Here is a 121,896-nt window from a genome sequence, read left to right on the forward strand (position 1 = left end):
ATCCTCTTTTTGTCTCCCCATGTGCCTCCAGACCCTTCGCAGCAGGCAGACAGTTATCTCGATAGCCTTTGGTACAGGACAGCGCCATAGGTAGGCTCATTCGAGCCTCTGGTGTGATGTTATGCCAAGCAGGCCTGCCTCAGAAGATTCACATGGAAACAGGGGCTCCCATAAGATACTCCTGGCACTCCCACTGAGGTCAGCAGGGGGAGGCTCCTTTGTGGGTCCTGACCCCAGTCCTGACTTCCCGGGGGATGCTGGGGATTGAACCTGTGGCCTTCTGAACACAAAAGCTTGTGGTCTATCACTGACTCCTGTCTCGGCCACAGACAATGTGGTGGCTGCTTATAAATGGACTATGGGGCAGCTCTTGGGAGGCTGTGTAGAGCCCAACCACGTGGTGAGACATACTTTGACCACATCCAGGTCATCTCCCTTTGGTTGTGAGCCTTTCCATGTGGCCAAATGTAAGGTGACCAGAGAGACAAGATCCCAACTTTGTTGTATGTGCCTAGGATGAATTCACAAAGTTGCCCCCACCCCAGTAAAATGGTCAGCTGCAGGTATCCACTTTTCCCCTCAGTTTCAGGGGAAGCTGTGGAAGCTGCAGAATATGAATTGTCTCTGTCCAAAAGTGACTTGATATTCTGAGCTCTTTTGAAGCACGGTTCTGTCCTGGAACCACATCTTGTTATGTGCCAACTTCATTGCTCTGACAGCATGAAGGATGCTTGGTTTTGTTCCTGCTGCTCTTGACATTCATCATCTTCTTGTAAAGCCAAAACCTTCTGCTTGCTCCTCACTAGTTTAATGTTCTCCTCCTCTCTCTTTGCCACCAGAGGCTTTTATGACCAGGAAGCAAAAAGTAAACAAAACGTCATGACAGATATGGGAAAAGCTGTTTGGTACACACGTAATTATGTCGCTTTGCTGAATAATTTGCTGTCATCAGTAAGCAAGGACACCCCACTGCTCACTCTTAGCTCCAGATCATTTGAGAACAATTTAAAAATTGTTCCTTATTTATGCAGGAACTGAGAACGCATTTCTGTATTTGTTATATTCCTCAGGAGTTAAAACTTTGTACTAAAATGTCAATCTTTCTAGCAGAAAATTCTGGGCGATCTCAAAGTGGCTTGTCCCCCTGTTGTGGAGATTTATGACAGGAAGAAACTCAAAACATATTTTGGTGGGGTGGGGGGCAATATTAACCTCAATTCTGTATTGAGGTTGCTCACTCAGCTGTGTGTCAGAGTGTGTCAGAGTGGAGGAGGAATGGTGGAGACTGCCTCCCCATCCTGACCCTTCCAGTGAGGAGGAAGAGGAATACAGTATAGATTTACAACAGGAGTTTGTGGGAGGTCGCAGCTCAGAGGCAGATGAGAAAAATTGGGAAATGGGAGAGGAGGAGCTGGCAGCTGGCTGACACGTTGTCACTAGAAAGCATTCCAGACTCACCATCTCCCAGAACCCGGTGAGCCTTAAAAGAAGGAGAGCAAAGAGCTCAAAGACAGAGGGCACTCAGCGGCACCCCTAGAGGAGGTGATGATGATGACAAATGAGGAAGTGGAAGTGGAAGAGAAGGGGGGCGGGGTGGAGATTCACTCAGGACAATGCCATTATCCAAGAGGCTGGGTTCTATAGCCTCTCTCTGTAAAGTTTGAAATAAAAAAGGACTGTAATAAACTCTTTCTTGTCTTCCTTGTCCTGGGCAACCAGCTGGGAGCTGCTGACAGCATCCTGAGTAAGGAAATGAGTAAGGTGTAAGGAACTAATAACCCACTTTAGCCTTATTTTGCTTCCAAATAAATATGATTGGTATCACAGCCTTTCTTAGAAGGAAGCTGGCATACAATATTTTCTTATCTGAAGGAGGCAAATTGTGTCATCATAGTGCAAATACTCATCAGTTTCATCTGTCCTACCTTCTTGGTATGATATATCTGCGTCTGCTGCTCTTATCCTCTGAAACTTTTTGTTCTCCCTATTTTCCACTTCTCTTAATGCCTTCCAAAGGAAACACAGAAGCTAGCACACTTGTAGGCTATCTGGGGAAAGGTCACTGAGATGGGACAGAAGGAAATGTTATTCCTGTGCATACCAACTGTCCCTGTTCTCAGTTAGCTGCTACACTATTGGCCGCCTGGAGATTTTAGGAACATGGGGAACGGTCTTATATTGAGTTATACCGTTGTTCCATCCCACTCTGCATTGTCTACACAAAGGGTGGAGTGTCTGTGGCCCTCCATATGTTGTATGACTACAACACCCAACATCCTTGACCATGCTAGCTGGGGCTGATGGGATTTGGAGTTCAGCAACAGTTGGAGGGGCATGGATTCCCCAGTCCTGGTCTGCATTGACTGGCAGTGGCTCTCCAATATTTCAGGCATGGTTCTCTCTCAGCCCTACCTGGAGATGCTGGGAATTTCATCTGCGACCTTCTGTATGCAAAGTAAATGCTCTACCACTGAGCTCCCACTTCTGCTTAAGCTCAAGGCAGCTTACAACAACTTCCAAAGAAGACAAGGGCTATCTATAGTTGATTTTCAAAGAGTTAAATGCCCTGGGTAACAAGCAGAGAGGGAGGTATCATCAAGCATACAGCTGGCCAGCATGAGCGTGTCTTCACTCCGAGTGTCACTTGAAAAAAGGGGCTTCTGAAAGCATCTTTTGTCTTCTGATCCAGATGCCAACTTCTTCCCTTTGCTTCTGGGGCTGCTGGTAACAGCCTCTTATTACCCTTATTTATAGGGTGCCATAAACATTCAGAGCACTTTACAGACACATAAAAGGCAAGATTCCTGCTCTCAGAGGAGATGACAGTGTAACTCAGACATACAAGATAGATGCGGGACAATAATTCAAAGTGATGGGGTTGATGGGGAATACGCTGAATGGAGCCTGTGCATCCAAGTGCTTTGAACAGAAGCATCAATGGAGAAGAAGAGTGAAATTATCTGCACCCATGAAAATAATAATAATACTGGGAACGTTCCCAACAAAAGGTAGCTGCATGCCAAAGGATATAAAGTGTAAGAAGGTGACGAAAGAAATTGGATGGGAGGCCATGGAAGGTCCATCCTGGATGAAAGCACAACCCATTCATCAGAGTGCCATTCAGCAGTTTCCCCCCTTTAAAATACAAGTTGCAAACAGCAGTGCAGCTACATCTTGTGGCATCCATCCTCTGCACCTGACTCTTCCAGGGTGCCCCTGATCATACTGGAATGGGAAGTGCTGTGTCTTGCCCCTAGTGCAGCGATGGGGTGTTTGGGGATATGACAGCACCTGTGCAATATGGTTGTGGACCACGAGGAAAGTTCATAGGCTTGAGCAGTGACCAAAACAGTTTTAAAAATACATAATGTGCCCCCAGATTGTTAATAACAGTCCAATGGCTGAACCACACTAGGCACTTTCAAAAACGTTCTTAACGAGGTGGAACCTTTTGTAATACTATGTGGTGATACAGGAGAGAAGGAAAGTTGCTATGTTCAATAATAAGGAACAGGGGCATCTGAAACAAAGGGTTTGCATTGTATTCTATAGAGCCGAGTTGCCTTGAAACGACAGCCACTAGTAGGCTAAAGCAGGGCTGAGGAACCTCAGGTCCAGGAACCAAAAGCAGGACATAGCTCCAGGTGTCCCACCCAGGGCTGCTCCCTTATTCCCACCTTGCCTAATATCAATCTTTCGCAGGGCAGAGCTATCGCCAACCCATCAGTGCTGAAAACATTCTCCGTCACTGGCATTAACTTGATTAGGGCAGCAAGGAGCAGCTTAAAAGGGAAAGCTCTTCCCCACGGTAGGCATTTGCATGTAGTGATTGATGCCGATGTGTCCTCTAAACACATCTACATTTTGCATTTTAAACAAAGCTATTGCAGCAGAACTGCTCTCTGTCAATCAGGGCAACAGACTTCAGTTTGCTCCTGCCTTCCTTTCTTGAAGGGAGTTTCCCTCACCTCCAAATAAGGAATGGTTCACTAGAATGGCAGGGGTCCTCTGAAAGTGACTAGGCAAAGTGACTTTGTATGCTGTTGTAACACATTTGTTAAAGGGAGGATTCTCGAGGATGTGGGGACATCTGCTTTGATAATTGTAGAATTGTAGAGCTGGAATGGATCCCAAGGGTCCAAACCACTTGCAGTTTAGGAATCGCAGCTAAAGAATCTCTGATAGGTGACCATCCAGCCTTTGTTTAAAATCCTCCAATGAAGGAAAGTCCACCATCTTCTGATGAAGTCCATTGTTGTTGCTGTTGTTGTTAATTTATTAATCACCTTCTAAAGGTGCATCTGAAGGATGCTTATGAAAAGGGAGACAGGATCAGACAGAAAAGGCTGCAGAGGTGTTTAACCAGTGCTTAAGCACCCACCCTGTGGAACGCCCTCCCACCAGATGTCAAAGAGAAGAACAACTACCAGACTTTTAGAAGACATCTGAAGGCAGCCCTGTTTAGGGCCAGTATACCTGAAGGAGCATCTCCACCCGCGCCGTTCTGCCCAGACACTGAGGTCCAGCACCAAGGGCCTTCTGGCGGTTCCATCACTGTGAGAAGCAAAGCTACAGGGAACCAGGCAGAGGGCCTTCTCGGTAGTGGCGCCCGCCCTGTGGAATGCCCTCCCACCAGATGTCAAGGAAATAAAAAACTATCTGACTTTTAGAAGACATCTGAAGGCAGCCCTGTTCAGGGAAGTTTTTATGTGTGACATTTTAATGTATTTTTAATCTTTGTTGGAAGCTGCCCAGAGTGGCTGGGGAGACCCAGCCAGATGGCCGGGGTACAAATAATAAATTATTATCATATTATTATTATTTAACAGACCACTGTATTTTAATACTTTGTTGGAAGCCGCCCAGTGTGGCTGGGGAAACCCAGCCAGATGGGCAGGGTATAAATAATAAATTATTATTATTAAGCAGACGTTGCATCTATTGGCTTTCCTCCACACACTCTTTTTTTAATCTCCTTGAAATTTTTCAGAAGCTTCCTTTTAAAAAAGGAAGAACAGATTTAATGCTGGCTGTGAAGGGAACCATTTTTGAACCGTAGCCAAAAGCCACGGAGGGCACTTGTGTGCTGTTTGGTAAATTGTGTGGGACAGAGATGAGGTGAACAGAAAGGTCTCTGTCTTTAAAGAATGGAGAATGCTGACAGGGCTAAGTAATGATAATAGTAATTTGTATTGCATTATCCACAAAGCAGCACAGTGACAAAGCTCCAATAAAGAATGTGTCATGGCAAGTGACATTCATCATTTGTCCCTGGCGGGCATTCTCCTCACACATGACTCTTTGCTGTGAAGCTGGAGTTTAATTTCCCCTAGGTGAAATTCATGGAGGCCTCCAATTGGTCACAGTTCTCTTGAAGCTTGCTTCTCCTTCCTTCCCTTCACTCCTGCTAAGGTGGTCATGTGTCCTCCTTCACAGAGGACAATCCTCCGTTTGAAAGAGTCTTGAAAACCTGAAAGACTGCCCAGCCTCAGTCTGGCTTAACGATAATGAATCCCCATAAGGGAGAGGAGGTTGCAGGAGCATGTGGGACATTTAGCTGAGAGAAAAGGCAATGCTTAGGTGATGCGATAGAGGTTTGTAACATTATGCATGGCATGAAGAAATTGGATGGAGAAAATGTTTTCTCCTTCTATCATAACATTTTGTTCAGAAAAGACACCAGTGGTATAATGGAAGGGAGCAAGTTCACACTCTTTAGCAGAACAGGGAAGAGGGATTCAGCCTGTGCTGGATGGGGGGTAACTTCCCCTTAAGACACAGGTTTGCAGTTTGGGGGGGTCTCTGCAATGGCCAGGCCTGCATTTGCACCATTAAAGCTCATGTGCCAACTGCGCCTGTTCCTTGTGATGTCTGATTCAACCACGGTGGCACAAGCCTTAGCTACATCCCATTTGGAGTAGAGTAATGCACTCTATGTGGAACTACCTTTGAAAAGAGCTCAGAAACTTCAACTGGCTCAGCTGCAGCCAGATAGTTGACCAGGACAGGTTATAGGGAGCCTAGGATTCATTTGCTACAACCATCCCACTAGCTACTGGTCTGCTTCTGGTGCTGGATATGCCTTCTGGATATGTGTGTCTTCCATATTTGCTGAAAGCTGTATAAAAGTCGGACGCCCCTGTGTGGTGATGGAATCCTACCATTCCATGATTCCCTAGATAACTGCATGTGGCTGGGACCTGGTAGAGCAAAGTAACAGGGGAAACCATCTTGGAAAGTTGAGGAGCTGCTGAAGGCTCCTTCTCCACTGCTCCCCACAGTGTTACCCAATGCTTCTGTGCCCCCACCAACCTTTGCTTTCATTCAAGCCTTTCTTAGTTGCAACCTGCTGGTCATGAGCAACTATCTCGTTTCTCAATCGTCTCCAGGAGGGAAGCCAACCTCCTTCTTGAAGGGCAACCAGACAAGGTTGTTCATCCTGCGTAGCTGCTTCCTGAAGTCAGCCCATCCGGTCTGGCCCAGCCTGGCTGTATCTTGTCAGAATCTCTTTGATCCATACAAATCGCCGAGGCTGCTTCTCTTCCACTTCTTTGTCACCTTGTGAAAACAATATTCCAAATCTGCCCGATAATCTTTTACCACCAAGGACACCATGGCTGCAGCGAGCGAAGGAGCCCCCTGACTAATGAATGGCCCAGGTTAGTTGGCTGGGGAGACAAGCCACAAGTGTTCTGAGATACATTTCTTTCCTCATATTATTTTATTTATCTCACAGGCCAGTGTAACATTTTAACGTGAAATCCAAACATCCCTAGGGGACCTACCTGCCATGAAAAGTTTCCCAGATTCTCAGACTTTTAAAAATAAACTCAATCAATATTAATTTACTTCACTTGTTCATAAATTAGACACAGATCTTCAGCGACTCAAAGCATATTTTCGCCTGGGACAAAGCATATATTTAAAGGCAAATAAAGGCTTCTGGTTTTTTTTTATTTTTAAGAGTCCTCGTAGTACAAAGAGGACAGACTATGAGAACACACAAGCAGTTTCTGTTAAAATACTCTGGCCCTGAATCACAAATCAATATATTTATGTTATCGTGAGGGAAGATGGACCACCTCAAACAGACAAATGATGTCAGCTTTGACACCTAGGACAAAAACTCCTGCGGCAAAAGGATGGAGTGTTGTCATGCATTGTTTGCAACATGCACCAGGAGGCAGGAGATGGTTTGCTGCACCCTCTTAAAAACTTTCTGCCCCTAAAGTATGGCTGTCACTGGACTTGATATGTGGAGAACCTTTTCCAGCTTCAGGGCCACATTCATTTCTATGCAACCTTCTGGGGGCCGCATGCCAGTGTTGGGCATAAGTGGGTAGAGGAATGATGGATGCAATTTTTTACTTTGTACGGTAGACTAGCAGCTACGCATGTGCTCACACACCCATCTTTCCTCTATGTAGACAAGCAATACGCTTGTTAGACTTCCAGGACACATCCTGTCCAGTCAGAGGCTCTCGGGGATGGTGCAAAGCAGGACAGCTGAGGGATGTGGGATGGAGAGAGGCCTGTGATCTGTGGTGGGATGTGCTCAGAAAAGAGGAAGAGCTCCACTCTTTCCCAGAATTAGAATGTCCCTTTGCCTCTCCTTGCTTCCAATAGGCTGCGTGTCTGTCTCAGTGCTGAGAACAGATAGGTAGCCGTGTTGGTCTGCCATAGTCAAAACAAAAAAAATTCCTTCCAGTAGCACCTTAAAGACCAACTAAGTTAGTTCTTGGTATGAACTTTCATGTGCATGCACACTTCTTCAGATACACTGAAACAGAAGTTACCAGACCCTTCTATATAGTGAGAAGGTGGGGAGGGGTATTACTCAGAAGGGTGGTAGGAATGGGTGATTGGCAGATAGCTGTGATGAGCCTGTTGACGACTCTTAACGACTGCAATAGGTCTTACAGGAAAAAGCAAGGGGTGAAAAGGTGAAAAATGGCTTTGTCATGTATAATGAGATAAGAATCCAATGTCTTTGTTCAGACCAGGTCTCTCCATGGTTTAAGAGAAGCTGCTGAATTGCAACTTATTACCAAACTTAAAACCATGGAGAGACCTGGTCTGAACAAAGACATTGGATTCACAGCTATCTGCCAATCACCCATTCCCACCACCCTTCTGAGTAATACCCCTCCCCACCTTCTCACTATATAGAAGGGTCTGGAAACTTCTGTTTCAGTGTATCTGAAGAAGTGTGCATGCACACGAAAGCTAATACCAAGAACTGACTTAGTTGGTCTTTAAGGTGCTACTGGAAGGAATTTTTTTGTCAGTGCTGAGAAGTGTGCTTCCTTCTCCTCCTCTTTTCTGCCTTGACCTTTCCAAGGTCCCCTCCACCAGTCCCTTCCAGCCTTCTCTTCATCGCTGTGGGAAGTGCTGCTTTTCATACTCACAGGATCACTCACCAACCCACTGAAAGGGTCTGCTTATATTGGGAATATGCAGGTGGAAGCTATTGATTTCTCCATCCATTACTTATCACGTGAATTAATGCATGGAAGTGTTTCTTCTTCTCTCTTGCCCGACATTCCTGAGGATGCTTTTATCGTGTTCATGTAGACGGCCGTAGCTTGTTCGAAATCGTTTGCTTGTGTGTCACCAAGCAGAGAAGAAGCCCTTGAAAGAGTCTTCAATTACGAGCCGATTCTCTGTCTGGGACTGCAGGGTCAACGGCAGTTTACATACTTTCCGATTAGCATCCATCTCTCTCTTTCTCGTTGTGTCTGTGTTAGGTATCCTCTAAAACCTTTTCTTGTGCTCCACACTCCCGGTAGGTGGTCTACAGCTGCTTTGAAGCAAAGACTTAAGGAGGGGGGAGATAAAAATGTGGAAAGCCATATATAAAAGCAGAGCATATTTTTCAATACGCTCATACATTTCCCCTGCCACTGTGACAGTTCTGACAGCATACATTACGCACAGCAATTCCATCTCCTGACATCGTAGTAGTCAGCCCTCCATCCTCCTTGAGAAGCATCTGGGATGAGCTACGCTCTGTGTAATTGCTCAAAGAACGGCTGCAGGACCTCCGAAACTTGCCAGATGTCACTGACTGAACCCAAGCCCAAAAGAGTAATCTCAAGCCACAGACCACCATAGGCGTCAAGGGGGGGGGGGAGCCTTAAATTAAACATTGACATTTGCCAGTCTTAAGGGCCTATGTTGACACTTGTATAGGTTTTTAAATCCCTGAAAAACCTACTTGTTGAGTGCCTAGGGATGGGTTAATCTGTCACTTTCTGTTTCGCCCAGTTTCTCATTTTTCTCATATTAAATTCAGTTCTCCACATTTCCATATCATTTTGTGACTTTTTAAAAAATAGTCATCATGAAGCTTCGTTAGCACTTTAGTGTAAATTCATCCAGTACAATTTCCCCCAATAATTTTTTTTTGCCTAATTTTGTCTCATATACACTTTTTCCAAAGCACTTTCCCTGATATAATGCAATTCTATATGCCATTGTCACTAGTGTATTCATTTATACAAACCTTTTACCCCAATGTATGCATTTTTGCACACATTACTTGACTGGGGAGTTGCATTACAAAATTCAGAATTTCAAAGGATGGTTGTGTTTCAGTGTATTGTTTCGGAAAGTTCAAATTAGGTAAATTTACCTTTACATGTGAATTGAATTGAGTTTCTCCCCTATCCCTGAGATAACTATAGTGTAAATAAATTTTCTAATCAGGATTGCCCAAGGCAAACATAGATTTGGATTTAGTCTCCCTAGAATCACTACTGTACTGTCCATACAGCAGAGCCCTTACTTAAGCACAAAGGAATTCTTTATCCAGGGTGCAATATTCAGGGAGGACAGGAAGTGTAGAGTCATACTTTGAAGGCAAGCAACATGGGAAGCTACCTGATACCCAAATAACATCATTGGTCCATCTATTTCACCACTGTCTACACCAGGGACAGGGAAACTGTGACTTTCCAGATCTTGTAGGACAGCAACGTCCAACAGCCCCAGTCAACATGGCCAATGGTTAAGGGTGATGGGAACTGAAGCCCACCAACATCCAAAGGGCCACAGTTTCCCCACCCCAGTCAATACTGGTCAGCAGCAGCAGGCCTCTGGGGTCTTCCCCAGCCTTGAGTGAAGATGCTCAGGATTAAACCTGGAAGCTTCATATGCAAATCATGTGCTCTGCCCCTGAGCAGTGGCCCTCCCTTTTAGAGGAGCTCTGCCAAATCTCTTTACTTTGCACTTCCTACTCCCATCAGGCATGATCTTTCCCTTGCCACCATTTCAAGATGAAAAGGAGAAAAGGCACCAATGCAGAAACAGGGGGAAATCTCAAGGTGCACAAATTAATGGTATCTTACATGGGTGCAGAATGTTTTTTTATACATAGGGCTGCACTGAGGAGGAATGGTGCGAGCCACCCCTCCCCCTGCTCCTGGCTTCTGAATCTTCCCAGGAGCAGGAGGACAGTATAGATTCAGAACAGTGATTTGCAGAGGGGCATAGTTCAGAAGGCAGAAGCTGGGAAATACTGGATGAGGAACAGCTAGGAGAAGAAACACTGGAAGAGAGAGGGTTAACTGATTCATAGTCTCTGGACACCATTCCTCCACTCAGCTCAAGGTCAAGAAGAGCTCAGAAAGTCTCAAAACAGAAAGCACAGAGGGTACAAGCTCAGATTACAAGACATAGGAGTGACGTAGATTAATAGGGATTGAGGAGGTGTAAACCTTAATTGGGAGCACTGCCATTCTGGGTTGGCACTTTCTTTTGTCCTTCGCTGTGCTTATTAAAGAAACTGACTGGTAAGAATTCCTTTTGTTTGATCTGCTCATTTACGGCCACAGGGGAGGAAGCCGATTCCCTGAAGCCTAATCACCACTGACCAAGGGAAAAGTCAACTGGGGGTACAGCCAATGGTGGGCAGAACTCCTTCTATCTGCCACCCCTTCCCTCCTGGCTCCTCTCCTTCTCCACCTCTTTTCACATCCACTCTTTTTGCTACCCCTTCTTCTCCCACTCTCAGTTAGAGCTCAGGCCACCAGGCAGGACCAAACAGATACCTCCTGCCTATGTGTTTCTCTTGGGGCGTGGGTTCAGGCAGTTGAGGCACCTGTTGCCCAGCAGGTACAGAGACAGAGAAAGGGCTGGTTGCCCTCTGCCACTGCCTCTTCTCCTCACTTCTCAGGTGGTGGTGCAGGCAGGAAGTGTACCTGTGACCAAATCAAAGCAGCGGCTTCAGCTTCCCATAAGATCTCTTGAGAGCTCTATAAGATCTTAATGGAACACAGAATCTGCTGCCACAGCCACTTCTCCAGCAATGGCAGCAGCAGGCAATCCATTGGGAGAGGGATCTGCTGCCCCCATGGATCTTGCCCCTGAAGCAGGCAGCTTCATATTGCCTCATTTAAAAGCCAGCCCTGTATGTGGTTTATTTCCATCTTGTTACTCCCAAAATCTCAGGTATGGGACTTGAGATTTCTAATGACGTCAGGGAATAAATAGTGTGTGTGTGTGTGTGTGTGTGTGTGTGTGTGTGTGTGTGTGTTGTTAGCCCTCGTTACATCATGTTCTCAGCCAGCTTACTCACTGTGTAATGTTCAGGAAACATAGAGATGACATTGTAATTTCAAAATTATTTCCTGGGTATTGTTTTTTGCTGTTGTTAAAATGGCCAGACCCTCCCTAGAATATCTGGCACGGAAGTGGCTTCCGTGCATGTTATTATATTTGGGTTAATGTGTGTGCCTTTAATAATGTAAATGGTAATAAACATTATTTGCAGGATCGACTGACTTCAATATTAAAATTGAAGTGAATTTACAACTCTGAAAATGGAATTGTTGGAGATGATATAATCTGGCTTTAGATCATTTTCTGTCCAAAAATAACATTCTTCACCCTGGTAAGATTATTCATAACCTGCGTATTGCACTCGATTTAATTGACAGGCTGCGTAAATTACCCCCCTCATCTCCCCATGAAAACAACATTTATGTGATTTGTTTTTTTTAACTCAGCTGTTAAATACAGGCTTTAGTTTCTATCAGTCGCCGCCAGTTTAGCTAAAGTGGTTTTCCTCTAGCTTTGCTCTTTCTTATCTGATCATTGCTCTCCCTTTATTGCTTCTGCATTGGAGACACATTTGTGTTACGATAAAGCTGCTGAAATCCAATGACTACTCACTGAAGCAAGGGCCGTCAACAAATCCTTGGTTTTTGGCACAGAATTTTTTTGGACTGGAGGAACTTTTCTCATTTGAAGAATAAAAACTTAAAAAACAACAACAGAAAGGTATTTTGCTTCTAGATACACTAGGTTTATGTTCCGAAAAGTGGTGCCTCTAGAATATTTTAATTTGTTCCCCTTTATTTTTGCTACTGTTAAAGAGGTATTTCTTTGCGTGGACAGGCGGAGTCCCCAGATCCCGCGCGGTCCCCCCGTCATGTGGAATAACGACTCAAGACAACGTGCTATGGGATTAAATTGGCCACAACTTTATTACATTTCAAATGTGGGTAGACCTTGGCTCAGGCACTGGGCGTTCTCCCTCCCCAGTCCCCAGCCGGGGACCTAGGGAGCATCAGGGTTATCCAGTGTGGGGGGGGGATGGGCCGGCTCTGGAGAACATATGTTCAAGTAGAGATAGCTGCCCCCGTAACGCCGCTGCCGCAGGGAAGAGCAATGACGACCTTCCGGCGTACGGTCAAAGGCTCCCTTCAGAAAACCCCTTTAACGGGGAACCCTGGTATCGCCGCCGCAAAAAGGAAGATGGACAAAAGGACTCCGCCCAAGGCCTGATACCGCCAAAGTTGTGATGTTTTGCTACGGGAAAGGCGAAACCTGCCAATGCAGGGAAATTCCTTTCTGGCCCTTTAACAGCGACCTTAACGTAGCAGCGCCCGCATACCTGTGAAGAAAAGTTAACCTGCAAAACCTGTGAGGAAAATTAACCTGCAAAATAAGACATTGACTGAGGGTGGGTAGGGTGGGAGAAGCTCTGGAGCCAAGTTAAAATTTCCAGGTAAGATCCTCCCTCCTTTGTGTGGGCAGGTAATCCCTCCCCTACCTGGCTTGGTCTCCTTGGCAACTCTTCCCCCAGGTGGGATTGGATAACTGACTGAGGTAGGCGGAGACCTCCAGGTATCCCACCTGAGGGAAGGCAAAGCCTAGTCTATGCTGTTGGAGCCGCTCCAGATCTAGGGGCTGCACGCGTCCACGCAAAGGGCGCCCCCCGTTTTAAGCAGGGAGCGGTCATTATTTTATATACAGCACTATACCCGGAGGTCTCAGGGCGGTTCACAGAATAAGATGAGATCCTGTTCATCAGTCTTAGTAAGGCTGCAACTATAAACCCACTAGCCTCACTGAAATCAATAAGATTTACTTCATAGTAGACATGTATAGGATTGTGCTGTAAAGGTCAAAAACAGAGAAAAATGGGTCCTGGTTAATTTTGCCTACTCTTACATTGCTTCTGAAGGAAACTCATTAATAAATCCTTTGCAACTATGAGCTGTACATATGCAATATGTGCAGAGCATGACAGCATAACTTAACTAAATATTGCCCTTGGGGGTTTTGTGTATCATATACACAAACCATTTCTACCTAACACCATGGGAGAGTCTTGTGAAGCTTAAGGTTGGTTGTATGATTTCTGTTGCAGGGGGTGGTTTGAACTAAAACTAATTGGATAGTTCAGATTTTGGGGAATTATATTGGATTCTTCCTGCTGATTTGAGTGGAAGTTCTACTATGAGATATTATCTGTGTGGACCTAACCCCCAGAGCTGATTTTGAAGGTGCACAGGGACCTTGTGAGGAAGAAGCAGGTTTGCCGTGTGCCCCTGCCCCATATTTCCCCCATAGTTCTCTGTTTGTGCCTTTAATTGTGAGTGCGGTGTAATATGAAGCTTACATGTAGGGGTGACTTAATATCACTTTTTCATTAGCTGGTTTCTGTTTTTACTAGGGCCTGTGCCCCTACTTGCTTCACTTGTCAACTCCACCAACCTCCATAGCCCAGTTAGTTAGATCATGGTGCTGACAATGCCAAGGTTGCAGGTTTGATCCCCATATGGGACAGCTGCATATTCCTCCATTGCAGGGGTTGGACTAGATGATCCTTAGGAACCCTTCCAACTCTGCAATTCTATGATTCTAACTCCTTGCCCCTTTATTTACACTTCACATAAAAAGAAATCAGACCTCACCACACATCTGCAGCTCGTCTTGAGCCACCTGCCTGCATCTGTGTCCTCTGGATCCCTCTTCCTCACTTCACCTGGGTTGCCCACCTGCCCACATCTTCCTCCTCCAGTTCCTTCCTCCTCACATCTCCTGGGCTTGCACCTCCGTTATCCAGATCTGTCCACTCCTCTCCTGGACCACAGACATCAACTGGATCCAGTTCCCCCTGGTTTATGGTCTGTGAGTAATCAGAGAGAAGGTAAACCGCATAGGTTTTTGTGCTAGCCAAAACACAAGAGAGGCACTTTTTAAAAAATATTTGTGCATATTTTGTTCTGTTCAGCAGGAGTTCTGGAGCATGTTGCCACTGGCATCCATTGTGGTTCATGTAGGTTTAGTTGCACTATGGCTAGCAGATGTAAAGGCCTGACTGTTGTGGACCTATTGACACCATAGAGTTGTAAGATGGTGAGTGCTGAATATAATGCCCTTTTATCATTGTAAAAGGTGGACTCCTGATGTGGTTTCTACAACTAGAAAGCGATGAATTTCCCCCCAAGGTTTAGCTATTGATTAAAACATTCAATACATTTCAAGTTTTACAAAAAAAAAATCTGCAATGTGGCTAATGATATTTAAATCAAATACAATTTAAATCAAATATATACACTGCAAGTACCGAAAACATTTAACCCCCTGAAGCTGCCTTCAAATCAGATGTCAAGCCAAGCCATGAGCCTGCCAGAACTTTGTAGTCTTGACCAGTTGCCAAAAAGTCACAAGGACTGAAGTGTACCTTTCTGGGGAAGAGCTATGCAAGGTTTGTTCTACCACCAAAAAGGGTATCTGGGATCTAGATGCTTTGGAGCAGAGATGGTGAACCTGCAGCCCTACAGATGCTGTTGAGTTACACACACACACACACTCATTCCCAGCCATTGGCCATGCTGGATTTCTGTTGCTGTACATAAGGTGGAGCGGACCTGCAGAGCCCTGCTCCTTGCTGCTGCTTAATTGGATGGGTCTGGGGCAGAGCAGAGCAGTGGCAAAGTTGAAAGCATGTGAATGCACCCGCAAGAGTGTCAGGTTGGCAGCAACAGCCTCACAGGTGCAACCGTGTGGCTCAGGCATTGCTCCCATTCTGCCCTGTGTAGGTAAGCAACCATGGCCCAGGTATCAAGGAGTAGCTCTGTTCTACCGCACAAGCTGCTACTGAATTTAATGATTCTGTCTCTGTGATTAATTGTACATATTGACCCAGGCCACATTCACACCACGTGTTTAAAGCTCTAGGACACCACTTTGAACGATCGTGGCTTCTCCTAAAGAATTATGGGAGCTGTGGTTTGCTAAGGGTGCTGAGAGTTGTTAGAAAATCCCCATTCCCCTCCCAGAGCTACAATTCCCTGAGTGGTTTAACAATTAATCTCACTTCCCAGGGAACTCTGGGGACAAACGACATAGCTCAGAGCATGAGATTCTAAATCTCAGAGTTGGGTGTTTGAGCCCCACATTGGGCAAAGGATCCCTGCATTGCACAGGGTTGACCCTTGTGCTCCCATCTAACTCTACAATTCTAAGCTTCTGTGTCAGGAGTGGGAGTCAGGAGCAAGTCAGTAATAAATCACAAGACATGAGTAAAGTTAACTCTTTATTCAAGGAAACAAATTCGACTCAGGGGCCAGGTCTAGTGAGCACAGGAACGCATCCTGGTAGATCTTTCCCCTCGTCCCCACGTCCTTCCCAAGCAATCTGAGACTATGTCACCATTTCTGTATTTGCTCTGCCCTCTTCATACCTCTTCTGGTTCTGGGAGACCAGGGTGGGAAGGGAGCTGGTTGCAGCAGGAGGGAGAGATTTCTTCAGCAACATCCCTCATCACGGCTTTTAGCCTCCCACCCCACCCGGTCCAACCTCTGCTTCTGGGCTGCTCTCTGCCCCAGCCTCTTCCTCTCCCAGTCTGCTCTCTTCTTCCTCTGAGCACTCATCATCATCCCACCACCAATCCCCTGACTCAGAGCCTTCTTCCCTTGGGGGTTCCCCAGTTGGTATCTGCCACCACTCCTCTGCATCCAGCCAGTCCATGACATTCTATAATTCTAGCTCCCAGAATTCTTTGGGGAAGCTGTGACTGTTTAAAGCAGCATCAGAGCGCTTTAAATACAGGGTGTGAATGTGGCCTTACAAAGTGTCAGCACTTCTGGCTTTCTAATGGTAGCATAACTAGCTTTGCCTCATGTTGCGTAATTACTGGACCCAAGGCACCTTTTGCTTTGGCCAAAAACTGTATTTCTCCTTGTTTAGCTTCATGGATTCATGGATCTGAGCCATTGCTCAGCATTTTCTTGGGATCTTCCATTGACATGCCATATGTTTGGATTCCATCATTGAAGACAACTGCTCCTTTTCTCTGAGTGGTTCTGTCATCTCCCTCTGAAAAACCTCAAGAGCATGTTCCTTTTTATTTTTCCTCCAAAAAAAGAGCTTGGGTGTTTGGGATAAAACCTAAGCATCATTTCCAGGAGATGATTATGCACTGCTGTACTAACAAAATTCATGTTTGGGGTGCTTCTACACAAGAGCTCTTCAGTGCTGTTAAGACATTGCTTGTTTTGCAAGTAGAGCAGGAAGCAGAATTAAAATTAGGGTTCCATACAGCTTTGGCTGTGCCCTTTCATATGGCCGAAGATGGTTCTATAATATCTTCTCACAAATAAGCTTCTCTCAGCCACTTACCTGGCTACTTCAGGTTTATTGCTTGCAGGTTTAGCTGGTTTTATTGTTTTCTTATTGCTCCTAGTGGGACGATTACTAAGTAATGTCTCCTTCAATAGGTGCTCTATGAATCGCCCCATGTTAATTTATTCTCCCATAAGGGAGTGGCCTTTGCTTCTAGTTACTGATTTCCTCATATCTTTTTTTCTTAATTAAATTTTTCTTTTTTTCCATTTAAAAAAAGGAATGGGGAAATAGGGTTCCAGTAATTAAGAACATAACCTCATGGGGGGGGGGGGTTCTGAAGTGGAGCAATTTGCAGAGAGGCTATTCAAGGGGAAATTACAAGTCACCCAGCTAGGGTCAACAGGAACCAATAAAGTCAGCTGACCATACAAAGAGGAAGTGATTTGTTTACAGGCACAGGAGCCTTGAAAAACATTGGTACTGTTTCGTTGGTCCACGTTGAACAGCCTCAATCTCCAATTCTATTTTAATATTTTAAAACAATCACAAATCATGTCTGGAAAAACATGGGAGGGCACCACAGAAAGCAAGTGATTGGAAAAAAATATATGGATGTTCTATAAAAGGTGGGTGAAGAAAAGAGAGCAATTCCATAGAAAAGGGTTCGTGTGGAAGCATCTGTGGACTAGACAAAGTGAAAATGGAAGGGGAGGCTCCCCACTTCAGAGGATTGCCCCCCAAATTCTAAAGAGTGACAAGGATGGGGGAAGAAAGGTAGTGCACACATTCTTGCTCCCTTTCCAATATTGTTTATTTTAACTCACAATATGAATACAGTGGTACCTCAGGTTAAGAACTTAATTCGTTCTGGAGGTCCGTTCTTAACCTGAAACTGTTCTTAACCTGAGGTACCACTTTAGCTTAAGGGGCCTCCCGCTGCCGCTGCGCCGCCACCGCGCAATTTCTGTTCTCATCCTGAAGCAAAGTTCCTAACCCAAGGTACTATTTCTGGTTTAGCAGAGTCTGTAACCTGAAGCGTCTGTAACCCGAGGTACCACTGTACCTGGATGTAGCATAGTGTACAGCAAATCTCTCAGTGTGATAAGGTGAAGTGATGATTTGGAATACTCAATAAATGCAACCTCAACAGGATTTCTTTGTACATTTGTTTTATTTCTCAGTTTGTTCGAAATGACCTGTACCACAAGAATACGATTTATTTAATTAGTTATTTGACAGTTTTTTCTTTCTTTCAGGAGCAGATAATAGTTGAGTAGTTACTGTTTTATTTCACTCTTGGACTATGACACCCTGCATAGTTTTGCACAGGCTTTCCCATCTTTTCCCCTTTGCTTGTTTTTGGCTTCTCTTAACCATCAAGCCACCAGAGCAGGACTGGCTTTGGACCATATGACTGGCCAAGAAACCTCAGCCACATACATTCTTAGGGTTTCTTTCCTTCCTTTTTTGACAGCTGCTTTAGCATGGTTTCAAAATACGTGTTCGACATTTCTGAACACATGAGTCAATCTGGTTATGAAGAGAGAAGAAAATAACACCCCTTATTTGGCATGAACAATACTGTTGGGTTGTGGTTTTGCAGTTTCTTCATATTTTCACTTCAAAATAATGCTCGCCTTTTTCTCAGGTACAATGGGTGGTGGGTATCACACCATTGATCTGAAGCGATTCCTATCAACTTGGGTGTTTGCTTGCTGGTTGCACTAAAGGCCAGAGACCCCAGAAAGGAATGTGAATGCAAGCAGCATTTGTTGCCTCCATGGCTCATAGGGAGGGTTGCATTTCAGAGCAGAAGACAGTGACCTATGTAAAGCTTTGGGAAGGAGAGAGTACACTGCAGGTTACAGGTAGGCACAGAAGTAGGGTGACACAGCTTCCTGCAAAGGGAGTGGTTGACAGATGTCATGCTTCTATTCTAGTGAAGGCACTTACCTGCATGCCTTGCCCTAAACTAATCCCGGGGTTAGCACTTGGGGACTTCATAACCTACTCCATGGAAGCTACTATTGTCTGAGGGTTTGCAGTTGTCAGAATCCTTCTTGTACCAGTAGTTCATACCTTACAAAATATTTAACTCCTATGTGAAGGACCGGATAATTGCTTAGTGCATGCTTGCACACACACACACTTTCTGCTAGTTCCAAAGGCATGGAACCAGAGCTGTCCCCATATTGCTAAAATCTGAAGCTGGTCTGTGCTATCCACTCTCCTTATAAGATCTAAAGCATTACCAAGTTCCTGCTCTGGTTGATTGCTACTGTCTTCCTCAGATGTATGTTCTATTAAATTAATTTGGAATATGTGGTCTCAGCCCCCTCTACGATTATGGACGGTATCCACATAATGCCTTCCACCTCCACATGGATTTCCACTTGCACAGTGGGACCTTCCCCCCTCTTCTCCCCCTCCTTGCACCCTGCAACCTCCCCAAATTTGCTCTGGAGGGCTGGGGAAACCCCTGGAAGATATTTGGGGGGTTGGTGGTCAGAGGAGAGTGGCAGGACCATGACAACCCTATATCTCTAAGATTAAACCATCTTCAAAATTACTGAAGGTTATGTGGTCTTCACTTAGTTTTTGCCAGTCTTCTCCAACCTGATGCCATTCAGATGTTTTGGAGTACAGTTCCCATCCTCCCTGAAAACTGGCCATTCTAGCTGGGGCTGATGGGAGTTGGAAACCCAAAAATCATCTGGATGGCATCAGATTGGGGAATGTTGGTTGAGAGCGATGCAGCTATATCTCTGATTGAACCAAAAAGGGCACAGTGAGTCATGGACAAGCAGGCTCCATATTGCCTCCGACTTCAGAAAAAATAAACACTGGTACAATATATCCTTGATTATGCAGAGGTGTGGGCAATGCCTTGCTTGAGAGCTTACCAGAATGGCCACAATTGGAGACAAGAGACTGCACTAAATGGACCCTGGGTGTAACCCAGCAAGGCAGTGATTTTATGCTCCAGCAACATAAGATGACCTTAGGTAGGCTATTTGCAAATGAACAAAGTGGTAGTTTTACAAACATGGGAACAAGAAGTATTTGTTCCCACGTTTATTGCATTTACTGAGTCTTCACTTGTTTACTGCCCCAAAGTGGCAATGAAGGAAGGCTGTTTGAAATGAGCATGAAAATGCTCCTCCCAATAAGGACCCATGATTGAGGCCTGTAGTGCCAGGAACTCTTCCTCTGGCCTTTAGCAGAGGAATCCTGCAACCATGCTTTGCAAAGGAGAGACACGGGAACATAGGAAGTCTTGTGCAAACTCAGGTCTATTTGCCCGTAGCCCACTTTGATGTGCAGTGGGTCTCTAGGGTCTAAGCTGGGGGCCTTCCCCATCACCTGTGATCTGATCCTTTTCCACAGAGATGCCAATAAAGGAACTCAGGACCTTCTGCATGCCAAGCAGGCACTCTGCCAGTGAGCTACTCTGGTCCCCTACATGTGATGGCTATTTTGGAGAAGAATGACAATGAATGTTAGCAGGATAAAGAAAGATGGGGAGAGAGGAAGCTACTCTGAGAAAAGGTGCATCCCTCAAAATACTTTCCCCCATGGGTGGAAAAGAAGTAGGGAGCCATTTTGAGTAGGAAACTGGAGCTGTTTGTCATCCAAAAACAAAACTGTCAGGAGATTGTAAGTATGGTCCAGCCCCCAAATCAGTTGCCAACCGCAGGCATCCGAAGGTAGCTTCATGATTACTGTGTTTATTTCTGTCTCATCCTTCATAGTCATGGAAGACCACTTTAGCAATCTGCTGGCTCCCTCCCTACCCCCTTTTTCCCTCTTCAAAATAGAGGACCTTTGGATTAGCATCTGGATGAAGCAGCAAAGTGAATTAGTACAAAGTAAAGAAGTTGAGGCCTCTGTTCTGATTTACCTCAGGAAGCAGTTAGAATACTGCCCAGCCCTCACTTGGCAAATGATATATATTTTTTGCCATCCATACCTTTTATTGCTTTGGTTAGACCTGTTTTCACATGTTGTTTTGACCACTCCCTTTGAAAGTAAAATTCACTTGTATGGTCATCTTGGCTTCAATGCTGCTTCTGCAACAGTGGGTTTAACTCTTGAACTCACTGCTGGATCCCAAAATAACCGTGAAAACAGACACACAAACACATCACCCTCCTGAAAAGCCACAAACCAGTCAAAGCCATCTGGACTTGTGGCTCTGTGGGACTGGATGAGAAGAAAAGTAATTAATCTCTGAAAAGAGGGTTGGCAGCGGCCAAGCTAACTTGGAAGCCATTATTTTTATAAATATAACCTAGAAACCTTACCTCCCCAATCCCTCAAGCACGTCCAATTCTCAGAGCCACTCTCTTACTTATCACTTCAAGCCTGCCATTCAAAACAGGTTTTGGCTCAAACATAAGCCTTGCTAGCCTTGCCTTCCTTCAGCTACATTCAAGCTGGATTCAAGCAACTGACCTCAATGAGAGAGTTGCCACAGTGCGAAAGGAATGTGGAGGCAAAAATTAAGTATCTCCCCTGGGTTGTTTTAGTACTCCTAACATGGCACAAGCCCAGCAGGTGAGCTCTTCTAATTCTTCTTCTCCCCTACCTCTCAGGGAATATATCCAATATTTGGATTTGGAGCTTGAAATCTATTGGTGAGGAAAGACTGGGAAATGCCCTGGTTCGGGATACCTTTTTTTTTTTTTTTTGGCCCACTCCCTGTGATTCCAGTGACCTTGGGCCATGTGGAGAAAGAAGGAAAGGAGGTAGAGGGTTTTCTTTTTCTTTTTAAATAGCACCATGTCTAGGAGGATGAAGGGGTGACTGAGTGACTACAGCCTTGGAACAACAACAAAAAGTATCCAGCTACTTCCCTCTGCATGTTCTCACACGAGATCTTCTCTCTCTCCTTCTGTCTCAAGGACATGTCTCCAGCTTCTCTAGTAACCACCACCGGGAATGTTATGATTGCACATGGATAGGGGAAAGCCAGGTGCAAATAAGCTGTACAATATCACAGGATATCTTACACGGTCAGGCCTGTCCTTTCCAATAAGGAGGGCCTCTATGTACATGTTTTCTGTGTAGCTTGAGCACAGGAGGCAGCCATTCTCGACTTAAGAGATCCCATGATGCTCCTCCCCAAACAGACCACCATCACATGGACCACAGCATTGAGGAAAGGGGTCAAGCTGCGGACCCACTGATGCCCAGATATATTTTTTAATCTCCTCTCACGCCACCATGCTATGAATGTTACAAACTCTTATTTTTCACCATTTTCTGCTTCAGTCCCCACACCCCTTCTCTTAGGTCAAAGAAGATGGGTATGGGCTGCCCTGGATAGTGCAAACAGCATCACTCTTAGGGGCTCCAGACTTCCTTTGGCTCCCTCTGCAAGTGCAAGAGCTTGTTCTATAATTTTCCAGAAAGAAAGAAAGGAGGGGGGGGGGGAGAGTGATGTTGATTAAAAGAGTTTCCTTCTCTGTACACAATAATCTTCAGATGGATGTACAGACTGGCGTGGCTGCCAGATGGATGTTAAATAATTCTTCCATAATAAATGATTGGAGATAAAAGCCAGCTGCCACCTCTGTTTGGTTAGCTCCATGGCCGCAACCTTGGCTTCCAGTTTGCTTCCTGGGCCCTGTCAGACCTTGGCTTCCAGCATTTCTAGGAAGAGTTTGTGCATGGGGACCTTGCCCTGCAGTTTGATGCTATAGAAGTGCTGCACGGCCTTGGCAGCTGTTTGCCGCAGGAGGGGAAGGGTGAGCAGCAGCTTCCCCGCACGCCGTGGTTCCTCATGACGCTGGCTCAGCTCGTAATCCTGGAGAGCTTCGTGGAGAAGGTCTTGGAGTTTCTGCACTGCATCCATGTCCTCTATGTGCATCGAATCTGCAAAAAGACAAGGCAAAACAAACAAACCAGCAAAAAAGTGAGAGGGCAAATCTGCCTGTCCTTTAAGAAGAGCTGATGCACCTTTCTTATGCATATCTCTGTCGTGTGAGAGGCAGCCTTTTCCGTGGCATGCACCACCTTCTAGATGGAACTTCCTGCCCTGGAGGTTAACACATATTCCACCAGCATTTGAGAAGCTTTCTTTGTCTACAAGCCTTTGATTCTATTACTGTTTGTGGCTGCAATCTAACTCCACTTACCTGGGAGTACGGTAAGTCCCATTGCATTTTCTAGGATTTCTGAGTAGACATGGTTAGGAATGCACTTTAAGTTATGGGTTCTTGTATTTTTAGTTTGGGATCTTATGGTTCTTTCTAACGCAATTTTCAGTGTTGAGGCATGGGGGGGGCCCCTGTTTTTAATGTATCTATTTTTCATGATGGAATGTTTTTAGATAGGCCTCTCTACAATGTGCAGCTGCCTCAAGCCAGGTTCAAGCACTGGCTCTGTATCACAGTGGCAGTTTTCCAAGATCAAGGTAGCATTGGAGTTAGTAAAAAATGAAGTGAAACAAACCACAATGCTGGTTAAATATGAAATCGCTACGACCCAGTGATCTGGAAGCTGTTTCGACAACTAGAGGGATATAAAAACTAAAGGAGGTGCTCAGAACATCCTTTCTACCTTGACCACCGTCAGACTGAACCAAAGGAATCATAAAGGAATGTTATCTCACTCTAGTAGTCTAGAAAGTCCCCATTTGGACCACACGTAAAGTTCATGAACCCAATGTCTTTCATGGGCGATGGTGGCCAGATTCTCATGTCCATCCCAGATGGTAACCTCACCTGAATTGGCAAGAGCCAAGGCCTTGAGTGTCACAAACTCTTCCTTCTCCACCTTCAGCTTCTTATACCTGCGCACAAGCTGCAGGATGGCCAGGTAGAGCTCCAGCAGGCCCGTCAAGCGAGAATGTTCCTCATCCATGATGTAATCTTCAGCATAGACCAATTTATCCTCATAGGGTAACGAGCGGTAGACGATACCCAGGATAAGTATCTCCATCCATGCGCTCTGCAATAGGCTCATCTGGTCCCCCAGGGAAAGATTAGAAAAGCCTGGCAGGGCAAGAAGAGCAAGTCAACTTACGTACACAGGCAGGAGACGGTGTTTTAGCACTGCCTGCTCCAAGCCCTGAGGCTCAGAAATCTGGCGGGGACTCTGTTAGGTCACCCAATGATGGAAGCCTCAATATTCCCATGGGGAGCCCTTGGCCATAAACATTTAACCACAGTTCAAGGTAAAAAAAATGCACCTTTGACAAAGTGCTAAAAAAAAGAAGTGAAACTCAATCATTTCACTCACAGGTGTGCCACATTTTAAGAGCCAGTTGCATTTGCAGTTCCACATGGTAAGCCACTTCCTATGTCAGGCATGGCCAAACTTGGCCCTCCAGATGTTTTGGGACTACAATTCCCATCATCCCTGACCACGGGTCCTGTTAGCTAAGGATGATAGGAGCTGTAGTCCCAAAACATCTGGAGGGCCAAGTTTGGCTAAGCCTGTCCTATGTAGTTTGGGTGATTTTAACCATTCCATGACACACATGGATTTTGTAATGGAATACTTTTATTCACACAATCCCATTTGGAATCACCTTCAGCTTGCCACATACCAAAGCTTCCCACTTCCTTTGGAAGCTGCACACATGATTGAAAGAAAGAGTAAAGACTCGGGTGTTTTATTTAAAAGGACTGATCTATGTAATTTAGGTGGAACAGCTGCCCAATAAACCATGTATACTATAAACAAATAAATGCTCTCCCTGTATACTATAAACAAATAAATGTAGAGCTGTGGATGTGTTTCTTTTCACATTTGCTGCCATAGAATAGCATTAAATACTGCCATGTGCCTGGCTATTAATGTTAGGCTTGCTTATACATCACACCAACAAGCTTTGTAGCATTTAATCACAAAAGTCCATTCACAATCCATTAAGTCCATTCAGGCTGTGAACAGAAGGGCCCCCTCCATGAGTGCAACTCCCTTCCAAAAACAGAAGCTAATTCCCTTTACAGGAAAAAAAGTTAGGATCCAAGTCAATTTTTCTTAACAATGGAACTCAATCCAGTTTTATAACATTGCCTCCATCAACCAGAGGATCATTAATGTTACCTTAGGACCCACAGGAACAAACAGCACTTATTCTGACATGAACACCAATTTGGGTACCAGGCAGACCAGACAATGAAAAGCCATGAATGAGAACTGAACAAATTAGAACAAAAAAAATTCCTTCCAGTAGCACCTTAAAGACCAACTAAGTCAGTTCTTGGTATGAGCTGACTTAGTTGGTCTTTAAGGTGCTACTGGAAGGAATTTCTAAGGTGCTACTGGAAGGAATTTTTTTTTTTGTTTTGACTATGGCAGACCAACACGGCTACCTATCTGTAACTGAACAAATTAGAATTAGTAGTATTTATTGAGATCCCCACAACAGAGGAATGCTGTGCTTGAAAACTACTTGGTAAGATCATGTGTGTTGGCAGGAATTTTTCTAGGTGGTGGTGGGGATGCAAAGTACATACTAAATGGGGGTCTGGCTAGTTTCTCACAAAAAAATAAAAAGAATAGTTCCTGTATGTTTTGCCTTATAACTCAGATTCCACAAGTACTAGAAATGTACTCTCTCACTTCCTTTTGTGTGTGTGTGTGAAAACTGGGGATCTGGAGATTATGGTTCATCTGGAGGCAGCGTCACCTAACCTGCCCACCTGCTCTCAAAACTGGAAAAGTCAGAAGGAATCTGGGAGATGGACAACATACAGTCCACACTGGAAAAATGAAATCAGGCATCACAGCCAGTGTGGGAAAGGAGAAAAGGAGATGGGCTTTGTTTCTGTGTGAAACATAAGTGTAAGAAAAGGCCACTTCCTATATCACAAATTTCTTAACGTGCCAAGGACAAATGTCTGTCTACAAGTGATTCAGACATGAGTAAGACACTGGGAGTAGTTTGGCACATGACTATCTGACTCACAAACAGACACAGGTATAAATTTCCCTCTGTTGCAACTTTACTCACAAGAATGTCATGGACATTTCACTTTTGCATGATGAAATTTTCCATTTTCACTCTTGAGATGCTCTTTCAAAATTAGCAGACTCACACAAGAGTCCTGAAGAAATGGGGGGAACTGTTCTTGCTGAGGGAGGGAGAGGATGAGAGTAGAAACACTACTGACAACTGAGCTTCTTCTCAGTATTTCCTGACTCTTCCTAGTCTGTCACAACACATACACATCCTACATATAAAGAAAGCATGGAGACTCAAGCTAGCCCAAAGTCTGCCTGCTCCTTCCACAAAGAGTGGTTTATTTTCACACCTTGGTTACAACCAGGAATGGGGGAGAAATTCATTTTGTTCATTTGGCTTAATGTGAACCTAGATAACACCATACTTTCCAAACCAATATGCAAATTGAAATGCAGTTATCCTTATAACTCACTCTTCAACAAATTTTGTGATGCAGTTCTCACCAAACGTATTTTAGGGAAAACTAAGCACAAAACTGTGCATGTGAGCAAAAATAACTCACAACAATGCCTTATATTAGGCTCTTGCAAAAATGCGTATACTGCTTGCAAAAACTGATAGATTAGGATAAGTGTACCCCAAAATGTGTTTGAGTTTTTAAAGCTTTGCAAACTGATGCAAACCGAATTTGAGATTGGAAAATTTAGAACATGACATTGACAGATTCATCTGTTCCTAGTAACAAACAGGGAGTTACCTAACATTTCTTGCCAAGTGTTGTAAGAGATCATTCTGGTTCCCTTTTCTTCTTTTTGTGCAACTGCTTCACTGCTGCCCCACAGTTCCTCCTAAGCTCATTAACCTTTGACTCACAGATGCTCCAGTCCCTCTAGCTGTGATTTATGCTCAGCAGGATGCCTTTATTCCCAGAGTCCTTTGCTCTGGTACTCGTGCGCCTACATCTGGGCCAAAGGAGCCAGTCACTGCAAGGATCATTTGATTTCTCTTGTTATCAACTTGGCAATTAACAAAAGAGCTGGTGATTGCTGTATTGACTGGTCGGGAGTTCCATTTTTCTGTCTCAGCTATCTCAGCCCAAGGAAGTGAGGGCAGAGGGATGGGTTAGTGGTATTTATTTATCACTACACTATGTTTTGTGTTTGTGTTGCCAGAGGAGGTAAGGGGTGATAATGGCACGGCAGTCCTTGGACATCCAATTTCCCTTATCAGGCCACTGAATAGAAAAGAGGCCGCAGGCCACATTAATTAACAGATACCAATCAGCTGTCACGTGTTGTGTGTGCGTGTGTGAGGCCTGATGGGTAGGAGGGAGAGATCGATAAAGCACTGGGGAGGAGTACCAGAAGAAATAAGAGGACAGCTGAAGAGGAGGCTGGGACATCAGGGACATGAGCTGCAAAACCAACCCTTCTTGGCAAGTCTGAAGATGGAACGGAGCTAGGCTAGACAACCAGGTTGCAGTGCATTGCTGACCACAACCCAGTGCTTTGCCCTGTATATGTCTGAATAACAACAAGCTGCCCTTTTAGCAAGGGAGCTGTGCTCTTCTGTTGCTAATCCACATTTATGTAGCAAGAAAACTATGCTCAGAAGTTCTGCTGGAGACCTGTAAGCTATTCATCGCACTGACTTATTACGGTCAGTTCATTTATGCTTGACAGTGTCCTAATGGAGGAAGGCGCTTCCATTCCCTAACCGAGAATCATCAAAACGAAATAATAATCCAGCCAGTTTAGCAGTTACAGAAGAAGTTCAATCTTTTCTGAGCCAGACAAGCACACATCATTTGAAACAGTGTAAGGGATTAAACATCCCAACCACACAGAACAAGCAGTGCATGAGGTATTTGATCTAGTATCTCAGTGCCTCTTCACTCATTACACTAGGGATTTTAAGTGTATGCCTAACGTGTGCAGCGTGAATGTGACAAACACACACTTGAAAATGTGTTTCACACAGGTATGCGCAACAGAGAACTGTTGATAGTAGATCCCTGCCAAGTGTACACAAACTTCTATAATGGGCAAAGAACACCCTGCCGCTCCAAGTTCACATCCTGAGCATTGTGCTCCACACTGTAGCTGCGACTCCGGGACAAAGCAAGAGCACTTCCTCACCAACTCTGTCCAGAGAGGATGGTGAAATCCTCTTTGTCCGATTCAGACCTGATAGCTGTCATTCATGTTGCATCTCCTTGATATCCAACTGGCTAATGCAAGGTGTTCTATAGGGGGCTGGCATCAAAATCTTCTCTTTTATAACAGAGGGAATTAAACAGTGGGATTCCTAATGCATCTGAGCAGAGAACGGATCACATGCTGTGCAAGAAAACGCTATGCCCGCTGCGGATACTAGACTGTGAGCAAACAATGAAAGCACCGAAGTGCTGAGATCAACGTCCCCCAATCTGGTGTCCTGAAGGTCTTTTGGACCACAATGCCCATCAGACCCACGTGTTGGCTGAGGCTCGCTGATAGGTTCACAGCTCTTTCCCTCAGCATCACCAACAGGGTGGGTTCTTTCATAAACCACAAGGAGGGCTATGAATTCATGGGGTTTCAATTCTGGCTCAGCACTCTTTGAGACCAGTGCTTTTAAGTTAGTAATAAATTATCTGGAATCAAGATAAACCTAAGTCTGTGGTTGACACCAGTTATTCAAGATGGTTTAAACCACAACAAACTATAAGAATGCCAACAGAATAACTACTTGTGAAGGAACTGTACCACTCAGGGAAAAGATCTTGGACTAGTAGTGGAAAGCTCACTGAAAAAAACGGTCAAATCAGTGTACTGTGGGAGTGAAAAAGGCAAATCCTGTGTTAGGAAGAATGAGTGGATGAGAATTAAAGGAGCTGAAAATAAAATGATTGCTACAATAACGCTATTATATAAATCTGTGGTGTAAATGGGCTTACAATACTGCATGCAGATTGGTTGCCCTTTTTCAAAAAGGCACCATAGAATTGGAAGAGGGATAGAATAAGGCAGCTAAAATGGCCAGAGGGTTAGAGCATCCTCCCTATAAGAAAGGAATATTTGGATGATCTGTTGTGTTTAGAAAAAGATGTCAAAGGGGACATATCCGAGGTCACCCAGTGAAAATGATTAGCTCTAGGCTCGGGTCATTTTTTTAAATGCATGCATAACCAGTTTATGGTGATGGCCACCAGTTTATGCATCTTTCTTAAAAATAAAAAAAATTAAACACACCAGAATATATAGACCTATAAATCTATGGCTCTAAACTAAAATGGAGATGGCTAGTATCTCTATCATGCCCTGTTTGGAGGCATCTGAGAACTGATCCAAATGATGGCTGGAGTGGCTAACTTTCCAGCTCCATCAGGCACACATTCCAGAAACATGGAATCTGTCCTGTGAGAACAAGGGTGGGGAAGCTGAAGTTCTCCTGATGTTGCTGGACTACAACGCCCATCATTCAGTCTTCACCATTGGCCATCTTGGCTGGAGGCCACGGGTTCCTCCTCATCCATGTATTAGAAAATTGTTGCATGCGCCACATTGCTACAAATAAAGCACATTACTTCATCCTTTCTTACAGAGAAGCATGCATAAGCTCCTCTTGGCAGTATCCCAGCTGAACTTCACAGATTCCCTCTGAAACCTGTAGTATTTGTACCCATGGGTGTAGAAACCTGTTCTTTTTTAGACATTTGGCAGCAGGAGCTACCAGAATCTTTAGAGAGAGGGGGGGAGAGAGAAGAGAGAGAGAAAACACATAATTTGTGGCAAGTGGAGTTCATAATCTGTTAATTTATTATCATCTCTGTCATCCTGGAGGGCCATTAGCAGCTGTAATAAAGAGAGATGTAATTATAGGATCTGAGGCCACTCTAGACACAGCTGCTGTCACTCCACTAGCCATATTTCATCCTGTGCGAAGCTCTCGTCTTCCCAGCAAGAGCAGCAGCAAAACAGTCACCCAAAGAGCCCCTGTCATCACCCCTCAACAGAAGTCCCCTCTTCCTGCAGGGAGACACAGTGATGGGGAACCAAGGTACAGGTGATTAATGCAGGAAGAAAGGGGAGTCCTGTCCAGAGGGGAAGACAGCCTTGGTAGGGAAGTAATAATATTTGCTGAACACTATTAAAATGTATCCCCCCCCCAATTGCTGAAGAGTGGCTTCAAGCTTAATTGGACCCATGTGCTGACACCACTGAGAGGGTCCTTACACAGTTGTTTGTCTGAGGCAAGTTTAGGAATTAATGCAGACCTGAAAGTTGTGTACATGTACACACATACTCACAGCTTTCAGAGATTTCATTGGACGAAATTAACATATTGCCTTATTATTCAGAAACTTAGGACCTAACTATATTGTTACCCTTAGATCATTCTTCCTTTCCTATCATGCTGTCAACTCACTCTGGGCCTGTCCACACTGAGTATTATTTAGCTATTAATTCACACACCCCATTTGAATTAGCTTTGGGTTTGTCTGCGAGGAGCAACTTTGTGGACTTTTCCATTGCAAAATTTCAAAACAATGGGAAAGGATTCCACAAAATGGTACATCGGCACACTTTGCTTTGAGAAGTAATGGGACAGGATGTGATCAAGTGCTCTCCAGTGAAATGCAACCACAATTTGCACTGTAATCAGGCAAGTAACAAATGTACTACTGGGGGGGGGGGGGGAATGCTCCACATCTTTCTAGACAAACAGACAGAAACGAAAGTGTGAATATATCTAACCTGCTTGGAAAATGTGGTATCTCCACAACAGCAGCTCTACCTAGTCAACAACTGTTTGGATTGTGCACTAAAATTGGGAAAGTACACTGACCTCACAAATGTTCTTACATGAAGGGGCCTCATCAATATGGAGATGGTAGCCTGAGAATTAATAAATTGTCATCTGGTGTAGTTTGTTATTATCCTTCCTGTTAATTCTTCCCAGCTGCTGGGTTAGTGGAGCAATCCAGACAGAGTTTCCTTAATCAGCAGCATTACACTGTTTGTGCTGAATCAGGCCCTGGCAGATTGTGCAGCCAGTGAGTGGGGTAATCCCTGTTATGACAGGCCTCCTTCAAGAAGGGCACCACTGGGATTAAGATTTGCTGAGAAGCAGTATCCAAAGACTGACCTCCTTTCCCAAGTACCCATCAGCTGGAGTTTTCTCAGTTCAAAGCTAAAGCTATAAGATAATCGCAAGCATCTAAAGATACATTAATTTACACCAATAAATCAATAACTGCATTGGAATTCTGATTGAAAGTGAGGAGTCTGTTGTAAACTAGGAGTCCTCTCATAACCTCTATTTTCTATTGAACTCGGGTTCTCCTTGAGGCTGCTTCGCATGGTTAAAAGAGCAGCAAAAAACACGTGTGTGTGTGTGTGTGTGTGTGTGTGTGTGTGTATGTACTATTCCCACTTCAATTTGTTGTTTCTCGTAATGTGCAACAAGAGAGGTACATCCCTCCAAGGCTGCTCACAGGTTAAAGATTCCCATTGCATTTTTATTCCATTTGCAAAATGTGGGGACTGAAGCTGCAAAATCTTGGGGGGTTTTTTACACCCAAAATTTCAGAGTTCCTCATCAGACAATGGCAGCTTCCCTGTTGAAAAGGATAAACTAGTGCCCATGACGGTAAGTTGCTACAACCATTTTTTGCCCCCCAACCTTAGCTTCTTACCTGGGATGTGCTTTGCCCAGCCAATGATCACCACCAGCTCTCTGTCTGCCAAATCACAGAGCGTGGTCAGAGCTTTTATGTCGCTCTCCGGCATGGTAGGGTCAGGCATAGCATAAATCTTTTCCGGCTCTGCCACTAACAAGTGGGAGACGATCTTGGTCACTGGAAATTCCAAAGCAGAAATCAGTATGTGCATCTGATGAACCTACGCAAGTAGCTTAAAACTCCACTGTCTGAAATAAAGGTGAGATTATTTTTGCTTGGGAATGCCAGGTATGTAGGAAACTGGCTCCTGCCTGATCATACTGTTTGTTCCTCTAGCCCAGTATTGCCTTCTCGGAGTTGTGAACAGCTCTCCAGAGACCATGGCGGAGGTCTTTCTCATCACATGCTACCTGCTCCTTTTTAAACTGGAGGCCCCAGGGATTGAACCTGCAACCTTTTGCATGCAAGGCATGTGCCCTACCACTGAGCTACGATCGGTCCCTGATCCTATCATAGATATTTACATGTGTTAATTACTGATATACCTAAGCATCCTTTGCCAAGATATAACTTTCCATTCTGAACACTCTGCATATTTCAACTGATAATTGTTTTACCATGTATTCTGGCTAATTAATACTGATAGGAAGCTCACATATGGACATTCCGGCTGGAATAAATGGGGAATCTTCTGACATGGGGGGAAATGCAGGGGAAACGGCTTAAGGAAACACCCCTATGGAAATTAAAATAAAGTATGGTCTATTTCTCATGTCTGCTGCAAATATTTTCCCAACTTTCTATTGTAAAATACTGATTTTTTGGAAAGTGAAGTGGCTCTTAGGGTGTTTGAGTCCACTGGTACATTAATGGAGGGGACCTCATCCTGTTCTGACCACTCTCTAGAACAGGGGTCAGCAACCTTTTGCAGCCGTGGGCCGGTCCACCATCCCTCAGACCATGTGGTGGGCCGGACTATATTTTGGGGAAAAAATATGAACAAATTCCTATGCCCCACAAATAACCCAGAGACAAATGTTTTGTGTTACTGGGAAGGCAGGAATTCTGTATTGATTTGCTATGGATGTTTGTATGTGATGCCAATAAAAGGTTTGATGATGATGAAATAACCCAGAGATGCATTTTAAATAAAAGGACACATTCTACTCATGTAAAAACACGCTGATTCCCAGACCATCCATGGGCCAGATTTTGAAGGCGATTGGGCCGCCTACCCCTGCTCTAGAACATGCAGCTGATCACTGGTGCTGCAGGACCAGCACAGAGGGTGCAGTCTGTGTGGCTTGGCTGAACTCTGACAGAAGGTAATCTTGGTGGGAAGGGTGATCTATCTTTTCCAGGGATAGTTTCTCCACCTCAAACCAAAGTGCTAGTAGCTGGGCAGACATTAGAATAAGATCTATGAGCAATGAAGCAAGGCCTTCCAGAGAACTAAGACCCTTTACCATTTTTGCTTAGGAGTGCACCGAAGATGTCTTAAGTGTAAGGTATCAAAGCAAAAAGCACAGGTATCATACAGGTATAGGTACCAAGGAATCTGATAGGCTAAATCTCCCTCACTGAGTTCAGACTCAGTGGCAAGCTCAGGATTTCCTCTGAATAATAATAATAATAATAATAATAATAATAATAATAATAATAATGTATTATTTATACCCCACCCATCTGGCTGGGTTTCCCCAGCCACTCTGGGCGGCTTCCAACAAAATATTAAAATACAGTAATGCATCAAACATTAAAAGCTTCCCTAAACAGGGCTACCTTCAGATGTCTTCTAAAAGTCTGGTAGTTGTTGCTCTCTTTGACATCTGGTGGGAGGGCGTTCCACAGGGCGGGTGCCACTACCGAGAAGGCCCTCTGCCTGGTTCCCTGTAACTTGGCTTCTCGCAGGGAGGGAACCACCAGAAGGCCCTTGGCGCTGGACCATGTGTGAAATGCCCCAGTAATAGATTCTACAATGCATGGAGCATAGAGATCTATGATGAATAGGTTGCCAGGCAGCTAGCAGGATCATGCAAAGCTGGAGAATCATCATGGTGAGATGGGTAGGCCATCATCTTCACCTGCAAGCTGATCTCTTGTAGATTTAGGGAAAAGCCAGGTGCTCCCTTAAACCATGTATCTAAACAATTGCCCTCGGTTTCAGTTTCAGAAAAGTCTCAGAGGACACTAACTCATGCGGCTCCCTAATTAAGACAGCTGAGAACTGGTTTCTTACGAGGAACACTCAGGGAGAACAGCACAACCCCATAGCACTATGTTAGGGGAAAGGAAATTGAGGGCTTGCCCCAGGCAACAGAGTGTGATACCGGCACTTACATGGCTTTTTGGCTGGAGGAGGAATCTGTAAGCTCAAATAAGTGCTGCTCTCGGAATCCAATCTCCTTTTGTACTTTTGACGGCCTCCACGAACTCGATCCAGGCGGACCCCTGTAGGCAAAAGAGGAAGGAAATCTTAAGGCCTTTTTTTGGTGTGGATTCAGATATGTTTCCTTATTCTTAACAGGTATATTTGTATGCACATGCACTCCTATTGATTCCTATGCACGTGGGCTGCAGTTCTAACTACGCATCCTAGGGAGTAAGCCTCATTGAGCCCAATGGGATTTACTTCTGAGTAGGCATGTTTAGGATTGCGCTGCCAATGAAGAGAAAAACTGATAAGATAAATTGACTGATGGAACAATCCCTCCTGGAAGTGGTGCAGATAGGATAGAACTTGAGATGTCCGTTCACCCAATTCTGTCTGGCTGTACCAGTGGGGGGGGGGGATAACCACCCAATAACATCACGTATGCAAATCATGATGGATGCTTAATAAATAGGATGTCTGCAGGGGCCCTTAGAATGAAACTTTTCATTTACTCAGTTTCTGCATTCACACCAGGAATGGGTGGATCTGTCAATTTTGGTTTGTCTCAGTTTTTCAGTTTCCCATTCTTAAGTTCAGTTTTCCACATTTCCGCATGGGGTTTTTTAAAAAAAAAATACACACAAAAATCCTCATGAAAATTCATCAGCATTCTAACACAAGTTTCTCCCAATTCACATCTTTCTGTATGCAATTTTACCTAATATACACATTCCTGCAAATCACTTGTGTCCTAATATAATGCATTTTTGTATGCTATCTTCACTAAACAGGTGTATTTATAGACATTATTTATCCTGCTATGTGCATTTTTATACAATTACGTGGCTGGGGAACGGTGTTGAAAATTCAGAGAAGTATGGATTTTGAAGGATGGCTGTGTTTCAGTTTGCGTATTGTTTCGGTAAGTACAAATTAGGTGGGTTTGCTTTAACAAAATCTAATTTCTCCCTCATCTGTAGCCACCAGCAATTGGCCTGATGTGAGTCTGTCGGCTGCACCAACCTGGAAATGGCATGTGGGGGCAGGAGGAGACATTATTTTCCAGTGCAACCGGTGGGACTCCAGATGTAGCAGTTGCTCCACTACTCTGTTAAATCCTGCTGCCACCCACCAGCAATTTGGATTGCTCTGTGAAATATCTTTCTTAAAATATACACAGATATCCCTTCTCCCCCACCCAGTTGATGAAAAAAGGGACAAAAACAAACAATGCATTTTTAAACATCAGAGCTTCTTCCCTTTTCACCCTCCTATTAGCATCTCAACCCAGTGAGGTAGAAATGTTTCTATAGTGTTTGTGAAATAATATCCAAGCAAATAGAATGACAGGCAAGACCCAGTTCCCAGGAAACCAACCTGACTAGCATTGAATAACCCAACACTATACAGGCAGCCTGTCCTCATTAGTACCATTGGAATAACTGCACTCTCCAAGAATACTCTCCCAAATCATGCACTTAAGATCTTGGCCATGATCAAATGAGCTAATGGGTTACACCAAAGTGTTGCTGTTTTTGTTATGCATATGAACACCACTTATCTGCAACTTTACCGGCACAATGAATTGGATGCTCATTTGCACACTCTAAACTGTTTTGAGGTGTGTGTGTGTGTGTTTACACTCTAGTGGTATATAGAATTTGGGAAATAAATGAATAAATTCATTATAAAAACCCGTAGGGCTCTCACACCCTGGTCAGGGTCAAAGAAGTGTGCAGACATTCACTCTCCCTTTTAACCCACTGAATCTATGTCATTTATTCCCTAACATTTATATACCATTTGATTATAAAAGAAAACAACCTCACAGTGGTTTACAAATATGTGGGATGGGGTTAAAGTGGGACTGAGTCCAGTGGCCATGCCCACCACTGCCACGTGTTTGGCATTGGTGTGAAATGGGCCTTATTCACTTTGTACCCTTTTGCACTAATATTGAGCCTTCAGTGCTAGGGGCATGGCCAGCTGATGCTCTGGCATTGGGGGGGGGGGACATGGCCTGTATGCGTGGCCCTGCTTCTCCCCATATCTTCACTGGACGAGTGAGGTGCGAATGCCTGTAGGGCGAGATGTACACTGGTGTACACTGGAACACCAGTGAAACTAATTTCCACTGCAAGTCCCAAGTGTGGAGTAACAGGGCATTTAGATATAGCAAAAGGGAAAAGGTGAGGAACCAGTGGAGGGAGTTATGCTATTTTTACCAAGCAGAATCATGCACATATAAGCGTGTTGTCCTCGGTGCTTGGCTAGGAAGGTGGCTGCACAGGTTGCAAAGGTATTAGGCACCCTCAATCAGATTAGAGAAACACAAAAGGACTTAAGTGCATTAAAAGAGATAAGCAAGAGAGAGGGAGAGAGGGAGATACAAGGAGATTTACCCTCCATCCCTCTTTTCCTTGCTGAGTAGATATGTCTATTCATCCAAGGACATTAGCTCGTTAATTTCAAAGGAGAGACTCTGTTCTCCTCCTGTCCCTCCATCCTGTTTGACACTCCTTCAGGCAAGCACTTTAAATAAGGTCACAGTTGTTGTTTCATCCAAACAGTCATCATCATGGCCAGCGTTAAAGAGACAGTGTGTGCAGACTAAACCCTCCCGCTCAGCTGTTGCTGTTGCTATGTAGAGGAATTACTATGTGCTCTAGCAGCAAACCCCACCATTTATTATTATTATTATTATTATTATTATTATTATTATTATTATTATTATTATTGAATTAAAACCCCACCCATCTGGCTGGGTTTCCCCAGCCACTCTGGGTGGCTTATAGCACATAAAACTATAAAACATTTATATGCTGAACCTACAGTGTAAAAGACACTGACGTGAGATCCCTGCTCCAAAAAGCTTACAATCTCTGCAGAAATGAAAGGCAGTGCAATCCAGCGGCTAGGAGGTAATATTTGGCAGGGTCCTGAGCTGTTTAATAAACATATCAGAATAGTGAAAAGAAGAAACTTCTTTTGCTAATGCATCTGAGAAAGGAACGAGAGAGAAACATGGGCCGTGCTAATTTTCCATAAATGATGCAACCACATTGATTTGGGGATGAATGAGGTGCTGCTTGGTGGCCTGGGGAGGTGGAATAAGCTTCGCTGGCTGGCGACTGGGGCCGAAGCTCTGTGGCCTGCCCTCACCACTGAATGCAGGGCAGCTGCTCCTCTCCGCCCTGCTGTGTTCAGTGTGGCAACTTCTGAGGAGAAATGCCCCACTGAAAGGCAGGGAAAGGGTCAGCCAAGGCCATAAGCCTCCAAAGGTTGCGTGAAGCAGCTTGTTTTCCTTTGCTACCGGCCATTGGAGTGGTGCCACTGAACTCCTCTCTCTAGGCTCCTCTGCCCTAGGCTTTTTGGCGGGAACCAGGCTGTGGTGTCATCCTCACCCCCAGCTAAAGGAACCCAAAAGAAGAAGAGGGGGGGGGGAGTTTGGATTTGATATCCCACTTAATCACTACCCGAAGGAGTCTCAAAGCAGCTAACAATCTTCTTTCCCTTCCTCCCCCACAACAAACACTCTGTGAGGTGAGTGGGGCTGAGAGACTTCAGAGAAGTGTGACTGGCCCAAGGTCACCCAGCAGCTGCATGTGGAGGAGCAGGGAAGCGAACCTGATTCACCAGATTACGAGTCTACCACTCTTAACCACTACACCACACTGGTTTCCCCACACACAATTTTAAAAAATAAATAAATGTGGTGATTTTGGTGGAGAGGAGAAAGGAACTGAAAGTGGGGGGAGCTAAAGGTGAAAAAATATGTTTTAAAAAGTTCTAACTTGGTCAGACTGCAGGAGCCTGGCCTATCGACTCACAAGCAGAGCAAGAGGTTGTATGTTTTGCCTGTTTAGTCCTGTAGGAGGCGCCATTCCAATGGGGGCAATACCACCTAACTTCATGTAAACAGGATGATCAATAGGATGCACCATGCTATCCTGTATAGCTTGGGGGACTGGGAAACATGGCATGAGGACACCTGCAACCTGCAAAAATGAGTGGGTGCAAATGGCTTAATTTTTCCAAGCCTCAGAGCCCTATCTGCCCTTCAGAACCCCTTTGCCCCAGGAAAAATGCATTCAATGCATTTGCAAGAAAAAATGCATTTGCAAGAAAAATTCATTCATTGCTTCTATGAAAATGCGGGAGAGGCTGCATTCACAAGGCAGATGAAGAAAGCCCAGTTGGTGGGATGGTAGAGGAAATGGTAGGGATGGGGGTGAGGAAAACAAAACAACAAAAAATCAGTTCTGAGGCTTGAACAGAAATGGAAGTAGGATGGATATGCTGAGATTTGCAAGATCCATGAGGATATCAATCACAAATTAAGTTACAGTAATTATTCTGCATTTCACGCCGGCTACTTGAGTCTGAGGTTTGACAGCAGTGCAGTGACAGCACTAAATGAAAGTGCCCTATAGAAGGCAGACAAAGACGACGAGGGAAAACGCAGCACATGTGAGTCATACCGTCCAAATCAGTCTAGTTAAAGTTCCTTGACAACACAGTCAGGTCACCTGCAGCTGCAGAAGGTTCGCTGCTGTCTGAGATGGGGAGTTGTGAGTAGACGTTAAAAGGTCTCTAGTGCGGCTTGGTTGCTTCACTAGACTGAGAAGCTATCCCCTCATTGCACCATGAAGCAGTTCCAGTTTTGGTTTAGGACTGCTTATTTGGGGGAGTGGAGTTACCTAACATACCAAGTTGTCTTACCCTGTTCCAATTCGCTTACTTGCCGATTTAAAACAAAACAAAAACCCAACTACTCAATAGTCATTTCTGTGAAGCACTACATGGGCATGCATTAAAAGAATACAGGCAGAGAATGAAATGCTAGACTTTCCTCTGGGAAACAGCGTGTGCAACTCTGTGTCTGTGTTGTGTGAAGCAATAGTGAGTATAGAGCTGAGGCAAAATTTCTCGTAAGAGTTTTTTCAGGGGAAAAAATCTCAACATTTTCTTTCCTGCGCTCTTTCCCAAAGAGGGCCATATTGCTGAATATTCTCCACCATTTATGTGCTGCGTTACCATCTCCCTGCAACCACGTGACTGAACAACACTAGGTTTGGGTCTTTGTGCGGGATGCAAAATGACTGCTGGACAGTCAGCAGTTTTGAACTGCTGGTGACATTTTTGTAGGGCAAATATGTCGCCCCTCCCCAATGTAAAGGTAAAGGGACCCCTGACTGTTAGGTCCAGTCGTGGCTGACTCTGGGGTTGCGGCGCTCATCTCGCTTTATTGGCTGAGGGAGCCAGCGTACAGCTTCCGGGTCATGTGGCCAGCATGACTAAGCCACTTCTGGTGAACCAGAGCAGCACACGGAAACGCCGTTTACCTTCCCACCGGAGCGGTCCCTATTTATCTACTTGCACTTTGATGTGCTTTTGAACTGCTAGGTTGGCAGGAGCAGGGACCAAGCAATGGGAGCTCACCCCATTGCGGGGATTTGAACCGCCGACCTTCTGTTCGGCAAGCCCTAGGCTCTGTGGTTTAGACCACAGCTCCACTCGCGTCCCTATATATGTATATATATGGTACCAATTAATTTCTAGGCAATGGTATCTTTAAGACAGAAAGACTAGCAAGGATGCCATTTATCTGGCCCTTGGAGCCATCACTACATGCAATATTGGATGCTAGGGTGGGGCTATCTGCCCTGGCAGATGTGTTACTGATGCTTTCTGGGAGGGAAAGGGCAGGGGCAAGGCAGTGGGGAGGTCAGTACCATATGTTCCAGCGGAGCCAATAGAGTGTTCCTGCTCACAGTCTCCTTGCCTTTCCCCTCTCCCTCCCAATAAGCAGCAGCGGCTCCACCACCAGGCGGTCAGGTAAGTCCCGCCCCACAACTAGCTGACTATGTGTCAACCAACGCAGAACTAGAATTGTACAACTTAAGATGCCAAGGGCAAATGGAAGCAGCAGCTCCATAGTTGCATGTTGAGCTACAGATCCCGTCACGGGGATTCAAACCTCTGACCTTCTGATCGGCAAGTCCTAGACTCTGTGGTTTAACCCACAGCGCCACCCGCATCCCTCCCCCAATGTATCGTTACCCAAAGAATGGCTTTTGAAGGCAGGTGAACGTAATGCAATGCAGCTTCCCAACCTGCATGCTGACACTATTTGGGAAAAGCTGCTAAGAATTTCTCCTTGTAGTGTTTTCACTTTTTGCTTTCTTCCTATTAATTCTCTTTTCTGGAAAAAAAGACTTTTGATGCACTTCCCCGGTGTGGGGGGGAGAGTCATGGTGGCTTCAGATTCAGCCTTACCTCCTGCCTTGACTAAAGCCGTCAGTTTTCTAATCATCCTGTTGGTGCCACTCATGTTCCAGAAGTCCTTCGAGCAGAGCTGTGCCAGTACCAGCCCTCTGCAGTATGAGAGCCATTCTACTGATCTGTTTGCTCTCTCTGCCTTTCTCCAGCGCAACCCTGCCAAGAGACATCTGTCCAACAAGTTTGAGATCAGATGTCCCCTCACTGACTTGATAACATCAGGCTTGGGAGGTTTTTTTCTTAATGGAAGGCAAATAATTCCAGCTTCGGAGCCCCCCTCCCCCCCCTCTACATGCTGGATGTAGGCCCAGTCTGTCGGAAGTAAAAATAGCCGAGTGTGCAGAGGAGGTAGCACAAGCAATCAAGTTTAGTTTCTTTTTTCTTACCCGGAGACTAAAAATACCTCTAAAAGCTCCATGAAGCAAAGCCCTAGACAGTGGGAAATGCAGCCCATTTGCTGTCATATTGAATTTGCAGGCTGTGCATCCTTTTCCATTGAGTCCCTATGGCAGGGTAGGTCTCCTGACTTTCCATTCTGTATTCGATCCTTGGGGTACCACATACCCGTATGTCTGTCTGCATTTCTGCTTGTGTGCTTTTGTGTGTATATGTGTGTGTCCGTATTTGAGTTTTTCTGCATGGCCAGTTTAAGGAGTCCCCATCACCTCAACTGTTCGCAACTTATTGCATCTTACTGCATTACTCGTCTCTGCGCTTTTTACGACAAGGGTGTGTCTGGCTGCTTTGAAGATATGAAGCCGAGTTCTGTTACATAGCAATGTTTGTTGCTATAAAACACCCTGCTCTTTTTTTAATGTCTTGGTGCACATGTGGGGATGGGGGTATGTGTGCATGCCCACAGACATATACGCCCCCCCATAGACCTGAAAGTTTGCTGCTCACAATCTGCTACCTTACTCTTTCACTCGGTATGGCCAACCCTGCTACATCCCCATTGCCAGGCTATTTCCTACCATTAAAATCCACACTGCTATACAGAACACCATAAAAGCATTCACCAGAAGCAGCATTTTATTATCATTATAGCCAAAAAAGAGAGTGCACATGTGGGATATCAAATAAGTCCGAAGAATCATATCATTTCCAGGGTGCAAGACCACCTATCTTCTGGAAATGGCCTAACACAGGGACTGGGAGCCTCCAGGCCTCCCTATTTGGCCCTACAAGGCTGTTTTTCAAAAACCATGTCCATTTGCCCCACACCTGATATCTCAGAAAGCAGGATTGAACTCCCCATGCATCAGCTGATGAGTGAAGAGTTCAATCCTGCTTGGTCATTATCTCCCCCTACCATCATGGGCCAACTTTGACAGCTGGGTGGGACCACCCACATGCCAATCATTTGACATCATTGTGACATCAGCTGATTGACAGGTGAGTGGTCTGCCAGGGAAAAAATATTCCCCATCCCTGCCCTAAAAAACCCAGATTGCTATAAGAGAGAGGATGCAGTGGAGCAAATCCTACATCAAGCATCTGGGACATTGGAAATGGTTTAATAGTAATCAAATTTGTTCTTAAAACTAGCGCTGAATAGTACATTTCCAGCTCAGTTTTGCATGTTCATTCATAAATCCAATTAATCTGCAAATGTTTTGTTAACCCACAAAATATGTCTCTGTGTATACATTTCATCCCAAAATATGCATTTTAAATTTATATTGATACATTTTTTTTAGTCAATGGGTATATAGCAAAATTAGGAGACGTGCAACCTTCTAATGATAATTAGATAATTGTGACCAGCACTTCAGTCTCGGAGGTGATGAGGCCAGTTTGCATCAGAATTCACAGAAACTTAATTCCTCAAGCATCTCTCCTGACAACATATCAGCATTGTTACAAACACAAAAAAACACAAATTGTTTTTCAAAGCGCAATTGTCCTTCAGTGGGAGAACTTTCCTCCGTGTGCTTTGTTCACCTGAAGTATGCAGAAAAGTGGTATTTCTGGCACGGGTAGAAGCAGAATACTCTATAAATACAAAGCCATTAAACCCCATGCAGCCGCAACCTGATCAGGGCCGCCTTTTAATTTCCTGACATGAGCTGGCCACTAACCCAATTACCCAGAATCCCCGGAGGAGTCCTCATCCTTCCCAGGAAGCACAAAGAGAAAGTGCAAGCATATTGCATGGATGTCAGCAGAGCTTTCACTGAAATCAAATATCTTTCAGAAAATGCACAGAATGGAAGGGGGGTTGGGGGAGGGGGGATCCCAGGGAACACTTGAGGAGCAGGGGGCACTTCTTGAATGGTTGTGCTCCACCGAAAGATACTTAAAGAGAAAGCAAGAGAGACAAAAATAACCCGTTCAAATTAATTCTTTATTTTAGCTAGCTGCTTGCATTACAGCAGTCAGTATAACAGAAGTGGATTTAGAGTACTAGAGTGTGCTGTTTTCTGTTTAGTCGCAGTGTAAGAGAAAGGAATTACACATTTTTTCCCTGACACTGGTCCTCTCTGCTTCTAAGAATGATGTCAATCAACATTTGATGATCTCCTTCTACGGGTCCACAATAGAAAGTGTGTCACGGTGTGGTACGCTGGTTTGACATCAACTGATAGGAAGTGCCTACAGAGGGTGGTGAATACAGCATGAGATATTATGGGCTGTCCCATGAATCCGCTGGATGAAATAGCAGAAGAACGTTGCCTCAGGAGAGTGAGGAAAATTCTCAAGGATGATTCACACCCTGGCTGGCACTTTCTTAAACTCCTGCCCTCAGGCAGAAGATACAGAAGCATCATTAGTCACACCAACAGGGTAAAGAACAGCTTCTATCCATGGGCTGTTAGGCTGCTGAATGAAAAGATAACAACAGGGCAACTGACTTTCGGGTTTGGTGGGTGTGCGTCAGTAAACGAGGGGAATTAAGACTAAGAGTGGGGGGTGCTGGTGTAATCTTACTGTATACAAGTTTTGTACAAGTGACAATAAAGTATTTCAATTTCAATTCAAGAACTATATGGCATGCAGACGTTGAGCAGCTGAAACTGATCCTGTCAGGGAGGTGTGGTCAATGGGGAAGCATCCCCAATGAAATTAAGCCTTTTGATGCAGGTGTTAAGTCAGAGGGGTCCTGCAAGAGAATGTGTTACAGTGACAGACCCTCCAAGTGACCCTATTTTCCAGGGATAGTACCAGATTTACAGAAGCCGTCCCGGTTTCTGATGTGATCCTGGAATGTCCTGCTTTTCCTTAGGTCGGAAAATACGTCTGTATTTTCACTGGAGAAATGTCGGAGGGTATGCAGCGAGCTGTGCTCACAATCTGCTGGATGGAAGGAGGAAATTTCTTAGAGGCTGGAATGAATGACCTCCTTTGCTGGAGGTATTTTAGCAGAGATGGAACGGCCATCTATGAGGGATGCTGTGATTGCACTCTGCACAGTGCAGTGTTGGAACAGATAGCCGCTGAAGTCCCTTAAAACTCTAAAATTATATTGTTAAGCTACACCAAGTAGGAGTGGAAGTCTATTGGAGGGTGGAATTCTGGGAAGGAGCAGCTGGGATTTGCTAGTTAAAGCAGTTAGCAGGTTTGGGATTAGAGTAGCAGGAAAATGGGGTTCTTAGTGTCATGGATGTTTGAGAAAAGTGGATTAGCTGTGATCACGGAAGTGGTTAATACATTATTTCTCTTAGTTTTGAATTATTTTTGTAAATTCTTGTTGCCTAAGCAGCTTGCCTTGTAATCTCGGGTTCATGATTGGATTGTTGTTGAGTTTTATCTTGTAGAAATATCAAGAGAGAGAAAGGAAATATATTCACTCTCAAATTAAGCTTAATGCAGCTAACCTCTTCTCTTAGCCTTTTTAACCCTGTCCTCTTCTGCTAGCTTTTCCTCTTAGTTCGATGTTTTCTAATCGGTTTCTGCTCACATGGTTAGATTTTAGTTCCTCTCCATTTCCTATGCTTTATTCCTATCTGTGGGAGAGTAAAAAAGATTTTGAAAGGTGAAGAACCTGGTAACTTGTATTGTTAACACTGCTTGCTAACACAATGAGATAAACGTAATGGAAATATTATTCGACTTTCTATGCAATTCAGGGTGGGGGGCAGGTTCACAGGAAAGGAAGTCAAACATGACCTCAAGTCAAGTGTTTTGATGTGAAACGTAGCAGAAATATTGTTTAGGAAATTCTGAAATACAAATGAATCGGGCTTCAGACAGGTCATTATTTAAGAGTAATGATCCAAGACGTTTAAAATTAGAGATTATTGCTCATGATGAGTTTAAGGTGTACAGATATTAAAGCCAGCAAGGAAAATTTAAGGACACCTTAACCCCTTGCATCATCCTGACTTTCTCTCTTCTGTTTTGATACAAGTTCAGAAAGATGATTTGGATAAGACTTTTTAAAGAAAGGCTATACTGTACTCTGGAGAGTCTTTATAAAGCTTTTGCTTATTACCACTATGTCACTACTGTTGTTTTGTACATTTAATAATTTATAGTTATCTATTACAATTATTTATAGCCTGCCTTTCAGGATTTAAATCATTATTTAAGCCATTTATAGACAGCTTTCTATCAACAGTTCTTGAAGCAGTATCCAAGTACATAAGTATACAATAAGCACAATCTCTACTACAATTAAAGAAAAAAAAGAAAACCAAAGCACACAGATATTGAGACTTTTAACAATAATTGTATTGTCAATATCAAGACTTTTAACGATAATTGCATCAATATAAAATTATTAAATGTTTATGCATATATGTGTCCACCTAAACAGGAAAGTAGTCAGGTTTTTAAAAAGCCCCTGGATCTACTTTCTCACACGGCTATCAGCAACCTTAGCCTGAAAAAAAAGGGGGAAATTCCTTGAGAATTATTTTATTTTATTTTATTGCCATGCATTTCTGTCACAGTGATTCCGCCTTTGCTGCCTCTGTTTCTTGTTTCTCAGAGGTCTTTGCATGCCTGCTCCCCTCCAGCCCTTCCCAAAGAAAGGCTTTTCCCTGGAGGGAAAATGACAACAGGATTCATTCTACTGATCGCACAGGCTAAACATAACCCGCCAATGTTTAGCTGTGTGTGTGCTAAGCTCTGCCCATGCCTGCTAACCCAAACCGCCTGAGCTGCCTAATGCAGAGTAAATGGACAAAACAGCATTTTTCTGCACCAACGCTTTGTAAGGTCACAATCGCAAGAGAATGACCTCAGTGCATGATCAGAAACATGCAATTTGATCTAAGAAAGCCTCATTCAAAGAATTCACATTTGAAATGCGACCTCGCTTACTGTCATTTTCAGTCTCTTGTCTCCCTGCCTGCCCACCAAATAGATAAAATACTAGTGAGTTTGAAGAGCCAAACAACTCTATTGTGTTCCAACATACAAGATTCCAACTTTCAGCACTAGTTGAAATATTTCCTACAGGGTGAGTTTCATATTTTAGAATTCTAAGAATATTATTATTATTATTCTGCCCATCAAAATATCTCAGGGCAGTTTGCAAGAAAAAAAGAGAGCTATATATTTATTAAAATAACATTACAAAGTCTTCCCTTGACTTTACCAGTTCAGACTGTAGGAGGAGTTACCTCTCTAGTTATACCTATGCAGCACATCAAAGAGAAAGGTACTCGGCTATGCCTGTTCCTGATGTCCTGGTTTTTTCCATATTCAAGGAGGGCACTGTTGCTGCTTTTAACATGGGGGGACATTCAAAAATATCAACCTCCACTTGGCAGTCTGAAATGCTGTCTACCAAATGATTTTGCTGGATGTGTAGCTCAGTTTTAAGGTTTTCCGTTCCTAGTCTAGACTGATACCATCATCATGTATCAGATATATATGTATATAAAAAGGTAAAGGTACGCCTGACCATTAGGTCCAGTCGCGGACAACTCTAGGGTTTCACGCTCATCTCGCTCTATAGCCCGAGGGAGCCGGCGTTTGTTCGCAGACAGCTTCCGGGTCATGTGGCCAGCATGACTAAGCCGCTTCTGGAGAACCAGAGTAGCGCACGGAAACACCGTTTACCTTCCCACCGGAATGGTACCTATTTATCTACTTGCACTTTGACGTGCTTTTGAACTGCCAGGTTGGCAGGAGCAGGGACCAAGCAATGGGAGCTCACCCCGTTGCGGGGATTTGAACCGCCGACCTTCTGTTCGGCAAGCCCTAGGCTCTGTGGTTTAGACCACAGCGCAACTCGCGTCCCTATATATGTATATATATGGTACCAATTAATTTCTAGGCAATGGTATCTTTAAGACAGAAAGACTAGCAAGGATGCCATTTATCTGGCCCTTGGAGCCATCACTACATGCAATATTGGATGCTAGGGTGGGGCTATCTGACCTGGCAGATGTGTTACTGATGCTTTCTGGGAGGGAAAGGGCAGGGGCAAGGCAGTGGGGAGGTCAGTACCATATGTTCCAGCGGAGCCAATAGAGTGTTCCTGCTCACAGTCTCCTTGCCTTTCCCCTCTCCCTCCCAATAAGCAGCAGCGGCTCCACCACCAGGCGGTCAGGTAAGTCCCGCCCCACAACTAGCTGACTATGTGTCAACCAACGCAGAACTAGAATTGTACAACTTAAGATGCCAAGGGCAAATGGAAGCAGCAGCTCCATAGTTGCATGTTGAGCTACAGATCCCAACCTTTGACACCAAATGGATGCAACAGTGGCAAATCCTTGTAGGAATAAAGATGGTTAACTACAGGTAAGAAGGCTGGCATGTTAAACACGTGTGCGCTGGGCTTATATATCAGGTTTGACATAGAAAGTTTCCCACACTGTGTTTTATCCACATGCTGTAGTGAGTTTCCACTCTGCAGCGTCATGAGGGAAGAAACTGAGATGGCCCGGGCACATGCATTCCCTGAGTTGCACTGCATTGATTAGGGCTCTCTTAAGCAAAGTGGCCAGGATATCTGAGAAACCTATTGATTGCTCACTCTGCTCCCTTCCTGCCTCTGTTTCTCAATCGCTTTCTGCATTGCCACAACAAACCCCCAGTGCTGGGTACATCACTAGGATAGTCTTTCACAGTCTTTAAGGATTCATTTGGAGCCTTCCTCTCCACCTCCCCCTGGCCCCCGTCACCATAACCTGACAAAGACAGTCTCTATTTCTGGCAAATCTTCTTAGGCTGCAGTCTGATCCCTGCTTACTGGGTTGGAAGGCCCACTGAATTCAATATGACTTAGTTCTGAGCAGACATGGTTAGGATTGCACCACTAGTGTGTGAGCTCTATCACACAGCTCCTAACCAAAGTCCTACCTAAAGAGGATGAAGAAGGAAGCTTCTTCATCCTTCATGGACTAGACTGCTGCTCACTTCTTCTTCCTTCCCCAAAGCCCTTGCAACTCATCTGAGGCTCAGGAGAGCGTACAGCCATTGTCAGATGGGCTTCAGACAGACAGCAAGGGTCTTTCAGCTTGTAACCAGCAAGAGTCAACAAACTCTGCCAGTAAGTTTGAGGGAGAAGCAGATGTTTGCTGATGCCAAACAGAAGAGAAGCTAGAGGCAGATGCCTGGAAATATCCAACAAACTTGTTTAGAGACTTTCTGGAGTAATGTTGAGTCATGATTTCAGTAACTACTGGATTCGTTAGACATGCAAGCTCCAAATAAATCTAACTGAGCTATGATGGCAAAAATGACCTTACAGTAACTTCAAAAAAAGACAACTCCCAATTATATTATTTAGCTCTGGGCACTTCGGAGATGACATTGTGCTCAGCTGGACTCTATTTTTAGTCTGTGTGAAAATGCCCCAAAGAACAAAACACCAAACGGGGAATCTCGTTATCCCTTTGTTAAGAAGATCTGTGTTTTCACTGGGATTTTCACCAGAACTTTATAGTAAGTGACTGGTAATAGGTCACAAGAGAAAATCAAGATTTTAAAAACTAGAAAATAAGAAGAAAGCTATCTTCTATAACTGCCAGAATTGTTGTTACAGTCTGATGTGATCCTGACGTCTCTGGAGATGGCAAAAGCACATTGTATCACTTTCAAAACAGCAAGCAGCGGAGAATTATTTAATGTGGCATTTGGAAGTGTTGGTGATAGGGGACAATATGACGAATAGGATCCCGGATTGAGAAACATATTACTTTGAATATCAAGGCTCTCTCCTGATCAGTATGAGGTACTTCTCAAGGGAAGCACTTGGAACTTGTAAGGTTGACCTGGATATAATACTAGAAAAATGTGCACTTGGGAACAACCCTGCCTTGACTGGGAGATTGAATGGATGATCTAAGAGAGCCAGAGGTAGGAAGAGCCAATGAACCCTTCATAAACTAAAATCCCCAGCCAATTCTGCATCTCTGTGCTGAAAGTCAAACAATTTTGGATTTGTTCTTCCTAGAAAATTGCTGACTCCTTGGAGACTAAATACCACAAAACTATTTTTTCTTGCCTTTATTGGGCTTTTTAAAGCCATTGTATTGACTGAATTCCTTTTATTCTGCAAATAATATTACTGCAGATAATAATAGTAATAACAATGCTACAATGATTGTTGCTAGTAGTTGCAGACTTTATAGCAGTAACAATAGTTCATGGCTACCTGCATACAGATGTATATTATCATAGGATGGAAGTATAAATGATCATGACAAGCAACAACAATCTAAGGTCCTGGCAACAGGCATGTCCGGAATCACTACTATTAATGGTTGCACATATAATATGATTACATGTTCAGTTAAAGCAGTGTGCCTTTGGAGCAGTGTAATCTAAACTTCAGTGCTGCAAAGCCCATATGAGATAAAGAACTGGACCCTAAGTGGATGCTGGAATGAATGTGGTTTGAAGCTGTAAAGGAAAAGAGCAAATCAGAGTAAGTAAAATGGAAGAATCCAAGGGACTGAGAGAGAGTTCATCTTTCCCGGCTTCCGAGGGACAACACATCGCTAGGTCACTCCACCACCTTCAAAGCAGGCTAATTTCTCTCTCTGAATCCATCACCATCCTAATCTAAAAGCAAGGTCACAAAGGGTCACAGGCCTGAGCTCACCAATGTCAGGAGAGCTCCAGTCGAGAGAGTGAGCGAGAGGCAGAAATTTAACCTCAGATAAGATCTGTCAATCAAAGGGCAAAACAGGGTTTAAATCTACATTACTAACAGCACTAGCTTTTTATCACTCTTGCAACACCTCAGAGGAAAGCACTATGGCTTCCAATTCATCTCTGGCTTCCACAGATGGCAGCCTGCCTGCTTTGGCTGAAATGTGCTGGGCTGGAGCACTCTCCAGTGCTGATATCCTTTCTGTGTGGGTTAGGCTGTGAGGCAGCTGTGCTTTTCCAAGTACATCGATGCAGAGAGTTACAAGTGCTACATTTCCTCCCTGTCCCCCCCCCCCCCATCCTTCCATTCTGGAGGGAGCCCAGGGAAATGAAGCTTTGAAGCCAATCCATAAGAATGTGTTTAATTGCCATTGAATTCCCAGTGGCGCACCTTGAATGGATGGATGGGGGGGGGAGGAGGAGAGGAGCACAAGGGGATGAGCCAAGCACTGTTCAGACAACACTGAGCAGATCAATAGGTGGGGTGAGATGGTGGGCTGAGCACTGCAGGGCAAAGGAGACCACCTGCAAAGGGACAAAGGCCTCTCTCCAGCCAGGGATGTTTATCTCCTCAGAACAAATGGACTATGATCAAACTTCCTTCCCAGTCGTGCCTAGGGATGGGGTGTATGTGTGTGAATTTGATTCAGTTTGCATCAGAAGGCCAGCTAGCATAACACACACTTTCTGAAACAATACAAGAACCGAAACACAACCACCTTTCAAAATTCACTCTTCACCAGGTTTTGTAACGCAGTTCTCCAGTCAAGTGATGTGTACCAAAAGACATGTAACGGAGTTTTTGTGTGCATAAAAATGCATGTCTTAAACTGGGTGGAGACATACAAAAATGCATTCTATGAGGGGAAAATGCTTTGCGAAAATGTTTATAGTAGGTGAGATTTGCATTACAAAGCAAAGACGTTTTCACAAGGACTAAAAAAAAAAAAAAATCCCACCAACTGATATGGGACTGAAATGGACAGGTTTACTCAACCCTTCTCATTCTACCCACACATTCTTCTGCAAACACCCTAATGTTCAGTGCACAGTTCTGTTTTTACATGTATGGAATCTTATAGTTTGTAGCATGCCACTTTTGTAAATGATTCTTATAAAATAAATGTGTACAAATAAATGGGGAATGAAAGGAATGATTCTTCAGCCATTTTTAAGTGTCTATAAAAAAAGAGAAAGGGAATGCCACTGCTCAGATGACTCCCCCCCCCTTTTTTTTTTTAAAGGAAAAGGCATTTTTCATGCGTGGAAAATAAGCCAAGTGCAATATGCACATATGCATTCTTCACACCTGACTGTGGTGTGTTAGGTTTCGGTTTGCCTACTTTTAACATTTTCAGTCAGGTCAGGAACAGAATTTCACTTTAACACAACCGGCATGTCATTGTGTTCTTTCCCTTGGTCACTCAGAATTCGAACCAACTCCAGCTGCTTCCTCCTTCACATCAAAAGCATAATCTGGCCTCAGTCAGAGAGAGAGGTGAGGGTTTTTTAGGTGTTGGCAAATCGACAGAAGTCATGCGCCCGGCTCGCCTTACCTTCTTTCAGCATCCCCACTTTGAGACATTTCATGAAGCGACACGCCTGGCAGGATTTGCGCCTCCGTTTTGTGATTTCACACTCATTGGTCGCCGGGCAGCTGTATTCAATGTTCCCTGCAAAGACAAAGAGGGGCTCACTAAGGACTAGCACCAAATACAGTGGTACCTCAGGTTACATACACTTCAGGTTACATACGCTTCAGGTTACAGACTCCACTAACCCAGAAATAGTGCTTCAGGTTAAGAACTTTGCTTCAGGATGAGAACAGAAATAATGCTCCGGTGGCGCGGCGGCAGCAGGAGGCCCCATTAGCTAAAGTGGTGCTTCAGGTTAAGAACAGTTTCAGGTTAAGAACGGACCTCCGGAACGAATTAAGTACTTAACCTGAGGTACCACTGTAGAAGAGAATATGACTGCAGGCTTTTATGCCCTCAGAAGTATTCTTCAAACAACAAAAAAGGAATCACTGCTTTGACCAGTGCCATTGTTACACGAGCCCTTCTACAAATTGGGCAGATGTATCAGTTTTGATTTCTCACTTGTTTCTCAGTTTTCCAGTCCTAAATTTAATTATCTACATTGCCACATCAGTTTGCAGGTTTTTCTTATGAAAAGGGAAAGTCCCCATGAAGATTCTTCAGCATTTTAGTATGAATGTCCTCTAATCATTTCTAAAATGCATATGTTTGTATGCACTTTCGTCTAATATGCACATTTCTGCAAAGCAATGTCATGCATTCTTGCATGCCATTTTCACTAACTTGCATTTTTATACATGCATTTTATCCCAGTACGTGTGTGTTTGTAAACATTACTTGGCTGGAGAACTGCATTGTAAAATTCAAACAAGTGCAAATTTGAAGGATGGCTGTTTTTCGGTTCTCGTATTTCTCAGGAAATGCAAATTAGGTAGTACATGAAAACTGAATCAAATTTCTTTCCCACCCCTAGTTCCTGCAAATAAGGCTTACAATCTACATTTAAAAAATGAAGGGAGGTGGTCAGAAGTTTATAAATTCATGAATAGTGAGGGTGAGGTGGCAGAGGAAGAACAGTGAAGATAAAGATTCTAGAAAAGATTTCTTGCAAATGCGGTTCTGACATTACCCTTTCACATATATGCAGAAACACACACACACCTATGGCATGTCTTTTCAAAGTACTTTGAGAAGAGAAACCTAATCAGTGGATATGGTCTTGAACCCAAGTTTCTTTATGCATAGAGGGAGGAAATGTATATTGAGATGACCTTAAACAAGCCACCATCCTGCAGTCTTAGTACTCTACATCATTTCTTAACTTTGGATCTTTCTTACATGGTCCATACTGGAATGAATGAAACTGGGTTGAGATATGACTTGGACCATAGGGCAGCTATTAAAAGCAACTGCACCCTGCCATTCAGTTTTTGGCAAAAATGTGGTGCAACATCACATAGTTCCCCATCCCTTGCGCCACATGATTGGCTGATGCTGGAGAATGCAGGAAAACATATGTCATGATGATATAATGGCAGACATTTCCTTAATGACATACACGGAGAGGAGTAAAAGCTTCAACATGGGTTGCCATTTTGGGCAGCAGCCCCATTACAGGCATAGCTTCTGGTTCTGAAATGAGCTAAAGACTGAAAATCACATTGAACTTGCTACTTGTTTTTTAAAAGAATAATTATCACGCTGCCAAAACAGCAGGATGAACTAGTTAACTCCTGGGGCTTATTAAGGAACACTGTAACCCCCAACGATGCTGACTCTGAGCCTGCCTGCCTTACAAAAGGGTTTCACCTTCAGAGTATTATCTTTTAAGACCCACATCCTGACAGTCAACACCAACGTGAGGCAGTTTCATTTCTCTGATGCCCTTCTGCATGCTCACACAGCCCTGCCACCACATGGTTAGATTCAGGAGCTCGGAGTGCAGTACCAGCTGCTTCCATTCAGTCTATACCGTGGCATTGCACAGCGCCTGAATTTCAATAGCCAAGGAAGTATCAAATATCTCTAAAAGCTGGAAATTGAAATTCAAGCTTGATCTCTAGTTAACAAATGAACTGCAGTAGCAAGGCAGGTACCGCCAGCCACAGAATCCCTGCTTTTCTGCAGTGCCTCCCCTCACCCAAACACACACACACACACACACACACACACACACACGAATCAAAGAATTATAGAATCATAGAAGTGCAGAGTTGGAAGGGACCTGGAAAGCACAGTAGGTTTGTCTGTTTTGCATTCCTTTATTTAAATAACCCATTTTTCCCTTTCAAATGCAAGGGTACAATTCCTTCAGAGCAAACCCACTGTTTTATCCATCTTCAGGTAACAAAGAATTAAATAAATAAATAAATCTGGTGTCAAGAATCAGCCAGCAATGTTGCTTTGCGACCTGCACATCCTTTTGTGTACCAAGTCACAAACAAAAAACTGTTCCAGTGCATTCATGTTGTCCCTGACTAAAAGGGAGGAACTATGAAAATATTGCCAATAAACCTTAATGCCATCAGATCACCTTGTATTGTGTCTGGTAGTAAGAGCAATGTGCTGCAATGAATAGGAGCAGATAGGCTTAAGCAGCAAAACCCCTCTTTCTCTCTTCTTTAGAGAAAAGCACAGGTAAAAGAAGGTAGCAGTCAACCTCATTCAACATAAGCAACTCTCTTCAAAATTTAGTAAAGTTCTCTGCTCTGTTGTTGTTGTAGTTGTTGTTGTTGTTGTTCTTTTATTCCTCCCCACCCCCACCTCCCACAACTTTCCCAATTTCTTTTATGGGTCCTGGGGCTGCCTGCCAACAGGACAGAACCACTCACGCTGCCTTGCAATTTCTGTAAGTGCCCTGTGATAAAGTGATGAGATTAACTCATTGGGATTCCAACAGCCTTCCCACCGGCTGGCAGTCACGCTGCCACTTCAGTCACTGTGGACTTGGGGCAATCTGGCAGCTGAAAGAGCTCCAGGGTGTCTTCAGAAGCCAGAGGAGGAACCTGCGCACGCCAATGAGCAGCAGCAAAAGATGCACACATGCATGCATGCTCACACATGTGTGCGAGAGTATGCTTTGAGCATGTCACTCATCCTATTGGACCATGCATAATTGAGGGAAGTGACTTCAAAGACTGGGCTAGCTAGGAGATCCAGGGCTTGAAGTGGGACATAATCTTGAAAGCAACCCAGGACTTTGTGTGCTTAGATCTCAGAGACCTCTTTGGCCCAGAACAGAACAGATATATGCAACATCAGCAGCCTTGGGGGTTGACAGACAGCATGCGGCCCCTGGGTTGGCCAGGGTTGCTATAAATATTGAGAGCTCAACCTTTTATCCTTTCCCTGTGAACAAGAGCAGAGCCTGCATCCTGCTATTTTCTAGCTCCGATTCCCAGAATTCAGGAGTAGGGGATCGGGGATAGTATCAGCATCCTCAGACAGATGCCAGGACACCTGCATCTCAGCAGGACCTACTGCTGATGCCCACTCTGTCCCATCTGCACCATCCGTATAGGAGGTGTCTGCCATTTAAAACTACCCCTAATTTGCATTGCTCTGTGGTATTGTTTATTATTATTCTGCATTGCCTTTGTTTTGACTGTAAGCCATATTGTAGCAGTCAGAAAGATGGAGTGTAAATTAGGAGTGTGCATCAGTTCAAGGTGGGTCGCAAATAACAAGGCGAGTTGGAATCCATACAGGCACACACTCAAGTTGGATCAGCATGTCTTGTGCCACTCTGTAATTTCTGTACCTCCTGTATTTCTATGTTTCTTTAAGGCATTGGGCTTTGCAAGAAGCGAGGCTGTACAAAAGGCCTGCCAAGCACCCAGGAGCTCTGGATTTTGTTGTTGTTAAAGTACAGAAGCAGACCATTTTTAAAACAAGATGAAAGCTTCATCTAAGGTTGTTGTGTGTGGGGGTTTTTTAAAAAAATAAAACCCTACATTGCGCTGTTTTAACAAAACAAAACAAAAAGAGCTCTTTGGAACTCTCCAGACAACATTTTGGACAGCCTCACATTGTAAGGCCTACTGGAAGAAACAAGGAAAGGAAAGGGAAAGGGAAAGGGAAAGGGAAAGGCAAAGGCAAGGCAAGGCTGGTGTGAAGCTACAGTACTGAGGTTTTTTTTAGCGTACTACAAACAAGACACACCACTCATTCGCCTCTTCATTATCATATGACTTGGAAGAACATGAGACAAGTCTCCAGTCCAATGCCCCCCTGCCTCCTGGAAAACATAAAGAAAAGTGAATCCCTTTACTTCCTCCTCAGAAAGCCACTACACCTTTTCATCCACAATTTGGCAAACTTAACCTACTCTGGAGGGTCTCCCAGGCTTGTAAATTCCATCCATTTGGGCCAAAAGGGGAAAAAACGTATAGTCCATTTTGGATTTCCCATTCTGCTGAATGGAGAACAGAGAGCCTCATTTTACACAGAATGGACTGGAACCCAAATTACAGAATCAACGTGAAAAGAGCAAAGAACAACCCAGAAACAGATGGATTTTCTTTTAATGCACAAACGCAGATGCAAGCTGAAGCTTGGGGCCTATTTTCACTCCTAAATGTGAGAAAAGAAATTAAATTAAATGAAAGGTGGTCCATTCCCCATAATTCTGTAGAGAGAGGCTACACTGAGGGCTTTGTGATTAACTAAAATAGAAGTACCGTATTTTTCGCCCTATAAGACGCACTTTTCCCCCTCCAAAAATGAAGGGGAAATGTGTGTGCGTCCTATGGGGTGAATGCAGGCTTTCGCTGAAGCCTGGAGAGCGAGAGGCGTCGGTGCGCACCGACGTCTCTCGCTCTCCAGGCTCCAGGAAGCTATCCACAAGCCTTGCACGCCCGGAGGGAGTTCCCCCGGGCGCGCAAGGCTTGCGGGCGGCAGCACGGAGCATGGGGCGCCCTCCGGAGGACGCCCAGTGCTTCGCACAGGTGTCTGCTAGCCTTGCGCACCCGGGGGATCTCCCCCCGGGCGCGCAAGGCTTGTGGGCGGCAGCCTGCAACGCGGAGCATGGGGCGCCCTCCAGAGGATGCCCCGTGCTCCACGCAGGTGTCGGCAAGTCTTGCGCACCCGGGGATCCCCCCCGGTGAGCGCAAGGCTTGCGGGCGGCAGCTGGCAGCGCGGAGCATGGGGCGCCCTTCGGAGGCCGCCCCGTGCTCCGCGCTGGTGTTGGCAAGCCTTGCGCACCCGGGGGGCGCGTGGGGCGCCCTGAAACAGAGGGTTCCCCATGCTGCGGACTGTAGCCTGCCGCCCGACGCGCGGGGCGCCCTGAAGCAGAGTGCCCCTCGCGCCAGGCAGACATGGGCCAGCCCCACAAGCTCGGGGGACAGCGGGGAGGTGCAGCACCGCCATCCCACTGTTCCCCGACCTGGTTTTGGGGGGGGAAATAAAGGAATTTTTTTTCCCTTTATTTCCCCCCCCCAAAAAAAGTAGGTGCGTCCTATGGGACGGAGCGTCCTATGGGACGAAAAATACGGTACTCTGTCCCACAACCACTCAGCACAGAGCACTGTGCTGCAGTCACTTTCAGAGCGGTCCACCAGAAAGCCCTTCTCTGGAAGAGGGGGAGGCTCAAACCTATTCTCCTTGTGGAGAACATATACATCAGGTCTAACTTTGGAATAGCTACCCCTGCCCCCCACCCCACCCCACCCCACCCCAACAGAAACCCACAAGGAGCATTTTGTTCCATTTTACATCCTCTAATTCAAAAGTCCTCTTTCTGTCAGGACTGAACAGCACTTGGCTGCTGCTGCGGCAGAAGCACACGGCTATTTTTGATGTACGTTCAACAACTGTTACAGTGAAGTGACTGCCAGCTATTGTTAGGAGGCATTTCCTGGTTCTGTAGCATCGGCTGATGAATAATATTACCATAACTCTGTATTAATGCATCTTCTGTCATTCGCCCCCCGACACACACATTTTGAAGTGGTAATAGGTGCTAAGGGATATACAGACTGAATATAAATGAGAACCTTGAGGGTGTCCAATGATCCTATCTCACAGGATTGCTAACATGTTAACAGCTGAAAGCCATGGAAATCAACAGTGGCCCTTCTTTGTAAAATTGTCGAGCATGACTTCACTGTCACAAGCAAAAATAAGGGTCAACCCATAATAACAACCAAACATGACAAGCATGAGGATGCACTTACTTTAAATGAACAAGGCCCTGGAAGTCTCAGGGTTGAAAGAGACGGGACACAGGAGATCTGTGTTCGAATCTTCCCCAACCCCCTTTAAAGCAGCCATTGGAGGCTCCAGCTTTGATCAGAGCAGTGGCAGGAGGGCAGGGCAGCTCTGATATATTTTTATTGTATAGCAGTATACAAATATATCTATAACTAAATAAATTCAGTGCTTGTCACGGAATCATAGAATTGTAGAGTTGGAAGACTCTAGGATCATCTAGAATGGTCTAGTCCAGCCTTTCTCAACCTGTGAGTCCCCAGATGTTGTTGAACTACAACTCCCATCACCCCTAGCTAGCAAGGCCAGAGCTCAGGGATGATGGGAGTTGTAGTCCAACAACATCTGGGGACCCACAGGTTGAGAACCGCTGATCTAGTGCAACCCCCTGCAATGCTGGAATTTCAAACATAGCATCCATGGCAGATGGCCATCCAACCTCTGCTTAAAAACCTCCAATGAAAGAGAGTCCACCACCTTTCCAAGGGAATCCTTTCCACTCTCAAACAGCTCTTACGATCAGAAAGTTCTTCCTGGTGTTTAGTCAGAATCTCCTTTCCTGTCACTTGAAGCCATTGGTCTGGGTCCAACCCTCCACAGCAGGAGAAAACAAGCTTGCTCCGTCTCGCATGTGACAGCCCTTTAGATATATGCAGGTGGCTATCATTTCTCCTCTCTGTCTCCTCTTATCTGGGCTAAACACACCCAGCTCCCTCAACCGTTCCTCACAGGGTTTGATTTCCAGACTCATTTCAGCTTATCCATACCCTTCTTAAACTGTGGTGCCCAGAACTGGATACAGTACACCAGGTGTGGTCTGACCAAGGCAGAATAAAGTGGGACTATTACTTCCCTTAACTGGGACACTATACTTCTGCTGATGCAGCCTAGAAGACCCTTTTCACATGTACACTGCTTGCTACTGACCCAAATGGTAAGGATTGCAAAGCGTTTCATTTTTCACCTGGGTACCCTGCAGTCTGACTCCACATTCACCAAGAGTCTCAAATATCAGCTCTAACCCATTTCTAAAAACATAACACGCCCCAGATCTTATTTCAGTTATTGGGAAACATACGACAACAGCTTCTACTTGCAAACCAAGGAACCCATTTTGACACATTGCTTGCATCCCTTCTCCCAGCCCCCATACCTTGAATTGTCCTCTTGAAGAAGGCTTTGCATGCTTCACAGGAAGCCACTCCATAATGGTACCCGGATGCAATGTCCCCGCACACTAGGCACAGCCTCTTGGGGATGGCGTTCAGCATATACTCGCACTTGGTGGGTGAGTCTTCCATGATGGCGCTGGCGCAGTCGTCGTACCGTTTGCGGCAGGGCCCTCCGCCAATCCCCGCACTGCTGAACATGGGTGGTGAATCCAGGCCATTGGGGTGGCCACCTATAGTGATGCCATAGCCACCGCTGGCGTCGGATGAACCACTTGGGCTGTGGTGGCTGATGGCGTCGATGCCGGAAGATGGGCTGGATGGCTCAGTCTTGATGAAGGATCCACAACTGGAGGTGAGGTGCCGCTCATCTGTGGACATTCTGCCTAACAGCCTGTGGGTAGGAAGCACAGGAACCTATTAGCTGATGGGGGGGGGACACACACATGGAACTGGAACAGAATCTGCTTCAACATTTGATTGTTAAAAAGTACTTTTCCAAAAGAAACCAGAGTCCTTTTTGTTGGGGATAATTCAGACTGAAATTCCCAGGTGTCAAAAAAGGTTGTTTATGTATGCCACTACTGCGGCCTGTGTTTCGTTAGCCCAAAAATGAAAAACGAGCGAGTTCCCAACTAAAGAAGAATGGCAATTTAAGCTGATGAAATATGTGCAGCTTGCAAACTTAACATAAAGAATAAGCGAAGAAGAAGAATGTACGCTTAGAGAAGATTGGAAAACGTTTATTGAATATATGGGAAATAATTGTGCACAGCTAAAAACGCTGGCAGTATTAAGATAAATTCAACAGTGTATATAAGTTTTGATGGATCCAATAATGGAATGCTGAATGGTATAGTTTTTGTAAAATATGCAGGGATTCATGATATGTAAAATCAACTATGGAAAGAGAAGAAGGGAAGTCATTGTTATCTTAAGGATGTAAAAATGAGTATTTTAAATTGTAAACCAGAAATATATGTGTGTGTGTGTGTGTGTGTGTGTGAGAGAGAGAGAGAGAGAGAGAGAGAGAATCTATTTCAACATTTGAAACCATGCATTAAAATATAGTGTGTTTAACATTTACTCATTTATACATACATTCACCACTACCATGATGGTTATGCTAGGTAACTTGGTTTTATTTCTTCAAAAAATATCCAAAAAACAGATGTGTGGGGTGGGGTGAGGACTTTTTTCTTGTAGCCGAAGCCACAGAGCCTATCAGAAGCTTTCAGAATCTGCCTTGGGACAAACTTCTTGTCATTTTAATTTATAATTTTAATTCAGTAGGATGCCTTCTTAGTAGCTTAATCAAACTCAGAAACATGAAAACCTTTTCTGAGTCACCCCGGTTTCCCTCACAATTCACAGTGCACACAGAGCTGATGAACACTGCTAGTGCATATATTTCAACCAATCTGGGTATTGTTGGGTACTTCCATCATTACCCATTTCCCACAGTATATCTGTGCATATATTATAATTATTATTAATTGGTTTAGATGCAACTAACTTATCTCGCTAGTGGACAACCATGCAAGGAGATCTCCTAGAGTAACAAGGCATTCCCCTCTCCTCCTCCATATGCCCTCTTGTCCCCCAAATACGCTGGGGGGTGTTGGGGGAAAAACCCCAAAATAATGTGATGGGGGGGAGACTGTTCCATCAGGCAAGCAGACATGCTTCAGTGATGGAGCAATCCCCTTAGTGTTACATTGAATTCCACCTATTAAATTCCTATCCTGCCCTTCCTCCCAGGGTGATGTACCTGGAAATGGTTGGATGAACTAAATGTTCTGTTCACATGAGAATGGAAATTTTGATAATTGCCATGATTAATGTTTAGGAGTCTCAAAACCAGATATGTGAACAGTTGTAGTGACAGACACTGGGCATACGGATAACTTTGCTGGAACTTGAAAAATGTTGTAAAAAATGAGAATTTTGCACTATAGAAGCCACTGGTCTGACATTTTTTTAAAAAAGAATTCTTATCTTCAGATTATAGTGATCATTCTAGCTAATTGTGAGTCTTCCTTGTGAGGAATTATTAAAGCATTTGGAGCTATTTTTATTTAGAAAAAAGAGGGACATTAAAGAAGTTTCTAAAATTAAGAAGGGTGCAGAGAGAGTGAATAGAACAAAACCCTCATATAGCCCCAGAAACACCAAAATTAATTCACCATATGAAAACAATTAGTAGTAGATTCAGGACAGACAAAAAAAAGTGATTCTTTACACAATGCATAATTAACATATAAAATGCATTGCAACACGATGTGACGGTCACTTGCTCAGATTGCTTTATCAATGTTAGTGTTGATAGTTAAATAAAACCTCCATATTCCAAAGCAGCATGCTTTAAAATAAAGATGAGGATAAACAAGGGAGGGCTGTCGCCTTCATGCCTGGCTTGCCAACTTTCTAGACGCATGAGATTCGCCAGTCTAGATGACACCTGGTCTAATCTGTTGAAGGTTTTCTCATGCTCTTAGGTTGTTTCTTTGAGGTTTCAACTGCACTATTCACCATCTATCCAATAAAATTTCCACAGTTGTTGTTTTTTGAATGCCATTACATATTTGTTGTTCTGATGACCCAATTCAGAATCATTGCAAGTATTCAAAAGACACCTGAAATCTAAAACAGCAAAGTCTTGTGGACATTATACAAGTTTTCCTATTTGTCTTAGGATACATCCACCATGAGGAAACATTTTACTTGGCTCTAGCTACTTTATGAAGAATGTGAAAGGGGAAGAGATTTGATCCAATTCTCCTGTGACCTGGCAAGGGAAACTCTATTACTATTCCTGGCCCCACATAATAGGCTCAGAGGTTCTAAACATTGTGTTCTTTTCGTTAAAAAAAAAAAGGTCATTTCCTAAAGCTCCTTATAGGACTATAAGATCATTGCTATTCTTTGGATCTTCTCCAAATGGTCTCATGCATTTCCTGAACTGAGGTGCCCAGATAAGAACGCAGACCCTTAAACACGGACGGGACAGAGCAGAGGAGTGAGAGGCTGCTTCCTAAATATGAAGCCCAAACAGTTCTCTATATGGCTTAACATGCCATTTGCTCTCTGAGCCATGTATCACATTGCAGATTGAGATCACTGGATAGCCATTCTTCCCCTCAGATTTCTCTCAGCAGGGTATATTAGCCACTTTGCAGCTATTATATCCATTAGCTTCTGCAATCCTTCCTACTACTTAAAAACTCATGGGTGGGATCTAAATGGCTGTGTGCAGAACTTCTCTGCGGCAGCAGGAGTTTCTCAGGCACAAGCCTCACTTTTTAGCAGCGCAGCCAGCAAAAACTCCCCAAAAGTCAATGAAGCTTTCAGAAAATGTTCCAATGCACTGTGCATTGGAATGGGAAATTAGGAAAGCCCAATGTGTGTTCACTCATATAGAAGCTTGTGCATGCGGCTCTTTGGATTTCTGTGTGTGTGTTTGTGAAGTTCTATTACCTACGATGAATTTCTCTTAAACATTCACAACGTTTTCTCTCTCTCTAAAAAGCTCTGGCACTACTTAAAAAGCAGCGGCTGTTTTCTCTGTCTGTGGCCAGTGATGGTTTGTCTGTTTGATGATGAGGATGATGTGTCGCTTGCTACAAAAAAATAATTTCAAAGTGACTTACACTTTTAAACACACACACGCACCTTACAATGCCAAATTAAAATACATCAAAAGTATTTTTTTAATTAACTACTCAAATAATTTATATCAATAAGTATCAATCAGACTTCAGATGTTCAGCTCTTAACCAAGTTTTGGGCCATATACCATCTTCCGGGGATATTGCATCATGTCCCAAACCACAGACCTTGCATGAGACCTGGCAGTCAAGGGATTAATAGTATTTAATAGTCATGATGCTGCCACTGAATTCAGTAGTATATGAACTGACTTCTTAGAGCTCTTTGAATGCTTATTTTATTTTATTACAGTTTGGGTTTGTTCACCACATTTTCCCTTCTCCACATCCTTCGCTTCTTCTCTGTCCCTCCCTTCTTCCCTCCCTCCTCTTCTTCTTCCCTGAAAAGCAATAACTACACGGCTTAATTTCACAGACGTTGCTCGTAGATCCTAAATTCAAATCTCTTAATGACTGCAGCTGATCTACTCTGATGTCACGGAAAGCACTTTAGCCAAGAGTACACTACTAGGTCCAAGCTAATATTTCAACAAAAGGAGTAGGACAGGTAGTAAGAAAACTTTATGGGGGAAATGAAAACACAGGTGTGGCACTCATACCTATTATAGAATCACAGAATCATTGAGTTGGAAGGGACCCCAAGGGGGCAAGTCTCCAGGCCCTGATGGTCTAACCTCCAAATATTATAAAGTTTTAAAGGACTATTTGATACAACCCTTGATGGAGGTTTGTAACCAGATTATGGAGGGAAGGAAGGCACCGGAAACGTGGAAAGAAGCTTTCATCACATTGATACCTAAACTAGAAACTGAAAAGACTCAACTTAAGAATTACCGCCCCATCTCACTCCTAAATGTGGATTACAAAATTTTTGCAGATATTCTGGCAAGTAGACTTAAAAAAGTATTAAATGAAGTGATCCATAAGGACCAGGCTGGCTTTCTCCCTGGTAGGCATTTGTTTGATAATTTTTATTGATGCAGAGAAGGCCTTTGATAATATTTCTTGGATGTTCATGAAGAAAAATTTGGAAGGGATGGGAGTGGGGCGGGGGTTTGAAAATGGTATAGAAGCAATCTATACAGAACAAAAAGCTAAATTGATAGTAAACAATGTGGTGACAGAGGAGTTTAAAATTGAAAAAGGGACACGTCAGGGGTGCCCCCTATCCCCCCTATTGTTCATCTCAGTTCTGGAGGTGTTGCTAAACATGATTAGAAAGGACCGGTTGGTTCAAGGAATTGAGGTCGGAGTGAAACAATATAAATTGAAAGCATTTGCAGATGACTTGGTATTAACATTACAGGAACCAGTCTCCAGTACTAAAAGAGTGTTAGAATTAATTTCTGACTTTGGTCGGGTGGCGGGGTTTAAGTTAAATAAGCAAAAAACCAAGGTTTTAGCAAAAAATTTGACAGTTACAGAAACAGATGAGTTCTCTAAAGAAACGGAGTTGAATGTGGTTAAAAAAGTAAAATACCTAGGGGTGTACCTGACCTCCAAAAATTTGAATTTGTTTAAAGATAATTATGAGAAATGTTGGTCAGAAATCAAAAGAGATTTGGAAAGATGGTCAAGATTGAAACTTTCCTTGTTAGGCCGAATAGCTGCTGTAAAGATGAATGTATTGCCGAAAATGTTATTTTTGTTTCAGGCCCTACAGATCGTGGACAAGGTGGAATGTTTTGGAAAGTGGCAGAAGGATATTTCTAAGTTTGTTTGGCAGGGCAAAAAGCCCCGAATAAAGTTTAAAATATTAACTGATGCGAAAGAAAGAGGGGGATTTGCCCTGCCAGACTTGAGGTTATATTATGAATCTGCAGCCTTCTGCTGGTTGAAAGATTGGATTTTATTGGAGAACACTGACGTCCTAGATCTGGAAGGGTTTGACAATGCGTTTGGGTGGCATGCATATTTGTGGTATGACAAGGTTAAAGTGCACAAATTGTTTAAAAATCATATTGTCAGAAGAGCAATTTTGATGGTCTGGACAAAATATAAAGACTTATTGGAGAGTAAGACTCCGAGGTGGCTCTCACCGGTGGAGGCCAAGGCACGTAAGAGACTTAACATGGAGGCCCATTGGCCTAAATACTGGGAAATAATTGAAAAAATTGGAGATAATTGGAGGTTGCTGAGCTTGGAAAAACTGAAAACTAAGGTGCGAGACTGGCTGCACTATGCGCAAATTCAGGAGGTCTTTAAAATAGATAAAAAGGTTGGATTCCAGGTGGAAAAATCGAAACTAGAGACTGAATTGTTAGAGCCAAAAAGTAAACTACTTTCAAGAATGTATAACTTGCTGCTTAAGTGGAATACACAGGATGAGACAGTCAAATCCGCCATGATAAAATGGGCGCAGGACGTGGGGCACAACATTATGTTTGTAGACTGGGAAAGGTTATGGAACACCGGTTTGAAATTTACGGCATGCACTGCCTTGAAGGAAAATATTATGAAAATGGTATACCGGTGGTACATGACCCCAGTCAAACTAGCTAAGATATACCATCTGTCTGACAATAAATGTTGGAAATGTGGAGAGGCGGAAGGGACATTCTTTCATCTCTGGTGGACCTGCCCGAAAGTGAAGGCCTTCTGGGAAATGATCCATAATGAACTAAAAAAGGTACTGAGATTTACCTTACCTAAGAAACCAGAGGCCTTCCTTCTGGGCATGGTAGACCAGAGAGTGCTTAAGAAGGACAGAACCTTTTTCATGTACGCTACCACAGCAGCAAGGATCCTGATTGCAAAATATTGGAAGACACAAGATTTACCCACGCTGGAGGAATGGCAATCACAGTTGATGGACTATATGGAATTGGCTGAAATGACTGGCAGAATCCGAGACTTGGGAGAAGAAACAATTGAGGAGGACTGGAAAAAGTTTAAGGACTATTTGAAAAAACACTATAAGCTGTATGAATGTTAAAAAAATGCACCTTTCAGGAAACTCTAGCTTCAGCAAATGTAAGTTAATGAAATGAAAATTAAGACACAAGAATTTAGAGGTAAAATAATGAAATAACTTTATTGTGTTTAATACAAAGCATACAAGAATTGGGTTATAGTAAAATTGAAATCAGGGAACATGATAAAATGGAAGATACAATAAGTTTTGAAATAAGTTAACAAATTGCTGATGTTTTATATGACAGAGAACGCAGGGTTTGGAGGATGTGGGGAAGTCCTTTAGATTGGATGGAAAAAGAATATGGAAATTTGTTATTCTTCTATTCTATTTTCTTATAACTATCCTTTATTCTTTTTTCTGTATTTCTTAAAATTAATAAAAATATTTTAAAAAAAAAGGAAGGGACCCCAAGGGCCATCTAGTCCAACCCCCTGAAATGCAGGGATCTGAGTGCAAAACCTGACATTTATCCCTATTGATTTTACATTTTGTTCCTGACGTTGTTTGCAAAGATAAAAGGACCCATCGCTGATTCCTAGTGGTCCGTGGTGCAGCAATAAAACTGCCAGCCCATTTGCAAAGCTAAGCAAGGTCTGGGATGGTTTCAAATTGGATGGGAGTCAGCGTGCTGAGATTTCTTCATGGCAGGGGGTTGAACCTTGAGGTCCCATCCAATTCGATGATTCTATGTTACATTATGCTCCGCTTTTCCATTTTCTCATTATCCCCTGTGAGCTGGCCACCTACAAACATCAACATTTGCATCCACATTCAGCTCATTTAATTCCCCTAACAAGATGTGCATAGCTCTATGGTGAATGTGTGAGTAATGTCCAAGAAGCAGTTTATACACTACTTTCCCTTTGACCACTTATTACCTAATCACATCATGAAAAGCTATATATACATTTTAATGAACACAAATCTTGATTCTTCACGATGCTCAGTTTGTCCAACCTAGATGTGCCCCCTCATAATCCCAATGATTTTGCCTTAAAACAACTTTTTTGTTATTTTATTTATCTACTATATTTCTTAGATGCTTTTCTCACCAAGCAACTCAAAGCAAATTACATTAAAGCCAACAATAAAAAACTAAAAACACAGCAATACAAATACTAAAAACACAGCTAAACAAAGTTTCCAAATGAGCCCATTTTGACAGTGCAACAGAAGTTGTTGTTGCTGCTGCTGCTGCTGCTACTGCTGCTGCTGTTATTAAACACACAGAACAGTAGGTCTCAGGGCAGGTTACAATTTAAAATTCAGAATTAAAAACAGTTAAAACTAGACCATATATATCCCATAGAATACTTTTGTAACTGGAACCCTCTGTCCTCTTGCTAAACCCTCATTTTGGCTATTCCTACCTAATGTGTTTTAGCTACTCTCACCTCAATCAATTTTCTAAATAGCCAAAGCTTTGTTATTACTGAGGAAAATCCTTTTAAAATATAAGTTGGGTAAGTAAATACATTTTAATCTTTGTTTCTGTTCTATTAACATTTCAGAAGTATTTTCTCACTGAGCATGAAGACTAGATTTTTTTTTTTAATTTATGGAATTCCCATGATGCCAACATGATCTCATAAACTGCACCAATGCACCCCAGTGAAATGCCACCTATGGGACAGGTATTGCCCAAACCAGTTTTAAAAAGATGGCATGCAATTTTGAATTAAATATACTCCTTTCTACTTTGATTTGGAAAAATCACTATAGCATTTCCCAGGCAGTTTCCATCAGAAAGCATATAAGCTATTTTTTGTGTGTGTTTTTTTACAGATGCTTATTGTGGAATAATGTACGTACATATTCACAATAAAATACTTGCTGCATTTAGAAAAAAATATTGGTGCCTTCATATACACATAACTTAATTTGTGTGGGTTACGTAGAGTGTAAGAATATGGTTTTGGGTGCTTAAAGGCTCTGCTGGCAAAGATATTTGAGTCTTTGCCTTTGTTGACCATGCAGATTGGCACACCAATCTCAAAAGAGTCACTTGAAAATCAGCTTGCATTGAAACACTAGGCAAAAACTATTCCCCTATGCTGGATTGAAATAAATATTTGTTTAACCTCAGAGCTTCAGTTCAGGATAAAGAAATACTCCCTCTAACTTGGGGAGCATTCAACTATGTTAGAGTAGACCCATTAATTAACATGATTAAGTTAGGTCTATTAATTTCACTCTGAGTAAAACCTACTTGAATACCACCCAAAGGCTATAGATTATGTAATCTGGAATAAATTGTAAGGGCTGCTAAGATGTATAAACAAAGGAAACTTGGAAACATAAATAAAATAAAGATTGACCTTTTAAAAAGTTCAGCCCTTACAATGAAGGTAGATGTAGTGAAGTTCTGGAAAAGAAAACAATGCAGCAAGGAGAGTGGGTAGGAAAATATAAATTGTGGGTGGTGATTAAAGATATCATTCTAATTTTCTGGTTATGAGTTGTAGACCTGTAGCACAGAGGAAACTAGGTAGTAAGTTTGCATTGTCTTGCTTGATAGAAAGTACCATGGACAGTTCTGGCTGTGTGCTCATTTCAAGGCAATCCGTAACACAGCATACTGTGCATAGGAAGCATTTGATGGTTTTTTGCTGCATTTTTTGCAGCCTTTTTTGTTGTTTGCTTAAGAATCAATTAATTAAATTGATTATGCATTATTGGCAATATAGGCAATTGCTTAATTGCTTTGCAGCAAGTTTGTCTTGCTGTGGATCAATTAGCAAGACTGATTAAAACAAGAGTTGATAAAAATTAGTATTTTCTGAAAATATGCCTAGAGGGGGAATTTATAGAACATAAAAAAAGCTAAAGGAGAGTGCTTTGAGGGGGAAAACGTATTTTTCTTCCACACAACCACTTTGCAAAGGATCAAAAAATTAAGAAGGGCCCTATTCTGTGTAGATCCTGAGTCAGTCTCTACCAGTGAGGAACAGATATCATTAGGAATGAAGTAGGTATTTTATGCATTTAAATTACACCGTAATCTGAAGAGTTCAAATTTTGGTCTGTGGAATTTTTCTTAACTTCATCTCTTTAAATAGCTCCCCCCAGTCCTCCATCTCACCTCTCACATTGCTTTTGAAACAGCACTCAAGATCAATAACAGTTTGCCAGCAGTGTTGGGTCTGCAGTTTGAGACCGATGAGGATAAACCTTCTTTGGGTGCATGGAACAAGTTATGTGGTAGATCCCAGCTTTTGATTTTGTTCCTTGCTCTATCTGAATTGCCTATTTCATCAGAGCACGTTGTATGGGTTCATCTCTCTTGGCATTTTGTTTCCAGCTGTGGCCAGCCACTTGCTTTGCAAGCCACAACCCACTACAGCATAAATCGAGAAATAACATCAATCAGTCTAAAGAATGCAATAAACCCAGGTTCATAGGGCCAAAAGTACAGTGACATTTGAACCAGGGAACCAGACCAATCCACCACCTTTTGCCTCCTCCACACTGTGTACCAGCTCTCTTACAACACTTCTCTCCTCTGCCTTTTACAAATCTTCCTGTGAGCAAAGAATGAATAAATCGCTTCATTTCAAACAGGAGAGCTGTTTTAGATTTTGGTTCTCTGGCTTCCTTCGAACCAATAGCAATACTTAGTAATTTTGTGTTATTTGTTTGTGTAATTTGAATCCTGACCTTAAAAAACTCTGTGAGGGTGACTTACACATAGTATAGCAGAAACGGTAACAACAGTAAAACACAGTTTTAAGCAAATTACCAAGGTTGCAATGCAAAATCATAAGGCAATATTAAAGACATCAAACTCAAATTTAAAATTCCAGTGATTTAAAAAAAAATATCTCTGCCTGTTGCTGAAATAACAGTGGTAGATGCCCTGTGAGCAGAGATTTATTTTTTTCCTAGAAAAATAGGAGCCAGTACTCATCATGAAGTTGTTACAGTATGTGTCACACTTCTTAACAACAACCAAAGAGGTGGCCTTGTGTACCCCCTTGGGAAGACAGGTGAAGTAATGCCAGTGTACTGGAAGAAGCAAAGATCACCAGTGTCAAAGCAATGATTCTTCAACATCAACTTCCTTGGACTGGTCATGTTGTGCTGATGCCTGATGATCGTCTTCCAAACCAACTAGTCTATTCCGAACTTAAAAATAGAAAGTATAATGCTGGTGGTCAACAAAAGAGGTTTAAAGACACTCTCAAGACAAATCTTTAAAAAAATGTAGTATAAACACTGACAACTGGGAAACACTGGCCTGCAAGCACTCCAGTTGGAGAACAGCCTTTACCAAAGGTGTCATGGACTTTGAAGACACTCGAACTCAGGAAGCAAGGGAGAAACGTGCTAAGAGGAAGGCACGTTTGGCAAATCCACACCGTGATCAACTCCCGCCCGGAAACCAATGTCCCCATGGTGGAAGGACATGTGGATCCAGAATTGGCCTCCACAGTCACTTACAGATTCATTGTTCAAACCGTGTTTACGGAAGACAAATCTTACTCGGCTACGAGAGATTGCCAAAGAAGAAGACCCCCTTTAAAAAAAGCATGGCCTGTGAGCCTCTTTTAACAGAACGTTTCATAATTGGTGGTGCTACCACTGAAAAAGCCCTATCTGTGGTTGCCACCGACAATATCTTGCAAAAAGGCCCTAACAGTGACTGTGAACAGACTTGCTTACAGAGGCAGTGAAAGGTGGGACTATAGCTCAAAGGAAGCTTACATGTTTTGAATGCAGAAAGTTTCTATCCCTAGTGAATCCAGCACAAAGGATTTCATATATCAGGCTGTGAGAAATAGCTCAACCTGAGACCTCTTCCAGCTGAAGTAGTTGGACCAATTTCCTGAGTGAGCCCAAGGCAGCTTCATGTGTTCACTTCAACCTGAGTTAAAATTGAGAAAGTGCTGTAGAGACTCTCCATTGCCTCAAAAAGCTACACAGATTGAGATCTGAATTGCTCAAGAGCACTAAATGATAGATCAGCAACATCACTGTTGTTGTTGTTATTTATTAAATTCACAGTCGCCTTCACACCAAAGCCTCTAAGTAATGTTGTTAAACACACCCAACATAATCAACTATGAAATAAACACAAGGGAAACAGCCACAGCACAGCAAACAGAACAAATGGCTCTCATTCAGCACCCCAGTTCTTTTCATGCCAAGCTTTGCTTTGAATCTAACTTCTATCACAACGTCTTTGTCGGTCTGTTCTTTTCGTGTGTGCACACTATAGGCATCTTGCTGTAGGGTTTGCCATCGGGTTATGGAAAGTTTATGCCCAAAGTAAAAGGTGGGGTAGATTGGAACTGTAAAAACCAGGAGTACCCAGTCAGTGCTCCCCAACCTGGAAAGTCTGTCTCGAGACAGGGCTCCAGAGGGCAGTTTTGCTGGCAGCCCGAGGAGAACTGGGTTATATTAGGTCTATTGATGTGGAAGTTGGCTGAGACCCAGTTCTTCCAAATGAATCGAAGAAATTGATTTTTTTCTTTCCCATGGAGGAGATGGGGAGATTCAATTCCAGGCTCTGCTGTGAAGGGGTGGGGGTAGCAGATACTTGGGTCTAGACTTCTGAACAAAAATATATTCAGTAGATTAAAAACAGAGAGACTTCCCCTCCTCCTTTCAGGGGTGCCAACTTGAATAAAATGTGGTTTTTGGGGGGAGTGGGGCTTGGTAGATTGGGGAAATGCTGTGGACATAGTGTACCTTGATTTCAGAAAGGCTTTTGACAAAGTCCCCATGATATTTTCATGGGGTTCTCAAATGAGACCCCCAAAACGTTTTCCTATTCAGAGCGAGATTAATGCTGTTCTAAGAAACATTGCCGTCACTCTGAACTGGCTTCAGTTGGCCCTCAGTGGTACTGTCATATAGCTAAATCTGACTGACTTTGTAGCATGGTAATGTCATCCCATTATATTCTTTTGCCTAGGAGTATCAGCCATGTGATTGTCTGAAGGAAACACAGCAATAAGAAGCAAACACAACAGCACCATAACAGCAGTAACAGAGAGGGGAAAGAATAGCAGACAGATATTACAAATAGGAATATTTGTGTACTTTGTAGTATTCTTTGAGAACTATTCCACTCACACACAAAAGTTGCACTTTTAACCAAAAATGCAGAAGTGGCAAACTTTTGGCACAGCCCTAGAATCCAACACCATCTATAAGATCAATAGAAAGCAGCCAGTCCTGGATGACAAATTGCAATCTAATTCAGTGCATCTTATGGCATGGAAAGTAATGATAGGCAATTAGTTCTTTTCAATTAGAGTTTGTTATCCATGATTTTTCTGGATGAAGAAGTGTGAAAAGGAAGACTGGGGGTTTGAATGTGCACACAGGACCATATACATATATCTGAGCCAGATTCAAAACAGTCGTGCACAAATGGGAGGAATGCCAGCAACTAAAGACTAGACATGGGGGGGAAATGAAGTCACACAAAAATGTCTAGTGAGGGCACGTTAAAAGCAGAGATTCCAGAATGAAATGCACCAATATATCTGCAGAAAGAGCTCACATCTGGGATGAAATAGGCAGCTACATAGCAGCTCTGAAATTATCTGAACATCTTTTAACTATACCCACACAATCCCCAGATGTGCATACTCCTTGAAGCTGAACCCCTCCAAAAAATATTTGTTTGAGGGGGGTCAGGCCCCCTCAATGTTCATCATCTCAGGTCGGAGGAGCTGGGAATTCAGCAGCTTCAATGATAGCTCCTCCTCCTCCTACCACAGAGGAGGAGGAGGTTGGAAGCAGCCCTTTGCCCATGGTGGTGGCATGAGGAGGAGGAGGAGGAGCCACTGGCCACTGAAGCTGGGCTGCCGTCACGTTCCTAGCTCCTCCAACCTGGCGCAACGTCCGGATGTCAACATCCTAGCAAGGTGACGTCCTGGCATGATGTCGTCATGCTCCCAACATCCTGATGTAATGTCCTGATGTCACATGTGCCCCCCCCCCAATTGCACATACAAGATGTCACCTCTGACAACACCTGTAACCTCTCTATGGAGCTCACCTATTTTAAATAATGTGCATTAAATATAGAATGCCTATAGCCCCATCCATTGGGCTACCTGTACTAATATACCCTCAAAACAATTAACTGTATGCCAGAAGGTAGATTTTCAACACCTACTTTAACACACCCAGCTTAAGTGGTCATTTCCAGTGCTCTTTTCCCCCACTGCGAAGGCTTTCACTGAGAATGTACAATGTAGGGCTATACAACATACCCCACTTTCAGACATTTGAAATGTATATGACCTGTATTCAAATAAATAGTTGTGTTAGCCCAACAACTTTTAGCTGTGCAATGTAATATACCTGCCCCTTCCCTGTACACATCATGCACATCACCTAAATTTGCTCAGATTGGGGAGGGACAGGGGAAAATACATTGTGAAGCTAAAAGGTCTTGTGTTAGCAAGACTACTTAGTTGAACACCACTTTTTCTTATCAGTAACAGATCATCCACACAACCACTACTCTGTGTGTGTGTGTGTGTGTGTGTGTGTGTGTGTGTGTTGTTTGTTTGTTTCTAGGGGCAGCATTTTGAATTTAATATGGTAATGGTGAGGTAGACAAATATGTGCTTTGCCAGATCCTCAGCACTAATTTAATACATCCCTCCAAATGTCTTTAAAAGGCTTAATAAAATCCAGCAGAACGTTCTTCTGCACAAGCTTCACCAAAATGCACTACCTGTTTAACTCCCATTCATCTCAATGTATCTACTCATTTTTAGCATTCATATTCTAGGAGGCCTTCACCACAAGGTCAAAGGTCTGGTCACAATATAATTCAAAGTATATGATGAGTAATTCCAAAACATATATCTTCATAAAACTTGTTGCCATCAACACTCCATCCATTCCAAAATACCTCAAATTTCTGAAAGCAAAACAGGCAGTAGTATACTCACATCATCCAAAGGCCTGGTGAAATGTTTTCACCAGCTCAAAGCAGGAGCTCAAGGAGGAGAGTGTTCAAAACTGAGGTGCCACTGCCAAGAAGACTCTAAATATGAATCCCAGCCAACCAAACATCTACTACTAATGGTATATCTAATATGGCATGTGCAACAGATCTAAAATCATAGCCATGATTATACTGGAAGAGGCACTCTTTGAAGCAGGTAGGCTCCAATTTGTTTATAGCTTTATGTGTCAGATGATGCTCGAATTCAATTTGGTGACAACTTGCTTGACACAACATGGTCTAACCTCCCTGCAAACAAACTGGGATGAATGCTTAAGAACAGCATCTCTGGGAAATGATATATAATGAACTGAAAAAGGTATTTAAATATACCTTTCTGAAGAAACCAGAGGCCTTTCTCTTGGGTATTGTCGGCCAATTGGTGCCAAAGAAGGATAGAACATTCTTTATGTACGCTACAACAGCAGCAAGAATACTCATCGCAAAGTATTGGAAGACACAAGATCTACCCACCCTGGAAGAATGGCAGATGAAGGTGATAGATTATTATACTCTGGTTTCACCTCAGATCGTATAAATCTTTCACCTTCTGAAGGTGATAGATTATATGGGACTGGCAGAAATGACTGGCAGAATCCTAGACCAGGGGAGAGAGACAGCGGAAGAAGATTGGAAGAAATTTAAGGACTATCTTAAGAAACATTGTAAAATTAATGAATGTTAGAATGACGTTGGTTTAGAAATTACGTGGTTTCCAGTGGTAATGGATAAGTAAAATGAAAAGAAAGGCTAAAAATTAAATGAAAAACAAGGGAAAGGATTTGCTGAATTAATAAATTAGAAATTGGAATACAGAGAGGGGAGGTATGAGGAAGTCGGGGAAGTAAGTTATAAGAAAAAAAGGGATTGAAATTATACTTGTCTTTTATTTTTGTCTGTTTTTATTATTGTTTTGTTTTGTTTTTATATAAATTTTGAAACCTTAATAAAAATCTTTTAAAAAAAAGAACAGCATCTCTGGCAGTGACTGTGACAGCTTGATGGTTTTGGAGTCCATGGGTGCTACAAGTTGTTGGTTTTGTCCCTGCTGCTACAAGACTCCCTAAAATAATTTTAAGTGGCTCAGAAGTCCTGAAAGAGTATGAAATTCCTCTCCTTTTCCAGGTGCATTTATTACACCAAAAGGGGAGTAAGGTAAGTCAATGAGAAGAAAGCAAGTTATGAAGTTTATGTTGCATATAAAACGGATGTGATCAAAATGACTAGTGAAGTAAATTATTCCAGCAATAGCATTCTGAACAGAGATAAGCAGGTCAAGGTGGGAATGGGGAATGCCAGCGAAAAGAAGATTAATCAATAATCAAGATGGGGAAAGAGCAAGACTTTGATCCAGAGTAGTGTGCAGATAGCTCTGAGTCCAGTAAGCCCCTTTTGCTGCTGTTGTTTCTTACTCTCCATCCCACCCAGCAAGCTGCAATAAAAGTTGAGAGATCATCTGAGGCAGTTTGCGTTGTGATATGGCAAAGAAGAATTTCTATCAGCCACAGTGGACCCAGGCAGGCCAGTTTCCATGCCTAAAGTGGCTTGCTAGATTGTGGCCCAGTGCATTAACCAAGGTCTCAGCAATGGAAATAATAAATAGCAAAATCCATTATTAATCCTTCATTTATTTTAACATGCTTTAACCAAGGACTGATGACCAAACTTAGATGTGACATCAGAAATGCATGAATGCATGGGGATGGGCGGGGGCTGAGTGGGAAGAAAACGAAAAGCCTCTACATGGGGGATTTTGGGTCAGGCCCAAGTCAGAGGGGAAGGCGTTTCTCCGCTTTCATCCATGTGGGTTCCCCAATACAAACCATGCTCCCTGTAAGCCAGAAGGGGAAACAGATAGGTGAACTACGAAAACTGCATGCCTAAGCGACTGAGCAGGTGATCAGTGATAATGGAAGAATTCTTAGGAGGGGTAATAATAAAGATTCTGGCTTTTACATATTGAGCTAGAGCTGACAATCTAATCTGAGATTTCTAAAAGCAAATTAGAAGTCTGAACTTGAAAAACACGTCAAAGAACAGATATGAACAGAAATAATTGGGTATGAACAGCACCATGAAAACCATGCAACTGAACATAATTGTATGGTGAGGGGGGAAAGGTGAGTCCAAGGGCTCAGACCTCAGGAGAGAGTGGGAAAATGTTGTTGTTGTTGTTGTTTAGTCGTGTCCAACTCTTTGTGACCCCGTGGATCCAAGAACACCAGGCACTCCTGTCTTCCACTGCCTCCTGCAGTTTGGTCAAACTCATGCTGGTAGCTTTGAGAACACTGTCCAACCATCTCGTCCTCTGTCGTCCCCTTCTCCTTGTGCCCTCCATCTTTCCCAACATCAGGGTCTTTTCCAGGGAGTCTTCTCTTCTCATGAGGTGGCCAAAGTATTGGAGCCTCAGCTTCAGGATCTGTCCTTCCAGTGAGCACTCAGGGCTGATTTCCTTAAGAATGGACAGGTATGATCTTCTTGCAGTCCACGGGAGTCTTGAGAGTCTCCTCCAGCACCATAATTCAAAAGCATCAATTCTTCGGTGATCAGCCTTCTTTATGGTCCAGCTCTCACTTCCATACATCACTACTGGGAAAACCATAGCTTTAACTATACGGACCTTTGTTGGCAAGGTGATGTCTCTGCTAAGGTAAAGGTAAAGGTACCCCTGCCCGTACGGGCCAGTCTTGACAGACTCTGGGGTTGTGCGCCCATCTCACTTAAGAGGCCAGGGGCCAGCGCTGTCCGGAGACACTTCCGGGTCACGTGGCCAGCGTGACATCGCTGCTCTGGCGAGCCAGAGCCGCACACGGAAATGCCGTTTACCTTCCCGCTGGTAAGCGGTCCCTATTTATCTACTTGCACCCGGAGGTGCTTTCGAACTGCTAGGTTGGCAGGCGCTGGGACCGAGCAGCGGGAGCGCACCCCGCCGCAGGGATTCGAACCGCCGACCTTTCGATCGGCAAGTCCTAGGCGCTGAGGCTTTAACCCACAGCGCCACCTGCGTCCCTGATGTCTCTGCTAGGCTATGTCAATTTTCCCTTTTGGGGCAGTTTGTACATGCAAATCCCAAAAATCTGCAATCCATACCATCCAGACCTTGAAACTCTTTTAAAAGAATACACACACACACACAATGATCAGTCAGTAACTATGATGACTATATTACTTACAAAGCCCTATCACATTAGAACACCTTTATAACGAACAAAGAAAATCCTTGACGGACACCCTTGTCAAATGGCCCCCCAAACCTGAGCCCTGCCTCTCCTGGGGATGCAAGAAGGGAAGCAATTCCCTCATATGGTTTTACAGACACATCTAGGATTGGATTCAATGGTCTATTTAAAGGGATGTTTGCTTTCCTGTTGCTAAATGTGGAAACGAACATGCCGCCCTTGGTGAAAGCTATTAGGAAGACGGCTGCCACCGACAAGGAAAAGAGAAGGGGGGGAGCATGTTTTGGAGACACCCCCCACCCTGCGCACCCCACCCTCCTCCTCCTGCATGTCCTCCCTGCTGTGTGCGTTCCGCTTGCCCTTGGAATGCTATCACTTATTATCACACTGACTTCTCCAGATGGGGCATTTTGGCTATTGATCTGATAAATAAACAGCCTGCTCGCTCGATCAAAATGTTATTTTGCATTTCAATTACTGTTCACTAATGCAACCTTCATCCCGCCAAGAGCGCTGCTGGCAATGACACTCGACCTGGCACAGGCGCTGTGAGCAAACTCAGCGGCAGTGCCTGCTGCAAACACCTAACAGGATTACCACCCTCCATTAGGTGCATGGGAGAAGGAGAGATGGGAGACGACAGTCCTGCAAGGGAAGCGGACAGACGTAGGCAGAAAGGAAAGCGCGGCGGAGCATGATAGGATCAAGAGAGGTCACACATGCGCACACAGCAAGGATTGGCCTGGCTAACTGGATTGCTCACTGGGCCCCTGATGGGTAACCCTGAAGTTGGATTGAGCCCAGTGCCCAAGATTTCAATGGTATAAGGGCTGGAAATCAATTTGTGGTGATGGACCAGCAATATAAACATTGAAACAGAGAAGGTGGTATCTGCATACTGCTGCTGCTTTTCCCCCTTGCACTGTTTTGGGATGAGAAGGTTTCTTTTAAATGTTAAATATATTTCTTCACCTCTCCTACCACCACCACTGGCTCAGCCACAGGACTAATTCTGCTATCGCTGGGTGGGTTTTCATAGCTTCCTGAGGGTGGCTGCTGGACGAAGAGAGGATGGCTGCCTGCTAACTTCTTGGCTATCGAAACACGAGACTTTGAGGACCCTGCTTGAAAAGAGACACTAGTTAAACAAACTTTCTAGGGACACAGAGCACGCTAGCTGGAAACCCTGGGAAAGTGGTTCCCAACAACAATTGTCCTGTGGAACACAGAAAGGCCATATAAATGCCCAAAGCTGCCCATATGTACTTACAGTGAGTCAGTAGGCCACATTGCTCCAAATTTTTGGATTGTTCTTTTGAAATCTTTCCATTGACTTCATCAAGGTTCAACGTTTTAAAAGCTGAAAACAAAACAACTTGACAGTGGATTGTTTGGTTTTGTTCCTTCACGTGAACGTTGCCAGGGTTGAAAATCAGTATAAAAATGTTTTACAAACAAAATATCCATGAGAAGGACACCCAGCAACTCACCACGCAGCACACTCTGATCAGTTAGGATCTGCAAAGGTCCTCTGACTCTCCTCTCTTGCAGTTATTGATTTTTATTTATTCTTTTTTTAAAAAAAGAGTTCTGTTATTATTTTATCACACTGTGTCTTGCAACAATTAAGGGTCACGTCATAAAAATCAATAAAACAGAACCTCCTACCCCCCAAAAAATACACATAAATGACAGCCAAAGAGCATAATGCCAGTTGTAAGGCACTCTGGAAAGTCCTGGAAGGCTAAATGAAATAAAAGCCTTGTGTTTCTTCTTTGAAGTAAGTATTGAGGACTGGGGAGCCTACCTGTGTTGCTTGCCCATCCTTAAGGATTGTAATGTTGCTGGAGGGTTTTGGAGCTGCAGTTTCCACCCATCCCCACATACTTTCAAGTGTCCTTGCCCTATAAATCCTGTCCTCCTCTCCAAGCCTCCTGGGCCCCCATATGGGGTCAGGTTCCTCACTTTCTAAAGCCAAGGAAAAGAAATGTCACTCGAGTTTGGGAGAGAAGAAGTCTGTTAAATACCTATAACCTTGAAGTCACTGGGGAGATGCTGGTGCTTACTCAAGGGCAGTCCTGGGGATAGTGTAATTAAGGGTGCATCCAAGAGAAGTTTTATTTGATTACGATCTTTACTTTAGACTGTGGTCCCAGGTGCCTCACGTGGAGACAGGAATATAGAAATGTCATACTCCTGAAACGTAGCCTGATATCAGAAACCACTGAAGTTTGCATGCTACCATCTTTTCTTCTTCTTCTTCTTCTTGAAAAATCTCACTTATATAAATAGAATATCAGATACACACAACAGCTGACAATGCAACTAATAAAACATACAAATCAAGAGATCCATGAAAGAAAACAAGAGAGATGATTCCCCCGGAAAAAGGAAAGGGCACACCTGCATCTTAATTGATTGTAGGTGACAACCGCCTGGAGATGCCAATATGTCATTTATTGAGAAACACATAAAGGTTTGGTTTTCTGCTCCACAAACTAGGACCCAAACCAATGGATTCAAATTACAAGAAAGGAGATTCTAACTAACGGTTAGGAAGAAATTTCTGATTCAACAGTGGAACACAATGCCCTGGAAGGTAGTGGGCTCTCCTTCCTTGGAGGTTTAATGTACATCTGTCAGTGTGTGTTTTTTTTGTTGTGATTGCAGGGGGTTGGACTAGATGACCCTTGGGGTCTCTTCCAACTCTAAAATTCTATGAATCTGTGGTTCCCAGTGCCCTCCAAGCTGGATCTGCACTAGAAATCTTTTTTTTCATGTTCTTGATGTCTCCCAGGGTTGCAAGTGTAAGCAAGTGGGTGACTGCAATTCAGCATGAGAAATGTGATTAGCAAAACCATTTGTCGGATGTAATCTGTGGATTATAAAACTCAAGGTTGCTCCAGCAATGAAGGAACTCGCACCAAATCTCCATGTACTGCAAGACTATATCCTTACAAAGCTTCAAGTCAGCAACTTATTCTTAACCCAGAGATAAGGAAACTTTTGCTTCTTTTCTGCAGGCCAAATGCAGCCCTCCGAGCCTCTCTATTCAGCCATCAAGACTCTCCCTGGGCCACAGCCCTAAGCCACACCCACTCTCCCTTGGCCACACCCTTCAGCAGCCCTGCTCTATGCTCAAGTGGTTTTGCCTGGCGGGAATGTGTCCTTGAAGTGTGATAATGCCTCTTGTTTGCTTGGGTGGAGGATGAATATATGCAGCTGGAAATCTGTGCGCGAGGAAATGCAGCCCTCAATCTGATAAAGGTTTCTCATGTCTGCCTTAAGCCCAGCTATATAAAAAACATCCAGTGTTAATTTCTGTCTCTACACGCATGTACACAGAAGCCAAGGGATGTGACTGTACTATAAATATTCAACCCCATCTCTTCAGGCAAATTTTTCCCCTTTGTTATGAAACTTGAAAATCACAATGGGTTATTTTGGGTGCCGCTCTAGAAACTGAACACATCTGGGGAGGGGGGATGCTGGAGCAATCCTAGCGTTGTCTCCCATTTCAGAGAAGTATATATTTCTCTGCAAGTCATGATGCCATGGGACACCAGAGACAAAGAAGTATCTGACACCAACCTAAAAATCTGAACTTTGCAGGGTGGGAGTGTTTCTCTTATTTGAAAGTACTAATTAGCAAAGATTGTATTCGCGCCTGACATCTGCTTCTCTCCTATAGGCCAAGTCAGGGTTGTTGGGTTGTGTGTTGTTGTTTTTTACTGATTATCAAAGTTAGGAAACTGTTGATAAGCTAAGAGTTAAAAATAAACAAAGCCATAGGAAATTGTCACATTACATAAATGAAATTCTCGGTATAATACAGTGAACTGAGCAAGATCAATATGATGTGTGAAGACAGAGAATCTATAAACCCACAACTGTCAGCCTCAACTACCGCATAGATCCCAACTGTTACTGCCTCGGATGCGATCTGTACCTTGAGCCCAGCTTCTTGAGGCTAAAAGGCACAAGAGAATTTACAGTCAAAAGTTAATGCTGCATTTACCTACCTCTTGCACTCCTAAGATTCTAAAATGGGTAGATTTCCACAGTTCATTCTGGACCAGCAGCTTTTAATAAATGAACGTAGGGAAGCGATTGCAACACATGCTCAAGTCATACTGAACCAAAAGAAGAAAGAAAAGCTGTCCAATATCTTACACCGGACCGTTGGTACCACTCGTCACCTACGGACTCATTGTTAAAACCGCGTTTATGGAAGATAATCTTACTCGGCTACGAGTGCTCGCCAAAGAAGAAGACAATGGAATCCTCATTTTCAAAACAACCCTTGTCATAAGCCTAGAAAACCTGGACTTGATAATCTGATAATGCCAATAGTCTTCACCTGGACCTTGATATTTTAACCTATGTGCAACTGTACCCATTCTATGTGCCTATTTTATAGGTTTTTTTCCTCTTTTAATTTCCATCTGTTATTATAACTGTTCTTTCTTTTATATGCATTATAAAATGAAATTAAATACATTTTTTAAAAAGCTAACACCAAAACAACTCCAAGTAGGAAACAGTGCCTGCTGCTTCTCTGGCCGTCAGGGAAACAGCTCTGGTCATGCTCAGAACCTATGTATGATTCTGATAGGCTAACTCTGCTGCCACATAAGCAGTCCTGACTCCTCCTGTATATGCTATAGTGGTTGTGCCAGACGGGCTCTTACCAACAGATGGACGATGGCATAAGAGCTTTCCTACTAGGGCTCACTTCCTTGCAGCCCAATCAGTCACATGGTTTTTTCTGCTTGGAGACACCTGGGAGGGACCTCTTTGCCACAGCAATGCTTTCGGGTTGGAATTAGCTGAACGGTGTAGAGAGCCGATTGGTCAGATAACAGGAGATTGACAGGAAATAGTGGGTGGCTTTGAGGAAATGTTCAAAAATTGCTTGACATTTTCTGTGAGAGAGCTGTGCTCCGGTGGCCTGGTGAATCTGCCTCCACTGCCTGGATCTCCAGTGATGCTATGGGCAGATGAGGCACACCAATGGAAGTGCTCCTAGGATTAGAAGGCAGGCACATTTGTAGTCCAAATGCCAGAGAAATTAGAACTCCCTGCAACTGATGCTTGATAACTTTGAGTCACAAACATAAAAGGTAAAGGTAAAGGTACCCCTGCCCATACGGGCCAGTCTTGACAGACTCTGGGGTTGTGCGCCCATCTCACTTAAGAGGCCAGGGGCCAGCGCTGTCCGGAGACACTTCCGGGTCACGTGGCCAGCGTGACAAAGCTGCATCTGGCGAGCCAGAGCCGCACACGGAAACGCCGTTTACCTTCCCACTGGTAAGCGGTCCCTATTTATCTACTTGCACCCGGAGGTGCTTTCGAACTGCTAGGTTGGCAGGCGCTGGGACCGAGCAGCGGGAGCACACCCCGCCGCAGGGATTCGAACCGCCGACCTTTCGATCGGCAAGTCCTAGGCACTGAGGCTTTAACCCACAGCGCCACCTGCGTCCCTAGTCACAAACATAGGGATACCATATAGTTCACCCTAACTGGGAGAAGGAGGCTTGGATTTGCAGCCAGAACAAGGGTGTGTTCCCTCTACTATAAAACAATCAGCTACAAAGATCTTCCAAAGCACATTCCCCTGGACACTAATGAACACCAGTGTCTGTGGCAAAAGGCTGAGATTTAAATAATGCCGATAATTTGTACTGGAGTTTGTTATAAAGAATGTACATAGATACCATGGCATCACACAGATGGAAGGGACCCTACAGATCAATCTTATTTTTCTTCCATTATCTTTCCGCTACTCTATCTTCGCATGCCCATTACACATCTTGCAAGACTCTTCTGACCCCAGCTGCTTACATTTTCTGTTGTTATGCTCCATCCTCATCAGCTTCAGACAGAGTTTGTACCTGAGCCCTCTAGTGTTCTGACCTCATCTGCAGTGCACTGATTCAGCACTTTAGGTTTCTATCTATACATTTGCGCTGTATACAAAAATTGACCAATTTGGAAACATCGCACAGCTCCAAATTCAGATGGGTAAGAAAGAAACACAAACATATGATTCAGACTGGATCAGAATGACTTTAAAATAAGCAAATGGTAGCATAGAAACCATAGGAATTCAAGAGTTTGCTGCATACTGTGGCCATAAACGTGCATGAAATAAACACATGTGACATGAGAACTAAACATGATGTTAAATGCACCTTTGCATGTACAGGTTTTTAAAAACAGAAACACTGTTGTGGTTGTTGCCAAAATCAGCATCATTTACCGGTATCTTCCCTACACACGAAGGTCCAAGGGCCGGTCACAACAATTTAAAATACATCATTAAAAATAGTTTGACACAAATCACAATCTCAGGAATAGGTAGGTATGGTAATAAAAGCAGGCAGGATAAGAATGAATTCTCAACGAATGTCACTCTGCATAAGGGGCATGTTTAGACATCTCCCACCATCATGGTGTCCCTATAATGGTGATCTCCTTATACTGTATATGGTTGCCGTTCATTTAACCGTGTGCAAAGGGATAAAAAGAGAGCTGTGTTTAAGAATACCGCCACACTGCAATGACAAAAACTGCCCTCTACTCCAGACACTGAACATCCTGGCCCTCACTGGCAACAGTTCCGTAATACTGCATGTTCCAATGTCTCTCTATGTACAATATTGCACAGAGATACAATGCTGGACCCTATTAAGAGTCTTTTTACAGAGCTCTTTGCCTATCATAAGGATGAGCATTTTGCTACTGTTCCGAAAAGTGAGCCATGAAACAGAAGACACAACTGATTTAAAATGAGAACGCATAAGGAGGATGTGCCTTTGTCAGAGGCATTTCAACAGAGGGTGGATAGCAGCCTACAAGGGATGCTACAGCTGTGGAATTTCTCCTGCGTCAATAGAGGTCGGGGACTAGATGACATCTGAGGTCCCTTCCAACTTTATGAATTTATAAAATCATCCATATAGTGTCACTGGAATGTTTGCATTGGTTTCTGCTGGCTTCATATTGACTTGCAAATATTGACCTGGACATTAGAGCCTCTTTAATGCACAGTTGACTGAAATCTCTTCCCGATTTGCTTCACCCATGTTATCTCCTACAAAAATAATAGAGCAGTGAATTTTACACTCTGCTTAAGGAAGGATTGTTTGAGACTATAAAATTATATTATTTAGGCCATCATAACCATTTTAGAGTATTTGACATAGTGTTCTGATTTTCTGTGTCATTTGACTGACTGAAAGGTGATGGAAGCAGCACCCTGGTTTGCATTCATTAACATGAATACTTGCATTGACTTCAGCACAGTTCCTGAGAAGATGGAAAGCAGTTAATTAAATAGATTTTTAGCTTGATTTGGAGGGGGGGTGCCAACACTAAAAGCAAGGTTTGGTCAAACTCTTACACAAAATACCTGTTAACTTGCTAAAATATGCTTTCAGGATTTCAATTAAACCAAACCTGTCTAACCACAACTGTTAAAAGAGATCCCAAATTAAAACAGTTCACAGCACTTCCAGAAAACACTCAGTCTCAAACTTTGGTGAGTCTCAGAGGAAGGGAACTCTTCAGTTGCCCTTCTCATACAAACATAGGGCTCCTCCAAATGACCTATTTACTCAGCATTCATTTTGGTTTGCTTGCACAGAGATTATATGGAGGTTAGATTATATCCAGTCCTCACTGAGCACTCATCCTGATTTGCTTACAGGGTGTTTATACATCTTCATGCTAGTGATTCATTCATCCCTCACTTTTCAATGCATTTCCCCTTCAGTTTGCTAACTGTAAAAGGTTTCTTGGGTTTTTTTAAAACCAAATTTAGCAAAAAAAAAAAAGCCTTTTAATTACACAAACCCAGAGTTACAATACTGGATGTGCTTCAATCCCTTCCACAAAATCCTGACTGTCTGGAGATGTCCATAGTCTGCAGACAGTATATTCAAGAGGGTCTTCTTAAAATTACATGATCAAATGTAAAGGTCTCCAAGGTATTTAAGGGATTTATAAAATCAGCAGCTTTAATTGTGAACCAGTGAAGATGCTACAGCTGCCACGTTCTGACCAAATGCCCATCAATGTCATTTTAGTGCAATCATAACAGGAATCTAGGTTTAAGATTATTATGACATGAATGATCCTTGTTAGATATGAACTGGCTATAGCAACTGGAAGATTGTTCAAAGTCATGTTCTAAAGTTCATGACTGAGGACTTAACACCATACAAATATTTCATTTTGCTAATGCTAATTATGCTGTTTCTATTTCTGGGGAATCTGCAAACGTGCTAAACTTCCCTGCTGTTGTAGGACCACGCAGTACAGGACCACAATTCAACGCAATGCAGGTGGTGTCAGGTAAACTCTCTGCAAATATTCAGAACAAACCGGAAGAATAATCAACACAGAAAACTCTTACAAGGATGCAAAGGAAACATCATTTCAGGATGGCCCACAAGGTGAAAGCAAGCCAGGATTGCACAACTGGACTGAATGCAAGAAACCACCACAAGTGTCCTGCAGACACAATTGCCACTCAAATGAAGTGATTCTTGTCACAGCAAAGCCTTCTGAAGGTTGGATATTTAGTTAAGTTTCAGTCATCTGACAATAAATTTGGTTCTATCTGAGACCAACCTAAAACTCAAAACTGTCAAGTTTCCTTAATTCTAGATGAGAGGGGATCACCCGGGTAGCTTTATTGAAATAGATAATCCTCGTTTACTTTCTCATCCCTGATTAGTGCCATTGGTTACAGTTACTTCGTGGTTGGGGAATGCACTGAGCAAGAGTTCAGAACCTATGTGCTTCCAGAGGGTATTTTAACTTGAGCCATTTTAATTTATTGAGACAAAAACCACAGCCTTGTAGCACCTTAGTGACTAAGGCTGTGCACATGTCCCTGTTTGCGCTGCATCCAGTGTGCTCCCACCACTGGTTTGGGAGATGGTACACACATGGTGTTAGCCACAATACACATCTATCCTGTAGTTTCTTGGGAAATACTGCATTTTGATGTGTTTTCTCTAAAACCAGCTTCAATCCAAATTGAGAAAAATGACACCTGGACTCCATTTTAATCTGGTAATGTGTGCACAGACAACCACATTTATTCATGCATAAAAACTTATGCCAGAATGAATTTGAAACTCTTGAAGGTATTGCAAGACTTTCCGTCGTTGTTCAGACTTTACCTTCGCATCTACTTCCTTTCCTCTTTCCCTGGACTGTGAGGTCTTCCTTCCCTTGAAAATCAAAGAAGATGGAAGCAATGTATGCCCTTCAAAAGATGACCTTATCATCCCAACCATCCTTTTCCCCTTTCCCTGGACTGTGAGGTCTCCCTCCCTTTGAAAATCAAAGAAGATGTAATAGAGAAGGAGTCAAGGTGTTAGGTTATGAGGTGTAGAGTATCCTGTCGGATCACAGCTTATTTTAATCAATCGACTCAAAAAATAGCAGCAAGGAGTAATTATTAATAATCAAGGAAAATTGGATTATTTCTCTGCAGTGCAGTGCTGACTGGATAGAGATGTAGGTGCAGAACTAAAGTTCATTGGTGCAATCCACAGAAGTAAAAGAGCTGACTGCTGCAGTTTGCCAGAGAATGTGGGAAGGAGGAAATTCACTAAACGCAGCATGTCATAACCTACCAAACACAGAGTTATGTGTGCTTGCCACCAAATACTTTGCAGGTGAAATACCTCTGTGTCTATGGATGAGTTCTGAAGCATAGGAATTTGCCTTATATCAGACTATCTGTCCATGTAGCCCAGTGTTACCTATGGCAACACTGATGCGCAGAAACTTCCAAGGGCCTTAGGCAAAGGTCTTTCCCAAAGACTACAACCCTAAACTGAATACAGGATTTATCTTTCAAATTTCTGCATAGACAATCACTAAGATATTGCTTGAATCTGATATAATATTTTGGGACAACTCTTTCCAAAAAAACATGCTGAGGGACTGTTTGCATGGGATAAAAAAGCAAGATTTATTTAAGAGAAGATATACATATAAAATTAGCAGCCTGACAGGCTTGTTGTCTTGGTGTCTCTCTTCAAAGGAAAGTTAAGAAATACCCAGCAAAAAGTACTCCACTTACCATTTCAGGAAATTAGTCTATATCCTTTTGATGTGTTCCCCTTTGCCTGCAACCAAGCAGGGGCATAGGAAGGGGGGAGCGGCCCGCCCTGGGTGTCTTCCTTGAGGGGAGTCACAAAATGGCACAACGCAGGGGTCAGCACTTACTGCGGGGCCTGGGCTGCAGCACGCCTGAGCCATGCGTCTCTCCTGGGAATGACGTGGTGGCATGGAGCCCCACACTGCCCAAAAAGGCAGTGTGGGGCTTGCATCCGCCAGGCGGACTCCATGGACAGCTCACTGCACACACACCCCAGGCGGATCGCCATGGCGCCCCCATGCACAGATCACTGCGGCACCCCCATGGAACCAAGTCCACATTTCCCACAATATTTTTTTTAATGCAATTCTTCATTATTTTGGAATGATGCAATTTTAATACAATTCTTCATTATTCTGGAAGGCCAGAATATCATGCTAGGGCTGCTAGCCTGGAGCTGGCACAAAGAAGGGGGTAGCCCCTAGTTCTTTAACCATCCTTATCTGGCTAAGTCCCAAGTTTAAGCATATAACAAGAATTCCACTAGTTCTGCTGTACACGCCCCAAAGATGTTCTTTGTCTGACTGCCACTAATTTCACTGGGGCTGTTTCTCAGGGGATTGTACTTGTCATCAGTTTTAAAAGGAAAGGGGAGAGAGGCCTACTGAACAAAGGGTATCCCTATTTTGTTCAGCGATGAGAATGATCAACCGAACTGTATAATCAGCCTGCATAATACAGTATCAGGGAGTTCAGCTACTTTCCTGTGTTCACAATTGTTCATCAGTGATGACATCACTTCAGGTTCAACCTTTTGACAGGTCCATCAGTGACCTAAGAGAGTTTTTAAAAATCAAAGCAGCTCCCCCCCCCCACCGCCCTAAAGAAAATCTGCACAAGGGCCACAGGAGAAATACACCATTTTGTAATTAACGTTTCAGTTGGTGAAAGCCGTGTGTATATGCTGTTCTTTACATATAAATAGAATGGAAGTAAAACAGTTACAGAATGCTTAATACACAGCACAGTGACTGCCCTTTATTTGCCTGGGGTGGAAAGGGTTAATCCTGCTTTGAGGCTCACTTTGTTGGCTATTATTTGCGTAAGTCTGGCAGTCAATCAAGCTTCTAGCTTTCATGTTGTTCCTTTTTTCTTTTTCACCCTGGGAACTATTGCAGCAATATCATGCCCGGGGATCTTGGTTTAACTCTGAAATTCTCTATCAAGCAGACCTCTCCCCCCCCCACCAGCCCCCACTCCCAAAAGGGGCCTTCTGAGCTCGTTTTGCTAATGTATTCTCAAACCAAATTAGGGGCTCTGACTCTCGGTGAAGTTCGTGAGTTAGTTGCCACGATGCACTGAATTAAAGATACCATCTCGGACTCAAATCAGATTAGCGCCCACACACACACATGCAAAAGCCCAGTTTCTAATCAATTTTATAAAGGGCCATCAGCAGAGATACACTAATGGTATTGAGCCGAGATCTTTAAACTAAGTCTTCGCGAAGACTGCAGAGATAAAACATACACTGTAATAAAGAGAGAGCTCTTTGCTGCTCCCTGGCCACTGAGATCCCAATGCACATGGGGAAAGCACTTCAAAACGCCACACTGCCCTTCTTGACACCAAAACATTACTGCTCCGATCTTACACACACAGAGACAAACACTTTTGTTCTCCAGTCAGATCCCTAGGACTCCCACATCCCACTTTCCTTTACAGACTGAATCACAATAGATCCAACGTACTAGAATCTAAGTTGGTATAGGAACTACTACTCCCAAAATTAAAAGACGCCTGCTTCTTGGGAGAAAAAAAAGTAATGACAAACCTAGACAGCATCTTAAAAAGCAGAGACATCACCTTGCCGACAAAGGTTCGTATTCTTAAAACCATGGTTTTCCCAGTAGTGATGTATGGAAGTGAGAACTGGACCATAAAGAAGGCTGATCGCCGAAGAATTGATGCTTTTGAATTATGGTGCTGGAGGAGACTCTTGAGAGTCCCATGGACTGCAAGAAGATCAAACCTATCCATTCTTAAAGAAATCAGCCCTGAGTGCTCACTGGAAGGACAGATCCTGAAGCTGAGGCTCCAATACTTTGGCCACCTCATGAAAAGAGAAGACTCCCTGGAAAAGACCCTGATTTTGGGAAATATTGAGGGCACAAGGAGAAGGGGACGACAGAGGACAAGATGGTTGGACAGTGTTCTCAAAGCTACCAGCATGAATCTGACCAAACTGCAGGAGGCAGTGGAAGACAGGAGTGCCTGGCGTGCTTTGGTCCATGGGGTCACGAAGAGTCGGACACGACTAAACGACTAAACAACAATAACAATCCTCTGTTTGGAACAGCCAAGCTTCCCAGTGCAATCTTCGATCTTACAAGTAAGATTTAAAAGGTGGGTGTTCAAGAAGGTTTTGAAAGGAAAAATAAATACTGTTGAAAGACGGTCTGGGGTCTTAACATAAGAATATTAGAACAGGATCAGGCCAGTTGCCCATCTAGTCCAGCAGAGGCACCAGGTTGCCCCCAAGATGTAGCAATGTGCACATGATGGAGGAGGCCAAGCTCTTTGGAGGAGCCAGTCAATGCACACAGGGCGACCTCAAGATTCAGGGGCCTCGGTTCCCTTAAAACAAATATGGGGGGCAGAGGTGCCTTCAGCCCCCTAATGCTGGCACACCTGTAGTCCAGTATCCTGTTCTCACAGTGGCCAAATTCCTGCAGTTTCCATAAATTGGAAGCATAGCGTCTCCAACTGTAGAAGCAGAGTATAACTATCATGCCTAGCAGCCACTGTCAGCCTTATCCTCCATGATTTTGTCTAACCTTCTTCTACAGTCATGCTGAAGTCAGAATTCCCTGTCTGCAGAGCTGAGGTAATATAAAGATGGTAAAGAAAAGGACTTGTTGTGTTAATTAACTAAAATCTGTCAAGGCCTGTGGTTACACAGAGGAATACCTGGGGTAAAAAAGTAAAAGAGGAGCCGGGGCCAGCTTCACTATTTGACAGAGAGCCAATGTGGCATGGTGATAAGTGTGTCGGGCTATGGCCTGGGAAACAAGGATTCAAGTCTCCATTCAGCCCTGAAGCCCGCTGGGTAATCATGGGCCAGCCATCATCCCTCAGCCTCACCTACTGCACAGGGTTGTTGTGAGAATAAAATGGAGAGCAGGAGAACAATGTGATCTTTGGAGGAAAGACACAAATGTAATAATAAATATCTTGTCATTAATTTGGGGGTGGTTCTAAACGAACTCAAAGGAGCCCCTATAATACACTGACTCTAATTATAAGGCGAGACTGCTAAAATGGCCCATCTGATTGGACAAATCTAGCCTGACTGAATTCTTAATGCTATGGAGATGAGCTGTTGCACCTCCTTATCAATGGCCAGCAAATATGAATGAGCTAGAAAGGCATGAAGCTGACCAGCTCCTATTTGTCTTCCTGCTGACCAAGGGAAAGAAGTGAAGTCAACTTGCAGTTCTGGAATCTGAATGAATCAGACAGGGAGGAGAGCACAGAGGACTAGCTTGCTTTCTATAAGAAATTGTAATGGTTCTGCTGATTCCCCTTGAAATCTGATGAGGAGAAATGAACACCACAGAAACAGGAAGGAGGGCTCATTCCATCAGCTTTTCTGAAAGCCCAGCTCCATCAAGGACCCCTACTTCTGAATTACATAAACTGGTCATTAAAATAACAACTCTTTCAGATCTGATGCTTTTGTTTGATTCCCCGCTCCCTCTTCCCTCCCTGACACTTTTCCTGTGTGTGTTATGTTCAGATTATAAACCTGCAGACAGGGATAGTCTTGTTTTAATTGACTCTGGTGGAATCTACACACATATAAAAAAATGCTATGATAATGCTTTATAAAAAAAAGGTTTGAAAAATATATTGAATCTGCCATAGCTCACCATCACCATCTAGTGTCAATTTTGTATACTGCACTTTACAACACACTTAAAACATTTTAATTGCAGCTGTATAGCTGAGTCCTCTGTGAGCCTTTTGGACTGAAAAGCAGGCTACAAATCCTATAAATAAGTAAAGTAAAATAAGTTGTGGTGTTTAATGCTGTGGATCTCCATCTATGCTCAGCCAGTGTAAATAAACTGCTTATCACAAAATGCCAAAAATCCTCCAGTGACCTCACTCTGCAGGAAACGAAACCTGGGCACATGTGACAACCCCTGGAGTTCTTGCTGCTTGGAGAATTGGGATGCACGCAACAATATAAGATTTAGTCTGGCATGCTTCTATATCCTCTCATTCTAATCTCTCCTTTCTCTCCCTCTCATACCACATTCCAAACTGCAGCAGAGATTTCTTGTGCATCATCACTATTCAGCACTGAGCAAGGAGAAATAGATTAAAGGCTCCCTCTGGGGTAAGATTCAAATGAGAATCCGAGGTCCTAACTGAGTCTGATGGTGGCAGACACATTTCATTCCACATGTCCATTCTGTTAAGTGAAAGGTGATTCCCCCCCCCCAAGTTTAGCTCTAAAAGGGTCACACAGAAGAGGGGTCCTCACCCCCTCCCCAGCTTCTGTCCACTCAATTTGATGCTCTTGGTTCCAGTATTGGAACTGGGAATTGGGGGGGAGCTGCTGGAGTAGCCAACTGCAGAGATGTTTGCACCCCCAAAATGCTTTTCTTTTGCTGTAATACAGGGAAAGTGTGGTCCTACAAATGTTGCATGACTACAAGTCCCATCACCCTACCCATTGGTCATGGCGGCGAAGTCTCTTAGGAGCTGGAGTCAAACATATAGAGGATCACAGGTCTCCTAGATGTTCCCTAAGACACACCCATCCATCCCAAATACCTGTTATGGACATCCATAAGTTATAGCTTGGTCACATTTGCTATAGTCCTGAGTACATAAAAGCAATGCACCTAGTGTTTCTATTAATTACTGGAAGCTTTCCATTTCTGAATCTTTATTTTTTTCCCCCAGGGGTATACATTTTTATTATTTTTTAAGTCAAATAAATGTCTATCACTGTTTCCATTCCTGATACATAATGGATTTCCAAAGGGAAAATAATAATGATTATCCATCTGCATGCATATGCAAGCGTTATGTATACATATGTCTAGCTACAAGTGTCATACTTCTGAGTAGATATATACAGGATTGAATAGTAAGTCCTGCTGGATTCAGTCAGGCTTAGTGTATAAAGCTGTGTGGGACAGCAACCTTAATAATATTCTATGAAAGGGAGGGAGGAAGTAATATAATGGAAGTCTTGATATTTGGCACCAAAAAGCAGCTTTCCAATAATCAACCTGGAAGCATGACAATCTTTAGGGCAGTCTATAGCTTTGAACAGAGACACAGCCCCCAAATAGTCACCCAAGTTCTGCTCTCTGTGGAAGAGGCAGGAAAAAAGCAATCTCTCTTTCACAGAGGGTGAAGACTTCTGCAAAAGTGAGCAGCAGGATTCAGCAAAGCCCTGGCTCTCAGAGCCTGCAGCACTGTGGACTGCTCAAGGAGAACAGTCTGCCCCAACAAAGGTTTGAGGTGAACTGAGGCCTTATAAGCCTCTGCCTCCAGTCCATCCCTCTCAGACTCTGCCACCTTCACCTCTTCCTTGAAGAATGAAGGTTCTTCTTACATGGACTAGAACCAAGTACCTCTTATCTTCTCTTTGGGCTCCTGACTGGTCTGCTGCCTGCACTGTTTAGATGGAGCAGCTGTGTGGGAAGCTATCATCTTCTCTGGTTCAGGGAGAGGTGCTTGTGGGGGTCCTGGTCCAAGATCTGGGCGTTCTGGTTTTTCAGCCTGCTGTTTGCTATCTATAGACACAGCACCAGTAGACTCAGGCTCAGTGTCTGCAGCCTGGCTCAGTTTCCTAGCCAGCAGCTTGGTAGTCTCAGATATGGCCAGCTCATCCTAGACTTGGTATTAGATGTGGAGCAAACGACCCTTTTAGCTGCAGCCTTCATTTCCACATTAATCTGTGATAGAAATCTGTTGCTTGTGTGTGCTCGTATCGCTGCACAGTTCTGGTGAGCCTCCTTTGTTGATAAGAGAGTTTTCACCATTGATAAACTCCCAGAAAAGTGATAGAATGCCTCTTAAGAATGGACTGTAGAGCTATAAATGAAAGCAGAAATGAAGCACGCAGAAACAGATGGCCAAATGAGAAAGGGATAAGGAGTCTAGGACTTTGTTGCATTCTGATTCCATTCTGTTTTGAAGGCATGCCTGTTCTACAACAGCTGAGCTGAATGGAATTGTCTTTGCCTACATTCCTAGTAGTCATGATCCTTCTTCTCTGGGCAGATTTCAGGCCTCCTGCCGTGGTGTGGTTTTACAGCAATCATATATGCAGAAGATGATGCCAGCTTTCAATGCTATTAACCTTTCCAGCTTAATGAAATGGTTTTATTGGCTGCAATGGTGGTGAGAAAACCTTTGGCTCCAGCAGGTTCCTGTGAATGGGTTATCAAGGCCATGCAGTCTTGTTTTATTTGCAGGCTGCTCCTAATCAATGCCAGACCTGAAAGGAGCAGGAACTGCCAGCCTCAGTCTCATTCTCATGCTCATATTGATCCATGGGAGGAGAGGTGGCTGGAGTCAACCTCTTGGGACGGCTGTGTCACATACAAAGTCTTCCAGGAATGTAACCCTAGCAAAAGGAGCACATTATCCATAGGCTCTAAGAGAAAGGGATGTCTAAGAAGAGCACATGAAGCCAAGGATGGGGCAAAAGATTGAATCCTCGACTCTAAAATATGGATCTACCAATATTTAAGGCACAATATCAATCCTATATATCCTGGAGTCCGAAGGCAGTTTCTTACACTGTTTCTCTAGACCAGTTTTCCCAAACTTGGGTCTCGAGCTGTTTTTGCACTACAGTTCCCATCACTCCTGACCACTGGTCCTGCTAGCTAGGGATTATGGCAGTTGTAGTCCAAAAATAGCTGGAGACCCAAGTTTGGGAAACACTGGTTTAGACAAATATGTCTATCACAGCAGACAGCTTTGTTACTCTTTCATTAAACTGATGTGCTCCAACAAAGGACTGTGACACATTGCTCAACTTCTTCCCACCTCAATCAGTTTCTCTTCAATAAGTCTTCTGTCTGCCTCTATATATCTTTTATATATCCCATAAAAGCTCTCCCAGTAGTCTGATTAGTCCAGGGATGGAGAATATGTGGACCTCCAAAAGTTGCAGGGATCTAGTTCTCATCAGCCCCAGCCATGGTCAATGGTTAGTATTGAAGGGAGCTGGAGTTCAACAACATCTGGGAGAGCCGCCGAGTTCCCATCTTCAAGCTAACAGCAGTCTTGTGAGCTTTTCTGCCCCATGCCTCATAATCACCCTGATCACATAGGCAGAGGGTGAGAACGTTTATAAGGAGATGCTGCTTGGGGCTTACTCAAGGACCATGCAACTCTCTGGCTGAGCTTGGGAGGTTTCTCCTTGTGACCAAACGAGACAAGCCAACAAGAAATCTGTGTATATTTTTCTCCATGGGTCAAAAAGCTGATTTGGAAAATGATATGGATTGGGGGGGGGGGGGACAAAGGCTCAGTGCCCAATCGAAAATGGAGAAGTCGCTAGCTTTATTTGTCCTTGAAAAACATAGGAAATTCAGTCACAGATTTTCTGCTGTTTTGTCCTCTTGGGCATCCTCGAGATTGCATAGCTTCTTCTTCATCCATGTTCCATTAGTGTTGGCTAGGGATTGCACAAGTCTTTCAGCTGAGGCCACAGTGCTTGCTGGGCCTGTCCCTTATGCTTGGGGACTCCATGTTTCCCTTGGAAATAAGACAAATCTTTGAAGATGGGGTTACCAAAGGTCAGTAGGGGGAGGGGGGAAAGAGCTTTTCAACCCCATACAAAGCCAAAACGAAGAGAGTAGATTTGGCTTCAATCTATTAGAAACAAAGAACGAGCAATTTTTGTTTCCTGGGGAGAAGTTTCAAAATAGTAAACTGAGCTCAAATAAAAGAACTTTCCATTAGGAAGAAAGGATGGGTCCAAACAGTAGGTGTTAATTTTCTCCTTCCATGATGCTGTGTCTGATCTGTTGGGATGGTTTCAAATGTTACTTTTATGCTTCATGCAAGCATCCCAAGTGCTCCTGGAAACATGTACGCATATATACATGTACTGTGTGTAAATCAGGCAATAGAATCACGGTGTGTAGAAAACCTACCCGGCAATCATGGAAGCTGCTGTTAGCCAATCATCATGAGATATTCAGCAGCCACAATCCAATACAGAATTAAGTGCACTTAAGCCTATTGTGTTGGACTGTGGCCAGGAAGTTTGCATAAGGAACTGTGTATCTGGAAATGGACAGCATAACTTGTATGAACTGGAAATCTGAACCATTCTTTAGATAAACTAAAATCAGCTGACATATATTAATTTATATTTCTTTTTTTTAATGTATAAGCCATGCTTTCATCCAAAGATGTCTTTCACAGCAGTATGCCTAAGAATTTAAAATCTACAATGCAATATTAAAATGATATCAAACAGAAATATAATGAAATTGAGAGGAATAAAACTATTTCTACCAGCTGATAATTTTAAATGCCTGGGTGATTAAAAAAAGGAGACAGGATTTTCTCAATCAACTTTTCAAGAATAAATGTCTGGCCTTTTATAGTCTGGGAATCTTTCTTACTTTGTCTTATTAACATTCACAAAATCACTCAGAACTTCCAGCATGATATCTAGACCACCCAAGGTGATTCTACAGTGTCTTTCAATCTAAGTTATTCCATCCTCTTATTAAATGTTAGTAGTTGAGCTTCAAATGCTAAATATTCACAATATTCGGTTGCCTTTGCTTTAGCAATCTTTCAGAGGTGATAAATATGCCAAAGACACAAACACAGTTCCCATGCCCTAAGCTTCAACATGAAGACACTTCTGGGAGTTCTCTCACAAAAACAAGTCTTTAAAACTGTGGGCAATATTGTTCCACATCACCCCAATGTCCAGGCAATGACATTCCAGGGGTTCCAGGCGCTTACATAGGGTTCATGCTTCCTTTGGAAACGAGATAGACTGCAGGGTTTTTATGATATATGGTTTATTTACACATATATACAACCTGAGCCTATGATGGAGGGGTTCACAGCACTAGCACCCCAAGAGGGCCTTGTTTTCCCCCATAGCTGCAGCCTTGGATTCAAACATAAATCAGTCATGGCTCTCTCTCTGTTCCCAGCTTGCTGCTTTGCTTCTAGCTCATATCATTTCAAACTCTGTGCTCCCAACCCTAGCTTTGTCTTTCAAACTAGAAAGGAGATGGAAAGAGGACTTAAACCTACAGGTTTATACATATGTATATGAGCCCTTAAAAGAAAGTAAGATGGTGCTTCATCAAGGAAAAAACGGGCAGAAAGGTACTTTATTTTTATTAAAATTATGTCCAAAAGTATTCATTATTTTAGCTGATCAAAGTAAAACACTAGAAATGACATTTTCAAAATTAGAGAATGAACCACAAAGTAAAGTTTCTAGCCCATATTTCTGCTTTCTGTGCCCATTTGGTTGATGTTTCTTTTATATCTCATTTTTGGGGCAGAACATATTTCTTCTGTGTTTTTCTAGCAGTATAAAGAATAGGTGAGCCCATAATCATAGGGATTACTGGTGTGTGTGTGTGTGCTAATATAAATATCTAATGGGAATACATTAAACATGCACCTACACCATTCAGAATAGTTTCAAGTCTCTGGTTTGGTGTTCTGATTGGTTATTTCAGAAAGGTTATAGGGGCAGCCTATTCTTAGGCTTGCTTTTGACAGCAAATCTTATATCTGTGTGTATCCCACTTGATTTTTAATTGGACATTTTATTATGCCTTTGGGATGCAGCAGGCTAAAAGGTCAATCAAAATAATCACATAAGTAAAAGTATAAATAATAGGAGTCAGGGGGAGGAATTAAGGAATCCACTACAAAGAGTATGCTAAGAATTAGGATAAAGGTGCACTGGCAGAAACAGTGCTTTTTTCTGGGGGTACGCAGGGGTATGCATACCCCTAAACATTTTGTGAATCTTTGTACTTTTGTCCATCTAATGTATTTATTTTTCCCAATTTGAACTATAAAATGGTGATTTTCTTGAGTCAAAATGATAGTACCCCTAAACATATTTTTTTAGGGGGGAAAGCACTGGGCAGAAACATAGGGGAAAGACTGAGATATGTATGAAAAAAAGTCCCATCTCATTTCCCCCCCTCCAGATTTTTCAGAAAACATGAGATGTTCAGATAATCAGAAGCCCAGCTGTTTACATATTGTGACATTCCACACTCAGCAACAAGGTTTCCCAAACTTGAATCTCCAGCTGTTTCTGGGCTACAGTTCCCATCATCCCTGACCACTGGTCCTGCTAGTTTGGGATGATGGGAGTTGCAGCCCAAAAACAGCTTTGTTTGGTAAACCCTGATCTGCAACATACACAAAATGAACCCAGGCAGCCCTGAAATTTGGATAGCCAAAGTTTACAAAATGCCTAAACAGAAGCTCCTATAGGTTGAGAATAAAATTGGCAGCCAATATTTTGAGAGAATCAGCTCACTTGATGTGTGCCTGCCACTAGCTCGAGGTGTCAGAACCTCACATTCATGAGCACTAAATTCATGAACACTAAATTCACACATAAAAAAAAACCCACCGCAAGCTATTTAACAATGATTAGTTAGTGCCCATATGTAATATTTAAAATCAGACCTGGCTTATAGTGACACCACAGAAACTTCTAATCGCTTACTTATGTATGTGTGTGGGAAGGAGTATTATGGACTCCTCTCTTTTTAAATCATTTCCTTTCCCAAACTTCCTCCTGCTTCTACTGTTATAGAGGTGAGCTCCATCTAACAGAGGCAAGAAAGATGCCTTTGACATTTGACAGTTCTCACGTAATTAAGCTTTGCTTACATTGACCTGCCTCTTGCAGTGAGTGCCCACTTATATCTGAGCTGCCCATGCCTTCTTGGTTGAAAAGGAAAAAAAGAATGATGCAAGAATGGTTCGTATTTTTAGTAGAACTGTGGGCAAAAACTTGATCCTCATCGAGTTTAAGGAATGAGAGGGGAATTAGAGGGAAAAAATCTATACAGACAAGCTCAACATCGAGATTTTCAGAAAATTTCATCAATAACACACCTTAAGAAGAGAGGTGAGAGGGAAGGGGCTTTTAATTAAAGTGCCATCCCTTATATAAACTGAATACTGAATAACTTTACACCACACCACTCCCATGCTAGAAACAAAAGATTGATGAATTATATAATGTGTTTTCATTGTTATTAATTTTACTGAGTGCTGCTATTTGGTGCCTCCTGGAATCCAACTTGCCCTTTTGGTCACGCAAGGATATTAACTGTGCTGCCGGAAACAATGTTCTGTCCTTGCTTGCTGAATAATCAAGCAACTGCAAGTACTGTATTCACAAAACCGAAAGGGCCTCGGGGCATCTGTGCAGGCAGAACCCTCAAAGTTTGCCAGCTTCCACAATCAAAGTACTGACCTTCCATATTCTTTTGCACCCATATGTACTCATATATCTGAAAATGTGCGAAGTTCTTTCCACAACTCTTTTAAACCTTCCCTAGATGACATAAGTTAGGAAACAATCCTCTGGTGCTTTGTAGAAAATCCCTTGCCCTTCTGCTCTTATACCTACAATCTTATTCAGGTGGAAGTTGTTACAGAAAGTACCGCAGCCAAAGTACTTTACAGTATATCTGATTCAAACATACAGGAAATAACACATGGTTCGGTTGTCTCAGAAGTGCACCACTTCATAATGCAGATGGGGGAACCCTACATAAAAATGCTCCTCCACATCAAAAATTGACTTCATGTCAGGGAGAGAGAAGGCTAGGGCAGGCTAGGCCAGATCCCTTCCCTATGGTGCCTTAGCTTTCCACACACAAGATACTTTGGGGGGGGGGAGAAGGATTCAGACTTGGAACCTCCCATTTATATTCTAAAATAAAGACTACAATCATGCACCACTGAATGTTCACTTGTGAAACTTTTATGGGACTTGTGAAATTTTTACGGGACTACCTCTCCTGGTATGCCCCGCGGAGGACCTTAAGGTTCACAAATGACAACATTTTGGAGGTCCCAAGTCGCAAGGTGGTTAGATTGGTCTCAACTAGGGCCAGGGCCTTTTCAGTACTGGCCCCAACTTGGTGGAAATCTCTGTCACAAGAGACTAGGTCCCTGTGGGATTTGACATCTTTCCGCAGGGCCTGCAAGACAGAGCTGTTCTGCCTGACCCTTATGTTTCCCTCCCCTTATGGTTTTGATTTATGGGCTACTATTAAAATGAGGCTGCATTTTAAATTGTATTTTAACCCGTATTTTAATAAATTTGTTTTTTTTTCCCCTGTTATGTTTTTATTGTAATTTTACTTGTTTTAGCCGCCCTGAGCCCGGCTCTGGCCAGGGAGGGTGGGGTATAAATAAAATATTATATTATTATTATTATTATTATTATTATTATTATTATTATTATTGATCTCAGCCAATCAGGGAGCACACAGTGTGCATGATGAAGTCATATTGTTATATAGTCAATCTGATTTCTTTATTACAATTACTGTTATTTACCTGCCCGTCATCTGAAACTCTCAGGGCGAGTTACGATGTTAAAACACAGTATCAAGAACAGTTTAAAACAACTTACAATAGGTGAGACCTAAAAATAGACACCTCAAGTGTCGAAAGCCAGGGTAAAGATATGAATCTTCAGCTTTCTCCAGAAGCTATATAATGAAGGTTCCAATGAAGGTGGGGAGGTTGTCACAGAAATTGCCCTTTCCTAGGCCAACACCACCCAAACTTCCGAGAGCAGAGGAACTACCAAGACTGCCCCCTCCTCCACCAATCTTTAGCACCCAAGAGGGTCTGTAGGGAAGGAGGTGGTATTTCAGGTATTATGTTACCTTCCTATTTTCCCAACACATACCAGATCCTTGTTCAGTTTAAAGCAACACCTGTCCCTTTAATCTGCCTACCCCACAACCCAAACTATTGCCATCTGCTTCTGTTTTGGAAATCGTAAACTGGAAGCCTAGTTCTCCTTGGAACAACTTTATATACAGTTTGTAAAATGCATCCTGTGGTATGAAGCAATTGACAGGCTTCCAAAAAAAAAAGGTAATACAAGCATTGGGTTTTCAACCATTATACATGTTCCTCAGTCCACCACCATCCCTCTTCCCATGCCACAGGAGTGAGCATGGCATACTGCTTAATTGAGGAATGCACAATTAAGCAATTAATGGCTTCTTGCTTAAGTGAGGAATGCACAATGCCTTTTAATTCCCATTCTCCTTCAGACCCTTGACAGGAGTGATTATCAGCTTCCATCCATCACAGGCACCAACGTCTGCCTCCCCTTGTAGCCTCCAACTTCTTATGCAAAGCATTCCAAAGCCTTCAGTTCTATGCAAATGTTATTTCTGTGCATCTGGTTCATATGCTGCCTAGGATTAGTCAGCGGGGAACTTGACTAGAGTTTCTGCTGCAAAGGCAGCAACTCAAAACCAAGGGGCAGGTAGCCTACATCTCTCAACATCATCTTTCATAGTCATTTTCATACCAGACTCCGCTTAGTGGCGCTATATAAAATGTTATGAATATGAAATCCAGATGTGGAGTTTCTCTTTAAAGCCCCGTTATATCTTTGACATTTCATACCCAAGACTGATAGAATCAAAGAATTTGAGAGAGTCCTTGTAGGCTACCCAGTCCTTTTCCCTTGCTTGATACAAGAAACACAAAGCTTTAATGCCTCTAAAATATGCTCTCCAGTCTCAGCTTGAAGCTCTCCAGCAAGGAAGAGCCCGCCACACCTCTAGGCAATTGGATTCATTGCCAAGCTTCTCTTATACTCTAGGGTCGGGGTGGAAAGACTGTGGTAGAGCATCTGTCTTACATACAGAAGATCCCAGTTTCAACCCCTGGCATTTCCTGGTAGAGCTGGAAGAGACTCCTACCAAAAACCCCGGAGAACAACTTCCAGACAATACTGAGCTAGGTGGACCAAATGGTCTGACCTGGTATAGTATAGCTGCCTATGTCCTATGACCCTCCAGATGTTTCTGACTACAAATTCCATCATCCCAAACCACTGGTCAAAATGGCTGGGCTGATGGGAGTTGGAGTCTGTCAACATCTGGAGGTCCACAAGTTCCCATCACTGCACAAGGTAATTTATTTCATTGGCAATCTGTTCTTCCCCTAATAATAGTCAACTGAAATCTATCCTCCAGTAGGGTAAGCCCTTTAGATCTATTCTTGTCCTTTAGGATGGTAGACAAGAAGTCTGTGCCCTTTCCTTTGTGACCACCTTTCAGGCATTTGAGGGGAGCTGTTGTGTCACCCGCCTTCTTCTCTTCTCCATAACCAGTTCCTTCAGCCTGTCCTCACAGGTCCTGCTTTCTGTAGCTCTGACTGTCTTCACTGCCCTTCTCTGAACTTGCTGAAATTTGGTAATGCTTCTTAAAATGCTGTAGCAGAACAGGCAGGGCACAGTCCTCCCGATGAGGTTTGATTGGCTCAGAATAATGTTTCACTTGTGCTTGACTACAGGTCCAAAGACCCTATCCATATATTCTACCACCAAGCCAGGCCTCCCACACCCAACATCTGTGCATTTTACTTTAATTCTTGCATAAATAATTGGTCAGCGTTGGCCCAATTTTTCATTTTGTCCAGGTAGTATTGACCGCCCCGCCCCCATCTTCTGAGGTGTCAGCCATCCCTCCTTCCCAGTTTAGGGTCATAATGACCTCGTCTTAGCTTTTGAGTGAACTTGCCCTCTGCTAGGGGTTTCTTCTTTGCGGCCAACTTCCAGTTCTTGTTCTGTGTCTGGTGTGCAATTCTGCTTCTGAGCCCTTTACTCATCTCAGATGTGTGTGCGCGCTTTAAAATCCCAATAATAATCATCTTTGCAACTTCAGCGAGTTCACACTTCATCTCCTCTCACACCTCATTTGGCATTTTTGTCCTTTGTGCATTTTACCAGTGCAAACTACTCCCTGGTTACTACTCTGGAGCTTCCTCCCAAACACTCCAAATTACTCCCAAAGAGCTAAAGGAATCGTTTCATGCACTGGGAGCATGAAACCTTAACTCAGAAGGAAGCAGCTGGTGATTTGAGTCAATAAATGCACCTGGCAGGGTTTTGCAAAAGTGATTATCTTGTGCTTCTAGCTGTTGGCATAAGGAGTGTGCAACTAGTGGTTCCGGGGCAATTGCTGGCCACCAAATTATGCCACCTGGCCTCTCCATCTCTCCTGTCCTTGCTTGCCTAGAAGCTAAACAAGGTTGTGGAAAGGGAGGCCATGTAGTCACTTCCAACTCTGGGAATTTGAGACAATAATAATAAGGGGTTGTTTTTGCCCACTCAGAATAACCACCCAAGAAAATCTGTTGCATTTAAATTGATTTGATTTTACCCATTTGTGAGCCCTTCAGTCAACCCTTTAGGGTGAAAAAGAGCAGCAGCAACAACAACAACAACCATTAAAACCGGCATAAAATAAAAACAAAGAAAAATCTAGAAGGCTGTCCTATTTTTAAAAGGCAGGTTTAAAACATCCCACCCACTTCACAGATAATTAAGAGCCAAAGGTCCAATGAAAAAGAAATGTCTTTGTCTGGTGCCTAAAGCTACACAATGATAGCGCCACAGAGCCATTGCTGAAAAAGCCTGGTTTCATGTTGCCACTCTCTGAACCTCCCATGAAGGGTTACACCAAGAAGGGCCTCAGATGACAATCGCCAGGTCCAGGTTGGCTCATATGGGCAGAGGTGGTCCTTGAGGTATTGGGACCCTGAGCCACACAAGTCTTTATAGGTCAAAACCAGCACTTTGAATTGGGCCTGGAAACTAACTGATAGACAGTGTTGTCGAGACCAGGATTGGTGTTACTTGCTCAGACCATTTTACCCCGTTGAGCAACCTGGCTGCTGAATTCTGCACCAGCTGCAGTTTCCAAATCACCTTCCAAGACAGCCCCACATAGAATGCATTGCAGTAATCTAACCTAACGGTTACCAGAGTGTAGACAAGTTAGCCTACCCCTGTCAAGAAAGGGATGTAGCTAGGCAAGCAGCTGAAGCCTATTGAAGGCACTCCACACCACCAAAACCACCTGACCCTCAAGTGAGTGTCTTGGATCCAGACCCCAAGCTACATGGCTGCTCCTCTAGAGGAAGTATGCCCCTATCTAAAGCAGGCCACCTACCATCTGTCCAGTCTAGGAAACTGCTCACTAACAGCTCCTCAGTCTTATCTAATTGAGCTTCAGATAAGTCCATAAGTCTCTCATCCAGTCCATTACTGGACCAAGCACATACACTACAACATACCCGCAGATATAAAGAAGAAGTAGAGCTGTATGTTAACAGCATGAGGCTGACAAGATACTCCAAGACTCAGGATTATAGTGTATGCAACAGATTTTCCTGAAGCTTAATTTCAATTCCCCATGGTTCCACATCAGTTTGCTCCCCCCTCTTTTTTCCAAGTTTTCATAAAAATCATCAGCATTTTAGTGCAAATTTCTCCTAACATGTATTTTGTGTGCTTAACATACATATTTTTGCAAAACCAGTTTGCCTGATATAGTGCACTAATATGTGTATCTGAAGGACCCTTTACCCTAGTACAGTGGTATCTCATGTTAAGTACTTAATTCGTTTCGGAGGTCTGTACTTAACCTGAAACTGTTAACCTGAAGCACCACTTTCGCTAATGGGGCCTCCTGCTGCTGGAGCACGATTTCTATTCTCATCCTGAAGCAAAGTTCTTAACCTGAAGCACTATTTCTGGGTTAGCGGCATCTGTAACCTGAAGCTTATGTAACCTGAGGTACCACTGTATGTGTATTTTTGTATATATTTCTTGGCTGGAGAACTGCTCTGCAAAATTCAGAGACATGCAAATTTCAAAGGAATGCTTTTGTTTTTGTCTGTGTATTGTTCTGAAGAGTGTAAATTAAGTCGGTTCACCTTCAAATGCTACATGTATCAAATTTATTTCCCCAACCCTAGCTGGGAGCAGGGGAGCAGGTAAAGGTGCCATCATGGAGCCCAGAAAATGTCCCAGTATGCTAAATGCTTGTGCTGGGTCTGGTAATCATGAGGGTTATAAAGTTTTCGTTCTTACAGTTAGTATTATCAAGCAACAATATCCTATGCAGAAAAAAGGTACGAATGAAAATTTATCAGCATTTTAGCATGGAGGTATCCTAAGACACATATTTCTGTATGAAATTTTGCCAAATATACACATTTTTTTAAAAAAAAAACCATTTCCCCTAACGTAGTGCAATGTTGTATGTTGTTTTCACTATTACTGTTTATGCATTTTAAAGCACACTTTGCCCTGGCTTACACATTTTATTTTGCCCCTTCTCTGTCTGAAGAATCGCATGGTGAAATTTGAAGCAGTGCAAAATTTGAAGGATGGTTGTGTCCCAGTTCATGCATTCTTTCAGAAAGTGAAAATTAGCCGGGCTTGCCTTTAAATGCTAACTGAATCAAATTTCTTCCCCATCCCTTTCCCCAGGTTTATCTGATCTCTCCCAACCCCAATATGAAGCAGTTTGATCCATTTGTTTTGTGGCAATCAGCTAACTTCTGTGCTCAAAAGCATCTGAAATTCAGTCTTGAACTTCTGAAGCTTTTCTTTTTAATCACAGTTTATTTCCCATTGTAAAAAGCAAGAAATTCAAGCACCCTATTATAACCCTTATAATGAAGTTGAATGAGAGGCATGGCCATGTACATATAGCAGAAAATTGACATGTTTTCCTGCCTGTTTTAAAAGAAAAATATTTTTTCCAAAGAAAATGAAACTTGCAATGAAAATAAATTTTAAAATGAAATATTATGTGCCAATTTACAGCAATAGTATGGAAATAACTGAATGATTCAATAGCTTGTTTCAAAACTACTTATACAGGAAAAATAAAGAAGAACTTAATGTAAAAAAATGAAACCCTGCTGAACTCCCTAATGAGGTTTAGAAATTGAAAGCTATTTAAAAATTGGTGCAGACCACAAATTCGACAATTTGCAAATGTAAGGATATCGTAGCTGTGGTCATTTGTGTACATAAATGTGTTTTTCAGTCCAGTTTAAACAACTGCACAAATCGCTTTCTGATATTTATCTACCCACTTTATGATGCCCATCCTCACTTGTGAATGATTAGACCCGGCCAGACTTTTGTAAAATCAGAGCTCTGCACAATGAATAATGTAGAGAAACCAAGAATTTCATGATTGAAGGAAAGTTAAGCATTTAAAATCTCGCTGATTTTAATTGAAGAGATATAGGCTGCAATTCGGCACGAACTTGCCTGGGAAAATGCCCCATTGAATTTACTTCTGAGTAATGTGAACTTACTTCTGAGTAATATGCATAGGATTGCAGCATAAAGTCTCCCGCTAAAATCAATGGGACTTAAAAGTTATTAATTTGGGGTGGATCTTGCCCTTTTTTAATCCCAGGGCCACAAATTTATTGGAGGCAGAAAATGACTTCCACTATAAAATAGTTAACATTCAGCACATCAATGGGCAGCATTGAACATTTCTTCATTTCCTATACAAACAGAGTGAAAACTAGACAGAAGGACCTAGGCAGAATAAAAAATATACAGTCATATTTGTCTAGCATTATAAAAATATAATGCAAAAGCAACACACATTAAATAATAAACTGTGGTTTTGGAAACAACAATAGACATAGAAGGCAGAATCTGAAACATAGGGATACAATTAATAGAGGATAAAATAAAGATGCTGAGTGTTTAGAACAGAGGAAAAAACAGCTATGCCAAAAAGAAAGGAAAAGAAAGAGGTTGCAGTCCTCTTGGGAGTAAACACTTACTTGGGAGTAAACTCCACTGAGTAATGTGGGATTTACTTCTGAGTAAACACATATAGGATTGCACTGTAAATTGCCTGCCAAGGGAATCTTGTCATTCAGTGAAGATGAAGATTTCTCCATGTGGGATTATAGCACTGTGTTGCAAACTGAAACTTTGGAAGCACCAAAAGCTATGAAGTGATATACCTGGCCCACAAGGCAAGATTAAGGCCGAACTGTTATAGTATATGGATTAAATGGTGGTAGAGGCATTTTTAAAAATATATAGAAAAGAAAATGCAAAAAGGTAGATAGAAAAAGATAGAAAAAGATAGAAAAAGGTAGAAAGAAATATTTGTAGAACGGGGTTAATTTAATTGCAAGATAAATTTTATGGCTGGAAAAGGAATGAGGGAGGCTAATCATTGATCCTACGAAAAGGAGTCTAGATAGACTACTGGAATGTACTCTGTTTATTCTGCAATGTGCTCATTTACCAAAGACAGCTGCCTATACAGAGCAGCAACTAGTATTGATGACTATATAGCCGTGTCTGCCCTAACTGGACAAAATGAGATTGCACCAATTAGAAAACATCCTTCAGGACAGAATCCTGAGATAGCAAACAGAAGTCCGTAAGAGAATCTGATCTGTATGTTCATCTCAAGCACTGCAAAATTGTGCCTGAGAAAGGGATTAAACAATCATCAAAGTACGGCAGAGGAATTTGTATTTTGCCTTTCAAACCACAACGTAATTTCATTACCTCTCAGGATTACATCTGTAAAAAGAATACCATGGCTGACCCTCCAGTGCAATTCAACAGCGACCATGCCTCTTGGCTCTGCCGAAAACCATGTGCTGCTAAAGTGTCAACCGAGTCCTGTAGGGGGCTGTCGAGTTCTTCCGCATTCACATTCTGTTGCTGCCACAGCACATGGACCCGAAAAGTGTGCAGAGCTATTTGGAGGAGGATTGCAATGATGCTAAACTGAGCTAGTCAAAGACTTTGTCACACCTCCTGTGTAAAACAGCATGTCTGCTTCACGCTAAACAGATAAGTAGACACATCTTCCTGGATAGCCAGTTCCACGTTTTTCCATTAAGGCTTCATGGAACCCAAGCTTACATTACATTTGCAATGACCAAGGTGGATTTTTTTAAAGGCTTGCATTGCTCTGGGACACAAAATGCTGCCATTAATTACACTCTATTAACAAGCACCATGCAGCACAATCCTATGAATGTATACTCAGAAGTAAGTACAACTGTGCTCAATGGTGCGTACTCCCAGGAAAGTGTTATGGCCGCAATCCTAGGATACATAGGTGACTACCTATGTACACCTATAAGTAATACCAATGAACACAGTGAGCCTTAGGTAAAGGGACCCCTGACCATTAGGTCCAGTCGTGGCTGACTCTGGGGTTGCGGCGCTCATCTCGCTCTATTGGCCAAGGGAGCCGGCATACAGCTTCCAGGTCATGTGGCCAGGATGACTAAGCCACTTCTGGCGAACCAGAGCAGCGCATGGAAATGCCGTTTACCTTCCCGCCGGAGCGGTACCTATTTATCTACTTCCACTTTGACGTACTTTAGAACTGCTAGGTGGGCAGGAGCTGGGACCGAGCAACGGGAGTTCACCCCATCACGGGGATTCGAACCGCCAACCTTCTGATCGGCAAGTCCTAGGCTCTGTGGTTTAACCCACAGCGCCACCCACGAAAGTGAGCCTTAGTTCTGAATAAAAATGTGCAATACTATCATGTTAACTCCCCCATCCCTTTGCATTACCAGGTAAACTGAATGAAAAAAGTTGACCGGAATAACTTCCTGTCTACATGAACAGCAGTTGCAACACATGTACCAGATTAAAATGTGTTCTAACTTTTAGTGCCCCTTGGTCTTAAAAGCAAAACAGATTTTTCTTGCAGCGCCATACCCAGCATCATCATTCTGTCTTCATTTTCCTTCCCAATCTATATAACATAATCTGATGTTGACAGACTGCTCTTGACTGGGCAGTGACAGATAAAACAGAGCTCCCCATATGCCTCAGTCATCTTCACAGCCTGATCACTAGGACTACTTGTCCGAATAACAGCTGAGTGCGAACTCTGCTCTTAACCCTCGGTAAATGTGCAACTTTTGCCTGTGAAATGTAATAATAAGAATGTAGCACATCAGTTGGCACGATGCTTTACAGAATACAAGAGGACTGGCCTTGGCTCTCAGCAGTTTATAATTTTAAATTACCAGAGGAGAACAAGAATGGAACTGAAGTCGAGGCAGGGATAAATAGGGGGAAATGTGTATATGACTCGTGTCAAACCTATTTTGGTTTGGTTACAGTAGTACATATTATGCAATAACCGTATTATAAACAACATTTCATTAACGAATCAAATTAATGGATCAAATTGCTTTTGTTTGATTAAAACAGTGTTTCTAAATAATCAGGAGGATTTCTTAAAATGGCTAATAATTATTTAATGTGCTTTTTTACAAATAAAATAAAATAAAGGGTGGCCAGTTCCACCTTAGAAGAGGTGATAGTTTTATTTATGTATATTTCTCTCACACAGAGAAGTAGTGACTCTTCGAAAATGGTGGATGTTGTGATACAAAATCAAAGAAACAAAGACTAGAATCCAGCTGGAAGGGCCTTTGCTCCAGTAGATGCCTCCATCAACAAAAGAAGAGGGGAGATTTCCCCGTCCAACTTGAAGCCCCCTCAGATGGAAAGCATTGGGGAGAACATCCAAATCAGGGTGTGCCAGAGAAATGGGGAATCCACAAAAAGTCACCTCTCCTTCTCTTCCATTAATGGAGGTGCCTGTTGAATCAGATTTTGTGCATAGCCAAAAAAACCACTAAATTGGATTCTACTTTTAAGGGAAAAAACAGCTTTATTTGTTTGTAAATTTATGCAAAATCAACTAAGCGATTAATTAAAACTCATAGAATTGACTATGATTTCTTTAATGAACAGCCCTGACTATAATCAGTAAGAATAAAAGGAATCCAAAATATGAATATTATATCTTCTAAAAAAATTCGTTGCACTGAAAGTCAGTGTGAATATTTCATGGACCTAACACGTCAGAGCTTTTTGAAGTTTCTATTCTGTGTTTGCGCAAAAATTTAAAGTGTTCGTGTTTTGATTCCAATCTGCTGTAACCTCAAAACAGCAGGTTCATCACATTTTCCCCAAGCTGAGCAAAGTAGGCAAAATGGCACACTGAACACCACTACCACATCATAAGAAACTGCTTTATACTTAACCAGACTATTGGTCCATCTTGCCCATTAGCATCAACGCTGACTGGAACAGGCTCTCCAAGTTTTGAGAAACCCGATCCAGGGACTGAACCTGGGACCTTCCAGATGCAAAGCAGATGTCCTACCACTGAGATATCTCAGTGGATCTAGCTGATACTTCAGCTAAACAAAACACCCAACCCAGGAGATGGTTTTACCGTTTTGAATCCATGTGCTCTCTGAACAGAGGTGTGGGGATAGAGATGAAGCTTGTGGGAAAGTGGGGCTTTTGGTCACCTGACATCGTAAGCCTGGCTGCAAGCAAATTAATAGAATAAGAAGTGATAGTTTGTCAACAGCAGATAAGGAACCTGATGAGGGACACGTCACAAGGGTATGTGATCTGGAGCAGGGGTAGGGTACTTGTGGCCCTCAAGACATTGTGAAAGTACAACTCTCAACATGTTGGCCATGCTGATTTGGGATTATGGAAATTGGATGGCGACTTCTCAGGGTCCAGAGGGTTCCCATCTTTGCCTTGTAGTCATGAGGAGAAGAATCCTCTCCTAAAAACTGAGATGGTGCAGACAGGCTCAACAATGGCAATAAATGAATAAATAGCAACCAAGGCTCCTCTGTTATACAAAGCACCCATCACACAGGAGGAAATAAAAAGTATTCCAAAGGCTGGGATAGCCTGACTTAAAATTACCTTTAGTATTTATGTACTGAACCATAACCTCACCAGGGCAGGAACCGATGTGAATAAATGTGCATAGCGTATGGAACTGAAAACAGTGTTGGCGAACGAACATCCAAATCTCCATCTGGCTTTCAATGGAAAGTAATAATCTAAATCCCTTTGAAAAGCTCTATCCAACTAATGAGCAACAGTAGCAAGAACTGCTCTCGTTCAAATGTGCTTTGTAACCATTGCTTTACCTTACAAATGCTTTCAAATGAAGTGAATTATCTCTGAAGGGACTCAGAACTTGTAACAGACACTAGCTGTGTGACCTCTGTTAATCCACCCAATATTAGGCTCGTTAGTCATCAGGATAACAACTGTATTTTGCAAATCAGGCACTGTTATCAGATAGACCAGCAAGACCCTATACAATGTCTAATAGTCCAACAACATCGGCACCAAGATATATAACTGCTTCTATACAAAAACCTCTCTTCTAATCCCTCTTAAACTCAACAAGACTGATTGGTTTTTATTATTCATGAATTAATTTTTAACACTTGGGCCAACAAGGGAATTGAATCTATACAATTTTGCACAGACTGAGGCAAAGAAGCTTCACTCTGACAGAGAGAAAAAAACAGTCGGATTCTCTCATTCTTCAATCGACAATTAAATAGTGTTTACTCTATTTCCCTTAAATTCCTACATGCGAGTTGAAAAGAAAAGTGAATTAATGCAAGATTGTTTGGGTATATGCATTTCTCATATTTATTCCTCAGATATATATATGGATCAAACATATTTTGTGAATAAATGCGGTATTAAGGCTCAACTGCACTGGTTCTTTAAAGACAGAAAAGTATTTTCAGAAGATGAGGAACTCTCAGATCAGTAAGAAAGGGGAGCAGTCATGGATATCTTTTTTTGCAGATGCTTTCTGCAATATTAGTCTGAGAACTAGAATTGCGAAAAAGGAAACTATCTGTTATTTTAAAAGAATAGTTGATGTTTTATGAGTTAAAAAAAGAGAAAAGTTGTTTGATGCAATTAAGTGTTTTCAAGAGCAATCTTTTGTGATGGCTTCTAGGGGAGAGGCATACAGTACTGAATTTCTCATATTGTAATAAACACTGAATGTACAATACCCCAAAATACTCCTTCCACAAAGTTCTTGAAGAGCCTGTATGAAACATACATGAAACTAGAGAATGATAAATCCATAGAATCAACCTGCTTGATTGTTGCCAGACTATGGCAGTGATTTGTTAATGCTTTGTACATCCAGGTTTTTTTCTTAAATTTTAACAAGGCAAAAAAAGCTATTGTCTGCTTCTGCAACATGCTGCTTGCTCTCCTGCTCTGTTTGCTCCACATCAAACTATATCTTCCAATAAGCCATATGAACACTATATTTACATTTTACATTACTGTGCATTTCTGCTATCTTTATACAATAATCTTTGACGTTTCACAAGCATCGACACAGAACTACCTTTTAAGGGAGATAAGATTAAGTTTATTCTATTGCTACAGACTGATATGCTTAGAGATACAGATGGTGATAAATGTAGACTGCAGGTACAGATTTAAAAGTACATTCATGCTGTATGTAGAAGGCTATACATATAGCATATTCATACTTCTGTGTACTAAATACGCACCTATACTGGGCGTAGTTCACACTGATTTACATATATATATATTGATTCTCACATGTACTATATGTGTGTAAATGTAGCACAGAAACCCACCTTTGCATATATATACACACATTACTCAGGCTTACGAATGCGACTGAAAACAGATTCCTTTCTATCACCTATGCAATGCCTGCGTGAGAAGAAAAGTACAGACACGTGAAGCTAAGTCATCCATTACCCTTTATTAAAAGTAACACCTGAATGCACCGATTGCTACCTTTCTCGAAAGGGTGCATTGCTACAACCTGTTAATGCAGGATCCACGACTAGAGAGAAGTCAAGGCAAGCCTTTCTAAAGGGTACTGGGACATCAGCCGAAGAAGCCCAGCCTGGGATTATCTTTGTGCCTGGAAGGAAGGTTGTGACAAGCAACACCTTCTCCCCCTGCCTCTGGTCCCAGGTTAGACTGCATTGCAGACTACCCTGACTCTGTTGTCACAGCATAACAAACCAGGTAGCAACACAAAGGCCCCCTTCCTTGCAGATACTTCTTTTTGATAAAGCAAGACTTGTATGCCAAGCTGACTGCTAAAGTGTGGCAGGCAATGGGCATTAAGGTTTTAGGTTTCACCGAATCTGCTGCCGCAGCACAAATACCCCCGCAATTCTCCCCACCACCACCCATCCTCCCTGAGTTACTAAAAAAGTAGATGGCATAAAAATAGAAGCACTTGAGATGTTGAATGAAGTGGTAAGAGGAGAGGGGTGGCAAAAGGACAGAAGTACTTGGAAAAGGATAATATGGGTGGTGGTAGCTTATAAACAGGATTTTGAATGGAGATGTGCCTCAGCTATTTATCATCATCATTTGATGTTAAAAAGAAGTAATCTCCACATATTAAATGCATAATGTGTTTCTAGCAATCAAAAGCAAAGACCCTATAACTCAAATGCCATTTTGTATTAGAGCGTGTTTTCGCTTTTTTGTTTGTTTTCAAGAGGTGGGAAATCTACAGAGCATCTCAGGAATAAGCCCGCGCTACTAATCTAATGACTGTCCTAGAAAATGTGAAGACCTGTTCTCCCCTGAAATGAATATCTAGATTCTTAACAGCCATCTACGCAGATACATAATAAACAATTATAGGTAACTGGCATTCGCTTACATTTCAAAATGAGTAAAAATTTATTTGCATAAAGACCATCTTGCAAAGCCATTGGCTGAAGAGACCTATAAAGTGACATGTATAGCAGTAAAAGGATATGTTCTTGGTCCCTGGGGCACACTTAAAGAATATTATAAAATCTATTTTACCGATAAAATTATATTTATGTCCTTTACCTCCCCCTGTATTTTTACAGGAAAGAAGCAACAGTATTTCAAATAGCAGTTCTCCTATATAATACCAAACCAGGTAAGTAAACATTTTTTAAAAACATACTTTTTACCCTATGCTTGGCTAAGCAAAACAATATGCGCTCAGGTACCATTAATAATGAGTGTTCCATTTCAACAGAAAGGTGTTTTAAAGGGTAAGAGTGCAAGAGTAAAACTTGAATTACAAAAGAAAAAGAAATTCCCCCCAAAATTAATGTCCACTGATAGGAAGTCGGGTTTTATATGTATACGTAGGGTGGTAGTCAGCTAGAACAGCTCAGTTAAAGTATATACTGTCAACCCAAAAGACAGATAAAAAACCATCTCCTTCGTCACCACAGAAGATGCTCCCAGCTGGAGGTCCTGAACACTACCCAACTGTTATTTGTTGTATACAAGGCATATGAAAATAGTTTTAGTTGAACAAGAGAGGAACATGTGGGCACAAGGATATGACCAAATTCTGGGAGCCTGCCTGTGGTGTTTCCCTTTCCTCCCAGCCACCCCATAAACAGGATGCAATAATTACGGAGATACCCTAGAAATCAACGCCTCACCGGCAATGCAGAATCGGACAAGATACGCCGCCTCTCTCTATTCTCAATCCATTCCCTTTCACACTAAAAAACAAAACAAAAACAGCTTGGTCATGGCATGTTACTGCAACTTAAATACTGCACACAAAAGGGACAGAAAAGAACCTCTAGCATGACAAAATTTGCATGAGAAAGCAAAGACCTCCTGGACATGCACACACTCAAAGTTTGTGACTTTCTGAATGGACTCTGTGTCTGCTGTTTGCACGACACTCCGGAGGCAAGAATATTATTTGCAGATTGATAAAATTAGCAGGGAACTTGGACGTTTAGGGGAGGTGATCCCCAAAAAATCTAAACATGGAGATTTCTCTCTGGGGAGTGAGAAAGTGAACTCTACACGGTAGACGCAGGGAAGACAATAGAGCAAAGGAAGGGACAAAATCAGTCACAAAGCTATCACAAGTTGTGCTACCACATTGTGCCACCTGCTCTTCGCAATTTGCCCGTGCAAAATACAACCGGATAATTAAGGGCAATGCTGTCTGCAGCGCTCATGAGCACCAAGCAGCTCAGCAAACTAGTATATGTTAGCACATTCTTCTTTCACACGGGGAAAAAATGTAATTCTTTCTAGAGAGAGCTCGGAGCACAGGGAACACTAGGAGCAAGCAGAAATCTATTAACAGCAGATATGCCCAGACAAAAATGCAGAGTTGGCATGGGTTAAACAGCGCACACCATTCCTGTTTGGCTAACACAGGGTCAAGTCATGTGCAGCGAAAGTTTCAACTCCTTAATCCCCCAGAGCTTGTTTGCTAATTACATTTGCAATTACAAACATGACAAAGATATTATTCTGCAGTGCTTTCCACTTCAAGCAGGCGCACTTTCCCTAACAGATAGTCACCTCCAGCAGCACACAGCTCACAAGTGCTTCTTGACAGACAAAATAACTGGCACTTCAGCTGTAGAGGCCACTTTGTGGGCAGTCCAAGTGGAAAGAGGAGGCAGGAAAGAGCTTTCGAGACAGGAGGCCAAGGCAGGGCAGAGAAGGGAGAAACATTAACTTGTAAGAGCTTCATAAAAATTATTCTCCAGAAATGAAGCTCTCCCCCCTTCAAGTCTCTCTCAGGGTTTATAAATTGCAAAATTCACCCAACTGATACAATTTCAAGTTGAACTTGTGCTTTTCTGTCTTACATCAAAACCTGCTAGCTGTGTGGAAATAAAGCATACTCCCCCCCCCACCCCAGTTAATTTCTAGAGTTGGTCGTGAATGGTATTTGTTATGTTGACCTATCCCTAAACCAATTCATTAATATCTACAGCATCTTTAGTTTCACGCTTTGTAAGAGGTTACTGTGGGACGCCTGTGCTGTGTGTGTGTGTGTGTGTGTGTGTGTGTGTGTGTGTGTGTGTGTTTGACACTTCCTAGATAATGAAACTATTTCCCCACCTGTTCATATGTATAGAAATAAAAATAATAAAATCGTTATTGAGCAGCTGTCAAACGAAGCGTGCCAATCTCACTTTTAGCATGAACTTAATATGTTTACTCAGAGGTATGTCCCACTGAGATCAGCAGAGCTTACTCTTTAGTAAACATGCTTCAGATTGCAGCATATTTAAAGGAAGTTGAAGGAGCATCTAAGTGTCTCCAGGGTGCCCTAAGGTTCCACCCACAACAGGGTTACCACGACCATTTATCAACCCCAGTGTGGTAGTAGGCACAGAACAGAGCTATAAGCATTTCTGGCTTATTCAGCTTTTGCTATTTCTTTCTGTATATAAATGCATCACAAACATTTGGACTTGCTTATGAGATATTTAGTATGACTGCACTCGTGAAATGTGGTTACATAACAGTTTAAATCTATACTCTTCCCCCCCCCCCCAGATCTTGGAAGTGATTGTATATCCGGAACAAAAACATTTCAGATCTTTAGAGTTATGGCACATATGGAATTTCTTACTGGAGGGATTAAATAAGTGTGGATGTGAAAGACATGACACACACACACACACACACCAAACTTTAAAATGAGAGAACAGTAGAGAGCGTGGGAGTGGATCAGAAATTTAAAGAGAGAGGATTTCAAGTACCATATTCTCCCAGAAAAATAATAATAACCACGGTGAAATTTCTGTCACAGCAACTTTCTCTGACGCAATTCCCCCAAAGTCTTGTCCCTCTCAGGCTAAACACAATATCTATTGATTGCTTTCAATCAATACAATGAAAATATCCCTGTCCCGCTGCATTTCCTTCCCTGAAATATTAATAATAAATTGATCTTTCCATAATTTTCAATAATTGATATGAAAAAGTAGGACCTGAAAGACAGGCAGAAGAAAGGCTAACATTTTCTTTTCACATGCAAGACTAGCCTGGCTCTTGAAAAGGGGACCCAGCGACACAATAGGAAATCTGTTCAAGGGACAAGCTAAGTCCCGTTCCTTTGCATTACAGCTTCTTCTTGAATTAATTTGTCAGTAAGAAAATAGACACACAGAGCAACAACTCCCTATTGTAGGTACACAAGAGCGCCCAGAACACTTACAGCTTCATTCAGTCTCTCTGTTTAGAATCCCCCCCCCCCCCAATTCACAAATCTGGAGAGAAGGGGAAAAGAGCAACCACTCCTCACTCTAGATTTCCAGGAGTGCCTAGAACTAAAGTAGCTCCATTCAGCTTTTCTGACAATACAGAAGCAATTGCACTTCAACAATCCTTCAGAATCTAAGTCACATTTCTTTGGCCTGTAAATAAGGATCAACAGAATCAAATGCAAAAGACAATAATTATCCCCAGTTTATTCGAATACTGAATGGAATCATACGGATTCCTCTAAATCTGGGTTTCCATGTTCACAGGTGAAATTATTATTTTGCACTTTCTTTTGCAGCTGATAACTCATTTATTGGGCTGACATTTCTGCATTTTTATTTAACCTGTCAAAGAAAGCATTTTTAACAGGCACACCTGACAGAATATTGCTGTACACCAAAGTGACATTTTTTTCATAATGTGCTAACCTTGGTCTATTCTACTATTCCATACACACTATTGATTAGGAATGGCAAAAGGTATTGTCCTGCAACATCTGAGGCTATAGCTGAAAGGAAAGGAGGAGGGAGAAATCGCTTCTCATCTTGGGCTGTGACATTAATGCTAAAGCAAACAAAAAGTGCTGAATTTCACTTCAAGGGATATTCTAGGTGTTGACAATTACAGTCTGAAATGTAAGCATGATATACACGCATAGATACATGCCAGGATGTAGCTGGACCTCATACATATTTATGCACACATACAGATCTATATTACACAATTGTTGTACTGCACACAAGCAGCACTGGTACAGTTTGACTAATTTTATGGACTCTACCTGCCTTGACCTGAAAGAGACAAACTGCAGATTCATTTATACAGCTGGTAGATTTTTGTTTTGTTTTTGGAGGGGCTTTTTTTTGTATGCTTGCTAACCCTACTCTTACAAAAAGTTTCAGTTTGCATCTTCTTCTCCGTGTTACATTCAGGCAGGTAGATTTTTCTAACACCGTTTCAGTGATTGCAAGGAATTGCTCCAATATATATACTGTATATGGAGATGAAATTAGCAAAAGGATACAGAAATGCTTGAAGTCAAGCTACCAGGGGCAAGATCCTAAGCTTCATGAAGGCTACTGCTAACACCCCTTTTCAATTCCCTGTTGAAGGGCTCACATTTGAACTTTCCTAACCCCAGTAAGGTGAAATGCCATGTCCTGAGTGAATAGATGCTGATTTCTTCAGCTCAGTCAGGCCCTGGTGAGAGTCACTGTAGGACAGGATTTGAACTCCGTGGTATGTACTGAGTCCACAGTCCCGAGACCTGCATGGAATACTTCCCTCCCACATCTGCTACTTTCTCAATATTAAAACATGTATACTGCAAGTTCCAAATCAGTGTTTGGAACATATAAGGGGAACCAACCACTAGCTGCAGCCATACTCATTTTTATAATCAAATGGCTTTGCAAAATAAGAAGAGCTCCTTTTCAGTGTTATGAATTAATATGTGCTTCTTGCTTATTTAAAAATAGCAACAATAACCATTACAGAAAAGGACCGGCTTTCAAATAATTGTGCAAATTATCTAAGTGACCAGCATTCAAGGTGGGAACTTGCAACACATGTGCAGACAAATGATTTTTTAAATGCTCTTATAAAATAATCCATACTAATATTTACATATCATTTTAAAAAATGCTCCTACAAACACGTGCGTACCCCAGATGAATTTCCATTTGCACAACCGTAGCTGGCCTTGACTTACACCTTTGCTGTTTTATGCAACAAATATGTAAATGAAAACAGAAATGGGATGCTGAAATAATTAGACCGCGTTTTTCAGAATGCCTTTTACCCTGCACTTTCTCCAGTTACCAGTGTCTTCCAAATCCATTTTTAATACAATTTATGAAAATCCTCCGGACCTTATATGGCACACAATCCTTCAACATCAACAACAAAAGAAGTCCCATGCCAACTCAGAAAAAAACCCACTTCTGCCAAGTCTGATAGGACTATATTTAGTAACATGAAGAACAGTGTACCTCTTCTGCCCATCCATTCCATTCTAGGAAATCCACCTGGTCCACTCTTGTACCTTTAATTGGAAACCAAGTTAAAACTGAAGCAGGAAAATTGCACCAGGCTCACAGCCTTGTTGGTTACTTTCTATCAAATTTTGCAAGCCATTAAAAACGGAATATGTTAAGTACTTCATTTTGGTTTTCTTCCTGAGTCTGCAACCACCCTTCTTGTTCTACAAGTAGGTTGGATGTGAACAACAACAAAGTTAGGAGGAAAAGCACAAAACCAGAGGCTACAAAACCATAAAAGCCTTCTTTTGAAAAGAGACCACACTTCACTTTTTAAGCTTGCAGTTTTTAGTAAAATAAATGGTATTTGATTTCTATTTTACTCTGAATCCACTGTTTTATGAAAATAAAATTTGGAGAAGAGAATGATAATTTTATAATAATAATTTTATTATTTAAACCCCGCCAATCTGGCTGGGTTTCCTCCACCACTCTTGGGCCACTGGGGAACTTTACTTTTAAATAGTCCAGTACGAGAGAATATCATAGACCAAACTGCTATGAAAAGAATGAACCAACAAAATTAGAAATTTTCGTATACAAATATATATATATATATATATCACTAGAGGAGATGAGGAATGACAGAAGGATTGACAGCTGCTCAAAAAAAGAAAGAGGTGAGGAAAAAGAGAGATCCAATGAAACAGAGTAGGGGATGATTGTTTTCAAAGAAATTATACCCCTTTTATATTTCTTTTTCTAAGATGTAGCTTTTTAAACTATGCCCTATCCATCCGGGATGACAGGACAGCGGAGGTCTTTCCCCCTCTGGGCAGCGCACGGTGCTTTCAGGCGCTTCATGCAGACCAATGCACAAACACACACAAAAGGGGGACTTGGCTGCTTCCTTCGCAGCTGATTTATCAGAAGAGGAGCGGCGGGCTGGAGAACGCATCGCGCAAGAGGAGCGGACGCAAATGACAAGCGAACCCCGTTCACTTTCCAAAGTTCCATGCAAGGCGCGCGGCTTTTATTTGCTTAACAGGAAGCGCAGGCAAAGCATCACCGCTGCATCGTACAAAGGAAAAACATGAACACCAGCAGCTGACGATCTGCCTGTCATCATCAGTCCCAGCTTGGGATGCTTGCTCCGGTCCACTCACAACATCCCTACACTGGCTTCCCTGTGAACAGAAGGGTCTCCTTCTCTAGGGAATTTCAGATGGAATACAATTTTAAAGAAAAATAGCTCCCAATAGCCACATAAATATATATATGAGTGGGAATGGTACGCATTGGTGCACATACATCTCTGAGTTAATACAGCCGCATCAAACTTTTACAGTAAAGCAAAAAGGCCACACCTTTCCAACGTTTGTCAATCTACATGCCTGGGAAACAAGAGAAAGAAGTTTTACGATCGTTAAAGCCGCGCCAGTTGAAGCCACCCTAAGCTAGTTGCTTTCCACGGCAAACCTCTTGGTTTTTTTTACGGCAGCCCCACTGTCTAAGGCTAAGCATCTCTCCAAAGGGAGAGTTGCATCCTTCCTGCTTGTTACACCAGGATGCACAGCACACACGCGCGCAAAAAACCCCAAACACTTTGGCACATATTGTAGCCAGGAGGTGGTGCAGGTGTGATGAGACATCCACATGCAGTTGTGGGGAGGGGGGGAAAGGGGCTTGAGAGAAAGTTAAAATAATTCCTTCTCCCCTTTCCAACTCAAACGCATCTGGCTTCCGCACGCTCTCCTGCCAGAGCCCAAAAGGAGGAGGAGGGGAAAAACCACCACCCCCTGCAAGCAGCATCCCCAAGAAAGAGAAGAAAGCAAGGAGGGCACCTACTGGTTGTGGTAGCTGAGAGGGTCTGAGATGCAAAGTTCGGAAATGTCCATCAGTTCTGTTTTAGCATTCCCAGTTGGCAGAAGGGGGTGGGGGTGGGGGAGCGACTAGATCACACCGAGGAGAAAGAGAGCGCGAGGGGGAAAGGGGAAAGCGCCCGAGGCAAACTCAGGGAAAAGAGGATAAGAGGGGGAAAGGAAAGCGAGCGGGGGAGAAGCAGAAGAGGGAAGGCGCCGGGACAGAGAGCAGGACAGGCAGCCCGGGAGGGAGAGCTCAGCGCTTCGCCCATCCACACGCTCCCGCTCATCCAATCACACTGAAGCGAGCCGAGAGCAGCCAGGCGGCAGAGGCGGCCCAGGCGCCGGAGATTTAGATGCCACGAACCCCCCCCCCCCCACTGTCGCTTTAAGACGGGCCGACCGGTGAATATGGCACGGCTGCTATTGGCTGCCTCTCAGGGGCTGGACTTGGAGTGACAGAGCGGCGGCGGCGGCGGCGGCGGGCGGGGGCGAGAGGAAGAGTCTGAGAGGGGAGCGCCGGAGGGAGGGCAGCGCGAGGGCGACTCGCAGCAGACCCGCACGTGGCCAAACAGCCGCCGCAGAAGCCGGGAAGCTCGCTTGCTTTCGCGCTCGCTCTCTCTCGCGCGCGCGCTGCCGGAGGGCTGGCGGGTTGGAGCGGGGGCGGCGCGGGCGACCTTCACACGCATTCCCACGCGAGGAAAGAGCGGGGCGAGGAGAGAGGGAGGCGGGCAAGCGGAGGACGGAGCGAGGAGGGACCTCGCGGCCGGCTCCGAGGGGCGCGGGCGCGCGTTTGGAGCGCCCGCGTGTAGCTGCTGTCGCCGCGTCCCGCCCGCCTCAGAGGCTGCCGCCCGCTCTTTTCCCCGCGGTTTGACAGGGAAAGAGGCGCTTCAGTGCCAGCGACTGCTGCAAACGGCGCGGGTCGGACGCCTGTGTGGCTCCTTGTTTTTCTCTTTCTTTCTTTCTTTCTTTCTTTTTCAATTTCCTCAAAGGCAATTATAAAATGATCCTGGAGGGAGCGGGACTCTGAGCCAAAAAGGAAAGGGAAAGGGGTGAGGGAGAGAGAAGGCAGCGTTGGCATGAAACTAAGCAGTGCGCAGCAAAGACACTGACAGAGAGGAAACGAATCCTCACAGAGCCTGATCCTGGCTGACCTCCCCCCCCTCCCCCTCCCCACTTTCTGGCGAGGGACGAGGTCAGTCTCCGTCCTGCAACTTTTGGAAATAACTTGCAGGACGCGCCTCCGTCACACGCACACGTTCTCTCTCTCACACACAAACGCACAGCCTCCCCCCCCCCCAGCGGCTGGCCGGCCTGGCGCGCGCGCACGCGCGTGGCTGCCAGTCTGACAGCTCTTTATCAGCCCATTAGCGAAGCTCTCGGTTTCCTAAGAGCCGCTTATCCCAGAATGGTGCCTCGCGCCTTGTTAGCCGCAGATCGTGGAAACGGCCAGCGTTGAAACGTTTTTATTGGGGAGGGGGCGGTTTTGAGCGGGGAGGGGAACACAAAACAGAAGAGGGCAGACTTAAGCGCCAGATTCGGTCTCTTTAAAACAACAGCAACAAAAAAGGCACAAACCTAAAAAGACTCACGCACACGCACAACGTTCTGTAAAGAGCAGAGGCAAAGTTCGTGGCATCTCATATGGGAATTACGTTGTCGGGTGTATACTGAAAATGAAACCCGCTGTAAAAACATCAGCAGGCAAACTGCCTGAGCCAAAGGACAAGTTTCATGTAGAGAAGCCGACTGGATTGGCAGCTGGATCTTATTTCGACAGTGGTGATGGGGCAGCATGTTCCCCATCCCTAAGGGTTTGTCCTTGCGTGGAGAAGAGGGGGACAGGGCAGACATGCAGCAAGGCCACCACCATCTCAGTCTCCGCCATCTGAGGTGGCGGCCTCACTCTGCCTAACGGTAGAGCTGGTTCTGTCACTCACTCTACCACTGAACTGCATCCCCTCCTGCTGAGGACTACATACGTGCACAGGATTGTGCTGGCATCCACAAAGTTGTAACATTAAATATGACACCCACCAAGTGACCTTGAGCAAGTTGTGCGGATTGACCTCTTGCAAGCAATCATTTCCCATGCACTTGCCTGGAAGTGTTTCCAAAAGCCATTCCACAGCTGCAAAATGTTGTGTCAGAAACACCTCTCTGATAAACCGGCTCAGTTTTAGGTAAATATATGCTGTACATTTACGAGATGAGCACTCACTGGAAGGACAGATTGTGAAGCTGAGGCTCCAATACTTTGGCCACCTCATGAGAAGAGAAGACTCCCTGGAAAAGACCCTGATGTTGGGAAAGATGGAGGGCACAAGGAGAAGGGGACAACAGAGGACGAGATGGGCGGACAGTGTTCTTGAAGCTACCAGCATGAGTTTGACCAAACTGCGGGAGGCAGTGGAAGACAGAAGTCCCTGGCGTGCTCTGGTCCATGGGGTCGGACACGACTAAACGACTAAACAACATGTAATATGGGTTTACCAAAGGGGCGGGGAGCAGGCACCCTGTTTGCTCAAAGTTGCAAATACATAACAGATTGTCTCAGTCTCCTGCACCAAGTCAAGAAAACAAGTTGGGGAGAGGTTGAATGCCTGGCAGTGGAATCATATGTCTACTCCGAAGTAAGACTCCTTTCAGGACAAGCCTTCACATCTCAAACAAGACTGAAAACTCTTCCCCAAGCTATAAAAACAAACATAAAGGCATTCTTGCAACCTCCAAACAGCACTGTACCATGGGGGATAGGGAGGTGTGCAGGTGGGGAAGTGGGATGTTTCTTGTTTCTTGTTGTTGTACTTTGTTATTTCTTGCATAACTTATAAAAGCAAAGAAATAAGGCTTCCTGAATTCAGTTTGCTCCTACGTAAGTGAGTATGGGAGTGCAGTCTGTAAACATTCTGCTTGTTTCTTCCATATCATTTGCTTCCCTCACCCCCCCCCCCACTTTTGCTGCTCATTGTCAAGGAAGAAGGAGGATTGCAAAGAAGAAAGACATGCACAATGTGTGTGTGTTTTGAAGCAAGAGTGCGGCATACAACTTAAATATTAACTTCTGGGCATTTACAGTAAGGTGCATGAAGAGG

At 43.3% G+C, this 121,896-nt stretch overlaps 1 protein-coding gene across 3 annotated transcripts; it reads right to left on the reverse strand.

Annotated features, from left to right (window-relative positions):
• Positions 1-18,014: 18,014 nt before the first annotated feature.
• ESRRB (estrogen related receptor beta) lies at positions 18,015-119,126 on the reverse strand. 3 transcript variants are annotated; one of them, XM_083735690.1, is made up of 7 exons: positions 118,788-119,126; positions 58,057-58,466; positions 50,715-50,831; positions 33,789-33,899; positions 31,464-31,625; positions 23,592-23,861; positions 18,015-22,740 (listed from the first exon to the last, which is right to left on the reverse strand). In XM_083735690.1, the coding sequence occupies exons 1-7, from the start codon at positions 118,835-118,837 to the stop codon at positions 22,496-22,498; spliced, it is 1,365 nt and encodes a 454-aa protein (XP_083591816.1). In that variant the 5' UTR covers positions 118,838-119,126; the 3' UTR covers positions 18,015-22,495. The 3 variants fall into 3 exon arrangements, with proteins under 3 accessions (XP_083591816.1, XP_083591815.1, XP_083591817.1); XM_083735689.1 differs by lacking the exon at positions 118,788-119,126 and adding an exon at positions 112,371-112,451; XM_083735691.1 differs by lacking the exon at positions 118,788-119,126 and adding an exon at positions 112,371-112,424 and having other exon boundaries at positions 58,057-58,458.
• Positions 119,127-121,896: the final 2,770 nt, after the last annotated feature.

This window comes from Podarcis gaigeae (genome assembly GCF_964106915.1).
Source record: "Podarcis gaigeae genome assembly, chromosome: 1".
NCBI lineage: Eukaryota > Metazoa > Chordata > Lepidosauria > Squamata > Lacertidae > Podarcis > Podarcis gaigeae.

Coding starts and splice junctions, on each gene's coding strand:
- ESRRB (XM_083735690.1), bottom strand. CDS start 118,837: ATGGACATTTCCGAACTTTGCATCTCAGACCCTCTCAGCTACCACAAC. Junction 33,900..50,714: donor AGTGGGGATGCTGAAAGAAG/GTAAGGCGAGCC, acceptor TTTTGCCTACAG/GGGTCCGCCTGGATCGAGTT. Junction 31,626..33,788: donor TCCTCCAGCCAAAAAGCCAT/GTAAGTGCCGGT, acceptor TGGAATTTCCAG/TGACCAAGATCGTCTCCCAC.